This window comes from Monodelphis domestica, chromosome 8 (assembly GCF_027887165.1).
Source record: "Monodelphis domestica isolate mMonDom1 chromosome 8, mMonDom1.pri, whole genome shotgun sequence".
NCBI classification, from domain to species: Eukaryota; Metazoa; Chordata; class Mammalia; order Didelphimorphia; family Didelphidae; genus Monodelphis; species Monodelphis domestica.
The window spans coordinates 232,501,492-232,645,670 of record NC_077234.1 but is presented as its reverse complement, the minus strand read 5'-3'; the positions used below and the strand labels follow the sequence as shown (position 1 = coordinate 232,645,670).

Sequence of the window (144,179 nt, the reverse complement as noted above, 5' to 3'; positions counted from 1 at the left end):
GAAGAGTAGTAAGGGCTAGGCAATGGGGGTCAAGTGACTTGCCCAGGGTCACACAGCTAGGAAGTGTCTGAGGCTAGATTTGAACCTAGGACCTCCCATCTCTAGGCTTAGCTCTCAATCCACTGAGCTACCCAGCTGCCCCTGGAAACATTTCTTAACAATTATTATCTGACATTTTGCAATCCAGATTCTCCCTTTCTCTTTCTCCCTCTCCCTTTCCCATAGTCTCATTATAGGTTTTACCAGTGCTGTCATACAATACACATTTCCATATTCCTCATGGCATGATAAAAGATATATATCACACACAGAGAAAAAAAAAACCCTCATGAAGGATATAAAGTGAAAAATGGAATACTTTGCTTTGCCATCAGCCTCCAACAGTTCTTTCTTTGGCTGTGACTAACTTTTTTCATTATAAGCCCTTTGGGGTTATCTTGGAACTTTGCATTGCTGGTAATAGTTTGATCCTTTAAAAACTGATAATCATACAATATTTCTGTTACTGTATACAGTGTTCTCCTGGTTCTGCTAACTTCACTTTGCATCAATTCATTTCTATTTCCAGGTTTTTCTGAATTCACCTTTTTCATAATTTCTTATGGCACAATAGTATCCCATTACAGCCATATACAACAACTTGTTCTGCCATTTTTCAGTTGATTGACATCCCCTCAGTTTTCAATTCTTTGCTACTTCAAAAAGAGCTGTTATAAATAGTTTTGTACAAATAGGTCTTTCTCCCCTATCTTTGTTTCAATGTCTATTTTTATTATACTTCGAATGAATAGAGCAGCTAGGTGGCACATTGAATAGAGTGCCCTGACTAGAGTCAGAACGACTCATCTTTATGAGTTCAAACATGGTCTCAGATATCTCAGATACTTCCTAGTTGCATGATCCAAGGCAAGTCACTTAAACATGTTTCCTCAGTTTCCTCATCTGTAAAGCAAGAGGCAGAAGGAAATGGCAAACTACTGCAGTATCTTTGCTAAGAAAACTCCAAAGTGGGCTCACAAAGAATTAGACACATCCGAAACAACTCAACTACATCAGAGTATCACAGGACCTATCTAACCCCTGACTATTAAAACCTTAGAACAGGTGAACCCAAACTCTTTATTACCATTTAGAATTGTGACTGGTTGGATATGTGATTTCTTTGGTACACATATCAGCACATTCTCTGCATAACAGCAGGACTGACTCATGGGCACCTTATTCCCAGAGCATGAAGAATGGATTCTGTCTACTGTCAGCCCTCATGGTAGAGCCTGGGAAGCCTGTTTCTGGAAAGCTTTGGTAATCTGTAAAGGAAAAATCAGATTAGAATATGTGTAGGTACCATATTTCTAATCTGCTTACTTTATGATCAAGATGGGGCTTTTGGTTAACTAGTGAGAGGCCCGAGAGGCATATAATACATTCCCATAGTGTATCTTAAGTCTCTTTTCCCTGCTTAGTTGTTTTTCTTGAGGATGGAGGCCAACATGTAGCTCAGGAATACAGTCCTCTGTTCTTTGACTCAATTTTGTTTGTCACTTGTTTTTTTGCTTTTAGGGGATGGAGTATTGGATTGAGTTTTGACCTAACATGCTTTAAAAAGTTGGGAGAATAAGCCACTAGACTTATGAGAACTGAAGCCCATGTCAGATTTTTTAAGGACTGTTTAAGAGGTGAGAAGTCCTGTCTGCCTTTTGATCCAGCCATAGCACTGCTGGGTCTGTACCCCAGAGATAATGGACAAAAAGACTTGTACAAAAATATTCATAGCTGCGCTCTTTGTGGTGGCCCAAAACTGGAAAACGAGGGGATGCCCATCAATTGGGGAATGGCTGAACAAACTGTGGTACATGTTGGTGATGGAATACTATTGTGCTCAAAGGAATAATAAAATGGAGGAATTCCATTGAGACTGGAACAACCTCCAGGAAGTGATGCAGAGTGAGAGGAGCAGAACCAGGAAAACATGTACACAGAGACTGATACACTGTGGTATAATCGAACGTAATGGACTTCTCTACTAGTAGCAGCAATGCAATGATCCAAAACATTTCTGAGGGATTTATGAGAAAGAACACTATCCACATCCAGAGGAAGAACTGTGGGAGCAGAAATGCAGAAGAAAAACAACTACTTGATCACATGGGTCAAGGGGATATGATTGGGGATGTAGACTCTAAATGATCACACTAGGGCAAATATTAATAATATGGAAATAGGTCTTGATCAATGAATCAATGTGTATTGATTCTAAGTCAGAAGAGTGAGAAGGGCTATGTAATGGAGGTTAAGTGATCTGCATGCGTTCACACAGCTAGGAAGTCTCTGAGGTCATAGTTGAACCTAGGACCTCCTGTCTCCAGGCCTGAGTCTCTATCCACTGAATCACCTAGCTATCTGCCCTTTGTGCTAATCTGAAGCTTAAGTCTAAACAGTTTAGAAGCAGGTGTACTAATCATCCCTCTTTCCCTGACCTTTATCCTCTTCACTTTTTAGACTTTAAGGAAGTGTATATGAGGGGATTTTTCATTTTTTCTCCTGAATTTTCCTGATATAGTGATAACTTTTTGAGAGCTCTCAAACATAGTAATTGGTGTTTAAGGTTGTAGTCATGTAAAAAACTATGCATTAGATCCGTACCACTCTCCAAAGCAAACTGAAAAGTAGCTTATCCATATTATACCATTTCTTTTAATATTATCTTAATTATGAATTTCTTTCCTTTTTTTTCTTTTTGTCTGTTAGTCAGTCAGCTTAGCATCTGGGTTAGTAATAGTTTCCTTCATTCAACGTGCATATATAGTAGACTTTTTCCAGTAAGAATTTTTAAAAGCTATAAACAGAAGAGTCATAAATGATTGCAAATATTCAAATATGCATACTAGAATAAAAAAGTACATGAAACCACCAATTTCCATTATTTAGGGTTTATTTTTTGTTAAGTGCCTGTATTTACCAATGAAGCAGCAAATGTCCTGGTTGTTCTTAGGTACATTTCTGAGTTGTTTTCATTTTTCTCTGTGTATTTTTGTTTCTATTTTATTATTTTCATAATAGTAATTGCAGAGAATATATCTATAGATGGAGAAATAGACATCGATATGGATGGAAATATAATTGGTTCTACTTTATTCACTTTGTATTTCTTAATGTCTTCTTATTTTTATTTGAAAACTTATTGTTTTTTAGTTAATTAGTCAAGTCCAACTCTTTGTGACTCCCATTTGAAGATGTCTTGCAAAGATCCTACAGCAGTTTGCTATTTAAGCAGGGTTCACCTACTTAAAAGTAAGCATCTTGGCTATTTATGAGGTTGGGTACAAATACTGTGAGCTCTTCTTTTTTTCTTTTTGATCAAGTTCATAAAATTTGTCTTAAATAGTCTTCTGTTAGCGTGAGTGCTTGCATGGGAGATGATAGTCTTTTCCCTTCGGTTGAACACACTTAGACATTAGCTGAATGCTGATATTCTCAGGGGAAATTGTTTGAAATTCCTCCAAGATTGAATATAGTCCATTTAAAACAGAGCTACAGTTCTGGATACATTTTGTCATGTATCACACCAATATGGATTAGTGAGAAAAACTAGGACACCTACTTCATATGTTTCCCAAATCAGAAAATCATAGCAGGTTCCTAGAAATATGCAACAACAAAGATAACTTTGTTTAAGGACTCTAGTTATCAGTATCAAGTGAGGTATGCTTGTTTGCCCAAGTTGATTGCTCTTGACAGGGAGAAGATTCAGCAAAGCTCAAATTGAAAAAGGATAACAAGAAGGCAGCTAGGTGGCTTAGTGGATAGAGAATCAGATTTACAGATGTGAAGTCCTGGGTTTGAATCTTGCTTAAGGCACTTCTTAGCAGTGTGACCCAGGCCAAATCACTCAATCTCGATTGCCTAGACTTAACTACTCTTCTGCCTTGGAGCCAATACTTAGGATTGATTCTAAGACAGAAGGGAAGGATTTTTAAAAATTTTAAAAGAAAAGAAAGAAAAAGGATATCAAGGTCTTCAGAGGCTTCTGTCTGGGTTATGTTGTGCTGATTACATCAAGCCTGGGAAATTGAATCTCTTTCTAAATGAATCCATAATCAATCACTCAAAAGAGTTCTTCCTATGAACAAGTTGTGTGTGATTGTGATAAAATACTATTGTGGTGGCATTTTGGACAAGAAAGTTGAAGACTTTGTAATTAAATATAGGGCAATTGATTGGTGTATCATTTCAAAAAATAGTAGTTTGATTTGATTGTTGCTTTCATAGCTAGAGTTGGAAGAGGATGAGAAGATGAGAAGTAACATGGTATATGGTGAGAAGACGGCTTTGAAATAGCGTGGTGGGCAACAGAAGGTGAATGTTCACCAATCAGAAGTTCGTGGACCCAGACTGAAGCTTGAGTTCCAATCTGGACATGGAGGGTAGAGCACAGGAGCCTGGCAACTTGAAGATGGCACTGAAATGGCAATTAGTCTCTTATAGGCTTCATTTGAACTTATTTCCAAATATACCATCCGTTTCCCTATTCCCCATTCCAACAAATGTTCCCTCCTTTGTAACTAGGTAAACTGTTAAGTAAAACTAACAAGTGAATGAATCTAGAAGTATATGCAAAATTCTGCCCTGGTAGCACCTGCTTCCCCCACTTTTCTGCTGAATAGAAGAAGGTACTTTCTTTACACTCCTCCATCCTGCACATTGAAAACACACTTTGAACCTAACAACAGCTTTTGAGTAACAATAGAGTAGGTTCATAACATCTAGGTTTTGGTGATTGAAATAGTAGTTTAGGAAAATGCCATGTTGTAAAAATGCAATAACTCATTCTAAGAGACTGAGGATTGATTAAATAGCCTTCTTAATAGGAGGCATCCTCCCTACTTTTTTTTAAAACCCTTACCTTCTATCTTGGAGCCAAGTATTGGCTCCAAGGCAGAAGAGTGGTAAGGGCTAGGCAATGGGGGTCAAGTGACTTGCCCAGGGTCACACAGCTAGGAAGAGTCTGAGGCCAGATTTGAATCTAAGATGCCCCATCTCTAGACCTGACTCTCAATCCACTGAGCTACCCAGTTGTCCCCAGAAATTGTCTTTTTGATTGTATTTTTATCCCCAGCTTTCAGTACCTGGCAGGTAGGTACTTAAATAGTTATTGCCTTGCTTTGCTTTTTTTTTTCCTATAGAAGATAAGCCAACTAAGTTTCATATGTATCCAGAGCATTATAAAATATGAATGGGGGCAAGGTAGTACAGTGGGTAGAGAACCAAGACTAGAATTGGGAGGAACCTACCTTCAAATCTGGCCTCAGACACTTTCTAGTTGTGGGACCCTAGGAAAGTCACTTAACCCCAAATGCCTAGTCTTTATTGCTCTTCTGCCTTGGAATTGATACTTAGAATCAATTCTGAGACAAAAAGTAATGATTTTTAAAAAATGGATGAATGAGACAAATCACTGCCCTGGTATATTACGGTTTTGTAGGGAAGGTAGCCCACATAATGATAATATAAAGGAGAATATGATCATTTCCACAGCTTTGAGAATGTCAAAGCATGTGCCGTATACCCTGGGGAAGGAATATTGGATTGACCACCAGAGGTCCTTGCTTCAAATCCTGCCTCTGCTCCTTGTAAGACTTGGGCAACTACATAACATCCTCGACCTTCAGTTTCCTTCTCTTTAAAAGAGATTGGACTAGACAGCTTTAAAGCTCTGGACATTTTAGCCACATTATTTGCATGAAGGAGTTCTTTTTACATATCAATAAAAGGTCTCTGACTGTTATTACTTCCTAAGGGAGTGGATTTTATAATTAGGCTATTAGAATTCAAGTCACCAAACTTCCAGAAACATTTTCAGAACAAGGGTGCCACTGTTTCTGTGTAGTGCTGGCAATGGCGTCATTGGTTAGATTTGTGTGGAAATGCTGCACCCTAGTGGTAAAATGCATTTCCTACAGAGACACTGCAGTTGGTGACATTGATCTATTAGACAAAGGTAGGTTTATTAGACAAGAGAAGAAAATGAAGGTTAAAAAGACCATGTCAGGGTTCATGTCAAGCTATTTGAATCAACTCCCATTTCTTTCTCCAATATCATAGCATTTTGCTTTTCAGACTCCTTGCTTTTTTTTTTTTTAAACCCTTTCGTTCTGTCTTAGAATCAATACTAAGTGTTGGTTCCACGGCAGAAGATGGCTGAGCTAGGAAGTGTCTGAGACCATATTTGATCTCAGGAAGATGAGTCTTCATGACTCTAGAGCTGGCACTCTATCCATTGTGCCACTTAGCTACAGCTTTCTCTCCCTCTCTCCATTCATTCGTCTCTCTCTCTCTCTCTCTCTCTATCTCTCTCTCTCTCTCTCTCTCTCTCTCTCTCTCTCTCTCTCTGTCTCTGTCTCTCTCTCTGTCCCTCTCTCTGTCTCTCTCTCTTTGTCTCTGTCTCTATCTATCCTTTCTCTCTCTTTTCTTTCTTTGCACATATATGAAATACATATATGTAATGATATAAAATGTATATACATATACATACACATTTACATAACATAATGATAAAGTAGGGTGGTAGTGGTGATTAGGGTTGTTTGACTACTCTTATTCCCTCTCACCCTAATAGTTCTTTGCTTATTGCCCATCCATCTGGATTTCTTATAGGAGCATTCCTTTTTCAAGCTATGATTTATTTCATTGCTATAGGGACCTCCCCATGAGTAGACTCCTTCTACTAATGACAATCAGTACCTTCTCTGCAACTTATTGTATTATAATCTAATCTCACCCCTTTATAGAAGTCACTTCTTGACTTAGAGTCTCATCTCACTCCTGTGCAAAAGTCAGCTCCTATCCTGAGATGGGAGAGTACCATTTGGCCATTTAGGAACAGGCTGGTGCTCAAGGGTTAGGTAGATGATCCAATGGAACAAGGATCCCAATTGGGCAGATATGGCTGCCTTATCATTAATTAGGGGATTATACAGTCTTGTGAGCAGCATAATATGGCATCAATATGTCCCTTTTGGCAATAGACTTGTTCTCCAACCTCGACCATTCTTGTAACACTTCCCGATTGTTTAGCATGTGATGTCTCTGATGAGTGTTCATGTGCCCCACAAACAACTGAATGCTGGGGGAAGCTTTGGAAAAATGACTCTGTCGGTTCTGACTGCAAAGAAGAGAGCCTTTGTCCATCTAGTCCTGTGCTTTCCAGACAACAGAAGACTTACTCAGACCTATAGCCCAGGAATTGTTATGGTGAAGATGAAGCTCTTTCCTGTCCTCTCTGGAGCTTAAGCGACTTGTCAGGACACCTGTTCCTTAGAATATCCCGGTACTAGATTAGTGTCTGGCAAAGTCCAGCTAGGTAAGCTTCTCTCATACTGGATGGAGCCATTAGGCAAAATGTCATTTCTCAGGAGCCAGGTCTTTTATAGGTGGGAACCCATTAGGGCCAACAGAAGAGGCAGGCTTCAATCTCTGGCACAGTTGTCACCCATTTTTGAAGGGCCCTAGGGACCCCTCACAGGGGACAGGAGGGACCCAGGCAACTGTGATTTTTAATGTGATTTTAATTTCCATTTAGCAATAGAAGTCTCCTATGCTCTCTCAACCTTGCTAGAGGGACCTTCTTATATTATCCAATGCATGATAGATAATTCTATATAAATAGTCATGATGTGACCTTAAATCACCTATTTAGTAGAAATTAGTGACAGGCAAACAAACTGCTTTTCAAAAGTAGTATAGTGAGGGGCAGCTGTGTGACTCAGTGGATAGAGCACCAGGCCTAGAGTTCAGAGGACCTGGGCTCAAATCTGGCCTCAGATCCTTCCTAGCTGTGTAATCCTGAACAAGTCACTTTACTCCAATTTTGTCCAGCCCTTATTGCTCTTCTGTTTCAGAACCCGTGCTTGTATCAATTCTAAGATAGAGTTTAAAAATAAGTGAGTGGCTGCACTGATGAACTTGGAGCTTCATGAACTTAACAATTTCTTTTTCTAGCCCCCTTTGCCTTGTCTTTAACTATAGACTTCTCAGGGACACAGAGGCCCAAGGAAAGAGGCTACTCAACTCAGAAGAGTTCTTCCAAGGCTATATAGCCTATTCTGTCCCCACTTGAAAGGGGCAGATTTGCAGATGATTCAGTAAATGGGGGACCCTCAGTTTACCTGTATGGGGAGTGTGAGATCTTCAAACCTGAAGTCTCTAGTAAGTTTGGGGGCTTATTTCTTAGATTATGGAGGAGCAAATGTCAGGGCTCATTATGGACTTGGAATCCTCTGAGTTTTCCCCATCCGGGGTATTCTCCAAAACCTGGCATAGCAAGCTGGACCCTCGATTTTTTTAGTATTCATTTCCCATTCCTATCCCTCTGCTTGCTATATGATCTAGGAATTCAGGTAGCCCTGAGGAAAGATATATTGAACTTCTTCCCAGACATAAGCTGCTAGATGCCATCTGTCTTCTTCACAGGCAACATAGGGTTTCTGCAAGAGGATCTGGTATAACAAAGTACTAATCCAACTTCTTTCATCTCTGTTACTGGAGAAGAAGTATCTTTCCCTGTCTAGGGGACCCAGTATTGTTTGGTGTTCGTTATTGAGATAGTTTGAGGGAGTCTATGGGTTTCAATTTGGCTATACCCATAGTAACATGCATAAAAATTATTGAAAGAGCCCATAATATGATAATACATGTATAGTCCCAGGTCAAATTGCTTACCATCTCCAAGGACAGGAGGGAAGAATGGGAAGGAGACAACCTAGATGTTATGATTTTGAAGAGCATACATTGAAAATTATTATTGTTATTATATGTAATTGGGAAAATAAAATTGAATTTAAAAAAGAGCCTATATGATCTGTCCTCTGTATTATCCTCTGAATAAATCAAATGGGCTAAAAGCCTTAGACTCTAAGGCTTAGAGGATGCTTCAGACTTGGATGGGAGTCAATGGCCTCCCCTAGTTTCTTGCACATTTTTTAACCCTTGCCTTCTTTTTTGTTTGTTTGTTTTTGTTTTTGAAATTTTTATTTAATTAGTCAATTTAGAATATTTTTCCTTGGTTACAAGAATCATATTCTTTCCTTCCCCTCTCCCTACCCCCTCCACAGCCAACTTGCAATTCCACTGGGTTTTACATGTGTCCTTGATCAGAGCCTATTTCCATATAGGCTAATGTTTCCTAATGTTTGCATTAGGGTGATCATTTAGAGTCTACATCCCCAATCATATCCCCATTGACCCATGTGATCAAGCAGTTGTTTTTCTTCTGTGTTTCTACTCCCACAGTTCTTCCTCTGGATGTGGATAACATTCTTTCTAATAAGTTCCTCTGGATTGTCCTGGATCATTGCATTGCTGCTAGTAGAGAAGTCCATTGCATTCGATTGTGCCACAGTGTATCAATCTCTGTGTACAATGTTCTCCTTTCACTCTGCATCAATTCCTAGAGGTCATCCTACTCCACATGGAATTCCTCCAGTTCATTATTCCTTTGAGCACAATAGTATTCCATCACCAACAGATACCACAATTTGTTCAGCCATTCCCCAATTGAAGGGCATCCCCTCATTTTCCAATTTTTGGCCACCACAAAGAGTGCAGCTATGAATATTCTTGTACAAGTCTTTTTCCTTATTATCTCTTTGAGGTACAAACCCAGCAGTGCTATGGCTGGATCAAAGGGCAGACAGTATTTTGTCGCCCTTTGGGCATAGTTCCAAATTGCCCTCCAGAATGGTTGCATCACTTCACAACTCTACCAGCAATGCATTAATGTCCCGACTTAGCCACATCCCCTCCAGCATTCATTACTTTGTTGCTGTCATGCTAGCCAATCTGCTAGGTGTGAGGTGGTAACTCAGAGTTGTTTTGATTTGCATCTCTCTGATTATCAGAGATTTAGAGCACTTTTTCATGTGCGTATTAATAGTTTTGATTTCTTTATCTGAGAACTGCCTATCCATGTCCCTTTAACCTTTACCATCTGCCTTAGAATCAATACCATGTATTGGTTTCAAGACACAAGAAAGGTAAGGGCTAGGCAATAGGGGATGCGCTCAGGGACCCAGAGCTAGGAAGTATCTGAGGCCAGAGTTGAACCCAGGTCCTTCAAACTCCAGACTTAGCTTACAATCCACTGAGCCACTCAGCTGTCCCCTTGTACAGTTTTACTAGCACCCCCTATATTTTAGAAACCATACCCAACATTCCCTTTCAGAGAGGATGTCATCGCCTTCTGCTCACCTAGCAGGACAACCATCTCTATAATGATTTCTTTTAAACCTGTGTCTATTATTTATCCAAGCCACAACTGTACTAACCTCCCAGTCAAATTTCACCAGTTGATCTGCCTGTATTTATGTAGTTGTGTGGGAGAAGGAGACCCACAGCTAAAATTTGAAGCTTTCTGGTGAGTTTCTACTAGGAAAGCAGAATCTAATTGATCCTGAGTCAGGCTGGCCATAGAATGCTGCTGTCTGTGGGACTGGGACCACCTAAATCCAATCTTTCCAACTCATCTTCTTTAGGAACTTTGACTCCCTCCCTTGCAGATCCCTATCTTGGAGTAGTTTGCAATGAGAATTCATTTTTATAGGACTAGGTGAGAGTAACCAATTTGTTGCAGCCACCTAGAAAAGGGACAAAAAATGTGTTCTGTCTCAAGGTTCTAATAAATTTATCTTACTCTGTAAGTCTTCACACATCTCTTTATTCTTCCAGTCTTCACTCTGGAAATCTGATGAAGAAAGTCTCCATTAGACCATGTCCGCAAGAGCCATTGTTCTAGTGACTCATCAGGTTTCTGTTTGAACTTCTCATGCAAATATTCCAGCTCTTTGTCTAGAGAAAACCTAGAAATTTCCTCTTCTCTCCTAGCAGAGAATCACTCTCTTCTGAAATGCAGCAATAAAATAAATTTAGGGATATATGTGTATACACACACACACACACACACACACACACAAGCACACATGCACACACACACATACACATTTTTAAATTTAGTGAGAGTTTCCTATTTCTTCCTCCCTTTGGCTCTGATTTTCCTGTCTGATGGCTCTGTTCCCAGCAGGAACTGGGACCTCTGGGATGGTAACCATGGGGTAGGTTTCCTATCTGTAGTCCATCTATCCTCATTGCCATGAGAGATCCCTTTAGTCGTATGACTCTTGTGACCTGGTACCCTGAATTTGATCATCCCACTCTTAACCCAACTCAACCACAATGTGAGGCAAGAGGCTATATCTTATCTTTTTTTGGAGATATTTAAAAAATGCCCCATCTTCTGTCTTGGAATCAGTACTAAGTATTGACTCCAAAGCAGAAGAATGGTAAGGGCTAGTTGGGGTTATGTGACTTGTCCAGGGTCACAGAGCTAGGAAGTATCTGAACCCAGGACCTTTCACCTCTGAGTCTGGCTATCAATCAACTGAGCCACCTAGCTGCCCCTTGGCTATGTCATATCTGATCCCAATCATGGACTATGCCAAATGCTAGGGACATGTGTGATACCAACATCCTATTAGTTTGGGTTCAATTTTGAGAAGGAATGAGGCTTAAATTTTTTTTAATTTTAATTTTTTTCCATGGTTACATGATTCATGTTGTCTTCCTCCTCTCTTTCTTCTCCATTCCCAGAGGTGACAAGCAATCCCATTGGGTTTTACATGTATTATTACTCAATGCCTATTTCCATATCATTCATTTTTGTAATAATCTTTTAAAACCAAAACCCCAAATCATACACCCATATAAACAAGTGATAAGTCATAGGTTTTTCTTCTGCATTTATATTCCAAAAGTTCTTTCTCTAGCTATGGAAAGCATTCTTTCTCATAAGTCTCTCAGAATTATACTGGATCATTGCATTGCTTTTAGTAGCAAACTCTATTACATATGACTGTCCCATAATGTTTCAGTCTCTGTGTACAATGATCTCCTGGTTCTGCTCATTTCACTCTGCATAAGTTCGTGGAGGTCTTTCCAGTTCTTATCGAATATACCACAATTTATTCAGATATTCCCCAATTGAGGGACTACCCCAGAAAGAGACACTTTTAAGTCATTGCACAATTAACAGAAGGAAATTTACTTTGCCCTAACACATAGTAAATCTATGCATCAAAGATACAGTGGCATTTAACTTATATACATGCAGCTCCCTTTGACTCCATATGGAAATGCGTCTGTTCATCGGGGCAGAATGATGATTCATGTTGTCTTCAAGAGTCTGTCAAATTGGAAAAGTCCCAACTCATGTGGGTGGGACTTTTCATTCCCTTAATGTTACCTGGAAGCTGTGTCAAGAGAGGCAGGGGTCAAGCAGGTCCCAGTAGCCCTTTTGTTGCCTCTGAGGCAACAAAGCTAATTCCTCCGGCAGGAAAAGGGGAGGCCTGACCATATCATATTAATAGTTCACTGATGAACTATAAATGACAGTGGTGATTTGGCAGTCCATGTAGCAGAAAATGCACAAGATGTTCCTTTTTAAAACAAACTAAGAAGTTATATGATCATTTCTCCACCTACCCTTTGTAGTAGGTCCATTTTTAACGTCACTTAATGAATTTGACATACAAATTGTTGTATCGTGTATCATTGTCTGTTAAAACTACATTTTTGAGACTTTGCCAAAATAAGTCTTCAGCCCTTGGATTATCGGGCCACTTGAGAACAGAGCTTTTACAAATCCTCCTCCTCAGTCTCAGATACTGAGAATGCTGTAACACTGGCTCCAGGAGGATAAATATGATCACATCCATGTTCTCATCCATAAGCCTCTGCAATGCTAAGTAAAAAGCGGTTTTAAAATTCCAGTTTTTTGCATATTTTTTGGTTAAGACAAATATTGTCTTTTTGCTCTGATTAATGCTCTGTATGAGATTATCAATAATAGCTATTCCAGGATCCCAATCCCTCTCTTCTAGACAAAGGAAAACCTTCTTATCTTCATTTTCTTCCAGTTGAAATCGGAGCCCATTTATTACCCAGTCAGTAACACAAGTGTCTTTGGTATCGTAAGCAACAAAAGCATCATAGAATGTTTGGGATGTAGAAAGAGACTTGTAACCTTTTATTTTTGCTGAGCACAAGTGATAAATATACCATATGTCCCAATAGAAAAAATGATGAAAAGTGGCCATTACCATAGTGGTCACTGTAATAATGAATGAAAAGAAAAAAGAGATGATGGCAGTAAGATCTGAAACGCAGGTTGTTAGCTCCAATTCCATAATGCTTTTACCTGTTTGGTCTCCAGGGGTAGAACAAATGACATCTACCAGTCTAGGAATTGTGACATTAGGGTTTTCGTCTATCCATTTACGAAAATCTCCCATTTCACAGACACAGTCAAAAGGATTCCCTCTTAGGTTCAAAATCTTAAGATTATTTGAGGTTTTCATGTGAAATGTTGACTTGTTGACCATTTTTATGAGGTTATAACTTAAATCAAGGTGGTAAAGATTCTTAGCTTTAGAAAATAAGCCATCAGGAAGGTGTGAAATTATGTTTTTCCCCAGCAACAGAGTCTGCACTGAAGATTCATACAGATCAGGTTTTATGGTGAAGAGTGAATTACAGCGTAGGTCAAGCAGTGTGAGGTTGTGAAAATACTGCAGTGATGTCCAGTTGAAGACCCTCAGGTGGTTATTGTTTAGCCTCAGCTCCACAAGGCTTTGGGGTAGATTATGGAATGCCTCAGTTGGGATTGTGTGAAGCCTGTTGAAGGATAAGTCAAGACGAGTCAAGTTGGAGAGGTTGGTAAAAATCTTAATGTATCTATTATCTTCCTCCATCCACATGATGTCTAGGCGGTTGCCTTTGAAAACTAATTCTTCCAGGGAGTCGCTTTCCAGCTGATGCTCAGTTAAGGTAAAAATGTCATTTTGGCTTAAGTTTAAAACTTTGAGGTGGGCTAAATTTTGAATAAACCCTAATCGGTGTGTTACCCCTGCTATTTGAAAGTAATGCTCATTATGGCTGAGGTCTAATACCTCTAACTCCTGTAATTCTTGAAAAGCACGGTCACTATCAAAGTCCAACTGATTATGAGTCAAGTCCAAATATTTGATGTGAGGCATAGATAAAAATTCGCTGCCATTTAAAACTTGTGCATTACCATTAAAAGATAAATTCAGACACTTTACATCATTGAAACTTTGAAATTGTAAGGAGTTAATAAAAAACATACTATTTAAGCTGAGATCTAAGGCTTTACCATAAGATGAACACTCAGGCTTTACCAAAGGACGAGAATAATGGTAAAAGTTTTTATGTGGGTCTATTATTCCACGAGCTAATGGTTCATTATCAGTATCTACTGAGCGTGGATGAATCGCATGATGAGCGAATGACAGATATTTACCTGTTACCGGGGGTGATATTCTGTTTTCTGACAAATAAATCACAGTCAAATTTCTAAAGTCTTTAAATAATGTGAGATTAATACGACTGATGAAGTTAACACCCAAGTTGATAATCTGTAATTTTGGAAGCTTCATCAGGGACTGAAAATCCTTTTTCCTGAGTTCTTGGAACACATAACCTCTGATGTGTAATACTTTGAGAGAGTCCAGCTTGGAGAAATTGCTAGAAAGAGTAATATAGAATGGGTACTGATTTTTGAGATAGTTGTAAGATAGGTCAAGAATTTCTAAATTCCTCAATTTTGTTAAAAATCCCCCAGTGGCAATTTCTTGTACTAAGTAATTAAATTCAAGATGTAGTACCTTTAGTTTTGGCATATTGCTGAACCAAGAGACAGGTATGCTTCTGAGGGAAGTGCTGGAGAGATTCAAATAGGTTAGATTGGCCAGATTCTGAAAAGCATCAGGATGTATCTGGATTGAAGCACCATTTTCACAAGGCACACATGGGAATGGGGAATTGAAACACCTTGGACAGTTCCCACTGAGATCCAGAACCCTTAAATTTTCCAGACCTTTCAAATCATCTTGACTGATATTTTTGATCTTATTATTGCTGAGGTAAAGTTCTTTGAGAGATGGAGGAAGCTTGGTGGGCACATGCAAAAGGTTATTGAAAGATAATGATAACACAGTCAAATTGGTAAGATGTTCAAAGGCCCCATCCTCTATGGAAACATTCCTTTCACATCCATTGCCATAAAAACAGTTCCAACCCAAATAGAGACTGCTCAAGTGAGTAAGTCCTAACATATTGTCTTTGCTTATGGAGGAAATGTTATTTAGTACAAGGCTCAGTGTTGTTAAGGACGGTGGCAAACCAACAGGTATTTTCTGCAACAGGTTTTCTTCCAGTAACAAGTCCCTTAGATTTTTCAAGTTAAAGAAGGCCCCATCTGAAATGTTCATTCTTCGTTTGTTGGCCCTATTTTCTACCTGGGAATCCACATTGCTGTTTAAGTTTATCTTAGTAAGATTGAGCAATCCTGCAAATGACTTATTTGTTATTTCCATGATGGAATTGAAAGAAAGATCTACTTCTGTCACATTCTTGAATATCATTGGAACAGAGTGAAGTCGACAACCTTGGCAGTCAGCAAAAACAAAAGAGTTGTTCTTTCTGAAACTGCAGGGATAACCCCTGGAATTAACTATATGGTCCAGGACTTCAGGACTGCAGGCAACCAGAAGGCACAAACAGGTGAAACTTAAGTATTGAGGAATCATGATTACCTGAGGGGAAAAAAAAGAAGTCAAAGGGGTTTTAAAATAAGGGCTTTTCTTTTCTTTCTTTTTTTTAAAATGGGGATGTGTGTGTCAGGGAAAAGGAAGATCAGATAGATTTTTATTAATTAAAAATTTTAAATTAAGCTTAAAAATTAAATTCTATTTTTAAAAAAGTAGTAGATTCATGAAACAATTAGTTGTATTTGAATAGTGTTGGAGTAGATGATGCAGTGCATAGAGCACTGGGCTTGGAATCAGGAAGGCTCATTTTCATAACTTCAAGTGTGGCTTTAGATACTTAGTAGCTGTGTGTCCCTGGACAAGTCACTTAATCTTGTTTGTCTCAGTTTCCTCATCTGTAAAATGAGGAAGAAGAAAATGATAGACCACTCTATTATCTTTACCAAGAAACCCTCAAATGGGGTCATGACTGAAAATGACCTACACAAACAACATATAGCACATACTCTGCAGCAGGCACTTGGCTCACAGAGGAAATGTTATTTAGTACATTCCTCAGTGTTGTTAAGGAGGCTGGCAAACCAACATTTATTTTCTGTAACTAGTTGTCTTCTGGTCCTTTAGATTTTTCCAGTTAAAGGCAGTCCCATCTATAAGGTTCATTCTTATTTTGATGTCAACAACATCAACATTGTTGACATCAACATTCCTTTTCTCTACCTAGGAATTTGCACTGCCAAACACATTATATTTATTACCTCATTGGATCCTCTCAACAGCTCTGGGAGGTAGGTACCATTATTATTTCCATTTTACAAATGAGGAAACTGAGGCAAACAGACTTGCTCAGGGTCACGTAGCCATTATGTGTCAGGCTGAATTTGACCTCAGGTTTTTCTGGATCCAGGCTCAGCTGACTGCTTCAAACTAATAGTAACTAGCAATTTGTGCTAGGCATTGTGCAAAGCCCTCTAGTTTCCAAGTTGCCAATAGATTTGCCCCCATAAAGCGAGGTATTATTTCTTATTTTTATCTTTTCCAGAAAGGTCATCACCATCAGGAGGAAATATCTATGGATGGTGGAGGAGGAATAAGGAGAGAACAGAGGAGTTAATGGACCCTTGTGTTGGTATCCCTGCAGTAGTGTCAAGAGAGCTAGTGGGAATCCATCCCAGTGATGCACAGATTCCTCATGGTGGATTTACTGAGGACACAGACAAGAGTTGTGTGGAATAAGAAGGTATATACATGGATTGTGCACTGGGAGAGACAATGATGAGTTCACAGATTCATAGAAATAGGAAACTATCCAGAGCCATTCAAATTCTTTCCTGGAGAAAGAAGCTTAAAAAACAAAACAAGACAAGAGCTAACCAGTTGTTTGATTGCCTGTTGGAACTTTCTTTCCAATCAGTGTGGAATTATGTAGTTGTGAGAAGGTTCCCAATGGTGCCCAGAACCACTAAATTTAGGTTTGATGGTGGTGACATTTTGGAATCAGGGAAAACTGGGGCAACTTGAAATGTCATTGGAAGTCTTGCCAACAGAACAAAGCCTAACTGAACAATGCAACAATAGAATGAACACTGGATTTGGAAATAGAGGACCTGGTTTCAAAACATGCATCGATTCTTACCTATTGCCTCTGTGACCTTGGATTAGTGACTTGACTCATCTCTTTGCCTTTCTACTTACTCATTTGTAAAAAAGAAAGGGTTGAACCAAACAACCCCTGACATCCCTTATTGATCTTAATCTATAATCCTGTCATCCATCATCCTAGAAATTGTATTATTTTAAAGATTGCCCAAAGGTTCAGAGTTGCTTACCATATCTGAGGACAATTTTTGTTCTCGCCTTGGGTTCAAATCCCAGCTCTGTCACTTTAACAGCTGTTTGAGGGTGGGAAAACCGCTCCACACCTGTGCATTCAGCTTTCTTTATCTGTATAATGAGAAAGTTGGAAGAGATGACCTCTCAGACCACCCCAATGTGAAATCCTTTGATTCCTGGGTCTGTGGTGTTTTTCTTTAAAAAACAAAAACAAAAAATACCCTTCATGGGGTAGCTAGGAGGTTCAGTGGACTGAGAACCAGGCCTAGAGATAGGAGGTTTGGGGTTCAAATCTGGCCTCAAACACTCTCTAGCTGTGTGACCCTGGGCAAGTCACTTAACCCCCATTGCCTAGCCCTTTCCACTCTTCTGCCTTGGAACCAATACACAGTATTAATTCTAAGATGGAAGGTAAGGGTTTAACAAAAACAAAATAAAAACACCTGCAGACTTATGACAAAGAATGCTCCCCACCTCCAGAGAAATAACTGGCATTGGAATTGGAATATGGATCAAAGCATAATACTTTAGTTTATTTGAGCTTTTACTTGGGGATTTTGGTTTTATATGATTATTCTCTTACAAAAATGAACAATATGCAAATATGTTTTGCATAATAATTCATGTATAACCTAGATCACCAGGAAGGGGAGGAAAGGAAGGAAGAGCAACAATTTAGATCATATAACTTCAGAAAACTTATGCGGGAAATATTATGTGTAATTGGTAAAATAAAATGTCTTTAAAGAAACACCTTCAAACAAAGAAAGCAATAGTTTGTTTTAGCAGCCACTTGCTTCAGAGTAGGTTGTTTTTCTGAACAGAAGTAAGAATTTAATGATAATAATAATAACTAGTATTTATATAGTACCTACTCTGTGCCACTGGGCTAAGTGCCCTACAAATGTCATTTCATTTGATCCCCAAAACAACCCTGGGAAGAGGTGTTTCCCTCCATTTTGCTGCTGAAGGTAGAATAGGGAAGAAAAAGAATGTCTTTGGCTACCTATAATAGTGTCTGTGCTAATAAAAGGGCAGTTGTCTATTCATTTTCATACTTCATCTCCTGAAACAACAACAAATTAACTTTAGACAGATCTGCATATAACCAGATTTCTAAAATACTATTAAAGTACAGAGAATTTGACTAATCCAGGGGAAAATATAATTTCTACATGATACTGATTTATTCCAGAAAACTGTGAAAATTAAATTTTAAATTGTGTTTGTATTCTGTTAAAAGAAAGCTATATAGGAGTAGAAGGGCCTTTCCTAGAAATAATAAACCGTAGATATCTAAAACCATCAGCAAGCATCATCTACAATGGGGATAAACTAGAAGCCTTCCCAATAAGATCAGGAGTGAAACAAGGATGCCCCTTATCACCTCTATTATTTAACATTGTACTAGAAACACTAGCAATAGCAATTCGAGAAGAAAAAGAAATTGAAGGTATTAAAATAGGCAATGAGGAGACCAAGTTATCACTCTTTGCAGATGACATGATGGTCTACTTAAAGAATCCTAGAGAATCAACCCAAAAGCTTGTGGAAATAATCAACAACTTTAGCAAAGTTGCAGGATACAAAATAAACCCACATAAATCTATATTCTATATATTTCCAACACATCTCAGTAGCAAGAATTAGAAAGAGAAATTCCATTTAAAATCACCCTAGACAATATAAAATACTTAGGAATCTATCTGCCAAGACAAACACAGGAACTATATGAACACAACTGCAAAACACTCTCCACACAATTAAAACTAGATCTAAACAATTGGAAAAACATTGATTGCTCATGGGTAGGATGAACTAACATAATAAAAATGACAATCCTACCCAAATTAATTTACTTATTCAGTGCCATACATATCAAACTACCAAGAAACTTTTTTTTCTGAATTAGAAAAAATTGTAACAAAGTTCACTTGGAAGAACAAAAGATCAAGAATATCAAGGGAAATAATGAAAAAAAATGTGAAGGAAGGTGGCCTTGCAATGATCTCAAACTGTACTATAAAGCAGTGGTCATCAAAACAATATGGTACTGGTTAAGAAACAGAAAGGAAGATCAATGGAATAGACTTGGGGTAAATGAACACAGCAAGACAGTGTACGATAAACCCAAAGATTCCAGCTTTGACAAAAACTGCTGGGAAAATTGGAAAACAGTATGGGAGAGATTAGGTTTAGATCGACATCTCATACCCTACATCAAGATAAACTCAGAATGGGTGAATGACTTAAATATAAAAAAGGAAACTATAAGTAAATTAGGTGAACATAGACTAGTATACCTATCAGATCTACGGAAAAGGAAAGATTTTAAAACCAAACAAGAGAGAGAGAATATTACAAAATGTAAAATGAATAATTTTAATTACTATTAAATTAAAAAGGTTTTGTACAAACAAAACCAATGCAATCAAAATGAGAAAGGAAATAACAAATTGGAGAGAAAAGTCTTTATAACAAAAACCTCTGACAAAGGTCTAATTATTTAAATTTATGAGAAGATAAATTTAAAATCAAGCCATTTCCCAATTGATAAATGGGCAAGGGACATGAATAGGCAATTTTCAGATAAAGAAATCAAAACTATCAATAAACACATGAAAAAATATTCTAAATCTCTTCTAATCAGAGAAATGCAAATCAAAACAACTCTGAGGTACCACCTTACATCTAGCAGATTGGCTAACATGACAGCAAAGGAAAGTAATGAATGCTGGAGGGGATGTGGCAAAGTAGGGACACTAATTCTTTGCTGGTGGAGTTGTGAATGGATCCAACCATTCTGGAAGGCAATTTGGAACTATGCCCAAAGGGCTTTAAAAGATTGCCTGCCTGGCTGGGTAGCTCAATGGATTGAGAGCCAGCCCTAGAGATGGGAGGTCCTAGGTTCAAATCTGGCCTCAGCCACTTCCCAGCTGTGTGACCCTGGGCAAGTCACTTGACCCCCATTGCCTAGCCCTTACCACTCTTCTGCCTTGGAGCCAACACAGTATTGACTCCAAGACGGAAGGTAAGGGTTTAAAAAAAAAAAAGATTGCCTGCTCTTTGTTACAGGCATAGCACTGCTGGATTTATACCCCAAAGAGATAATAAGGAAAAAGACTTGTACAGGAATATTCATAGCTGTGCTCTTTTTGGTGGCAAAAAATTGGAAAATGAGGGGATGCCCTTCAATTGGGGAATGGCTGAACAAATTGTGGTATATGTTGGTGATGGAATACTATTTTGCTCAAAGGAATAACGAACTGGAGGAATTCCATGGGGACTGGAATGACCTCCAGGAATTGATGCAGAGTGAAAGGAGCAGAACCAGGAGAACATTGTACACAGAGACTGATACACTGTGGTATAATCGAATGTAATGGACTTCTCTAGTGGCAGCAACGCAATGATCCAGGATAATTCTGAGGGACTTTGGAGAAAGAACACTATTCACATCCAGAGAAAGAACTGTGGGAGTGGAAACACAGAAGAAAAACAACTGTTTGATCACATGGTTCCATGGGGATATGATTGGGGACGTAGAGTCTAAAGGATCACTCTAGTGCAAATATCAATAATATGGAAATAGGTCTTGATCAATGACACATGTAAAACCCAGTGGAATTTACCACAGGATTTTCTTGGTACATGGTAGGTGCATAATAAAAGCTTATTGACTAACTGATCTACACATGACATGGGGCAGTTGAGAAAGCTAATCACAAAATTTATTGTCCTACTCTTAGCTTCTCATGAAACAGGAACTATAGGTAGCTAATTCACAAATATTATCTGTTTAATTCTGATGGCCTTTTAGCTTTTGGTTGATAGAATGCATTAGGAACTCTTGACTCTTCTCTCTCATCTCTTGTTCAATCAGTTACCAAGCTTTTTTTTCTCCCTAAAAAAAACTTTATTGGAAAAAATTAGTTTATGATTTTGTTCCATTCTTACTTTTACACAAAGCTAAAAAAGAAAATACTGACTACTTTTATGACTATAAAGCAAGTTCTTTGAATATTACCAATAATACGACCCTTCCTGTGAAATCCAGTCACCAGAACTTTATTCTTTTCCTCTTCAATCAAGTTCAAACAACCACCATATTGTTTGATTCTTTCCTTTTTGTGATTATCTTCTATTTTGCAAGCCAGGCTGTGCTTTATTTTAAAATCATATGATTATGAGGAAGTAAGATATTGAGACAGTTCTGAGAAACTGTAGTAATAGTGTTGGACCACAAAATGTTCCATTCATCTTGGGTAATGGGGACTGACCACCAAATGTTTTGTATATCTCGTAGTATGTTTTTGTGATAACTACATAATGCTTTAGGATGTTCTGGAAAGAATGACAAAATTTATAAAACTCTGGCCAATCAGAAAGAGAGAATGTTTATGTTGTTCAAGACTATGTAAGTTGATTGGTTCCTCATTACTGATTATAAGAAAGCTTTCTTAACTGCCAAATGGTATCCTTGTGTCCACTGAGGGACCATGGATCTGATTTGTTGTGCAATTGCAAACCTTGCTAACAAACTGCTAAGCTCTGATGTATTGTCTCAATTCTAATTGCCTCAGACAGTAGGCAAGCTAGGCAGGAGGTCCAAGGAAGACCCCTGGCCCCTGGGATAGCCTCGTAGAAGAATTCCCTAGAGTGCACTGAAGAACTTCTCTCTGGAAGACTGCCTCAGAGGTCAGACCTCCATCTTGACTCTGATCTCAGTTTTCTAGGCTAAGGTAAGCCCTGGGTAAGGAGAATTCCTTCTATAGGTCAGAGAATCCATCAGTTCTGTAGGTAGAGAGGAATCCCTTCTATACATAGAGGAACCTTTCCTAGGAATTCCTGAAAGAAGTGTTGTTTGCCTTTTCCCCCCCAGAGGACTAATGACATCAGGGAGGTGAATTGGATTTAAGTAAGGCACAGTGGCACAAGGTCATCAAAATTCAGTGGCAGGACAAAAGTCAGGACAGTTGATGATAGTTGGGGATGCAGTGGATGTCCTTGATGTCTTCAAAGTCTGATCAAGTTCTAAGTGGACCACAGTCCCTGTTTTAGGTGCTTTCATGGCTGTTGGAACAAATTGTTCTCCATCACTTATTCCACCAGTGAAAGTCTTCACATGCGTGGGTAGACCTTCTCCTAACTCACCAATGAGCTTGATGCCTGTCAGGTCTCTCAACATTGTATAGTCTCTCTGCAAAGATGATTTTACTGAGATGTGGCCACTGTGCATACTACAGTTTCTTGGAGCCAAAGAAAGATGCTTAAGGGACTAAAGGGATCCACTAGTAGCATACTGAAAGGAACTCTCTTAGAGAAAAAAAATTTCCTAAAAATTCCCTAAAAATTTTTTTTTCATATCCTAGAATTCAACTCAGAACAACAAAAAGAGCCCACCTTTAAATTGTGTGAAATGTGGAGTAAAAATGCAAGGAGTTCAGGTGATAATTATTCTAGACTAAATTTGACACTTTTGATTATTACATATTAAAGAAATTGAGATTGGCTATTGAACAACAATCCCATCAAATGAACTATTGGTTTCTTGAGATGTGCTTCTTCCTCCTATTTGTCACATTAAAGGTTTTGAGATTGATTTTGAGGGAAATGTACATGAAAACTTTAGACAGGTGATAAGGAGGAAAAAAATTTTGCTGGCAAGAACATCTATGTGTCTATTTTATATCTTAGCAAATTTTTCTTGTGTCCTGATCAGCCAAAGGAAAAGGAATTTTTTTTTCCTGAGGAATTTTCAAGGCCTCTGAAAAGAATGTCTCTCTTTTTTCTCTCTGCCTTTCTGACTCTTACCAAGTTGAAAGGGTAGACAAGAGGCTCCAAGAAGGAGGAAATGAATGAATCTTTGTTCCCAGTCTGCAGTAATTTATGGCATTGTAATCTAATTAGAACTGAAATGTAAATTTTCTAGTGTAAATTTACAAATTTTACACCTGCTAAAATATTTTAACAAATTTGTTTGAAGAGCAAAATTTTGTGAAAGTGTTAGTACAAGGGAGCACGATGACTTCACTAATCAAAAACTGAAGTTCCAAAGTGAATGAATGTAGTTTGTTTCAGGAGAAATCAAAAGGGAAAGAAAAATGAATTTGTTAACTTTTCTTTTGACCATGAAAAGAGAGGTTTGTGTAAACCTGAGGGCAACCTGTAAAGTAAGTAAGGTTTAATGTATTTTCTTCTGTGAACATTATTTATGTAAAGTAGAAGCAAAGAAATCCTAAAGAAATAGGAATGAACTAGGCATTTATAAACTTTTAAGAACCCCAAAAGGTAACAAATATTATAATTAATTGGTGTTACATAATTTAAAAAAATTATAAAGAAAAATTCCATAAAAATAAGGTCTGAATAACAAGTTTTAGAGTGAGTTTTGGAAAAGGAGATTTGAGGAAGGTTTTTGGTCCTATGGAAATAAGAAGAATTTGAGAAACTTTTAGAGCAAAAGTTAGAAATAGTTTTCCACCAAGTTCTAACATTTGCCAAATGTAAACTCTTAGAAGTAAAAAGTTTGGGTGGGTGTACTAACACCGTGGTTTTGAAAGGGCAAATCTCAACTCTTAGGCCTCCCACCAAGGCAGGAGGATAGAAATGAGAGACTGAGGTTTTCCTGTGGTTAACATTACAGATAATAATAGATGTGGGGATTTAGGAGGGAAGGAGGAGAATAAGACTTTATCTACTCTCATTGAGAGGGACTATATTAAGAAAACAAGAAAATGATTTAGTTCATTGGTGATTTTGAGGTTAATAAAAGTGGGCTCTGAAATTTGAAATTTTAACAGTAAAAATGGCCTTTAGAAAAACAGATTTGAAATATCACCATTTGAGATTATAAACCCAAACTTGATTTGATTGCAATTTTGTCCTGAAATTAAATACCGTGAGGTTGTTTAAAGCAAGATGTGTTTTTCTATTGGTAAAACTGATAATGGCACCCACCTCCCAGAGTCCTCGAAAGTATCATATAGTTGTGAAATGCTTAATATAGTGCCTAGCTTGTGCAAATGGTAAACAATGTAATATTCAGACCTTTAGGAATTTAATTAGGCAATATATTTCATTGGTAATGGCTCTGCTGCTTAAAGAGTGCTTTTCTAAATTGACATCGACTTCATTATCAACTGACTTTTTAAGATCGATGTTTGTTTATTTCATTCTTTACTTCAATTTCAGCCTCATAGAGGGAAAATTTTCAGCCTTACTACTTACAACTGCCCTGTGATGTAAATTAGCCAATTATTGTGCTAATACATTTAAGAAATTCAAATGATAACAGAGAGATAAAAATATTAAGCATTTTAAAGTATTACAGGATGCAGGGCTCTGAAACACTTTAAATTATGGCTTAAAAACCAGAAAAGACCTCGCATGTTACAAACATTATATAAAAGAATGTCATAAAAACTTTAGAAAGCCTTAAAATATTTAATGAAGCAAATTTTGTGCTAAAATACATAATAAAAACAATGACTTACCATTTGGAGAAAAGAGCAGCAAAATCCTCTAAAGTTATTCTCATCTATGAGGTATTTCCTGCTTGGGCTAGTTCATAAGATCATCTGATTAGCTCTGCTGACCACATTATGAAACTTTGAAGTACTAATTTAGAGCCTCTCTCAGCCCAAGAGGGGAAATGTAAAAATCTGTTTGTAGTAAAAAAGAATGAGTTTCATCTAGGATTATTTGAGCCTCATTATGAAACCTTATCTGTTGATAAATAGATATAAATTAAATATGTAACTTATATGTGTATTAAATTTATTAATAAAATATCTTTATATTTACTCATTGGTAACTGTTGTGGCAATACCCTAGATTTAAGCCTTGATCAGTGAACCTTTACAATCTCATGGAATTGTAATTTGATATTATTTTAAGCTTTTATTTCAGGTGTGATCAAAATTGTCATGAAGCCAATAGTTCATCATTCAAGGGAATGCATGTGTTGCCCAAAGGGAATGGAGTTTGAGAACTATGGATATCTATGTCATGGAAAAATTGTAGGAATGACCTTGGTCTAGGTAAAGGTAGGATCCTATTGACTCAGCTTCCCCCCTGTGCTATTTTATTTTTGAATAGAAAACTTCCCCATCTGATTATCTGAACTTGATTTTATATCCCATGTATTTTGTGACTATTAACTATGACTCTTGCCTGGGATCAAACAAAGATAAGGGAATTTCCTGTATGTCATGGCTTATGTCAAGTCAATCTGTATCCTTAAAAGGACACCATAACCATGTAGCTCCTTTTTTTTCCTTTCATAGGAAATGTCTGTAAACGGTGTAGGTGATTATTGAAAGTTTTGTTGTTGCAGTATTAATTTATTAATTAATGTACTAATACTAAAACATTGGAGTGATATAATAGGATGCTAGGATGAAAGATGAAAGATCTTAGTATTCAATTTTTATTTGTAATCAATTCAACAAAAAGTGATTTGAACTTTAATTTCCATTCAATCTAATTCAAAAATTTAAATTTGAAAATTAAGCTTTAAAATCAATTGAACTTCAAAGTATTCTTGGGTTTACCATCCCCTTGCTAATATAATCTTTTACATGATAATGTGGGAATAAAATCCTCACTTAATCACCTTCCCATAAAATCTATACATCATTGTTAAAAGAAGCAACATCAGTTGTTTTTACATACAGGAACTACAAAATAAAGGAACTTCATGAAATCTGTCTTTGAGACTATACACTTTCACCCTATACACTATACATATCCATTCCAGGTGTTGCTGACTACCCCAACTGCAATAGGAATTGGCGAAAAAAGAATATGTTATACCATGCCATCTGTCAAAACAACGTATCTGAAAATGTTTTTGTTTTTCTACTTTTATCCAATGTTTCTCCTTTCCCAGATAATTTTTGGGAATGAAAAAGTGTCAGTTATGGGAAAATGAGTATTTTTTTACATTATCATTTGCTTTATGCCTATTCATCTTGGAGTCACTAGACCAGTTTGTGATAAGTGAGGTTGCTTATTTATCCCCTCCAAAAATCATTCTATAGGACTGATGGAGAAATATTCCACTGGAAATTTAGGAGTAGGCTGGCAATAGCATGGAAAGAGAGAAAGTAAGTATGTATGTATGAGAAAGTAACCCTGTAAAAGAGATGGGAGAAGGGGCAAAGTTCATCTGGTCCCTATTTCCATATTTTGGGCAAAGGCAACTAAAAGTTTCTTCCTTAGAGAAGGTGGCCCATGGCCACAAGTGAGTCTATCAGCTCCCTCCAAAATGAAGCAGATTCTTTAGTGCATAGCTATTATCATATGATCTTAGACCTTATTACAGCTTCACAAGAGGGACCTGTGCTATGATCAGTGAATTTTGTTGTTCCTATATTAACTAATCAAGAGAAACTGGAGCAAGGCTCCACAAAATTCATTAATTTATAGGGGCAGCTAGATGGTTCAGTGGAGAGAGAGCCAGACCTAGAGACAGAAAGTCCTGGATCCAAATCTGGCCCCAGAAACTTCCTAGCTCTGTGACCCTTTTTTAGGCCCACAGCTTTTCTTAAAATAGCACCATGCAGTCTTTGATCCTTGGGTTTCTTTGAAGAAACTTCTGAAGAGTCAGATAGAAAGCAAGGGTCAAGGAAGAAAGGGTATTATACTCATCCTAATGTACCTACTGTTTATATCTTCTATTGGCAATGGGAAGTAGTAGTAAAGAAGCGGTAAAGAGAGTAGTTTGGAATTACACCCAATCCTTAGACCCAGCAATTCATTGCTGCATCTGTTTCCCAAAGAGATCAGGGAAGGAAGAAAAGAACCTATATGTTCCAAAGTATTTATATCAACTGTCTTTGTGGTGGCAAAGAACTGGAGATTCAGGAGATGCTTATCAGTTAGGGAATGACTAATGTAATCGAAAAGGGTTAAGTTTTTCAGAATTGAGAGAAAAAAGAGTGAAGACCTCCCTTCTCAAAGTGGGGTTCAGGGGAGATAGCTGATGCTTAGGGTTGGCTCAGAGAGAGGAGAGGGGGTTTGAAGATTTTCCCCCTTCTGCCTTCCCTCCTTAGCTATGGCTGCTCTCCCAGATTTGCTCTTGTCCCTCTTGTCCCCCCTCCACTACTCTAGACCAAAGGGTCCTCCCTTGATCTGTTCACTCACACTTGATTCACAGCTTAGGGAAAAGATAACTTCTTTAATGTCAATTCAATCAGGGTCATACAAAGGAATAACTGGCAGGGAAAGAATGGGAAAGGAAAGTGGGGGAAAGGGGGTCCCTGTCTCTATCTAAAACCCTTTTCCTCCCTCCTGAAGTTTGGGGGGAACTCAGGCCTTGGCAGCCTGAGCCCCCTGAGAGAAAGTCAAGTTGGCTGACCCTAGGTCTGTCCCCTTGGCCACAGTTCAGACCCAGGGCAACAGGAGCTGAGGTAAAGTCTGACAGAGATTCAAATTGCCTTTTCTCAAGTTTCTCTTCAGTGAGTCTCTTCAATTGGGAAATGTTGGGGGGAAGGATTTTCAGTCACAAGCAGGAAAAAGTGGGTAACCCTTAGGAGAAAGTTTTATTCAACCTTCTCTCTTTGGCTTCTCCCAACTGAGAGACTAACTGCTCTTCCATCCAGAATCTTCTCCTCCTCAAGAGTCTAATCTCCTAGCCCCCACCCACCCACCCACTGAGGTGATCAGATCCACACACTCTTCAGCCTGGCACTTTTTCTTCATGTGCCAGCCTCTGTCACACTAAACAAGTTGTGGTATATGATTGTGATGGAATACTACTGTGAATGATGAGCAGGATAACTTAAAAAAAACACACACAAAAAAACTACATGGGATAGTCAACAGGGAAATGAATGTCACACACAGCTACAGATTTAATATTTGAAGAATAAATTGTGAATGTTACCTACAGAGAATGAACTGAAAGGTGGAAACATGAAAGACATAGTTTGTATGAGCATATCTGTCTCTCAAATGATGACTTCTGTGATGGAGGGGGCAGGGGGATGATGAGGATCTGGGATTCTTGTGGGGGGAAAAAACAAGAGGTGAGAAGCTAAATGAAGGTTGTAGCTGTGTAAAGAAAAACTGGAATGCTATTGTGCCATAAGAAATGATGATGAACAAACTAATTTTTAAATGAATAGTGAAATGAGTAGAACCAGGAGAACATTATATACAGCCACAGAACTAATGCTAGAAGAATAAACTGAGAAGTTACCTCCAGAAAGTGATCAGAAAGATAAAACAGGAAAGATTTAATTTATATGAATATGTTGGCCTTCATGGCATGACCCTATGTGAAGCAGGGAAGGTGGGTAGGGGTTGGGACACTATTGGATGGGATCTATTATGTAAATATGAAGAAAAGTAAGTTAAACTTATAGGAGATCTGTGATTTTGTTTGTGTAATATCTTCTTTTTCTTTATATATGGAAGTGTTCTGTTTGACTTTGTAAACATTTGGAATAATTTTTTAAAATTTAAAACCCTGAAAAATCTAATCCAAGAGTAAATGAATGAATGAAAAAATATTGATTATGTATTTACCATGTGTCAAGGACTATTCAGGGGAATGAGGATATAAATGCAAAAATGAAGATAGGCCATTCCTTCAAGAAGTCATGTTCTACAGAACCCTAGAATTAGAATTTTTGAGCTGGAAGGAAATTTAGACATTAAGACAAAGCTCTTAGTTATTGAACTCGAAGAAGATAGGTAACAAATCCAAAGTCATACAATTAGTCAGCAGTAAATGCAATAGGGGAAGACGATACATATACAGAGTAGTGCTGAGATGAGAAACAGAATTTTGGTTTGGAAAGTTGAAGTTCATTTGAACCATTGGGGAGTAGTAGACTGATACATATTTCTGGGAATAATGTAAGTATTATTTTGATTCTAGACCAGAACTGGAAAGAGGAGGTACAAAAAGATGTTTAAGGAAGGCTGGTGAGTCAAGTGAATATTTCCAGATACATAAGTAACAACAAAAAGAAACTCATGAGAAAATACAAAATTAATGTAGAGAACTTTCATAGGGCTTGTAAGAAGAAACTGAGGAATACTAAGGGTCAGAATGATCTAGGTAAATCCCATAGATCAGGGAACAATAAACATTTATTAAACACCTACTGTGTACCAGGCATTACACTAAGCCCTGGAGATACAAAAATGCAAAAGATAGTCCTTGGGGGAGATAACAGGCAAACAAATATATACAAGCAAATCATTCACAGGATATAGAAGAAATAATTAATAAGGAGGACACTTTGGAATTAAGAGGGTTGGGAAAGACTTAGGGCATCTGGATAGCATAGTAGATTCAGTGCCAGACCTAAAGTCAGGAAGACTCATCTTCCTGAGTTCAAATCTAGCTTCTAATCTAACTTACTAATGGTGTGACCCTGAGTAAGTCACCTCACCCTGTTTGCCTCAGTCTCCTTATCTATAAAATGAACTGAAGAAGGAAATGGCAAATTATTCTAGTCTCTTTGCCAAGAAAACCCCAAATGGAGTTATGAAGAGTCAGACATGACTGAAAAATGACTGATCAACAACAAGGAAAAGGAAGTCTTGTGATAAAATATGAGAGTCAAGTTATACTGGTATGCCTTGAAATTGATATTCCCTTTCTTGTCTCTATGCCTTTAGGTAGGCTTTCCTCCACATCTGCTTTTATTCCTTCTCATCTCTGCCTCTTAGACTCCCTAGTTAAGAATCTGGGATTCAGCTCAGTTGCTACCTTCTGCATGACTCCTTTCTTGAACCATTGGAGTCAGTGTCCTTTCCTTCCTCTATTCATTTATGGACATATTGTATATCATTAGTAAACCTTGAAGGCAAGGCAAGGATTACTTATTTTTTGTCTTTGTATCCCTAATGCCTAGCATATATAATTTTGTTATTGTTGCTCAGTCATTTATATGTCTAACCCTTCATTACCCCTTTGGGGGTTTTCTTGGCAAAGATACTGGAGTGGTTTGTTATTTCCTTTTCTAACTCATTTTATAGATGAGGAAAAGAGGCAAAGTTAAATGACTTGCCCAAGGTCACATGACTAGTATCTGATATCAGACTTGTACTCAAGAAGATGAGTCTTCCTGGTTCCTCCCAGTGCTCTATTTACTGTATCACCTACCTGTCCAGCATATGTAATAACTACATATTAAATATTGGTTGAATCGAATTGAATTGTCTGAGAGGGACAAGGAAGACCAGAGAGGAAAGACACAGAATACATAGAGACTTTGCCAAAAGTGTAATGGCTTGCCACAGGATATTGTGGGGTTTCCTATCCTGGATATCTTCAAGCAGAAGTGGGATTACCATTCAAGTAAGGTTTGGATTTGATAACTCTAAGGTATCCAGGTTTGGGGCCTGGAGTCAGGAAGGGCTAATACCAAATCTGACCTCAAGCACTTCCTAGCTATGTGACCCTAAGCAGGTCACTTAACCCTGTTTGCCTCAATTTCCTCATCTTTAAAATGGTAGGAAAATGTCATCGTTTTCCCAGAGCTGTTATGAAGATCAAATGTGGTATTTGTAAAATCTTAGCACAGTACCTGACACATAGTAGTCACTTAATAAAAGTAGGTTTCTTTTTTTCCTTTACTTCCTCCCTCTGGCCTCTCACTTTCCCTTCTTTCAATTCTTCCCTCACTGCATCTCTTCACTCCTGCTCTCTTCCTTCCTTCCTTCCTTCCTTTCTTCCTTCCTTCCTTCCTTCCTTCCTTCCTTCCTTCCTTCCTTCCTTCCTTCCTTCCTTCCTTCCTTCCTTCCTTCCTTCCTTCCTTCCTTCCTTCCTTCCTTCCTTCCTTCCTTCCTTCCTTCCTTCCTTCCTTCCTTCCTTCCTTCCTTCCTTCTTTCCTTCCTTCCTTCCTTCCTTCCTTCCTTCCTTCCTTCCTTCCTTCCTTCCTTCCTTCCTTCCTTCCTTCCTTCCTTCCTTCCTTCCTTCCTTCCTTCCTTCCTTCCTTCCTTCCTTCCTTCCTTCCTTCCTTCCTTCCTTCCTTCTCTAAGATTTTGTGATTCTGAATGGCTCATTGGGATTCTTTTAGCTATAAAATTTTTAATTTTATAAAGACTGTTCAGGGAAAGAGACACCACCCCCAAGAAATGCCTTTTGTACCGATATGCTCCAGAAGGAAGTCTTATAAATCACTAGTGTGCTTATATATTGACTAAAGAAGCATATGTTTTAATAACCAAACATTTCAAAGATTTGTTTCAACACATTAGGGACTATATTAGAATGTATAGGAAAGCATTTTTTTCAGGAAATAATAATGCATGCAAAGGAAGAAAATCCTATAACTTCCTTAAAAACACATTTTTTATAGTTGCTACAAGTTACAAACATAATTATTTCCCAATTTGGATTGTCCTTTTTTTTCTTTTTTCTTTCTGTCTTTTTTCTTTAACAGTTTCCATAGCAGTTCTTAGAGAGGCTTCTGGCTCTGGTTTATTGGCTGGAGAGCTAGCTTCAGTGTCAGGAAGACACATTTTCCAGTCCCCCTCTCTCCCAAATGCTCTTCAGCAATCCTAAGACTATATTTATGAAAGAGTAGTCAATCTGTATTGGGACCTATGATAAGCCTGATTAGTCAAAAAGTAGCATAAAACATCAGCCCTTTTAAGGTTTTAACTGCCAGAGAAACTTTATAAATATTTACTTGTTTGGTCCTCACAATAATCCTGGGATATAGGGTTTTTATAAATGAAGAAACAGTCTGAGGAAAATTAAGTGACCTGCCTAAGGTGACACAAATAGTATCTGAGGTGAGATTTGAACTCAGTTCTTCCTTATCCTATATCTAGCTTTTTTATCTCCTGTGGAATGTGTGAGAAAAAAAAGCACAAAATAAAACTAAAGAGCAGCGAGAAGAAGAAATCCAATTAGATAATGATGTAAGAGAGATTAGAGAAAAATTTTTGGAACAGTAGGACAAGATTAAAAAAAGGAGGAGGGACAGATCTGGCAATAGTCTGTAATACACAAACCTTAAGGTTATTAGGACATTATAACTTAAAGAGCAAAGAACATGAAAGATTAGATCCAAGCAACAGTGAATTTGCAACATGTCTCAGCACAAGACAAAAGTAATTTAGCAGAAAGTAAAGAATATACTTTAGAAACAGAAAGTACAGAACAAATACTAATAGCAAAAGCAAGAGCAGAACTATATGAGACAGAAATATTAGACTGTTCTAAAGATTATAAACAGTTTATAGATCTCAAGTCAACAGAAAGTATTAGGAGTAAGTTAAGCATAGCATAGACAGTTAATTATACTTAGAAATAGACTTAAGCTCCATTTGCAGATAGTAAAGTTTTAATTGTTTATTGTAAAGCTGATGCTGAAATTGCATTTAATGGAAACATATAGATAAAATGATTTGCAATTAATTATAGATAATTAAAATAGGAAAAATGTTTGTATTAGTTTAACTTCGCAAAAGTAGTATTAGTATTAAGACTCAAATTTCTTTGTAATGGTTTTGTTCAACATTTATTGTACTGAATTTATGGTAAAACCCCAAAACTACTCTTACCCAAAACTTTCCCGCAAAGAATTCCTTAGATTAGATAAGATTAGTATAGAATGGAGATAGAGTAACTGAGTGAAGTTTATTATTTTGGTGGGAATAGTTAGAAATTAGATTTAGTAGACTGGTAAGTATAATAAAAATAAGTGACCTTGGGAAGGTCACAACAAAAAAAGGGACGATTGTGGAAAGGAAAACCGAAGCAAGTTTTGGACTTTCTGCTACTCAGGTGGAACAAATAGCAGTTGGAATATTAGAGAGAAGATATTGACAAGAATGAGAGTTGGTGGGGGAAGGGGAACTTGGAGAGTGATAGTTGGTCTTGTGACTCTCTTTCCTGGCCCTCAGACTGGAAGGAACCTCTCTCCCTGTCTCTGGATAAAAGTACCTCTGCTCCTGAATATTTCCCAACTGTGTGTTCTACCTGGATTCCTGTGATCGTGTCATCGAACAAAGGGATTTAAGGGGAGTAGTTTGAACTATAAGGCTGGTCTTTAGGGGCATCAGCCCAAAGAGACAGGCCCAACCAGCTCTGAAGGTCAGAACCTTTTCTTACTCTTGCTTTCTACTGCTAAGACTTAGAACTTAAGAAAACTAGCATAGATTAGAATAGACAGGAATAAAAGAAACCCTCTACCAGCTTGTGAGGTGCCTCAGCTCAAAAGCTGAGAGAGACTCAAACCCAATCTAGGGAAATCCCAATTCTCTCTTCTCTGATACCTCCCCAATCCAAACTTGTTATTAAATTCATCTTTATTTAAATAACCCACAGTCAGATAAGAGGACTATCATTTCAGGGGACATAGAGGGAGCTGAACCTCAGGACAGCCATTCAACCATAGATGGTTCTTATTGGGCCCTCGCTAGTCCACCTTGGTCTGGGAGGAGGCTTGTCCCTTAGCAGGGTCCATGCTTACCTGCTCTGGGGTATCTTTAACATCAATCAATAGAGAAGACATCCCCCCCCCCATCATAGTTGGCCCATTTCTTGGGAACCCCATTTTTCAAAGTTAGCCTCTTAGCAGGGGGTATCTCTCTCATTTTACCTCACCAGCATCCATATTCCCTCTGTCCCTGCAACTCCTCCATTCCCTGTTACAAAACCTTCCATATCCCCTGTACCTCTTCAATTCTCTACAATCCCAGTATGATATCAAATGAAAGTCTGAGTCTCCTTTTCTCTCTTGCCACTCCCCCTTTCACTGTTGCCCAACTGAATGTTTAGGCATCTCCTAGGTACAGATGGTTACCATAACCTCTAACATGTGCAAATTTTTCTCATGGAACATTTGATATGTTTTATAGATTACTGAAGATTCTAGGGGGCATGTAAATCTGTTTGGGCACTTGGATGATGGAACTTATTAGTGGGAGTTCCAGAAGAGATAAATCAAAGGAGGGGCAGGTGTCAGTAGAGTATAAAAATCAGGCTTTATATGGTACTAAAAACAATGGAGATTTAGCTATTAGTTTATTTGATCAGCAAGAGATAAAATGGAGAAATGGAGAAATTTCTAGACTTGGAATCATGAAGAGAAGTTGCAGAAAAGTTGTCATAGTGGAAGGAGTATTTATTCCAGGGACTCCTTATCCTGATGAAATAATAATGTGAACCTCTCCCCATCTCCCAGATAATAAGTTTCAAAAAAGAATACACTATATGTGTTACCTGCATATATTGATCTAATCAACTAGATGATTTCTGGGTTTTCACTTCATTTTACAAACATAGTCATCTCATGAGCATAGCACATTGGTTTTAAAATTAGTATATTAAATAAAGACTTTAAGATCATCTGAAAACTAACACATATCTCAAAGTTTTACTAATTGCTGATACAGACTCATTGTGCTCATTCATTTAAATCTGAAATATATTTTAAAATGTTTTTCTTTTTCTCAAATTCATAGTTTAAATGGTTTTTTAAAAAATTAAATAGTTCTCACTTGATTTCAAGTTCCCCATTAAAATATGTAATTACAGCCTTTCCCTCCAACTTTCTGAAGTGGTCTTTAAATACTATTTATCTATAGTGAAATTTCACTTACTACATATTCTGAGATTGTAGAGAAAAAAAAGAAATCAGAATCAGAAAGAATTTTAGGTATCAACGTGATATTTGTGTCATAAAAGGAATTTGGTAGAATTCCTTCTTCAGGTATTTTCCAAAGAAATCTATTTTGTATTGGAATTAATTGTTCTTTAAATGTTTGGTAGAATTCACTTGTGAATCCATTTGGTCCTGGGTTTTTTTTTTTTTTCCTTAGGGAATTCATTGATCACTTGTTTAATTTCTTTTTTTTTTTTTTGAGATAAAGTTGTTTAAGTATTCTATTTCCTTTTCTATCAGAAAGAACTTTAGAATTCAGCTAGCAGCAGGCAGCTGGGTGGCTCAGTGGATTCAGAGCCAGAGTCAGAATTGGGAGGGCCTGGGTTCAAATCTGACCTCAGACACTTCCTAGCTGTGTCCCCCATTGCCTAGCCCTTACCACTCTTCTGCCTTAGAATCAATCATAATATTGATTCCAAGATGGAAGGTAAAGCTTATTAAAAAAAAAAATCAGCTAGCCTTTCCCAGAACTGTTCAAGAAAACCATCTATAATAGACCCAATAATTGGTCAGCCAGCCTTTTTTGAAGATGCCTGGTGATATAGATTATACTATTTCCACTTCTACATTTGACTAGATGCCACGTGAGAAAATTTTTCCTTACTTCAATCCTAAAGCTACCTTTTCCTACCTCCCCCTCTCCATTGTTTTTAGTTCTGCCTTGTAGGGCCAAGAGCAGGTCTAATCCCTCCTACATGAGATAGTTCTTCGAATATTCCCAGTTTACTCATACAGTGTTATTAAGAATTTTGCTGTCTTCCTTGATTAGACACAATTATCCACATTTTCAGTTTCAAAATTTAGTCTCAAGTTTCCATGAGCTGACATTATAAAATAAAGAAAACATTTTAATAGAACTTTTGATAAAAGTAGAATTTGAACTGAGAACCACCTAATTCTTCCGAACACCCTTACGATAGACAGCCTGTGTGTCTAAGCAATCACTATGCGTCTTCAAGGTAGTTTGTATTATGACAGAATCATATTTTCATTCAACACAATATCATATCGGCAAATGTTGGAAGAAAAAAGAAGACTTACTGTGTGTTTATTCTCCCCATCGATGTTCTTGCATATTTTCATACCCTGGAGATTGTGGATGAGGATCGTGAAGATGCAGGGACACAGAGAAAATAAACCAACGAACTTCCCGAAATTAGCCTCTTTGCAGAATCTGCTTTGTCATTTGCAGAAGTTTATAACGGAAGAAGCAAAGTGAAGGTTACTTAACTGTCATCAAAAAAAATCTAAAAAAGAAATCTGAAAATTGAAACTTCGAGAAGGACTAGATTTAAAAGCATTTTAATTACTCCTCTCCCCAGAATTTACCCTGGTCAGAACTGCAAAGATACTTTTTTAAAAGATAGTGAATATAATTTAAAAAATATATAAATGAGATTGAAAATACCTTTTACAAGAAATTTTAAAGAGGAAACAAGACATTGGATGTCCTGCTCCTGTGGTTCTGTGGTCTAATCACCAAGCCCTGAATCGGTCAATAGGTTTTAATGATCCAAACCACTGGCTTGTGGAGTGAGCATGGAGAGGTCATGTTGTTTCTCCAGGCCTGTTTCTCCCAGCTATAAAATAAAGAAAATAAATAACCCGACTTCCCAATAGTCTGTTAGAAATGAGTCATAAAAAAAAAAAAGCAATTTCCAAGTTCCCTGCAGTTGGAGCGTATGTTGATAACTGTCAGGACTGTAAGAAAAGTAGAGTCTAGGTAGCCCCAGCTCTAGTTTAAACAACACAGTGTTCATCTTGGTATAATGAATTATGGAATGCCAGGATTGGGAAGCAACTCACGTTATAAATGTCTGCTTTTAACTCTTTTTTTAACCATGGGAAAGGCAGAAGAGTTTAATATTTATTTCCCTCCATTACAACCAAATACAATAAAATTAGTCTTTAATAATTGGTTTATTTTCATTCACTGATGCAGAAGACATCCTATCTGGAAACTGTCCAATGTAGAGGCAGCATGTTACAATGGAAAGAATTTGTGAATTTGTGGGCTAGTGTTCAAATCTCCCTCTTATATGGATACAAGCAAGTCATATAACCTCCTTCAGCCTCTGTTTCCTTATCTGTAAAATTAGGGAGTTGGATTTAGATGACTTCTGAGGTCTCTTCCAGCTTCAGGGCTATGGTTTATGCACATCAGCAAGTCATCTTTCTGACTTAAAGTCTTAGACATTGAAAAAGGCATTGAAAACATCTAGGAGAGTGATGGCAAGCCTTTTAGAGAGGCAGGTCATGTGAGAACTGTCCTCAGATGCACGTGAAGAGGGAGGGGAGAAATCCAGTCTCTTGTCCCTCTGGCTTTCTAGTAACAAACTCTGGTGAACTCTGTGCTAGGACAATGACATGTGTTCCCACAGCAAGAATTCTGAGTGCCCCCTCTGGCATGTGTGCCCAGGCTCACCACTATGAGTCTAGGGCATCAAGAAGTTAGTGTTTTGCCCCTGGTCATACACAGTAAGTAGGTGAAAAAAAAAAACATATCCTTTGGAACCAATTGCATGAGAGACTTTACATCACTGCTAAATAACTATGTTAGAGCCAAAGCTGATTTCCAGATATCATAAACTGAAACACCAAATATATACTTTCCAGATCCATGCATTGTGGATACAAAGCAACACATAACAAATTTAATTGAGACAGCCTTTATTCATTTTTCTCCTTGCCAATTGACCTCAGCTTACTGAGACTATATTATGTAATGGATAAAGTTCTGGAGTCAGGAATATTTATATTCAGATTCTGCCCAGATACTAATTGTTTGACACAGGGTATCACTTAAGTTTTCTTCAGTTTGCTCATTTATAAGATGAAAGGATTGGATATGATGAGCACAAGACTTTAGGGTGGAGAATCAGATCATGAGCAAACTTCAGGGAGGAAGGAGGGTGACCTGGAGGCTTGTAGATTACCATAGCAAGAATCTAGATAGGATGGGTAAACTTTGGGGGAGGCAGAGATAGTCCCTGAGTATTGTTGGCAAATGGAAAGTCTGAAAGTGCCAATGAAGATCAAAGCTTATACCAAATCTTCCTTTTGGCCCTATGTCCTGGGGTGTGTGTGAAAGAAGGAACAACTAGCCTTGGAGAGGCTGCCAAGAGATATTGATACTTTAAAGTTTGATTTCAAGAAGTGCCAGAAGATAGAAGGAATCTGACAGAATAAGATCTAGGATGAATGGGAACTTAACAATGGAGGAAAGTTCCAGTGTACACAATGGAGGATAAGATGGAGGAGAAGTAGGGCTGAATTTATTATTGGTGTTTGGGGAGGTACAACATCAACCAACTGTCCTCACTGTCCATTCTTGCATTCAATTTACACTGATCTCCAGTGTTTTGTGTAGAACAGTGTAAGAGAGAGGAATTTGCAGAAGAGAGGAAGATGCAAAAGAAGGAAATCTGATCCAATGAAGCAAGAAACAGACCATGCGGCTATTTCTTTGAAGAGATCGAGGATTCCAAAAGGAACAGGAACTGAGAGGACTGAGAAACTGCCAGGTCCAAATCATTCCTTCAGCTGAGAGCCTGACAGGAAGGTCTAAAAGGCTGGAGGTTCCCCTTTGGACACCAACGACTTCCTAGAGATCCCTGGAATCAGTTACTCAACTCAATTCAACATAATAGATCGGACTTTGAAAAAAAGCCATCTACTGAGGAAATTCTCTTTAAGGACTTTCTCCACGTCTCTCTCCCCAATGTCCTGAACTTTGCCAATAACCAGATTAGCTCAAGAATAGGGATAACCAGCAGCTGACCAGAAAAAGGGTCAAAGCTTAGAGCCTGGACCCCAAGATTTTGGGGGGCCATTCTGTAATTTTAGGGATTCCTGCCACCCACTTTCCTTATCCAGCCCACCTATTTCCCCTTCCCTGAGTGATTCTCCATTAAAGAGTTATATAGATCAGGTCTGCCTACTTTCTGACATCAAAGAAGGGGACTGAAGATTTGGGGAGAACCATACCTCTCCCCAAAGAGGGGGATTAGTTTAAGACTAGGGTTGGGAATTGAACCCAGATCTCAAAGGGAAAATGGGAGTATGGGTGTTGGGATAATCCAGAGGAAGAAAATTCTGTCCCACTTCTCAACAACAGATAAGACCAAGAAGGGAGGCAGTGGGTCATTTCTCCCAAACCAGATCTCTGAGGAGACATACTCTTTCCCTCAGGAAAACCAACCCAGGTTGTCTTTATCAAGCAGGGAGAGAGGGGGAGATCAATCTCTTCTCCCCCTCATCCTCTCAACCCTTTTCCTCCCTCTCCTACCAGTTCCCCAGTGTAGGTGGGAGTGACCCTCCTTACTGGTCTATATTACAACAGATCACCAGACTGGTTGATATGGTGAGGGAAACTGTGACCTGGGGCAAAGGTATGCCCCAAGAGAAGGATATGACAGCTGTAACCATGGATCTTGGTTTCCCAGTGATCTGATGAGGGATTGGGTTGGTCAGGCAGCAGATACTACTTAGGGTGGAGGTAGGGAATAGAAGAAGAATGTTTGCCCTCTTCCCTTCCCCCAGTTCCTGGGAAAAAACACCAACTTCCCCAAACTAAGTTTTGACTGCCCTACCCTTAACACTGCCAGGTCCTTGTTCTTCCTTCTTTTTAATTTTTTTCTTTAGTCTTCTTCATTGTAATAATGCACTTAAATTTTTTTTATTTTCATGCAAAACCCACTTCCATATTGGTCATAGTACACTCATACATAACCAAAACCCCAAAATAAAACTGCAAATATGCTGATATGAAAGATGATTCCAACAGTTCTTTCTCTGGCGGTGGACAGCATTTCCCATCTCAGAATTGAATTCCCGTCTCAGAATTGCCCCAGATCTGCGCATTGTTAAGAGAAGCCAAGTTTTCACAGATGATCATAGTACAATATTATGCACTTTAAAAATGCCTATTCTGTGTGTGCCAGTTTTCAACAGGAATGTAGAATTTCCCATGCTCCCAGGCCAATGTGCCTGGGAATTTACTAGGAGGCAGGGAATGAAATGGTTTGGGAAATAATGCTCTGAGTAGATCACAAGTCCTTCAGAAACTGGGAAGATACTTGAAAGTGGTTTCCCCTTCCTTGGGGCTTGTGGATCTTTCTAGGTACAGGACTTCTCTGTTCCCATAAAGGACAGAAGGAAAAAGAGAAAGAAGAGCGATTTGTACATTCTTTCTCTATTCCCTGAGAAAGGTATGAGGAACTTTTTTTCTATAGATTTATGACTGCTTGATTATACTTAATGCCTACGAAGCTTTGGAAATAGCTGATAAGAGGAAAAAGCTGAGGGTATAGGTAATTAAAAAAAAGGAAACTGCTGAACATGATGTGAGAGCTTGTGAGAACCTCCATTGGGAAGCCCCTGTATTCTGCAGTTCCATGAGACCCAGGCTGGTTCTGCTCCCATTCCCACTTGCAGGTATGAAGAGGGAAGATGATGTGTACTAAATGCCCTTGAAAAGTTCTGGGGACCAGAGATGGTGACCACCTAGATAAGGGATCAGTGCTGGATGCAATCTGCCTGGGGAGCTTTGTCTCAGAGATGATGAGCAGAAATGCGATCAGCAAATTAGATACTGACCATATTTAGAGGTTTTGCTAGAAGGAAATACATGGTGAACAACTCTTTGGTCCCCATTGGGAGCAACAGTGGCTGAGAATTAAACCTTTTTTTTTTTTGACTCAAGGTAGAAGTGGGAGGCACAGAGTATTGACCTACCCACAAACAAGACTACTCTTGGCTGGCCTAAGGAGAAGGCATATTGAGAAGGAGAAGGAGAGGGATTCATAAAACAGATGCTTCTGGATTGTCATTATTTGCTCTCCTACTGGAACACACAAATCTCATCAATTATATATTTTTTTCTTTTGAGAAGATAAAATGCTTCTATTTGGGCTGCATACTTTGTAAACTCTTTTTTTTTTTAAACCCTTACCTTCCGTCTTGGAGTCAATACTGTGTATTGGCTCCAAGGCAGAAGAGTGGTAAGGGCTAGGCAATGGGGGTCAAGTGACTTGCCCAGGGTCACACAGCTGGGAAGTGTCTGAGGCCAGATTTGAACCTAGGACCTCCCGTCTCTAGGACTGGTTCTCAATCCACTGTGCTACCCAGCTGCCCCCACTTTGTAAACTCTTGAGAGCTATATAAATATGAATTGCCATCAGGATATCATTTATATTTCACATACTATAGAAAGGCAAAAAAACCCCAGAAATTCCAATTTAAAATTAAATGGCATTCCTTATTAGCTGTATTTCCAAGCCAGTCTAATAAAAACCAAAAATGATAGATTAAAAACATCCATATCTAAAGTTATGGTTGTCTTGGTAAATAAGAATATTAAAAAATGATACCAACACACAAAATATAAAGAGATGATTGATCTCACAATTCTGGAGTTCTTTCCAGTGATGCAGGTCAAACAAAACCATGCCACTCATCCTATGCAACTCTTGTCCATGTTCTCTGAAAGTTCGCCACTGAGGGTCTATTCAGCAGGCTGGCATCCTTCCTCCAATAGTTAAATGGTAACTGAATTGAGTTTTGGGTCTGCAGTCAGGAAAACCTGAATTCAAATCTGACCTCAGACACTTACTTGCTGTATGACCTTGGGTAAATGACCCTGTTTGCCTTAGTTTCCCCATCTGTAATAATAACAGCATCTAACTCATAAGGTTGTTGTGAGCATCAATTGAGATAATATTCGTAAAGGGCTTGGCACATAATAGGTTTTATATAAATATTTATTCTCTTTTTTTACTTTTTCATTTTTTATTGTCATGCAAAACACACCTCCACATTGGTCCTTATAAGAGCACACTCAAACATAACCAAAACCCCCAAATAAAACCAAAGATACCCTAATGTGAAAGATGATTCCAATAGTTCTTTCTCTGGAGGTGGCTAGCATTCCCCATCATAAATCTGTCAGGATCATCCCAGATAATTGCATTGCTGTATTTTCTCTTTTTCTTGAGAAAAATCCCAATGGTACCCCTAGCAGAGCACTCTGGCTGTCTACCTGTCATCCATCACTCTTGCACTTAGCAAGTGACCAGCAGCTCATTTTCTCTTCCTGTCATACAGTTTTCTGATGATCTCCTTTATTCCTGTTTTCTTTGAAGCTTCCCAAGGACTATGAGCCTGTTCACAGTCACCATGTTTTTCTCATTCCCCTCTGTGTTTGGTTAGGTCTTGGGAGGTAGTGGCCAGTGATGTTAATAAAATATTTATATTGGAAAGATGGATCTTTGCTTCCATAAGAATCTCTGCATCAGTAAAAGTGCTAATAAATTTCTGGAAGCAATCTAGCTCACTCTCCTCCTTTCCAAGTCTAGGCACAGCTTAATATCCACCTATACTCCGTCCCAGATAGACTTATTTTTGAATGAGAGTTACAAGGTGTTTATTCAAATGCATATTGAAATCTGGGCAATCAGCATTCTTTATCCATTTGCTTTTGCTTTCTGGATGGACAAATCAAACTTTTTCTTAAGCCCTGACCTTGCCCCTTAGAATCAATACTATGTATTGGTCCCAAGGGGGAAGAGTGATAAGAGATTTGCCCATAGTGGCACAGCTAGGAAATATCCCAGTTTGGATTTGAATCCAGGAGCCTCTCCTCTCCCGGCCTGGCTCTCAATCCATTGAGCTAATCCATCCAACTGCCCCTCAAACCAAACTTTTTTGAGTGATTGCACATCTCTTCCAGAATCTCCACAAAGTCTTGAGGCTTCTCCTCTGGAGAATCTCACCATTCACAGCGAATCATTCCTCAATCTGAATTCTGAACTGAATATACTTCCCCATAAAGAATACTTTGGGTAAGCATATACACCACTGTTTTAAGCTTCCCTTGATATTTATAATCAGAGGGTCATAGGTTAGGGCTACTTCTGTCATTACACATTCCAAGGAATCCTGAATTATCTTTTTTCCCCCTTTAAACCCTTACCTTCCATCTTAGAATCAACACTTAGTATTGGTTCCAAGACAGGAGAATATTAAGGACTAGGCAATGGGGGGCTAAATAATTTGCCCAGGGTCACACAGCTAGGAAGCATCTGAGGTCAGATTTGAACCCAGTCCTCCTGATTCCAGGCCTAGCACCCTCTCGACTGAGCCACGTAGCTTCCTCAGTCCTGATTTATCATGATGTATGGTTGGGAAGTATTTTGCTACAAAAGAATCGGCAAGGTAGAATTTTGTTCAAATGTTTTTTTTTTTTAATTCAATTTTATTCTACTTAAATTTTTTTCTAACTTAAACTTTTTCTAATTTTTACTGTAATATCAGATCTAAATGATTTTAATAACTGGATCTCAGCAGCTGCAGTCTCTAGTGGTTGGAACTGAAGCAAGGATGTGTCAAAGTCAAAAACCACATAATTTCTTGGATATTAACAGAAAAGTAGCCCTAGGGAGGCAGCTAGGTGACTCAGTGGAAAGGGTGCTGGACCTGGAGTTAGGAACATCTGAGTTCAAATCTGGCCTCAGATACCTACTAGCTGTCTGACCCTGAGTAAATCACTTAACCTCTGCTTGCCTTAATCCACTGGAGGCTCTCCAGTGTCTTTGCCAAGAAAACCCCATGGACAGTATTGGTGTGATATCAACCTCAGGGTCATGAAGAGTTGGCCATGGCTGAATAACTGAATAACTGAACAATAAGTTCCAAGGAGAGTGTTCATGGAATCCTGTTACAATAACAGCAACAATGGACATTTTTAAAGTGATTTGAAGGTTGACAAAGGATTTCACATTCACTATCTCCTTTGACGATGTAAAAAATAGACTCGAATACAGGACTACAATCCCCATGAGCCTTTGCTCCACTTCCCCAGAATGCCTTGTAATCTCACCTGGGCCGAGATCGAGAAGATATTTAAGCAAAGGCTTTTGAAGTCTTGGGGCCTTTTGGACTTCCGTTTTTGGAGCAGAGGCGTCTCTTCCATGATGTGAGGTTATTTTGTCTAGGCCTCTGGCCTAGGCACATGTTTCTTACTTGTATATTCTTAATCTTTAACCTTTAATAAACCTCTAAAAAATATAATACTCCTTGCAGAGAGAAACTAATTTCTTCCTGCCTCAGTCTCCCCCTCTCCCCTGTTCCATAAATTTTAATCTTTACAACCCTCACAATAATTTTGTGAGGTGATTAATTGGTGGAGAGATGCCAAGAAGTAGAATTGTCACCCATTACTTAAATAGAACTATAGAGTTTATAGAGAATATGCAAACCACTGAAGGTACACACAAAAAGGATTCATAGATTGAGCTGGAAGGGATTTTAGAAATGATCACTGGGGTAGCTAGTTGATTCAAATCTAGAGAGCCAGACATGGAGCTTAGAGAACTTGGGTTCAAGTTTGGCCTTAGACACTTCCTAGCTGTGTGACCTTGGGCAAGTCACTTAAATCCCAATGCTTAGCCCTTACCTCTTTTCTGCCTTAGAAGCAATTAGAAGCAAACATAATATTGCTTCTAAGACAAGCAATCAAGGTTTAAAAGAAAAAAGTACTCATGATAGAAAAGGATCTCTATCACCATGGAAGGAACAAAAGAAACAAATGAAGACTGAAACATACTATTCTTCACTTTATTTCTCCTATGAATTTTTCTCTGATGTAAGCAATATGTTTCTTATTTTACAACATGAAGAACAGGGAAATGTGTATTGTAAGATGATATACATACAGCCTATATCATGTTGCATAACTTCTTGGGGAAGTAAGAAAGGAAGAAAGGGGGGGGGGAAGATGAATGAGGCAAAGCTTTTTGGACATAACAAATGGGAAAATTTGTTTCTCATGGATAAGCATATTTAATATAATTTGTTACATATTTGTAAAATCATATGTGGTATATTATTGCTATGTTATACATTTTAAAAAATGTAACACAAAAGTAAATAACAAATCCTGTATACTACTTTCAAAACTTTTCTGTTATAGCTGTTCTTTTTTCTGACTTCCTTCTGTTATCTCATGTGTGCTTTATTTTATTTTTATTATTTACATGTATTTTTAAAAAGAGATATGAAAGCATCTTTTGTTTTAGTGTTAGGATTCCATCAGAAAAAAAAAGGAAAGAAAAAAGCCCTCTTAAGAAATAAAGTCACAGTGGCCACGTACACAAATATATGTTGTTTTCTGTACCTTGAGACGATTAGCCTTCTGTCAAAAAGTAGATAACATGCTTCATTATAGGTCCTATGGAGAAACAGCTATTCATTACATTGATCAAACTTAAGTTTTTCAAAGTTGTTTTTCTTTACAATGTTGTTGTCCCTGTATAAATAGATTTCTTGGTTTTGCTCTCTTTACTTTGATTTAGTTCATGCTACTCTTTTCTAAAATTTAAATTTATTTATTTGTTACATTAAAATATCCAGTTAACTCCCTCCCCCTCCCCCCCCATCAGAGAAGGCATCATTTGTCTAAAAGATATATGTATAAATAAAACTTTTATTTTATACTCATCAGTTCTTTCTATAGAAGTGGCCATACATACATATTTCTTCAAACAGAACTGCTTAAGACTCTTTGAAATCATCTTATGTTGTCTTTTTTTATAGTGTAATAATATTTTGTAACATTCATATACCATAATTTGCTGTACGCCCCCCTTAGATTCTAGTTCTTTTCTTTCTTTTCCTTTAAATTTCCCCCTTCACAATCACAATTTCCTTGTCACTTATTCCCTTCTTGGTGATATCTTTCCTCTTACCTACCTACCCTCTCATCCCCATTTGTTTATCTGTTGAATTTTGTATATTTCTTTGTTTTTTTATTTTATTTTTATCACACAAAACTCACTTCCATATTGGTCATTATTGTGAAACACACTCATACAAAGCCAAAACCCCCAAATCAAACCATAAACATACCGATGTGAAAGAGAGTATACTTTGATTCACATCCATTGACTCCAACAGTTCTTCTCTGGAGGTAGATAGCATTCTCCGTCATAAGTCTTTCAGCATTATACCAGATCATTGCATTGCTGAGTGTGGCCAATTTTCACTCTTGATCATCATACAGTATTGCTATTACTGCATGCAGAGTTCTCCTGGTTCTTCTTATTTTGCTCTGGATCAGTTCCTTCATTTTTTTCTAGCTTTTTCTGAAATCACCTTGCTTATTATTTACTATAGCACAGTAGTATTCCACGACCAACACATAACACAATTTGTTCAACTATTGTCCCCTCAATTTCCAATTCTTTGCCACCACAAAAAGACCAGCTATAAATATTTCTGTACAAATAGGTTCTTTCCCCTTTTTAATTCTTTCTTTGGGATACAGACCCAGTTTTATTGGCACAGTTTTATAGCCCTTTGGGTATAGTTTCTAATTGCCCTCCAGAAAGGTTGGATCAATTCACAACTCTGCCAACAAAGCATTATTATCCCAATTTTGCCATATCCCTTCTAACAATAACCATTTCCCTTTACTACTATGTTGGCCAATCTGATTGATGTGAGGTGGTACCTCAGTGAAAAACATTAACTCCTTGTGTTCTCTTAAAATTAAAGAATTGCACATCTTATCAAACTGAATATTTGTGGGTATATAGACTAGCCCAGTCAGATATTCACACCTCGAGGTAGAATGAAAATGAAGTTCACAGCAAAAAATACCTGAAATTCACTCTTTTAAAAAACCAACAACAAGCATTTGTTTTGTATCTTGGTAATAATACTAAGACAGAAGGGAAAGAGCTAGGCATTGGGGATTAAGTGACTTGCCCAGGGTCAGCTAAGAAGTGTCAGAGGAGGGGGCAGCTGGGTAGCTCAGTGGATTGAGAGTTAGGCCTAGAGATGGGAGGTCCTAGGTTCAAATCTGGCCTCAGACACTTCCCAGCTGTGTGACCCTGGGCAAGTCACTTGACCCCCATTGCCTAGCCCTTACCACTTTTCTGCCTTGGAGCCAATACACATGACTCCAAGACGGAAGGTAAGGGTTTAAAAAAAAAAGTGTCAGAGGCCAGATTTGAACCCACTCTAGGCTTAGAATTCTATTCACTGTGCCATCTAGCTGCCCCACTGAGGTTGACTCTAAGCAAACCAACTTCTCCATGAATACCAAAGCAGTGACAAAAATCCCTTCTGCTTTTCCTTCTCAGGCCAGAGGAGGCAGCAGAAATTAACAAGGTCTTCCTAGTAATTTCATCTCTCCAACTCTTGATAGATGTCACTGAAGTCAATTATTTCTCCACCAATCAGGAACCACTCAGATAGTCTTTTCACTGCCACAGCTGCTACAGAGTAGATACAGAGTAGCTCTCTGATGTCTCTCCTCTTCAAATTCTTCTCTTCAATCACTTCTAATGTCTATACACTTCAGTGTATAGTGAGAGATGTCTGACATAGTATCAGGAAGGTAGGTGCCCTAGTGCATAGGGCTCTGATCCTGGAGTCAGGAAGACCTGAGTTTGAAACCTGCCTCAGACACTTGTACTAGCTGGGTAACCAGCTTCTGTTTGTCTGATTCCTCATTTAATAAAACAGAGATAATAGCAGCACCTACTAGCTCTCAAGTTTATTGTGAGGATCAAATGAGATATTATATATATATATATTATCATGCATATATTCATATGCATATTTTATATGTTTTTATATTTATATGAAATATTTAATATATGTATTTTATATGATAGAATAGGCACAATATTAATCAATCCATAAACATTTATTAAGGGTCTATGATGTATGAGGCACTGTGCTAAGTGCTAGAGATGCAAAAAAGAGGAAAAACACAATCCCATCCCTCAAAGAGCTTTCAATCTAATGGCAGAGACAACAAACAAACAAATACACACAATGCACGTTTACATACAGGATAAATGTTGCTGCTATTTAGTCATTTTCAGTGGTGTCTAACTCTGTGATCCCTTTGGGGGTTTTCCTGGCAAAGATACTAAAGTGGCTTGCCATTTCCTTCTCCAGACTATTTTACAGATGAGGGAATTTACTTGCCAGGGTCACACAGCTAATATGTAACTGAGGCCAGATTTAAACTTAGGTCCTCTCAACTATGGGCTCAGCACTCTATCTACTGCACCACTTAACTGCCCACAGGATAAATAGGAAAAAATTAACAGAGAGAAGGTACTAGAATTAAAAGTCAATGGGAAAGGTTTCTTATAGGAGATAGGGTTTATTCAGGACTTAAAGAAAGTCAGGGAGTTGAAATAAAAGAGCCATAGAGGATAGCTGCCACAGCTGAGAGAAAAAGTATCTTATTTGTTGAACAACCAGGATTGAAGAGTACATGTTGGACAATAAAGTATAAGAAAATTGGAAAGGTAGGAGGGGGCTAGGTTATAAAGTGTAAATACTGATGATTTTCCATTTTTAATAAAATAAATGTTTTTCTCTATGTCTTTAAAATATCAAATTATTTCTGCCCAAGTGAGGTATCATTCTACATTGTTCACTAGGGGATTTAAGTCTTTATGTTTATACCACAAATAATTTTCTAACCCAAACTTTTCAAATACATTTGAAAGCAGTTTCTTCATACACAGTTCTTTTCCTACTCTTTTTAGATATAAAAATATTCTTGTTATATTCATTACATTTTGTTATATTTAACAATAAATATTAATCTTTTTCTTTACAAAAATTATGCCTTTTTCATCATTAAATTATTTAATTATTAAAAGACCCCTAAAGGGAAAGGGAAGTTTTCAACACTATTCTTCAGTTTATCAAAGATCTAGGAATGTTGGGACTTTCAAATGACACACACTACAACCTACCTACAACTTAAATATATTCTTTTTAAGTGTTACCACAGTTGAAATTCATCATCTGGAAGTCAACTTAGTAACAGACCTATCTAAATTCACCTAGGTTGGTGATCATATAATGGGCTATTTAGAGATTGGTTGGACTTTTAGCAGCATTGTACTCTGCTGGAATAGATTTTGAGGTTCCAAGATCATTTGTGCTAATAAGACATTATAGTCAGATTTTACAGCTTTAACATTCTTAAAATTCATATATATATTTGGTATCTCTTATTTACAGTATATAAATAGGACTGAGAGACTTTTTTATAATTATATATAAAAATGATTTTTGGTATTTGTTTTCTAATATTTTGAGTTCCAAATTCTCTTCCCTTCCCAACTCTTCCTTTTCACTCCCTATCCCTTCCCTGAGACAACACACAATTTGGTATTGGATATATCTGTGCTTTCATACAAACATTTCCATATTTGTCATGTTGTAGAAGAAGACACATAAAAAATGAAGAAGATAAAGTGGACAATGGTATGCTTAAATTTGCACTCAGACTCAATCAGTTCTTCCTTTGGAGGCAGATAGCATTTTTCATCATGAGTCCCTTGGGATTGCCTTTGATCATTGTATTGCTGAGAATAGCTAAGTCGCTCACAGTGAGTGGTTCATTATACAGTATTGCTGTTACAGTCATAATGTCCTCCTGGTTCTGATCACTTCAGTTTACTTCAGTTCATGTAAGTCTTTCCAGGTTTTTCTGAAATCCTCCTGATTATCATTCCTTATAGCAAAATAGTATTCCATTAAAATCATATACCACAACTTGTTCAGTCATTTCTTAACTGATGATCATTCCCTTAATTTCCAATTCTTTGCCACCACAAAAAGAGCTGTTATAAACATTTGGGTACAAACAGGTTCTTTTCCCACTCCTTTCCCATCCCAACCCCCATTTCTTTGGGATTCAGACCCATTAGTGACACTGCTGGGTCAATGGGTACACACAATTTTATGGCCCTTTGAGCATAGTTCCAAATTGCCCTCCAGAATGGTTGGATCTGTTCACACCTCTACTAATAGTGCATTAGTGTCCTAATTTTCCCACATCCCCTTAAAAATTTATTATTTTCCTTTTCTGTCATATTGGCCAATCCAATAGGTATAAGGTAGGACCTCAGAGTTATTTTAATTTGCATTTCTCTAATCAATAGTGATTTGGAGTACTTTTCATTTGACTATAGATAGCTTTGACAAGCAGTTTTGATTGTAATGCAGTCAAACTATGCCAATTCCCTCACAAGGAGGCAGGAGAAAGGCAGACAGAAATAATCAATTGATTAATTAATTAATTAATCAGCAAGTATTTGTAAAATGTCTACTGTGCACAGACATTTCACTAAGTGTTGACGATACCAAGGAAAAAGGAAAGTAATACCTACTCTCCAAAAGCTAACACTAACAAATTGAGATAATATGTGTATCTCTATTAGTACCTCTCTATCCCTTATCTCCATCTCTCATAATTGAAGGAATAAACCAATTCCATCTTGTGAGCAGCTTCTATTTTTAAGTTAAAATCCACCAATGCTTCCATTTATTCTCTCTCTATTTGTCAGGAAACAATGGGAGCAGATGCCATGTTCTTAGGTTGTTGTTGTTGTTTTTTTTAACTTCAAGGCAGCTGCTCCTTTTACCCTCCTCAGAAGATTTTTTTCTTTTTTTAAACTAATTAATTAATTTAGAATATTTTCCCATGGTTCTATGATTCATGATTATTCCCACTCCTCTTCCCTCCCCTCTTTTTTTTTTTTAGCCCTTACCTTTCTTCTTGGAGTCAATGCTGTGTATTAGCTCCAAGGCAGAAGAGTGGTAAGGGCTAGGCAATGGGGGTCAAGTGACTTGTCCAGGGTCACACAGCTGCGAAATGTCTGAGGTCAGATTTGAACCTAGGACCTCCCGTCTCTAGGCCTGGCTCTCAATCCACTGAGCTACCCCGCTGCCCCCTCTTCCCTTCCCTCTTCATGAGCTGACAAGCAATATCGTTGTTCAAAACTCAGATTTCTTAATTCTCCTTCACTTTCTGCCATCAAAGTAATATTATATGCATATTCGAGTGTTGTTATTTCCTCAGTAACCTTAATTCTGGCTTTCGATTCATCCAGCCTGTCATTTGGCATAATGTACTCTGCATATAAGTTAAATAAATAAGGTAACAATATATAGTCTTGTGATTCTTTTCTGATCTTAAACCAATCAGTTGTTCCATGTTCAGTTCCAACTGTTGATTCTTTGTCCTCCTACAAGTTTCTCAGGAAACAAGGAAGATGATCTGATACTCCCATCTCTTTGAGGACTTGCCACAATTTGTTGTGACCCACAAAGTCAAAGGCTTTAGTGTAGTCAATGAAGCAAAAGCAGATGTTTTTCTAGAATTTCCTTGCTTTCTTCATAGTCCAGCAAATATTTACAATTTGGTCTCTAATTTCTCTGCTTTTTCAAAAATCAGCCTAATCTTTGGGAAATTCCTGGTTCACATACTCCTGAAGCCTAGCTTGCAAAATCTTAAACATAAACTTGTTGGCATATGAAATGAGTACATTGTTAGTAATTTGCATATTCTTGGGCATTGCTCTTCTTTAGGATTGGGACATAAACTGACCTTTTCTAATCCAGTGGTCACTGTTGAGTTTTCTAAATTTGCTGTCAGATTGACTGAAATCCTTTAATAGCATCATCTTTTACGATTTTAAATAGCTCAGCTGCCATTCTATCATACTTATATCTTTATCTCTAATTTCTTCCTCTCTCTTTTTTTCTTTCTCTCTGTCCCCCCCCCCCCACGTGCATGAATGAGTTTATTAAGTAAATACAAAGTCATTGTTGGGGTTGAGCTGGAGAAGACATGAACAGTTGTAGTGATTAGGAAAGAAACTGAATCGAAGCTAGCTTCTGAGGTGAGTCTCAAACAAACTAGGACTTTCAAGAGATGGATATAAGGATATGTATTCCGAGTGTGGGAGAGCATCAGTGTAAGGGCACAGCAATGGGAGCTTGAGTAATGTGTTTGAAGAACAGTAAGAAGGCCTGTTTGATCAAACTAATATCCATGAAGGGGAGTAATGGTGGGGCTAGAAAGGTAAGATGGAATCAGGTTGTGAATCTGTTCATTTTAAGGATTTATTAAGTGCCTACTGTGTGCCAGGAACCATGCTGTCACTGGAGTTAAAAAATAAAAATGAAATAGTTCTTACCATGAAGGAGCTTACAAATGTTCAATAAAAGTGTTTCTAGTTGACCCTAGGCAATGAAGTGCTGGAGCTGACTCTGTGGAGTCCAATTGTTTTATTGACTGCCTAGATTTATGGAAGTGATGAAAAAAATGGTAATAATGTACATTATACTGCACACATTTTTTCTGAGAACCAGTTGTTAAGCACTTACCAGGATATCCCTGTCCTAGCATTAACAGAGAGTGCCCTGGAAAGACTTGTGTGCTAAGAAATTCTATTGAGTAGCTGTGTGAAGGATGGATTAGGCTGGGGAGAGATTTGAGGCAAGGGGACTGATTCGGAGGCTATGGCAATAATTTAGGAAAAGAATGATGAAGGCCTGAAGTAAGATGGTAGTGCCAGGAAAGACAAGGGGACATACACAAAGTAGGTTGTAAAGGTAGTAATGATGAGATTTGGCAGCTAATTGGATAAGATGCGTGGGGTGAAAATCAGAGGCTGAGGATGTATCCAGGTTTATAGTTGGAAGCATATTGGTAGCCTAGACAGTGATTAAGGAAGTTCAGAAGGAGGGTAGGTTTGATGGAAAAGATAATTTCTATTTTGGAGACCAAGACTAGAGAAGTGGTCTCCAAAGTTAAAATTAAGTCTTTGATCTGATCAAGAATGTACAAAAGAAATGTGCTAGAAGTAACACAACTTTATTTATTTGTTTGTTTTGAAAATTAAACCCCTACCTTCCACCTTAGAATCCATACTGTGTATTGATTCTAAGGCAGAAGAGTGATAAGGGCTAGGCAATAGGAGTCAAGTGACTTGCCCAGGGTCACACAATTGGGAAGTGTCTGAGGCCAGATTTGAACCTAGGACCTCCCGTCTGGTAAGACACTTGGGTATCAATTTTGGACACATTTCAAATTGGCCAAGTTTTAAAATGATCATAGGGGTAACTTATTTTTTAAAAGCCATCCCTTCTCTCTCCGACCTACCATTAGCCTCCTAATTTGTCTCCTTGCTTTGGTCTGCTAGCTTCCAGTCTCCCTCATAACTACTTGGCTACCATAATAATCTTCTTAAAGCTCTGGTTTAAACGTCAATGCCCTTTTTCGGTTTCAAAATCTTCAGCATCTTGCCTCTAAAATAAAACACAGTCTGCTTCTCTGTACGGCATTTATGACCTTGTACAATTTGACCTAATCCACCTTTTAAAGACATTTCACATTGGAGACAGTTCACATCATTTCACATATTTCCCTTCTCCAATACTACGTCTAAGACAAACTGGCCTAGTAGCCCTTCTCCAAACTGCCTTCAGGGATCCCGTTTCTCACTGAGGAAAAACATGCTCAGACAAGCAAAGTCAAAGTCATTTTAGGTGCAAGAAAGCCCAAACAGCTGGGGAATAAAGACAGATTTTTGAGATGGTAGGCTTTGGAGAAAGCTCGAGATTCCAAGAGATGGAAGTGAGAGGGAGAATGTTCCAGGCATGGGAGAGAGCCCATGTCAAGGCGAGAGTCCAGAGACAGCATGTCTAGTTTGGGGAACAGCTAGCGGTCTGTTTGAATTCCAGATCTTTAAGCAGACTTGAAGCAAGTTCCTTAACCTCCTGGTGGCTCACATTCCCTTTTGGGCAGAATCCAGGAGTTGGGCTAGAAAGGCTTTCCTATCTCTTCCATCTCTAGAGGTCCGATCCTTTGATCCTTCCGCTCTAAGTGACAGAAATGAGTCCAGCGCGTTCTGTGTTTAGCCATCTGTAGGGCTGACTTCATTCTTCACTAGATGGCAGTATTGTCATCCGTAGGACCGTCAGGATTTTTGCTCCTAGGTAAGAACTGTACATTTTTTAGGATTCCCTACAAAGTGCACCACTTGGAAGACACAGTACTTTAATTGCAATTTTAGCAGAAGAAAGCGGCTCCATTTTTCAGGATTTACAGGACTGAAATTCAATTAGTCTCTTTCCCGTCTTAGCTCTAAATCATCCACAGAGTTCTTGTTCAAATTCCCGTCACACTCTAGCCCCCTGCTGAACTCGGCGTCCTAAGGAGGGCGATGCGGCCACAACTAAATTAAGTCCTTCAAATAAATCACGGGGCTAAAACAGCTTGAATCCATTCAGAAATGTAGTACTAATACCTGTCAGGTGAGGGAACATACACAAAGGAGAGGAGAGCTGGAATTTTCTCATGAGATAAAACGATGGGGCTAGAGTTAGAGATATGTCAGAGACCCTCTATTCCTAAACCTCTCCTTTTACAGAGGTAATTTGGGGGTACCGTGACCCAGCTGGAGTCAGCAAAACCCCAATTCACACCTGCCTTCAGCTATTAATAGCTGTATAATCTTGGACAATTCATGTAGGCTGCGTGACTCAGTTTCCTCAATTGTAAAGTGAGGTTAATAATGTCAACGACTCCCACAATTGTAAAGATCAAATCAGACACTATTTTAAAAGAGCTTTATAAAACTTAAAGGAAATCTATGTAAATGTTAATTCTTATTGTTATTGTTACATATTAGGAAGTAAGACCCAGAGAAACTAGGATTTTTCCAAGATAGGAGATTTAAAACCAGGTCCTTATGGGTCGATGGGGATATGATTGGGGATGTAGACTCTAAATGATCACCCTAGTGCAAATATCAATAATATGGAAATAGGTTCTGATCAAGGACTCATGTAAAACCCAGTGGAATTGCATGTCAGCTACAGGTGGGGGGGCAGGGAGAGAGGAGGGAAAGAACATGAATCATGGAATCATGGAAAAATATTCTAAACTAATTAAAAATTTTCAATAAAAAAAAGCAGGTCTCTGACTCAAGTTCTTACTTTTTCCATTGTACTCTAGTGCAGAGGTATGTAACAAACTGCCTATGACATTCCCTAGGGTGGCCTAAATCAGATTAAAATAATAATTAAATTAAATTAAAATATTGGGAAATATTGAGCAAAATAAATAAAAATACAATAGAACATATGAAATGTTAATTTGTGCTTTCTAAGTCAAGATGTTGCCCAAAGGGATCCTTAGGTATAATTTAATGGTTCCCTTTCTATTTGAATTAAACATTACCAGTATACAATAAAAAATTCATGAGGAAAATAAACTGAAGGAAGGCATGCTTTGATCTGAAAACAGATCCCAACAGTTCCTTCTTTGACTGTGGACAGTGGTTTATCTATTGTGAGTCCTTTGCGGGGTTTTCTTGGAATCTTGTTTTGCTGATACTTTAGTCTTTCAAAGTTGATACAGTATTTCTGCTACTGTATACACTGTTGACCTGGTTCTGCTCGCATCACTTGGCATCCGTTCATATAACTCTTTCCAAATTTTTCTGAACTCATCCTGTTCAACATTTCTTATGTTGCAATAGTTTTCTATTACAATCATATACCACAACTTGTTCAGTCATTCCCCAATTGATGGACATCTCCAGATTCCAATTCTTTGTCACTACAAAAAGAACTGCTAAAAATATTTTTCCACAAGTAGGTTCTTTCCCCTTATCTCTGATCTCTTTGGGATATAGACCCAGTAGCAGTAATCCTGGGTCAAAGGGTCATAGTTTTTTGACACTTTGGTCAAGCTTTCCTCTTGCTCCCCAGAATGGTTGTATTGATTCACAGTTCCACCAACAGTGTATTAATGTACCAATTTTCCCACATACCATCATTTATCATTTTCCTTTTTGTTCACTCTGATAGATGCGAGGTGATACCTGAGTTATTTTATTTGCATTTCTCTAATCAGTAGTGATTTGGAACATTTATCCACATGACTATAAATAGTTTTAATTTATTCCTCTGAGAATTGCCTATTCATGTCCTTTGACCATTTTTCAGTTGAAGGAAGTTCTGTATTCTTATAAATTTGGCTCAGTTCTATATATTTTTGAGAAATGAGACTTTTATAAGATATACTTGCTCTAAATTCACCTCCCCAAAAATTTGTTGTTCCCCTTTGTGAAGGGTTAAAATTTTTGGTAGGAGTTTGAACAAAGGTCAGGAGAGCAGTTTGATAAAACACAAAACAATTAGTTTATTTTAAGGAAAGTTCAGATAGGAGATAGAAAGGAGGAAAGTGAGAGTAATCTTATAACTATACCTAAAATTCCAATCCTAACAAAAATTTCTTTAAAAACTTCTAAATCTACCTGCCTTTGAGGGCAGTTTCTTCTGCCAGGGCCAGGCCTGGTCTACTCTGCCTACACTGACTATCTAAGAATTTAATCACCTATCTAAGCTAATCAATAAGAATTAATCACCTACAACCTCCTTTCAGATTGTTAAGGCCTTAAATTCATTTTCTCTATCCTCAGCTGTCAGTTAGTTTTAACTACCAGTCTCAGAGACACAGAGACAGACTCCTGATCTCTAGGGAACCCAGAACAAAAGCCCTAAGTGTCAAATTGCTCTTTTACTTATCTCCTCCTCCCTCTCCTCTCTGCTCCTCTGCCTCTTAAAGGGACAGGGGAGAGATTAAGAAAACTTCTTTAACACCTTCTAACCTTGGATGTATTGGTTTTGTTTGTTTGGTTGGTTTTAATTTAACATAATTAAAATTATCCATTTCTTTTTTCATTATGTTTTCTATGTCTTATTTGGTCATAAATTCTTCCTTTGTCTGGGGTGCCAGTAAACTTTTCCAGGTTTTTCTAATTTGTTTATGGTGTCCCCTTTTATTTCTAGATAAAGTATCCATTTTGACTTTAACTTGGTGCATTTTGTGAGATGTTGGTCTATGCCTAGTTTTTGCTATATTATTTTCCTGATTTCCCAGCAGTCTTTGTCAAATACTGAGTTCTTCCCCTCAATAGCTCAGATCTTTGGACTTATCAAACATTGCGTTACTATGATCATTAAGTGGGGGAGATTCACCCTCCCACCCCCCCTGTCTGGGTGGGTCACAGACCTCCCCCATTCAATTGTGAGTGGGGCATATATGCTTTTGGTGATTAAATCTAAAAATGTGCAGGGGAGAATTAATTTAATCTTCACATTGATCTTTCGTTCCTCCAGATAAATTCTGTTATTATTTTTGCTAATTCTAGGAAATAATTTTTGGGTAGTTTGATTGGTATGGCACTGAATAGGTAAATTAATTTAGGTTGAATTGTCACTTTAATTACATTGACTTGGCCTATCCATGAACAATTAATATTTTTCCAATTGTTTAGATCTAATTTTATTTATGTGAAAAATCTTCTGTAATTGTGTCTCTATAGTTGCTAGGTTTGTTTTGTTTTATTTTTCCATGTTTACAAGATTCTTGCTCTTTCCTTCCCCTACCCCTACCTACCTCCCATAGCTAACATACAATTCCACTGGATTTTACAAGAACTATTTCAATATTATTGATATTTGCACTAGGGTGATCATTTAGAGTCTATATCCCCAATCATATCCCTGTTAGAAAGTTCTTAACCTTTCCTCTGTCATAGACCCTTTGGCAGTCTGATAAAGCCTATGGATTCCTTTTCAGAATTTTTTTTTAAATCTGACCTTTTGTCTTAGAACTGATACTAAGTACTGCTTCCAAGGCAGAAGAATGATAACATCTATGGGCAATTGGGGTTAAGTGACTTGCCCATAATCACACAGTCATGAAGTACCTAAAGTCACATTTTAATCCATGACCTCCTGACTCCAAGCATGGCTATCTACTGAGTCACCTCATTGTCCCCAGAATGTTTTTAAATGCACAAAATACATAGAATTTCAGAGGAAGACAAATATATTAATTGCTAAATATCTTATTTACATTTATGCAATTTACATTTACATATATATGTCAAAATAATTTTTAAAAACCAAGTCTTTCTAAGGTGTCTGAGGCAAGATTTGAACCCAAGTCTTTGGCTCTCCTAACTTCCATTTCAACATATATATATATATATATTCACTAAGTCATTTTGTCTCTAGGAAAATGAGAATTAAATGATCTTTAAGGCCCCTTTCTGCTCACATGTAAAGTCCTAATACCTTAGTGTTAGTGGAAAGGTGCTAGTGGGGTTCAATATCTTTTCTGTGTTATGGACCCGTTTTGTAGTCTGGTGAAGTCTATTGACCCCTTCTCAGAATAATGTTTTTAAATGCACAAAATACATAGAATTATAATTATATTGAATACAATTGTTAAAATAATTTTTAAAAAAATTTAAAAACCAGGTTCACAGATCCCAGGTTGAAGAGTTTCTGTACTAGAGCTATAGTAATTATTGTTGCATGAAGAGGGATCCTGTATGGGAAGGGAGTTGGACTTATGACTCTCAAAATGAGGAGAAGAAAGAAAAATCTGAGAGGGAGGAAATACAGCATACAAGTGAAGTCATCATTTGGTAAGGGTTACAAATGATTTACAGATCCAGATTAAGGCCACCTTAAATGTCAAGCAGCCAGTCAAATCCAGTTTCTTTCATAACAACCCTGCATATTTGGAATAAGGGAAAAAGAAGACAAATTCAAATGAGGGTAAAAGTCAGGCCAATGTCACCCATATACAAATTCAAAAAGGTCTTTGCCTGATTAACCCCCAAGTGGCATTTGTCAGAGTGGACAGAGTTTGCAACACGAAAGGGGGAAAATCACATGGTTAACTTCCCCTCATAAAATATCACTTGCAATAACAGGCATTTTCTGTTCTTTTCATCTTTGTAGGTCACAGAAATTTATCTTAGATACATAGTGAAGAGAAGAAGCTAAAATTCCTTGGTGGGGGAAGCAGGGAGGAAGAGAAAGAGAATGATGGAAGAAAGGAAAACTTTTCTTTAAAAACAATTGAAATAATCTGCTGTAGCATCATCCTTAAATGTTCACTCAGTCTGGGTTTCTCTACCTCTCCACTATATTTCAGGGTTTCCTGCTCTTCATCTCACTTCCCTTTGCTAATACTAACCTTATGTTAGTGTTCTTCTCAGTGTAACAGGCTATTGACTCTCTTTTTAAAAATATTTTAATTTATTTTAATTTGGTCAATTTCAAACATTATTCCTTCGTTACAAAAATCATATTTTATTCCTCCCTCCCCCGCCCCCACCCTTCCCGCTGACGACGCACAATTTCACTGGGTATTACATGTGTCCTTGATCAAAACCTATTTCCATGCTGTTGATGTTTGCACTAGGATGTTCATTTAGAGTCTACATTCCCAGCCATATCCCCTTGACCCATGTATTTAAGCAATTGTATTTCTTCAGTGTTTTTACTCCCACAGTTTTTCCTCTGAATGTGGATAGTGGTTTTTCTCGTAGATTTCTCCAAGTTGTTCAGGATCGCTGCATTGACACTAATGGAGAAGTCCATTACATTCGATTGTACCACAGTGTGTCAGTCTCTGTGTACAATGTTTTCCTGGTTCTGCTCCTCTCATTCTGCATCACTTCCTAGAGGATGTTCCAGTCCCCATGGAATCCCTCCACTTTATTATTCCTTTGAGCACAATAGTATTCCATCACCAACATATACCACAATTTGTTCAGCCATTCCCCAATTGAAGGGCATCCCTTCATTTTCCAATTTTTGGCCACCACAAAGAGTGCAGCTATGAATATTCTTGTATATGTCTTTTTCCTTATTATCTCCTTGGGGGTACAAACCCAGCAGTGCTATGGCTGGATCAAAGGGCAGACAGTCTTTTAGCGCCCTTTGGGCATAATTCCAAATTGCCCTCCAGAATGGTTGGATAAATTCACAACTCTACCAGCAATGAATTAATGTCCCAACTTTGCTACATCCCCTCCAACATTCATTACTTTCCTTTGCTGTCATGTTAGCCAATCTGCTAGGTGTGAGGTGATACCTCAGAGTTGTTTTGATTTGCATCTCTCTGATTATAAGAGTTTTAGAACACTTTTTCATGTGCTTATTAATAGTTTTGATTTCTTTGAAATTGCCTATTCATGACCCTTGCCCATTTATTAATTGGAGAATGGCATGATTTTTTGTACAATTGATTTAGCTCCTTGTAAATTTGAGTAATTAGACCTTTGTCAGAGGTTTTTGTTATGAAGATTGTTTCCCAATTTCTTACTTCCCTTCTAATTTTGGTTAAATTGGTTTTGTTTGTACAAAAACTTTTTAACTTGATGTAATCAAAATTATTTATTTTATGTTTTGTGATTTTTTCTAAGTCTTGCTTGGTTTTAAAATCATTCCCTTCCCAAAGGTCTGACATGTATATGACTCTGTGTTCACCTAATTTACTTATAGTTTCCTTCTTTATTTTCAAGTCATTCACCCACTCTGAGTTCATCTTGGTGTGAGATATTGATCCAAACCTAATCTCTCCCACACTGTCTTCCAATTTTCCCGGCAGTTTTTATCAAATAGTGGATTTCAGTCCCAAAAGCTGGGATCTTTGGACTTATCATAGACTGTCTTTCTGAGGTCACTTTCCCCAAGTCTATTCCACTGATCCTCCTTTCTGTCTCTTAGCCAGTACCAACTTGTTTTGATGACCACTGATTTATAGTGTAGTTTGATATCTGGTACTGCAAGATCACCTTCCTGGGGATTTCTTCTTAGGGAGTTCTTTGATGGCTTGTTCAATTTCTTTTTCTGATATGGGATTATTTCAGAATTCTATTTATTCTTCTGTTAATCTAGGCTATTTATATTTTTATAAATATTCATCCATATCACCTAGATTGACATATTTTTTGCCATATAATTGGGAAAAATAGTTTTTAATGATTGCCTTAATTTCCTCTTCATTAGAGGTAAGGTCTCCCTTTTCATCTATGATACTATTAATTTGGTTTTCTTCTTTCCTTTTCTTTTATTAGATTGACTAGGACTTTGTCTATTTTGTTTGTTTTTTCAAAATACCAGCTTCTAGTTTTATTTATTAGTTTAATAGTTCTTTTATTTTAAATTTTATTAATTTCTCCCTTAATTTTTAAGATCTCTAATTTAGTTTTCATCTGGAGATTTTTAATTTGTTTGCTTTCAAGTTTTTTGATTTGCATGTCTAATTCATTGACCCCTGCCCTCCCTAATTTGTTAATATATGAACTCAAGGATATAAATTTTCCCCTGAGTATGGCTTTGGCTACATCCCATAGATTTTGATAGGATGTCTCATCATTGTCATTTTCTTCAATGAAATTATTAATTGTTTCTATGATTTGTTTTCTAACTAACTGATTTTGGAGAATCATATTATTTAGTTTCTAATTAATTTTTGATTTGGCTTTCCATGTACCCTTACTGATTATTATTTTTATTGTGTTATGATCTAAAAAGGTTGTGTTTATTATTTCTGCTCTTCTGCATTTGTTTGCCATTTTTTATGACCTAGTACATGGTCAATCTTTGTGAATGTACCATGTTCTGCTGAAAAGAAGGTGTATTCTTTTTTGTCCCTATTTATTTTTCTCCATATATCTATTAACTCTAATTTTTCTAAGATTTCATTCACATCTTTTGCCTCTTTCTTATTTATTTATTTGATTTATCTAAATTTGATAGGGGTAGGTTCAGGTCTCCCACTAGTATAGTTTTACTATCTATTTCCTTCTTCAGTTCTACTAGTTTCTCCTTTAGAAATGTGGATGCTATACTATTTGGTGCATACATGTTGATTACTAATACTTCCTCATTGTCTATATTCCCTTTTATCAGGATATATTTACCTTCCCTATCCCTTTTAATCAGATCTATTTTTACTTTGGCTTTGTCAGATACCATGATTGCAACTCCTGCCTTCTTTCTATCAGTTGAAGCCCAATAGGTTTTGCACCAACCTTTCATTCTAATATTTTGAGTGTCTACTCACCTCAGGTGTGTTTCTTGTAGACAACATATGGTAGGATTTCTGATTCTAATCCACTCTCCTATTTAGTTTCATTTTATGGATGAATTCATCCCATTCACATTCAAAGTTATGATTGTCGCTTGTGTATTACCCAGTATTTTGATATCCTCTCCTAATTCTGTCCTTTCTTCTTTTGCTATATCCTTTTAAACCAGTGGTTTGCTTTTAATCAATCCCCCTAATCCCCTCCCTTAATATGCTTCCCTTTATGGCCCCTCCATTTTTGTTCCATTCTTATTTTTTTGGGTCTCTTAAGTTCCCTCCCCCTCTCTTTCCCTCCCTTTTTGTACTCCCTTCTCCCCTATTCCCCTTAGTTTTCCCTTCTCACATTCCCTGTAGGATAAGATAGAATTCAAGGCCCCAATGGATCTAGATGCTCTTTCCTCTCAGAATTGATTTCACTGAGAGTAAGGTTTAAGTATTATATATTAGCACTCTCTTCCTCTCCTTCTTATAAGAGTATTCTTTCCCTCCCCTTCCCATTCATATGTTTGTGTGATAAAGATTATTTACTTCATTTCTTCAAGTATCTCTTGGTGCCATCTTTGATCCCCCGTCCCTTTTTCTTTTCTTTTTTTTTTGCATAGCATTTTATAGCACTTATAGCCCTACCTCTTCCTGTGAATTATTCTTCTAATTACTATAATAGTGAATATAATTTTTGAGAATTACAAATTATATCTTCCCCACATATTAATATAAATAATTTTATCTTATTGTAGCTCTTAAAGAAGAAAGTTTGAATTAAAAAAATTCCCCCCTTTTTTTCTTTCTCATTTACCTTTTCATGTTTCTCTTGATCTTTGTGTTTGGATATCAAACTTTCCACTTAGTTCTGGTCTTTTTTTTTATAAATTCTTGGAAATCTTCTATTTTGTTGAATGCCCATACTTTCCCCTGGAAGTATATAGTCAGCTTTGATGGATAGGTGATCCTTGATTAAAGACCCAATTCTCTAGCTTTTCTGAATATCATACTCCAAGCCTTGCAGTCCTTTAGGGTGGAAGCTGCCAGATCTTGTGCAATACTGATTGGTGCTCCTTGATATCTGAATTGTCTCTTTTTTGGCTTCTTGTAAAATTTTCTCCTTAGCTTGGAAGCTCTTGAATTTGACAAATGTAATATTTATTGGGAAAAGAAATGGGGGATTGGAAAAATGGGAGATAATGGGAGGTTTGTAGCAGGGTATGGAGGAGTTAAGGGGAGAGAGGGAATATTGTTCGGTGAGGCAAAGGAGAGAGATGCCCCCTGCCGAGAGGAAGCAGCAGGGGTCTGACAAGGACTATTTGTCATTGAATGACTGAACTGATGTTCAGCTCCCTCTGTGCACAGAATAGATAGTCAACTTATCTGACTTCGAATTAAAATAAGATAAAGTTTAATAACCAGTTTGGATTGGAGAGGTATCAGGAAAGAGGCGAGGGATGCCCCTAAATAAGGCTGGAGTTTTTTCCCAGCTTCAGAGTTGAGGCCAGGCCCCACAGGCTGGTGGAGGGTTTCACCCCCTCCTGTCTACTCTATATCTGTGCTAGCTTTGTCTAATTCAGAATCTTAGCAGTAGACAGAAAGCAAACAAGAACAGTCTAACCTTCAGAAGTGATTGGGCCTGAATCTTTAGGCTGAACCAAGAAGAGGCACACCACTCCAGACTCAACTGTACAAACCCCACCCTCCTCCAACACCAGGAAGGAAGTCTGCTAGACAGGAAGGAAGTGCTAGTCACAAGACCCAACTTCCACTCCCAGTTGCCCTTTCCCCCACCAACTGTCAGTCTTGTTTCTTTCCACACAATTACATTCCTGAGAGTTGTCTTTTGAGGATTTAGTGTAGAAGGTGTTCTATGAACTCTTTCAATGTCTATTTCCCCTCCCTCACCTTGTTCAAGAGCATCAGGGCAGTTTTCTTGGATAATTTCTTGTAGTATGATGTCAAGATTTCTGTTTATTTCTGGGTTTTAAGGTAGATCAATGATTCTCAAATTGTCTTTCCTTCCTCTATTTTCCAGATCTGTCACCTTGTGAGTGAGATACTTTATGTTTTCTTCTATTTTGTCAATCTTTTGACTTTGCTTTTTTAGTTCTTGCTGTTTTGCAAGATCATTGGTTTCCAGTTTCCCAATTCTGGTCCTTAAGGCCTGGTTTTCTGTTATAATCTTTTGGTTTTCTGATTTAATCTTTTGAATTTCCTTTTCGGGTTGGTCTATCCTGCTTTTCATGGCTTCCAGCTGTTTCTCTAATTGGGAGTTCTTGTCCTTTAAACTGTTATTTTCTCTCTGAACTATTTCCCACTTTTCTTGCCAGAAGGCTTCCATCTTTTTTGATAAGCTTCAATTTAAATTCTTCAAGAGCTTGTGGACAATTTCCATTTTTTGGAAGGTTTTAGTGCATTTATTTGAATTTCCTCTTCTATTTCCTCTGTAGCCTGGGTTTTTCCTCTATAAAAATTTTCCAGGGTCAATCCCTTCTTCTTGTTTTTCTTGGAGGGAGGTTGTTGTTCCTGGGCACAATTTGCCATCACTATGGAGGTTTTTCCTTCCCTTTTTAGTCAGAAATCTGAGTGAGATGGGCGGGCCCTCTGTGTATGGAGTTAAGGAGCAAGGATTTTGCCTGAGGCAAGCTCTCAAATCTCCAGAGCTTCTGCTGTTTGCTACCCTTCTCTGTGCTATCTTCCTGGGAGTGCCCATGGTCTGCGCTCTTCAGCCTGCTGGGGTTTCAGGTGTAGCTACTCTCAGGGGTAGGTCTTTGGTGGTCTTAGTCAGCTGCCAAGGACCTAGATGTGCCCTTCACTCACTCTATAGGTGCCCCTTGCTCACTCACTGATTCTGGCTCTCACTGGCTCTGACTCTGGCTCCATAGGTGGGGTGGGGGAGGGTAGATCAGCTCAAGTTTTGGTGGGAGCTTTTTCATCCCCTTATAGTGTGGCAATGCCCAAATCCTATGTACTTTCAATGCTGTGTTCAAATGAATTTGGGGTTTTTTGTCTTTTAAGGTAGTGTATATTGGTAGGTGCTGAGGAGAGGAAGCGTCCTGTGTCTAGACTGTTGCCATGTTTACCCGGAAGTCTGACTCTCTTTTTAGTTTTTTAAAGTTCTGAACTTAATATACATCAACAAAAAAATCCCCATAAAGATGCAAAATAAGGAATAAAATTGTGCATAAAACTCCTAACCTATTAAACTGAGCGTTTTAGTAAAATGAAACCAAACAAATAACAAAGAAAAAGACAAATTTTGCTCACTATAGAAGTGCAATCCTAGCTCTTGCCCTTACTATTTGGCAGGTCATTCTCATCACAACTTTTCTTAGCCTCAGTTTTGTCTTATGTCAAATAGAGATAATAATATCTATGATGCCTACTTCTCATGATTGTTCTGAAGATCCAATGTGTAGCACTTAACAAACCTTAAAGCATGATGTAAATACATACATACAGTTTATATATACAAACACACACACATATATTGTTGTTCAGGCATTTCAGTTGTCTCTGACTCTTTGTGACTTCATTTGAGTTTTCCTTGGTTCAAAGATACTGAATAGTTGGTCATTTCCTTTTCCAGCTAATTTTATAGATAAGGAAATGAAGGCAAGCATGGTTAAGTGACTTGCCCAAGCGCACCCAGCTAGCAAGTTTCTGAAATTGGATTTGAACATATTGCTTGCTGACATTTATAAATATGTTATTGATTATTATAATGCATAATAATATTCAGTTGTAGTCAATGTACATATACTTATGTTACTGTAGATTTTTATTTCTGCAATTCTTCATATTTACTTTTTCCTCCATAATATATTCTATTACATTAATGCCATAATTCAGTCACTTAATTCCTTGTGCATATAGAGTATTACCAATCTTTCTGCTCTTATCAGTAAAAAAAGTAACCATGAATATTTTTGTGCACATAGATTTTTTGTCTTTTCATCTTAATTTTAGAGCAAAACTGAGCAACTGGACTCCTCATATTTAAGGGTACTATAAAAATTGTATATTGTTATATTACTTTCCAAAAAGTTTGCATCAATCTATAACACTGACACATGTACTTTACCATTTTTCATACAATTCTGTTTATTTTGTTAAATATTTCTCAATTACATGTAAATTTTTTAACATTTATTTAATTTTTTTTACTTCTAATCTCTTTCCCTTCCCCATCCCCTGAGAAGGCAAGAAACATGATATTAATTATATGTGTGTGCCAAAGAAATGAGGAGCAGATTAATTTTTTAAAAAACTTGGAAAGAATTACATGAGATAATGAGTAGAACCAAGACATTATATACAGCTACAGATTTTATATTTGAGGAATATTTGTGAATGCTTGCCTCCAGATAATGAACTGAGACATGAAAACATGAAAGATATAAACTATATATTTTGCTGGATGATGCCTTCTATGGTGTAGGGAGCAGAGGAAAGGACAGAATAAAAATTTTTAAATTAAAAAATTATACATGTGAATTTATGCAAAACATATTATCCATAACATAAAAGAACACACACACACAAACAAGAAAAATAAAGTTTATAAAAGGTATACTTCTATGTACACTCAGAATTCATCAATTCTGTCTCTAGAGGTTATAGATAGCATTTTTCATAATGGGTCTTTTGGAATCAACATGTACTTTTTTTTTCACATTATTCAAGTTATTTATTTCAGAATATCTTTCCATGGCTACATGATTCATGTTCTCTCCCTCCTTCTTCCCTCCCCTCTCCCGAAGCTAACAAGCAATTCCACTGGGTTATACATGTGATAGCTATTCTCATATTATTCATGTTTATAAGAGTAATCTTTAAAAACCACAACCCCAAATCATATCCCCAAATAACCAAGTGATAAATCATATGTTTTCTTCTGTGTTTCTACTCCCACAGTTCTTTCTCTAGATGTGGATAACATTCTTTTTCACAAGTTCCATGGGATTGTCCTAGATCATTGCATGGCTATTAGTAGCAGAGTCTATTACATTTGATCACCCCACAGTATTTCAGTTTCTGTATACAATGTTCTCCTGGTTCTGTTCATTTCACTCCACATCAGTTCATAAAGGTCTTTCTAGTTTTAAAGAAAACAAGCAGTTGATCACTCCTTATAGCATGATAGTTTTCGATCACCACCACATACCATCAACATATACTTTAAAATAAAGTCTGTTAATGCCTTTTGTTTTTATATGACAGAAATTTCAGAACACTAAATGAGCCTCCTTACTCCTGTAACAAAAAAAAAAATCACTAAAGCAAAAGCAGGCACAATGACTATACCCAGCAGTGTATTCAGTATTCCACATCTAAGGTTCCCATCTGTCTACTGCAAAGAGACAGACACTTTCCATGCATCTTCTCTAGGGGAAAGATGGGTCATTACAATTACTCTTCATTGGTCTTCCTTTTAGGTTTTTTTCCTAGGAGCACTGGGTCTTTCCATCTTCCCTGCAGCAGAGTGCTTCTGTTTTTATTATCTCCTGCCATTAGGATGTGAGCACCTTCAAAACAGGATCATCTTATTTTTCTTTTTCTTTTTTTTTAAGAATCTTACCTTCTATCCATATTGGTCCCAAGATTGAAGAACAGAAAGATCTAGGCAATTGGGGTTAAGTGACTTCCCCAGGGTCATGAAACTAGAAAGTATCTGAGTCCAGATTTGAACAGAATCCACTGAACCACCTAGCTGTGTTATGTCTTGATTATTTTATCTATCTCTCCAATTCTAGTACCTTCCCCTCTGTTTATTATTTCCAGTTTATCCTGAATTGAGTTTGTTTGCACATGATTACTTGCATGCTGTCTCCCTCATTAAACTGAATTTCCCCTAGAGCAGACTATTTTATACCTTTTTTATCTCTCCAGTGCATTCCTCACACATAGTAGGCACTTAATTAGTATTTATTGATAGACTGTTATCACAGTTCTAGGCACCTACTAAGTGCTTAAACACAGACTTTTTCATTCATTCATTCATTCATTCATTCATTCATTCATTCATTCATTCATTCATTCATTCAGCAATGTGCTTGTCTACCTGCTTCTCCCTCTACTGTTCAAATGTCAGCTGCAAGAGATCAGAAATCATGCTGCTTTTTCGCCTGTGCCTCTCCAACATCTAGTACACTGCCCTGCACACCAAGGCAATGTTTATTGAATTGAATTGAATGAAAATATACATTTGCTTAAGGCTTCTCCAAAGTGCTTCTATATTCTTCTATACATATAATTACATTGCAGAAATAATCAGTGCATGAAGGACTCTCAGACTTTCCTGGGTTGGAGGGTTCAACCTCTAAGTAGGCTAACCTGTCAGCAATAGCAGGTAATTAAGTGCTATGGAGGTCTGCTATTTCAGCCTCCAAATGAAGGGCAAGTTACCTATTGTACTGGCAATAAATCTACCCTCTGACCCATGATTCCCATTCAGTTTAACACCTGCAGTGATGCAGAGGGGAAAACAGCTTCTAAATAAGTACCTAGAGGCATAGAACAATATATGCAGTTGGTTGTCTATCGACCTTGGTAGATAATTTTCTTTTTCTTTTTAAAGCCCTTATCTTTCGTCTTAGAATCAAAACTAAGGGAACAACTAGGTAGCACAGTAGATAGAAAGTCAGGTCTGGAGTTAGGAGGTCCTGGGTTCGAATCTGACCTCAGACTCTTCCTATTGACGCTCAATGTCAATTCAAGAAAGAAGGTAAAGATTTTAAGAAATGAAGGGGTATAGGAGACCCTGAGACAAAAAAGCAAGGCTGAGAACAGAAGCTGAAATAAAAGTAAGCCAGATATTTTTTTCTTTTCTAGAAAACTGGAGTTTTCCTGTACTTATTGATTCCTTCTCCCAAGCCCTGTCTTTCCAAATCTACCTGGACTAATTAAAAAAGGTCCTAGGAGGTTTTTTTCTTCTTCAAACCCTTATCTTCTTTCTAAAAATTGATATTAAATATTGGTTCCAAGGCAGATGAGCAATAAGGGCTGGGTAATGGGAGTTAAGTGACTTACCCAAGGATCACATAGCTAGGAAGTGTCTGAGACCAGATTGGAAGCCAGGACCTCCTGCCTCCGAGTCTGGCACTTTATCCACTAAGTCACCTAACTGCTCCTGTTGCCAGTGGGGGAAGGTATGGGAGAGAGGAGTGCTGAGGAAGCTCTAAGTAAAGTACCTGCCTATAATATGGTAGATGGATCTTAAAGGGAGGCTCACAGTGAATGCAGTAATGTAGTTGGACAGATAAAGATGGGCAGATAATCAGTGGAAATGTAATTGTTCATATGTGTCAGGTTATTTTTGAAAAACATGGTATCTGTTAAAAGTTTAATTCTACTTCTTGTGCTATACATTAGCAAAATTAAATGAAATCTTGGATAGTTCAGAGCTTCAACTAACAACTTTTATTTCTGGGTTGAATCATGTTGAAGATGGGAGGAGTCACTTCAATATAACTGAGGGGAAGTGAAAGGAAGCCCAGTCTGGAATATTCCAAGGCCATTATTGAAGGACTGGAAATGCTGCCATTTTAAGTTCCAGTACCTTGTGGCAAAGGACCCTTAGCCCACCCACTCCAATTCACCGTCAACTCTTAATGAATGGCTCACAGAAATTAGAAAGACAATATCTATATCTATATTATATACATACACATGTATGTATGTATATATATATGTATATATATATATATGTAATATATATATATATATTTAGAACCAGATGCTGACATGTTTTTAGATTTTTGTCCCTTACCACAAACCACTGTATTAAACTTTCTGTTGAAACATGCCATGGTTTTATGCAATCTTTAGTTTCTCTTCCTCTTGAACTATTTTGACAAATGTTGAAGTTTGCCTTCAATCATTTCTTGATCATAAATTATATTTCCCTCTGAAATATTTTATCAACTTTCATAGAAAGAAGTGGGGGATTTCATTCTATTTTTAGTAAAGTTGTCTTTATCTTTGTTGAATTGAAGGCCTTTATAGGCGCCTCAGAATTGAACTACTTTTGAATGTTATAGAAATGATCAAATAGTTAACAAATGGCAAATCATTATTTTCCCAATTCAAATAGAGTCTAATTTGAAGGTTGGTTTGCACAGGCTATGATAAGGCATTTTGTTGAAATCATTCACTCAGTGTATTTGTTTACTTCTACATTAGCTGAAACTCTGGGGCATTTCCAGGACAGATCTATGCAAGGTGTTTCATTTTTAAAATGCTGAAAAAAATCCAGGAAAATGTTAACACATAGATATCTCTAAATGCCAAAGTCAACCTCCATGTTTAAATTCTATCTCTATAAAAAATGGTATGGGACATTTTTTTCACTAAACATGTAAAATAAGAATGGATAACTTGGGGGCAGCTGGGTAGCTCAGTGGATTGAGAGCTAGCCCTAGAGACGGGAGGTCCTAGGTTGAAATCTGGCCTCAGACACTTCCCAGCTGTGTGACCCTGGACAAGTCACTTGACCCCCATTGCCTAGCCCTTACCACTCTTCTGCCTTGGAGCCAATACACAGTATTGACTCCAAGACTTCGGTAAGGGTTAAAAAAAAAAGAATGGATAACTTGTGTGAAGATATTGGACTTTCAGGGAAATAGAAAGATGTTAGATAATGCAGAAAATGAAAAAAGAATTAATTTAAAGTAGTAAGGTGACCATTTACAGCTCGAATTACATATATATATGTGTGTGTGTGTGTGTGTGTGTGTTTGAACCCTTACCTTCCATCTTAGAAGCCATACAAAGTATCAGTTCCAAGGCCGAAGAGAGATAGATAATTGAGGTTAATTAATATAGAGGGAAGGATTTTAAGGGAAAGAGAGAAGAGGGTATAGGATTTCTCCCGCCTGGCCTTTGCCAGGGGTAGTTCAAGATCTCCATCACTAGGTCTCTGAAGGAGATTTTAGAGGCATCTAAGAAGATAAAGTTTGGAAAGTAAAGGAGGAAAAACTCAGCCAGAAACTCACTACCGAACCGGACAATAGTTATAGCCACAATAAGATGCCGAAAGGCCCAGCACCTCCAGCCACCTCTCCATCGCAAAATTGATGAAGAAGTGGCATGAAATATATAAAAGGTCTATACCTTTTACTCTTGTGTCCCATCCTCTAAATTTTCACATCTATCAATCACATCAGAGGCTTTTCTCCAGGACTGCCCATTCTTCAATTCTCATCTTCTTTGATTAGATTATATCTTTTGAGATACTAAACACTTCTTTGTTAAGTTCACCTTTTGTTAGTTTCTTAACCTTTTTGTGCTTAACTTACCCTTTGTAGTTACTTAATATCTTTTTGTATTAAGATCTTAAAATAGCTTAAAGTTGTAGCTTCACTATAAAGTAAGAACTAAGTACTTTCAGTCAGGAGATTACAACTTCATCTTCTCCATAAAGTAAGGTCTAAGAAGGGTGGAGTAATCTAAATTTCACAATATTAATTCCAAGACAGAAGATAAGGGATTAAAAAAAATAACAACAAGGAAAAAAACATTCAATCTGCCTCAGTTCATGAGTACTGATTAATCAATCATGGATCATAAACCTCTGGGGGACAGAGACTGTTTTTTAGTTTGTCTTTGTAGTCCAATGTTTAGTTTGGTGCCTTATACATAATAGGCATTTAAATGTTGATTGAATTGGATTAGATCAACATTGCAATTTAATTTTGTTAATGTATGTGATTTTTTCAGAATAAAACAAATATATTTTAAAATTATACATAATTAACCTGATATTAAAATTCTGGTCTTCACTATACCATTCTTTACTTTTCAGAGCCTGATTAAAGACTGACAATTTTTCCATTCTCACTTAGCTTCTGTTTGCAAAGCTTTGGAGCTCTCTAGGAGTGTACAATGAGTTGTTGTGTAAAGAACTAAACCCAGAGTTTGACTTTTTCATTATTTTCTAATGAACAAAGTTCCTCAATTTCTCTTGTTCTTAACTGAATTCCTAAAAATCCACATCCTTGAGCATCTTGATATTCTACCTATATCAGTGATGGCAAACCTTTTAAAGACCAAGTGCCCAAACTGCACCCTCACACTGCAAGTGAGCTGTCCCCTTACCTCAGACAGGAGAGGGAAGAAGTGCTCCCATTGAGCAGCTGGGCAGAGAGGTGGGTCATGTGAGAAATGTCCTCAGGTGCAATGGAGAGGAAGAGGGGAGCCGGCTCCTGTGGCATGCATGCCACAGGTTCACCAACATGGACCTATAACAATGCCCTTGGACTCTCACTCATGGTTGACCCACTAAAAGAGTCCATTCATTTGACAGAATCTTGCTATAATATGGTTTGCTTCTATGCAACAACAATAATAATAATTTTTAGGGCATGTTAGGGTTTGAAAAGTTATTTATATAATCATTGTCTCATTTGAGCCTCAAGAACCCCCTTTTCAATAAGTTATTCTGTGCAATAAATTTTATCTTCCTGAAAAATATCAAGTGTATACAATTAAAGCCAGCATTGCTACCCAAACAGAACTTTAATTAGAAATTAAAGGAAAAAATAGACAGTATTGAATATTTTGAAATAATTTATTTTAAATTATCCTTAAGAGCCATGGAAGACAAGAAAACATGTATTATTTTATGGTTCATAGTGGTTAACACCATGATATAGAGTAAAATATGAAACCAAACCAGCTTCACAGGTATAATCGTCAGATCACAGAACTTAAAACTATTGATTCATACCCATTCACTGCTGAAAGGATTAAGTGCTCATATAAGAGAGAATTTGTAACGAGGTAAAGGAAACAACAGATCTCTGTGAAGTTAAACTTAAGATGTGGATTCCATTATGCCTCACACTTGGTTTTAGTCTTAAAGGCAAAAGATACGGATGTTATTTTTATTGTTTGTCCATCTGCATACTTGCTGAGAAAAGTACTGATAAATACTATAACAGAATGATCTCATAAAAGAAGTGTGCTTGACTCTTAAAAAAAGGCATTCTTCGAAACGAATTTATAGAACATGTATTTGCTCTTCTACTTGAAAATGAAGACTATGTTGTATTCTCACAAGGGATTTGCAGAAAGAGAGCAAAGTGTTAGCAAAGCTAACGCCTTAGGAAAATATTAAAAAATATATATGATCTTCCAAATGTCACAATGTTCTCCATGCTTAAATTTTCTCTTGAAGTCCATGAAAGAAATGGACTGCAAATTTCTTCTAGAAACACTGGGGGGTGGGGTTTGGTCAAGCTGGTTATCATCAGGAGGATCTGAGTGCAAATCAGAATTTAGACACTCCCTAGCTGTGTGTGGCCCTGGGCAAGTCACTTAACTCAAACTGCAGAGAACTTGTTATTCTTTTTTCTTAAAACGGATGCTAAGACAGGAGTAAGGGTTTAAGAAAAATTAAGAGTTTATTAAACTCTTTTTTAAATTTTTTAAGTTTTAAGAGTTTTAAAAAGAGTTTTAAGTTTTAAGAGTTTTAAAAAAAACTCTTTATTAAAATCTGCTTTGTGCCATTTAAAGTCCAGGGTCACCCAGCTAGTAATTTTTGGTTGTTTATGTGTGTGTGTGCATGTGTGTGTCAGCACTCTATTGTATCCATTGTACCACCGAGGTACCCTGGTAATGAAAATCCAATAGATTTTTCTCATTAGCCCAACAGATGCATATTTTAAAAATCAGTTGTATTTGTATTTTGAAATAAAATTTTTATGTATTAACTTAATAGTATTAGTAGCAAAAGATAAAATATATATTAAGGGGTGATTTTTTTTCATTCCTTTCTACAATCAAGACAAGAGTAAGGTCATTCACTACATATTTAATTCCATTTCACACTCTTGTTATTTCATCTTTTTCTTCAATTATCTCATGCATCTGGTTTGGTAGCCTGTCAAATGAGTCCATCATTATGCACGTCTTGGACAAGGAAGGGCTGTGGCTAAATGTTGAGCTGAACACAGAATTGGGAAGGAGGAAGGATCAGTGTGTATCACATTTAAGGAGCTGCACTATGCTTTTGATGATGGCAAGCTCCCTGCTCCTGCAAAAACTCTTTCTTTGTTATCAGTATTGGTTGTGAATTGGGGAACGTGTGGCTCCCAGAAGAATTAAAATGGCAAATAATGCAAAAGACAAGAGAAAGGTGCATCACTGCTATACAACAGTGGAATGATGCAATTGCAAACAGCCTGCGAAGAGTGTTATCCTTGTTGTTGTTCTCCCTTTGTTTTTTTGAAGAGGAGCAAGTCCAGCCTTCTGGGAGGGATGTCTTGACTTGAATGTGAATTGGATTTAAGTGGAGTAGAGTTGCACAAAGCCATCAGCCTCTCTTGCTCTTCCAGAGGCAGCCAAGTCCAGTGGTGAGACACAAGTCAGGACAACTGGCAACGGCTCAGGGTTAAGTGGACGATCTTGGCATCTTCCACGTCTGACGAAGCTCTGAGCTCTCTGTAGCACCTGCTTTCATAGGAATTAACGAGTATATGCATGACCAAGAAGGAGGAAGGCCAGCCATACAGATTGTCCCAAGAGTCTTCATGCAACTCTGAGATACCTTATATAATGATAATAAGTGATAACAGATGGGCAACTTGTGTGATATTTAGTACTCTGGACACACAAGGAAGCCTCTGGGACTTGAGCAGATATTTTTGGAGAATACGGGAAATCAAATTATGGAGGATTTGAAGGTGTGAAGAATTTCTATACCAGTGCAGGTTGTACCCACACAGAGGAAGGCCCATAGGGGCCAAAGTATCACCCTCCTTGTGTTTTTAGAAATTCTGTGGGCACCTCGGTAGCACAGTGGATAGAGCCAGGCTTGGAGGCAGGAGAACCTAGGTTCAAATTTGTCCTCAGACACTTCTTCATTGTCTGAAGTCTGCCTGACAAAGTCACAACCCCAATTGCCTAGCCTTTATTGCTCTTCTGCCTTAGAATCATTTTTAAGGCAAAAGGTAAAGGTTTGGGGGATGGAGGGAGAGAAAAATAGAAGATATTCTAGTCTTCTATGGCTTTTTTTTTGTTATTCATAAAATTTAAGAGATCATCTTTTATCTGAGGTACAAAGTGTACTGATTCATGATGATAATTCACATTATCTCAAAATATCCCATTTTCTTATCAAACCAGCCTTTGATTGTGGATACATACTTTTGATTCCATCATTTACCCACAGGGCATTGCTACAAATAAGTGGAAAACCCTCAGTCTGCCTCCAAAACTGAAGATTCACTCCTATTGGCTCATTACATTTTGAATTAGTGCCGAGCTACAGCTATTCCAAAGGTGGTCTTTATAAATCTGCTTCCAAATTTAGGCATCACAATCGTTTATGATAAAATTTATTATAATAAAATAAAATAGAATAGAATTTATAATAAAATGAACTTTTTTTGTCCACAGCCCCTCTCATCGTCTCTGAGGGAGGGTTTTCGGATGTCTTTCTCCACTGATGTTTCCTACCTTCAAGACAACTCTTTAATGGCCAAAGAAGAACAAGATGGTGGACCAAATGTTTACCAATAGCTCTTTCTTACTTGGTTTTATATATATGTGTGTGCATATGTGTATAGATACATATGTGTGTCTAAATATATGTACATACACATATATGTATGTATTTAAGACCACATGTAGGTATGTGCACATCTGCATATACATTTGTATGTATGTATATATACACAGTGGCATTTTATCCATTGCCACTGTCTGTAGGCATTTATTGGTCTTAGACAGAACTCCTTTTGAGCATAGCCCCAGCGATGTTCAATTTCTCAACTGTCAAAAGAGCTTTTGTTGGCACAGCAAGAATTCTGATGAATCAAACAAAGGTCCACTTTGTAAGAATTCAAACAATATTCTTGTGGTTTGGGGTTTGTTCATTTTATTAGTTCATTCCATTTTCTATTAGTTCATCCAGATTATACAATTTACAACTATTTGACAAGTGAATTTGGTCTCTGCAAAACTGAAATCTTATTGATTTGTATTTGTTTGGAAGTATTTCTCTCCCCAGAATGTCAAAGCCAAGGCATATGAATGCCAATTTGCTTTCAAGGTTAATATATTTCTCCATCTATCCCATATACTTGGTGTTGCTCTGAGGAATGAATTTAGTGCTACTCAAGTATGCTTTGTAACTTTTGTTACCGTGTTAATTCCTCTAACGAGGTCAGGACCTTTTTTGTAAGGTTCTGATGCAAAATTGATGCTCTTGGGATTCTTTGAATTTGTCTGGATATGTTAACATATTCTTGTCAAATTTATTTTGTCATATCAGGTCAATGTACTACCTACATCCAGATTGAACTGTTAATGTCTAGAATTTAAATAGAGGTCTAAGGTTTAAAAAACACTTTATATATGTTATTTTATTACATGCATTTCTTTTTATTTCATCTTCAAATTACCCTACAGGAAAAGTACAGCTTGGGAAAAATTAAATAAGAATTACACAGCTCTTCATTGCCGACTCCATTTTACAGATAAAAAATGAAGGTTCAGAACAATCACATCACCTGTCTGTGGTTACAAAACATTCTGGTACAAAGGGCAAAATGTGAACCCAGAAATCTCCTGAATTCAAGTCCAACATTCATTCGACTCTACTACATTGCCTTCCCCTAGTTCTCAGATGATATTGTTCAGTTTTCTTCCTTAACAATCATCCAGAGAGAAGTTAGGTTGCTCATTGGATAGAGAGCTAATCCTGGAAATGGAATGGACCTGGGTTCAAATCTGATCTCAAATACTACCTAATTGTGTGACTCTGGGCAAGTCACTTAACCCCAATTGCCTGCCCCTTACCACTCTTCTTCCTTGGAGCTAATACTTGGTATCAATTCCAAGACAGAAGAAAAGGGTAGTAAAAAACCAACCAAACAAAAAACAACCATTGGAACTGATCAATCAGCCATAGATTATAAACCCCTGGAGGACAGAGACTTGTTTTTTATTTTGTCCTTGTACATAACAGGCACTTAAATAAATGTTGGTTGGGTTGGATTAGATGGCCATTGCAATCTAATTTTTGTTTATTCGTATAATGTCTTAGAAATAAAACAAATATATTTTTAAATTATACATAATGAGCTTGGGACTAGAATCCTGGTCTTCTTTCCTCATCAGAGGCTGATTAAGACTGAGAGTTTTTCCAGTCTTACTAAGCTTCGTTATGCAAATCATGGGACCTGTCCAGGAGTGTACAATGTGTAAAAAAATGAAAACCAGAGTTCAACATTCTCTTCACTATCTTATTAACAAGGATACTACATTTCTATTGTTTTAGGCTGGATTTTTAAAAATCAGTGTCCTTGGGCATCTTGGTATTCTAGCTACAACAATGTCCTCTTCCCACTCAGGCTGCCAGACTGTAAGAGTCCATTTCCATTTGCCAGAATCCTTGGTCCTCACAGATGTACCACATTAGTTATCTAAACAGTATTAGTAATATGCCTTTGGAGAGAACAATTTTTTCTGTGTGTACAGTATGTGGCAGTCTAGATAAAATAATTGACAGATGGATTAATCAAAGATGAAGTCCATTACTCTGAGAGACAGCTGAACAATGTCAGAAAATTTTCCATGTTAGCTCAGCTTGCTTCCATTAAGCATAAGACTTTTGCTCATTATATGCCCATCATACTCTGCATCTGGTCATGAGGGGGGAAAAGCAGGAAAATAACAGCCACCCAGGCACAGACTGGGGCACAAGTCTGCATGAAATAGACTGTGTGTCTACAAAATGCAGAATCAACTGGTCAAGAAACCTTTGGGTCAAGGGGGCTACTCAGAACTAAATGGCTTTTTGGTTGACTTCTTTTTAAAAAATGAATTTCTTAGGGACCTCTCGGTTGCTTGAGAGCCAAACCTAGAGACAGGAGGTCCTGGATTCAAATCTGATCTCAGATGCTTCCTTGTTGGGCAAGTCACTCAAACCCTGTTTCGTAGACTTTACTGTTCCTTTGTCTGGAAACTGACATGTAGTATAATCCTAAAACAGAAGGAAAGTGTTTAAAAAAATGGAAATGCCATAATTCTCCTAATTTGGTGTCACATACACACAACCAAGGTGGCATAACAGTTAGAATAATAGAACTAGTCAGAAAGACTTGAGGTCAAATCTGGCATCATTCACTTCCAGTATATAGCACGGTGCCTGGCTGGTAGTATATATTTAATAAATTTGATTGATTGACTTTATGACTGTGGGCAAGTCTCATCCTCTATTTGCCTCGGTTTCCTCATCTGTAAAATGAAGATAATAATACTACCTACCTCACAGGGTTGTTGTGAGGCTACAAGAAGATAGTATTTATAAAACACTTTGCAAATTTTAGTGCTCAATATTACATATATATACACACACATATATATATACTAGGTATAATTTCAACTCTATGAACTCAAGTACTTATTGGGTACAGAGCAAGCATCTTTTGGATTTTGCAAGTCAGCAATGTAACTTGATTGAAAGGAAAAGAACTTTGGATTTCCTGCTCTTCCCTCCTTTCCACGATATTTTTAATCTAATCATAGAACTAATGCTGGAAAGAAACTGAGAAACCATCTAGACCAAGCACTTTGATTTACAGATGTGGAAATTTAGAACCAGGCAAATGAAGAGACTTGTCTAAAAATCACACAGAACTAGATTTAAATGGGGTCTTGAACACAGCCTAGCTATATGACCCTGGGCAAGTCACTTAACCCCAATTTCCTAGCCCTTGCCCTTCTTCTGTCTTAGAATTGACACTAAAACAGAAGAGAATGTTTTTTTTTTTAAAAAAAAGACATAAAGAAAACAAAAGAGATTAGAGGTGGAGGATTTAAATGGGGGCACTGGTACCTCCCTTGTAGCTGAGATAATATATTTATCTGATCCAGTGTCTATATTCTTAGAAGGTCCCTCAATATTGTCCAGGAACAATTTTTTTTTTTTGCAATGGGACATTCACTTCCTATCCCATATGAAACACTGATAACTTTTTTTATCAAGTGGTTTTTGAAGAAAAGAACTAGAGAGTCTCTTTAAACACTTTACTGTAGACTGTGTCATTGTCTGTGGCTATGGCATTTTTTAGACATTGCCAGAAATAGGGATGAGCCTGTGGGTTGGTGGGCCACTCGAGGACAGAGCTCTTGCACAATCTTTTTCTGAGTTGGAGATACTTAGATCTCTGAAAAGCTTTTTCAAGAAATATCAGAATAATCACATCGACTTTTTCATCCATGAGTCTTTGATGTGACAAGTAAAATGCAGTCTTAAAATTCCCTGACTTGACATAGGCATTTGTCATCACAAATACTGTTTTTCTGCTTAATTGTATACTATGGGACAGGTTTTCCAAAACTGGTTTTCCAGGTATCCAGTCTCGTTCTTCAAGACACAAATTGAATTGTTTATCTCCTTGGCTTTCAATGTTTTCCACCAGTTCTTTGAAAACCCATTCCACCACCTTTGGATCACTGGTGTCATAGACAATAAAAGCATCATAGCAGAACTGTGGGGAAATGAGACGTTGATACCCCTTTAATTTGGCTTTACAGAAGTGATAGCTGTACCACATATCCCAGAAATAGAGATGGCTTGCAACTGGAATAACCATTAGGCAGAGAATGATGAACATGGAGGTCATGTACAGAATCGAATTAATTAAATCTAACTCACAGGTATATAAATTGAGCTTAATCAAGCTCTGGCCTTTGTGTACTCCTGGTCCTGCACAGGTTACTTCAGTGGCCAGATAAGGAATAGTTACCTCAGTTTGGTTAATCCACCACACCAACCACACAGCATCACAGTTACAAAAAAAACGATTGCCATGTAAGAGCAGCACGTCAAGTTGGTTAAGGACGTTTTCTGGAAAGCTGGACTTCTGAATGACCCGAAGTTTGTTTGAACTGAGGTCTAGATATCTCAGCTGAAAAGCATCTTGGAGAAAATTCTTTGTCAGCTGATGGATTTGGTTATAACTGAGTATCAGTTTCTTGAGACTTCTGGAACAATTGGATAATACTTCAGGAACTCTGCTCAGGAGGTTGTGACTGAGATCCAGCGTTTCTAGATTCTGAAGACAGCTGAGTTTATTCCAGTTGAAAGACTTAATTTGATTTTTGGACAACAAGAGAGTCTTTAGATTTGGAGGCAGACCCTCAAAAACTCCAGTGGGCAAAAAACTGAGGGAATTCTGAGAAATATCCAACACTTCCAGATGGATCAGATTCCTGAAGAACCCCAAATATCGGTTATCACCATCTCTCCACAAAACATCCAAGTGGTTTCCTCGGAACTCCAGAATCTTTAGAGACTCACTTTCCATTTCTGTGCTAGTGGAGGTCGAGATATCATTCCCATTCATCATCAATTTCTTCAAAACCTGGAGGTTCTTGGTGAAATTGAGCATGTGCGTGATCCCTTCTGACTGAAAGTAATGACTATTCCCACTAATATCTAGGACTTCTAGTTCCTGTAACTCCTGAAAAGCTGTTGAGTGAAGCAAATCAAGTTTGTTGTTAGAGAAATCTAGGTATTTCAGTTTTGCTAAAGGTTGGAATTCACTGCCATTGAGAGTTTGGCTAATGCTATTTCCTGACAGATTCAGACACTTCAGGAAGGAAAGATCCTCAAAATCACTGGGCTTGACAAAAAAGAGATTATTTCTGCTTAAATCCAAGGTTTCTCCATATGATTCACAGTCATTTCTGAGCAGTGGGAGAAAAGGCTCCTCTTTGCTTTTAAATTTGCATCTTCGGGCAAACTCATCATATCTAAAATAATGAATGTTTTCAAATGAAGTTTGAAACTCTGTAGAAGTCCTGGCCATGGAACAAAATCCATTTTGACTTGATTCTCTAGGAGATATTTTATTAACAGAAAGATCAATGTTCTTCAGGGCTGGGAAGTTTTTGAACACACTCAGGTCAGCAATTTTGATAAAGTTAGTACCAAGATCTAATACTTCAAGCTGTGAGAGATTCTTTAAGTAAAAGAGATGGGTGCTTTGCAGTTCCTTAAAGACATACCCTTTGAGCCGCAAGATTTTCAGATTTTTCAGTGAAGCAAATGTGTTTGACAAGTTTAAATAAGCCCGGTAGACCTGTGGTTCATAATTGAAAGACAAATCCAGGCCTTTAAGATTGACAAGAGAATTCAAAAACTTGGCTTCTCCAATTTCTTTGGCCAGAAAGTTTTGGGAAAGGTCAAGTTCTTCAAGTTTTTTAGTGTTTTTAAACCAACTCTTGGGTATATGTTGGAGTGAATTGCTATGGAGACGCAAAATTTTTAATTCACTTAAGGAATCAAAAGCACCTCCATGGATCACTAATGGACTATTGTTTGGACAAGGGATACAAGGAAATGGAACATTGAAACAACGAGGGCAATTTCCACTTAAGTCGAGAATTTGTAATTGGTAGAGGTTGTGGAAATCATCCTTTTTAAATCTTTGGATATTATTGTTATGAAGGTAGAGCTCTGTTAAACTGGAAGGCAAAACAGTAGGAACAGCAGTTAAATTGTTAGCCTTTAGAGATAATAATGTTAAATTCCTCAAGCTCTGGAAGGCATCTTTTTCTATAGAAAAAGAATCATTGCAAGGATTACGGAAATAACAATTTTGGCCCAGATAGAGTATTTCTAGGTTGACTAAGTCAGTAAGATTCTCTCTGGTGATGGAAAAGATGTGGTTTGCTTCAAGACTCAGCAACTGCAAACTTGAAGGAAGGTCCAAAGGTATTTCAGAGAGTTGATTTGCGTCCAGGTACAGTGACTTCAATTTAGTGAGATTTCTAAAGCTGCCAGAGTCGATATTTGGCCTCTTGGTGCAGATGCGGTCTTTTGGTCCTAGTCGGACAGGAACACAATTGCATCGGAAATCAATTTCTACCAGATTTTTCAGACCAGCAAAGGAGTTTGGGGAAATTTTGGGGATGTGATTGATGGTGAGGGTCAGGTTGGTTGTATTGGAAGGAATTCCATTTGGGATTTCTGTGAGATGTTTTTCTGTGCAATTTACCATCACACTGGCTTCCATAATGTTCTGAGTCACATTACAAGGCAAGGTTTTGGGAAACCATCTAGCTCTGGGAAGTTTGTACAATATGAACAGGTGAAAGAGGATAAGGAATGATCTGTACAATCCCCGCACGTGGAATATCTGAAACAATAACAGAAGGAAAGAAGCTAGCAAAGGACAGATTCTATGCACAAATAGATAGATGTGAAATTAATTTCTACCTATTACATCCATTTTATCAATGCAAATTTTATCAATGTAAATTTTAACCAAAAACTTTCCCTCCTCAAACCTCCTCAGCCTTTATAGGTGACAGCATATTCAAAATTTAAAAATCTTTAATCTTTCAAGTAATCCAACCATAGATTTATTCTTGCTAAGAATCATAGCATTATAGGCTCATAGAATCATATTCAAAATTGTTGGCTAATATTTCAAATAATTCAGTTACAGGTTTATTCTTAGAGTCATCGTCAGCCTCCTCAGGTGAGGAGACCTCAGGCCAGCTCCATAATGCCTTGTGACTGCCAAATCCTACTGGGTGTATTTTGTCCCCTAAGGAAAGGTCCTCCCTACTCAAGATCTTCCACCAGCCCCAAACCACCACTTCCATCTGTACTGATGCAAGGAGAGTTCCACTCACTGCTGCTAGGTAGCCTCTTGCTGCGCCTATCCTTTGAGGGTTGAGCAGTGGCACCCTACATTCAAAGATGAACATCCTTAGTCTTGGTTATATCCTTTATATCTCAGTGATTCTGAGCTCCACAGCCCACACCTCCTACTACCTGATTTCTCACCCTCATTTCCCTCAGCTATCCCATCCCAAAATTATCAGCCTAATTCTGCCCAACCCTTTCATTGTACTCTCTGGAATACTTGTCCCATAGATAACAAACTTCCTTTCATTTTAAATCTTTTCTTCTCCCACTCCTTCCATCTACTAGCTCTTTCTGAAACCCAGCTTCCCCCAATGACCTAGCCTCCCTGGCCACCCTTTTCAGTACTGGTGGTATCTTCACTCATTCAAGTCACTGGACAAAGTGGGGGATTGGAATGCTCTTTGCTCCCCCTAGACTCCTTCTAGGTTCTCACTCTTCCTCAATAGTAACATAGCAACCTCTCCTCCTCTGAGGTTCACGCTATCTGCTACCTGACCAAAAGTCTGATGATTGTTGTCCACAGACCCTAAACCTCTCCCTTTCTTTCCTCAATGAGTTCTATACATAGGCACAATTTTTCTCTCCTCCCCAATTCCTGTCCTCATACTAGGGAACTTTAATATACCTATTGATTTCTCCCTTTAATACTCTAACTGCACAGTTCCTCAACCTATTCAACTCCTCCACTCTACCTCAGCTTTATACAAAGATGATCTTGATCTTGCTATTATTCACTACTCTTTGTCAATACCATAATCTCTAGTCATTTGGCCCTTCAGTTCTCTCTCAAGCCATCTCCTCTGCACTAGCCACTCTCCTCTTCTTCCCATCTTGACCCATTGGTGAACAATTCATCTCTACACTGTCCTTTGCTCTGTTTCCCTAACTCCCTTGTCATACCTCAGCCTTGGATCACTCCCACTACTCACTGCCTTCTTTCCTACACATGTTCTGGTGAATGAAGGCGAATGTGTGAGAAAATCAAACAACCATTCTGATTGGGTCCAATTGCAGATTTGTTTTATATGACCTCACCTGGCCCCTCACTGCTGCGCTGCAATCCTATTCTATCTTCCTTTTCAACTCATCATCCTAAAATGACTTCTCCAAACCTTTTTAGCTCTTCTCAAACCTCTCATGACTTTTCTTTGCCCCAGTCTCTCACCTGAGATCCTTGCCTCATATTTTATAGAAAAAAAATTGAAGTCATTCACCATGAACTCCCTCTTTTCCATCTTCCTTATCTCTTATTGTACAGGAGCCTTCTGCCACCTTTCTCTCCTTCCCCCTTGTCTCATATGATGAAGTGGTGCTACTCCTTACTAAGGGGAACCCCTCTACTTGTTCAAATGATCTCATTGTATCCTGTATCCTTCTCTGCTTTCCCTGTTCTTTCAATTATTTTCAATCTTCTGTCTATTGGTTCATTTCTAAAGCCTAAAAACATGCCCATGCCTTTCCATCCTCAAAGATCTACTTGATCTTTCTATTTCTACTGTCATCCTATATTTCTTTTGCATTTCATAGCTAATCAAAATCTATCATAGGTGCCACCCCTTTCTCACTCTCTCTACAGTCTGGCTTTGGACCTCATCATTCCACTGAAATGCTCTCTTCTAAGTTACTAATTATCTCTTAGCTACCAAATTCAATGACCTTTTCTCAATTCTAATTCTCCTTGATATCTCTGTAGTCTTTAACACTATTGATTAGCCTCTCTTCCTTGATACTTTCTTCTCTCTAGGTTTTGAGGATACCATTCTCTTCTTGTTCTCCACCCTACCTATCTGACAGCTCCTTCTCTGTTTTCTTTGCTGAATGCTCTCAGATGATACCTTCTAACCATAGCTGTCCTTCAGAGTTCTGTCCTGGATCTTCTATTCTTCCTCTATACTAATTCACTTAGTAATCTCATGAGCTTCCATAAATTTAAGTACTATCTCTATGCTGATGATCCTCAAATTTACCTATCCTGCCTCAAATTCTCTGCTGACCTCCATTCTCACAACTCCAACTGCTCTTCAGGACTCTCAAAATGTATCTCTGGTGTACATTTTGAATTCAAAATGTCTGAAGTACATTATCCTTCCTCCTAAAGCATCCTCACCTCCTACCTTCCATATTGATGTAAAGGGTGACACCATCTGCCTAGTCCCTCAGGCTCATAACCAAAGAGTCATCCTGGATTCCTCTCTATATCTCATCCTCCCATATCCAATCTTTTGCCGAGGTGTTTTTATTTCACCTTGGCAGCATCTCTTGTCTCTATCACATTCTCTCCTCTGACTCCACCATCACTCTAATGAGTTCTCATAGACTCTCACTTGGACTATTGCAATACCTGGTATGTCTGCTTGTCTCAATTCTCTCACCACCCCAATCCATTCTCCATTTAGCCATTAAAGTGATTTTCCTAAAAACACAGCTCTGACCCAGGTGACTACCTGGCTATTCAATAAACTCCAGAGACTCCCTTTCACTTTTAGGTTCAAATACAAAATCCTGTTTGGCTTCCAAAGTCCTTTATAACCTAGTTCCTCCTACTTTTGCAGTCTTCACACACTTTTCTTCCTGCTATGTAACACTGGCTTTTTGCTATTCTGTGAATGACATACTCCATCTCAGTTCCAGGCATTTTCTGTGACTGCCCTCCATTCTTGAAATGCTCTCCCTCTGTTTTCCTTCCCCGTCTCTGCCTCCTAGCTTCCCTGGCTTCCTTAAAGTCTGAACTAAAATCCTACCTTCTAGAAGAAGCCTTTCTCAACTCTTAATTCCAGTGCCTTCCATCAATTATTTCCTATCTATCCTGTATATATTTACTCTGTGTGTGTTTGCATCTTGACTTCCCATTAGATTGTGAGCTCCTTGAGGAAAGGCAGAGAATTTCTTTTGCCTGTTTTTCTATCCTTAGCTCTTGGCACAGTGCCTGGCATCTAGTAGAAAATCAGTGTTTATTAGTGTCAGATAATTCCATGGTGTGACTTTATTTTATTTTTTAATTATTTAATCCATTTAATTCAAGCCTCTTCATGATGTGATTTTAGGTACATCACTAGTCTATTGTTTATAGAGCTAGGTCCTTATTGTCCTTAATGTGGTGAAGTGATATTAATATTTGAATTTTCATTATATATCTCCAAAGGGCAGGACCCAGTTACCATGTTTTACATACAGATACACATCTTTTAAAAAGTACAAATTCAAACATCAACTCATCATGGTATTCATTATTTGCTTGGAACCTGGTTATTTCTGAAATTCTACCATTAGCATTTCATTTTTTTGTTATTTATTTCTTTTTTTTTTTCATGGAGGGAGAGAAAAGGGACACCTTGGTGAAGGAATTGCCTGGTGTGGAAACGTCCTTCCCCAAATCTATGATTTTAAGTTATGTAGAGATTTCTCAGTGTGGAAGCACTCTCCATCAATGTAAGTGGGCAATTCTCCCATAATCTAAAGCTGTAGTTGTCTGGAGCCTTGAGAGGTTAAATGATTTGTTATTTGTTGATATATTTTGAGAATTCGAGATAATTATTTGTCATATATTGAGAATGTGTTAGAGGTTAAGTTTCACTTCTGGTCTTCTTTATCCCAAAGTTGCTCTTATCTACTATCTCTACCATTTCTTACTGTAGGTTCAGAAAACTAGAGAAAAATGGAAAAGTCCTTGCCTTCTAGCTTAAGTCTATAATCACAGTGGGCATAAAGGGAATAAAATGAGCAGCTAGGTGGTAGAGGGGATAGAACACCAGGCCTAGAGTCAGGCTAAATCTGAGTTCAAATCTAGCCTTAGACATTTATTGGCTGTGTGACTCTTGGCAAGTCACTTAGCCTCTATAAGACTCAATCTTCTCCTCTGTAAATGAGGATAATAATAGCACTTTCCTCCCAGGGTTGTTGTGAAGATTAAATGAGATAATAATTATAAAGTGCTTTAGCACAATACCTGGTATAGTAAACTTTATATATATATATATATATATATGTTAGTTATTATTATTATGAGGAACAATATGATCATGGATCCAGGGCTGAAGAGGACCTCAGAGGTCATCCCATCAAAACCCTTCATTTTACAGATTAGGAAATCAAAATCCAGGGAGGACACCCAAGTAGGAAATTTCAGTGGAATGACTTGAATCAACAGCCCATCCCTTCTGCCTCTAATGAGCAAAGACGAGATTGAAACCTGGACATCTGACATACAAATCCAGTGGTCTTTCCATTATTCTAAGTACCAAGACTCATGCCTTAATATCTTTGAGTCATGAAAGGTTAATATGTTACCTTTGGAAGAGGGAACACATTAAGTAGTTTTCAGGGTTAACATTTGCTTTGGATTAGCTTATCAGATCTTTTCCAAGAAGTAAGTGTACTAAGCTATATAGCAGAAAATGAGATAGGCAACAGTAGGTCATTACTCATAAGCAGTGAAGTGAGAGGTAGAAACAGGGAAGTGCTTAAGGAGGAAGGAGGCTGAGGGTACCAGAATGGATGAGAGGGCACCTAAGCAGGCAGAGATAATCCAAGAGCTCTGTGTATCTTTAAAGAAGGAAAGAAAGAAGAAACTAAGAAAAGATACTCGAAGAAAATAAACCTGCTTTGGAGGCAGCCAAGTGGTTCAGAGAATAGAGAGCCAAACCTGAAGATGTGAGGTCCTAGGTTCAAATTTGGCCTCACATACTTCCTAGCTGTATGACCCTGGGCAAGTGACTTAACCCCCATTGCCAAGCCTTTACTGCTCTTCTGCCTTCTATGATGGAAGGTAAGGGTTTAAAAAATAAATAAATAAAATTGCTTCCTTCATGACTTTCCCCAAGCTCTCCCTGCCTTAAAATAGGTTATCACTTCTATCTTTGTCTTAAAATCTCATCATTTCAGTATCACCTCACATCTAGCAGATTGGCTAACATGACCCCAAAGGAAAGTAATGAATGCTGGAGGGGATGTGGCAAAGTCGGGACATTAATGCATTGCTGGTGGAGTTGTGAATTTATCCAACCATTCTGGAGGGCAATCTGGAACTACGCCCAAAGGGAGCTAAAAGACTGCCTGCCCTTTGCTCCAGCCATAGCACTGCTGGGTTTGTAACCCAAAAAGATAATAAGGAAAAACACTTGTACAAGAATATTCATAGCTGCGCTCTTTGTGGTGGCCAAAAATTGGAAAATGAGGGGCTGCCCTTCGATTGGGGAATAGCTGAACAAATTGTGGTATCTGTTGGTGATGGAATACTATTGTGCTAAAAGGAATAATAAAGTGGAGGAATTCCATGGAGACTAGAACGACCTCCAGGAAGTGATGCAGAGTGAGAGGAGCAGAACCAGGAAAACATTATACACAGAGACTGACACACTGTGGTACAAGAGAACGTAATGGACTTCTCCATTAGTGGCAATGCAGTGATCCTGAACAACTTGGAGGGATCTTTGAGAAAGAACACTATCCACATTCAGAGGAAAAACTGTGGGAGTAGAAACACAGAAGAAAAACAACTGCTTGATTATATGGGTTGAGGGGACATGGCTAGGGATGGAGACTCTAAATGAACATCCTAGTGCAAACACCAACAACATGGAAATAAGTTCTAATCAAGGACACAAGTAATACCCGGTGAAATTGAGCCTCGGCTGTGGGAAGGGTGGGGGGAGGGGAGGGAAGAAAATAATATGATTCTTATAACCAAGGAAGAATGTTCTAAATTGACTAAATAAATTAATTCAAATTTTTAAAAGTCACATAACTTCATAATTTTCATGTATCCAAACAGTATCCAAAAGGGGAAAGTTGTAGCTACCAAAGATCTTTGGTTTGGTTGATTTCTATTAGGGAAATGTTAAACAAGTTGTAGTGTATGGTTGTGCTATTGTGATGTGCTATTGTGCTAGAAAAAAATAATGGGGTGTAAATTGATTTCAGAAAAACTTGACAAAACCTATATGAACTGATATAAAGTAAAGTGAGAAAAACCAAGAAATCATGATGCACTGTAAGAGCAAGGTTGTAATGATGATCAACTGTGAAAGACTTGGCAACTCAATACAATGATACCAAGACAATTCCAAGGACCCATGATGGAAAAATGCTGTAGATTTCCAGAGAAAATGCTGATGAACTCTGAGTGAGGATTGAAATATAATTTTCTCATTTTCTTTATTTTTCTTTTGCTTTTTTTGGAAACATGGATAATATGGAAATATGTTTTGTATGATTTTACATATATAATTATCATATTTCTTGCCTTTTCAGTGGATAGGGGAAGCAGTGGAAGAGAGGGAAAGAATGTAGAAATAAAAATTTAAAAAGGAAAGAATGTTAAAAGTAAATAAATAATTAAAAAAATTAAAAAACCCAAAACAGTAATGAGTATCATCCAATCCAATTTTCTTAATTTTGAGATAAGAAAATGAGTCTGGGAATAAAGTGGAGGAATTCCATGGAGACTGGAACGACCTCCAGGAAGTGATGCAGAGCGAGAGGAGCAGAACCAGGAGAACATTGTACACAGAGACTAATACACTGTGGTATAGTTGAACATAATGGACTTCTCCATTAGTGGCGGTGTAATGTCCCTGAACAATCTTCAGGGATCTAGGAGAAAAAACACTATCCATAAGCAGAGGACAAACTGTGGGAGTAGAAACACTGAGGAAAAGCAACTGCCTGACTACAGTGGTTGAGGGGACATGACAGAGGAGAGACTCTAAAAGAACACTCTAATGCAAATATTAACAACATGGCAATGGGTTCGAATCAAGAACACATGTGATACCCAGTGGAATGACACGCCGGCTATGGGGGGTGGGGGGGAGGAAAAGAAAATGATCTTTGTCTTTAATGAATAATGCATGGAAATGATCAAATAAAATACTATAAAATTAAAAAAAAAGAAATGGAGTCCACAAAAAAGTTGACAAACTTTCAAAAATACAATAATTTATAATAAAAAAAAAAGAAAATGAGTCTGGGGGCAGCTGGGTAGCTCAGTGGATTGAGAGTCAGGGCTAGAGATGGGAGATCCTAGGTTCAAATCTGGCCTCAGACACTTCCCAGCTGTGTGACCCTGGGCAAGTCACTTGACCCCCATTGCCTAGCCCTTACCACTCTTCTGCTTTGGAACCAATACACAAGATTGATTCCAAGATGGAAGGTAAGGGTTTAAAAAATAATAATAATAATAAAATTTAAAAAAATTAAAAAAAAAAAAGAAAACGAGTCTGAAGAAGTAAAGTCAGGCAGGCAACAAAAATGTATTCAATGTCCATTACTGTGTGTGAGGCATTGTTCTAAGGGCTAAGGATACCAAAAGACACAAAAGATAGTGCCTGCCCTCAAGGCACTTACAATCTAATGGGGGAGACAACATGAAAACAAATATATAAAACAGGTATATAAGGTATAAACAAAATAAATATTAAAGAACTAAGAGAAAGAAAGAGAAAGCACTGGAATTAAGAAGGGAAAGTTGGGGAAAACTTCTTGTAAGAGCTTAGATTTACTCTAGGACTTGAGGAAGACCAGGGAAGTCAAGAGGCAAAGATGATGAGGGAAAAAAAGTCTTCAAAACTTGAAGATGAGTGTCATGTGCAAAAAACAGTGAGAACAGTGTCACTGGATTGTGGACTTCATAGGTGAGACATAAGATGTAAGAAGACTGGAAAGGTGGCAGACAGTTTTTGAATGGTTTAGAATGCCAAACATGGGGTTTTTTTCCCTAGAGGTGACAGGAAGCCCTTAGAGTTTTCGAAGAGGGGGAGGAGAGACTTTTGCTCTAGGAAGATCACTTTAATAGCTGACTATAGAATGAGTGGGTAGAGGGGCAGCTAGGTGGCTCATTGAATATGAGTGCCAGACCTAGAGATGGGAGATCCTGGGTTCAAATCTGGCCTCAGACATTTCCTAGCTGTGTGACTTGGGGCAAGTCACTTAATCCCATTTGCCTAACCATTACCCTTCTGTCTTAGAGTTGTTACTTAGACAGAAAGTAAGAAAACGATGAGTGGGAAGAGGAATCAGGAGACAACCAGCAAGCTATAGTAATAGTCTAGTCATGGGATGATGAAGGGCTTTCATCATCATCATAGAGTAGTGGTGGTATCAGAGGAGAGGAGGGAGCATTTGGAGAGATGTGACAAAGTTAAAATCAACAGGTCATGGCAACAGATTGAATATGAGGGTGAGAGAGTTAGGAGTTGAGGGTGATATTGAGGTTTTGATTTTCAGGGACTGGGAAGATAGTGATGCACTTGAAGAAGGCAAGATGTTTGGGAAAGATAATGAGCTCAGTTAAGGACATGTTGAGTTTAAGATGTCTATCAGATATCCAGTTTGAACTGACAATTGGTTATGTGAGACTGGAGGTCAGCAGAGACGTTAGGACTAGATAAGGAGATATGAGAACCATCAGCACTTGATTTCATGATACCTGATGATGTCATCAGCTGAAATAGCATAGAGGGAGAAGGGAAGAGAGCCTAGGATAGGGCCCTGTGGGACACCCTTGGTAGGTGGTCATGATCAGGATGAAGACCCAATAAAGGAGGCTGAAGAGTAGTCAGATAGATAGGAGGAAAACCAGAAGAGTCGTGTCCCAAAAACCTAGAGAGAAGACAGTGTCAAAGGCTACAGAAAAGTCAAGGAGGATAAGAGTTGAAAGGAAAGGAACTGGATGCACGACCTTTAACTACAAACAGGAGGAAAGGCATTGGGCAACAGCAAGTAGGATGGACAGATCAAGTGAGGGGTTTTTGAGGATACAGGAGGCATGGGCATATTTGTAGGCAGTTGAGAAGCAGTCAATAGACAAGGAAAGATTCAAGATAAATGAGAAAGTCAAGGTGATAGAGAGGGAAATCTGCTGGAGAAGACAGGATAGAATGAGATCAGGATGAATGTTTTCTTGACAAAATTTCCCTGACTGACAGTCATAGCTTCCTCCCCATCATACAACAGAACTGATGCCAGATTCCCTATTAACTTTCCTGGTCTAGGAATATAAAAGGTCCTAGTCTTGTGTAGTCAGGGCTTCTCAGACTTGGAGGAGGGGGGTGCCTGTAACCATCCGAAGTCTCCAGATCCTGATCAGTGTCCGGATGGATTATGAAAGGGGCCATGTCCAGGGAAATTAAGTGCCACTATATCCTTTTTGTATATCCTTGCTTTGTTAGGGTAAAGTAAACCTTCTCCATTGTTCTATGTTCAGTGACGTGCAAGTGCCTTATGTCATCCAAACATTGAGCCTGAAAAAGTATTGTGTTAAATTCTCATCATGTGAGACAGGTCAAGGCAGAGATACTGGAAGGAGGCTTTTGTCAATGTTTAATTGAGGAGAAAGAAAGAAGCTTTTGATGAATAGTCTCAACTTCTTTTTTTTCAGTGAAATATGAAGCAAGGTTCTCACCTGAGAGGGCTGGGGAAAGGAAAGATCTGGGGAGTTTGAGAAGGAATTAGAAAGTTTAGAAAAGCCAGTGTGGTGAGTGAGCTACTAGGACAATTGTTGTTGTTCAGTCATTTTAGTGATGTCTGACTCTTAATGACCCCATTAGGGTTTTTCTTGGCAAATATACTGGAGTGGTTTGCAATGTCCTTCTCCAGCTTATTTTACAGATGAGGAAACTAAGGCAAACAGGGTGAAGTGACTTGCCAAAGATCACATAGCTAGTAAATGCCTGAATTTAAATTCAAGTCTTCTTGAATTCTCTATTCACTGCATTACCTAACTGCCCAATGAGGCAACTTATGGAATTATGAGGGGATTGCTTTGTTGCAGTAGGGGCTCACTTGATATTATGCAGCATAAATGTTTAATGGATCCAGTCACCATGGATTTGTAATTTCCTTCAGCTTTGTGCATCAGCATGTAAGGCATGATGGTGAGAGTGATCTGGATTGAAGCTTGGCAGGGTCAGATCAGAGATAGGACAAGGGGGAAAGGATTTGGTCAAGAAGACATTGTAGAGTATAACCGGTTCTAAGATATAGATACATATGAGTTAGAGCCAGTGCAAAGATGATGGTCTCAGAAAGAACTGAGGGGTCCAGGAACTGGAGTGAGGATGAAGAATAGGACTTGTGTTTCTAAGACAGACAGAGGGAAAAGATAAAATGACCAGAGACTGAGGTCAGATAAGGGAACATAGAAGTAGTTTGTTGGGGATGGCAAGGTCGAAGGTATGACCCTCTCTGGGTGTGTCTGAGGTATAATGGAGAAGTAAGCCATGGGAAACGAGCAAACCGAACTGTGAGGTTAGGGTTTGAGGAAGTGTCACGGGATGCTAGAGTTCCCTATTACGAGAACAAGAATTGGAAAGAGAGATTGTGAGCCAGGCAATCAACTCACTGAGGAGAGGAGGAGAGTGTCCTGGAAGCTGGTAGACATCAGCTCCTAGAATTCTGATTGGGTGGCAGATATGGATTGCGTGGATTTCAAGGATGGAGAAATTACTTAGTGATAGAGGTACAGGATGTACCTGGAAGTGGCCGTGGAAAGCAAAGAGTATTCCAACTCTCCCACCTCAACCATTGAGTGGGAATGAGAGAAGATGCAAGCAGCATTGGAAAAGGAGACTAGGGAGGCTGTGTCATCAGGGAAGGAGCCAGGTCTTAGTGAGAGCCAAAGGATGAAAGGAATAGGAAAGGAAATGATATAAGATGAAAGCAGGTTTGTTACCTCCTGAACAAGTAAGTATTGCAGAGAGTGTAGTAGATGGGGTATAAATTCCTGTTTCTCAAGAAACAAAAATCTTGTAGAGATCCTAAACTCTGTTCTAAAAGCAATTTGAGAGAACAGCTTTGTCATATCCATTTTTGTATCTCCGGTGTCTTGCACAGTACCTTACACAATAAATTCTTATTAGTTTTAATGGAATTCCCTTGTGGAGATATAATACATTTTTGTTGATCTTAATTGAATTTGCTGGTCCTTGCCTGAGCCCTAATGCATTAGCCCAAACCAAAAGGACCCTGAGTATGTGATAAGCCAAAAAGTTGCTGGATGCATGGCATTGTATCAAAAGCCATGTTGGAAATTGGGGTTCTAAGACTAATATAAAAAGGAAATCTTTCTGAAAAGGATGAAGAAACTACAGAAGGAACTCAATTAAACTGAGAACCAACAAAAATAAGTAACAAAAGTTAAGAAAAAAGAATTTTTAAATCTAGAGATCCTTTCTTGAATTTTGTTTTATTCATTCGGTGGATAGAGTGCCAGGTCTGGAAGCAGGAAGATTTGAGTTCAAATCTGGCCTCATAAACTTCCTGGGCAAGTCATTTAACCTCTGAAGGCCTAATAAAAGGATCCACTGGAGAGGAAATGGCAAACCACTTCAGTATCTTTGACAAGAAAATCCGTGGATAGATATGGTCCATGGGGCCATGAAGAATCTGAAACAACTGAACAACGGAAATGTTGTTACTTTTAAAATAATATATCTGAGAATTTCACATTTGTTTCCAAGATGATTTTAGAATAGGTTTAAAAATATGTGTTTCCCTCTGTTCTACTGGGAATTTCTGTCTCTGGATATATTTCTGTCCTTTCCTTTTTCCATTTCAGGCCATCTGGTTGTTCCACTACTTCCGAAGTGACCGAAGCTTTTCGTTTCAATTTTTCCTTTTTCCTTTTTTTCTTCTTTTCCCTTTAGTTCAAATGATGCATGTTTTCCCAATAATTGCCAAATGACATTCATCTTATGGTAATTTGATTTGTAAGAAAAGAACACACCATTACATAGGAAAGGCTTTGGTAATGAATCATAGCTAATTCCATATGCAAATACACTGACTAAATTTGGATGCTCAATTAGGGAGTTAATTATGTTGAAAATGGGATTGCTCCCTTTGAATGCACAGGTGTTTCTGTCCTCACACTTAAACTAGGATCATTTCAGTCTGGGAAAGAAGAAAATGGAATATGCTTATTGCAAAGTCATTTAGTCTAGTCATCTCTGTTATCTTACATATCAATCTACAAGATGAAAAGCCTGCCTCTTGTTAACTTATATTTGCTTCCAGGTAAAGTTTCCTAAAACTCTTCAGTTTTTATGCTAAGGGTTTTCCCCCTAGTTTTTCTTTTGGTTTAGCTGTTGTTCTTAATAAAGAATAATTAAAGTATTAAATTATTAATATTTTATATGTTAACCATAATTTTATACATTAAATTATTAGAAAAGGTAGAAGTTTATATTTTGTATATGGGCAATTTGAGAGATTGGGGTATTTTCTGCATCTTATTTTTTTATTTCATCCTTAAACAATTAAAATGTAACATTTTCACTTATGAAACAGACCAGAAAAAAAGAGGATTATGTATGAAACTGGGAATGTTTATAAGTACAACCTAATTTTTTTTAAGTATATAATGATTGAACATGTAAAATCTATGTCAGGTTTCTTACTGTCTTCAAGGAAGGGGTAGAGATAAGAGGGAGTGAGGAAGAGAGGAGAGGGAGGAGGGAGAGAATTTGGAATTCAAAAATTTTTAAAGAATATTAAAATTGTTTTTACATGTAATTGAAAAAAACAAAATATTTTTAGAGTTAAACAAAGAAAAAAGTACTTAATAAACCCAACATCATCTTTCCAACACTGTACTGTTTGAGACTAAGATATTTTAGAGGAGTTTCTAAAGGTCCCTTCTAGTTCATTTGGTGGTTGTCTTCCCTTTAAAAAGACTTTTAAAAGTCTGATTTTCATTCCTATCTCATTAGCCAGATTCCTGTACATCTCCTGATACAGTCAGTGCCTACACCATGGACAGAATGAGTCTGAGAAAGTGATAAGAGAAAAGGACCTGTCCCAGGATACAACACTAGCAAGAACCATAAAGGGTTCAAAGGGGTAGAACTTGGGGCAAAAAAATAATAAGATGAAATTGAATAGAGAAACATTTAAATTTATTTTGATTTTTAATTCATACCTCCATTTAGATTTTGTATATCTACATATATCTATATTTAGATTTTTAAAAATCACCAAAGACAGGACAGAGAAAGTCCATCTATCAAACAATTTGGGGGGAAAAGATGTGGATTGGTAAATTCATTGTTAGTCAACAATGACTTGGCAGGCAGCTCATTCTTTGTATCCCTCCTACCTAAAACAATGCCTGGCACATAGAAGACCTCAGTAAATATTTGTTGTCTTAGGCTGCATCAATATAGGCATAGTGTCTAAAGAAGGAGGTAATGAGGTGATCAGATCTTATCGGGGGTAAAATGCACTCAATTCTACTTGACCCATTTTGAGGATTTGCTAAGTGCTCCATGAATGCATTTTGACAGCATATGCCCCCCCTTTTTTTCATGTCACACAAATTCACTGGCATCCTTCCTCACATGCACACACATCAAACTTCACACACTCACACACACACACACACACACACAATTATGCACACTTGACAGATAAACAAGTGTTTGACAGAATATGTAGTATTCAATACCCGTAGTCACCTACCTCTCTTCTAAGAGGAAGGAAGGAAATGGGTTTCATTCATTCAACCACTAAGGTGGTTCTTTGTAAATAAGCAGAATTCAGCTGCCATTCAGTGTTGTTTTCATTATAATTACAGTCAATTTATATAGTTCTGCTTAGGTTGAGCTCTCTGCTCTTAAGTCCCTTTCTTGTCATATTTCCTAAATCCCTTATACCAATAATTTCTTTTGGAACTATACTATTCTCTTACCTTTTTATACAATGATTTGTTTAGCCATTTTCTATTTGATGGGTGAATATTTTTTCCTCTGTGTGTGTGTGTGTGTTTAATATGAAAAGTACTTCTAGAGTTATTTTGTAACATAGGAGAACTTTCTACCATTGACCTCCATAAGCCCAGAAGAAGGATCAATGGGTCAATGGGTATGAATGATTTAGTGACATGATTTATATGATGCCAAGTTGCTTTCCAGGATGATTGTACCACTTTGCAACTTCTCTTATATTACTTTGTCTTCCCATGACCCCTTGATTGACTATTTCCCATTTTTTATCCTCTTTGCCAATTGGATGTCTTAGAGGTAAAAGTTTCAAGTTTTTTTTAAAATTATACTTTCCCATATTACATGTAGATACAACTTTTTACTTTTTTTGAAAATTTTATTTAGTCAATTAGATATAACTTTTTAAAGTTAACTAATTTTTATTTTTTCAATTATGAGATAGAAATAATTTTTGACAATTGTCTTCTGTCATTTTGGAATTCAGATTTTCTCTCTCCCTCAACCACCCTTGCAAAGGGGTTAATTGTCTGATATGCATTTTGCCCATACTTTCACGTAGATACAACTTTTAATAATCATTTTCTGACATTTTGCAATACAGATTCTTTCCCTCCCCCCCACCCCTCCCCTCTTCTGGAGATGGCATGTAACCTGATAAAAGTTATACATGTGCTATCATGCTATACAAAGTTCTGCATTTGTCATGTGAAACTTCAAAGTCATTTTAATTTATATATTTCTTATTGGTGTATTGGACTCATTTTTCATACTGTTGTTGGTCATGCCATTTGAAGAAAGATATTGATCATCTGGGAAATATACAGAAGAAGGCAACAAGGCTCGTGAGGGGGCCAAGAATGTGCCCTAGGATAGATAAGTAGAAAGAAGTGAGGAGTATTTAGCCTGGGGAAGATAAGACTTTGTGTGAAAGGTTGAGAGTGGGAAGGATCAAGAAATGTCTTCAAGCATTCAAAAGGCTGTTTTGTAGATTAGGAATTAGGTTTATTCTGCCTGGCCCTAGAGTGGTGGACTAGGAGCATTCAAAGGAATATTTAGAAGTAGATTTCCACTTACTGCAAAAACAAAAAGAAATAACTGAAAAAAAGGAGGGTCTAAGGTCCTGGGCTCGAATATGGCCTTGGACATTTCTTAGCTGTGTGACCCTGGGAAAGTCACTCAATCCCCATTAGCTAGCCCTTACTGCTCTTCTGCCTTGGAACCAATACGCAGCATTGATTCTAAGACAGAAAATAAGGGTTTTAAAAAATTTAAAAATATAGAAAATTAAAAGGAAAATTAAGAAGGATAGGCTACTTGGGGAGGCAGAGGGTTCCCTTCTATTAGTAGTCTTCAAGCAAAGGCTTCTTCATAGAATCATAGATTTGTATTAGAAAGTAGGCTCATGGGCTCATATTTTCCAATTCCCTCATTTTACAGATCAGAAAATTAAGTATCTAAAAAGCGAAATGACCTGATAGCACTTGGAAAATCTGGGCTTCAAATTCAACTCTTAAGATTCCACTCCAGCTCCTTGCTTGCTGTCACACTCTCTTTCCCTGACTCTGACTACTGGGATTCTTGTTTAGGTAACATTTGGACTCGAAGATCACTGCTGTCTCTTCTGTCTCTGGCAGTCTGTGCTCCTGGGCATACAGAATTCCTACTTGCATCATGTCTTCCCATAAATTCTGACAATGATATGAAAGTACGTATTTATTCTTCTTCTTCAGTCACATTTGACTATTCCTGATCCCATTTAAAGTTTTCTTGACAAAAATAATGGAGTAGTTCTCTATTTCCTTCTCCAGTTCATTTTACAGGTGAGGAAACTGAGGTAAACAGTTAAATGACACGCTCAGGGTCATACCACTATTAAGTGTGGGAAGCCAGATTTGAACCCAGGGAGACAAATCTTCTTGACTCCAGGACCAGTACTTTATCCATTGTGCCACCTAGCTACCTCAGATACTAAATAAATGTAGCTATTATTTATTTATTTATAAAACCTTTACCTTCTGTTTTAGAATGATCATTTCGAAGGCAGAAGAGAGGTAAGGGCTAGGCAATTGGGATCAAATGACATGCCTAGGGTCACATAGCTAGGAAGCATCTGAGGTCAAATCTGAACCCAGGATCTCCCATCTCCAAGCCTGACTTTCTATCCATCGAGCCAGCTGTCCCTATTATTATTGGGAATAATATTAAACTCTACTTTACTTCAAAGCTCTGTCCAAGAGCCACATCCTACAGGAATCTGGTGTCCCTAGGGGTTGATGCCTTCTCTCTGGAAATTACTTTGTCTGCATTTTACAGTTAATTTTCTATTGTTATAGGGAAATCAGCAATGCTGAAAGGCAGAAGCAGGAAGGTTCCAGAACTCTGGAGAAGTGGAAGGACTGTTGGTGCTTCTCAGAGACACTTAAGCAGGCAGGAGGAGGAGTTTCTGTCTAGTCTCCTGGGGTGGACCTAGAGAGCTAGAGTCTCTCCCTGTGGCTTTCCTTGGGATCCAGCCTGTTCCTGTGGATCCTGGTGATGCTGAGAGTGATTTACAACAGAGCTGCTCAAGACTTCCAAGTGCCAACTGTCAGTGAGAAGTCTTTCCTCTTGTCCTGGTCCTGCTACCTTCAATTCCTTAACAAAGGGGGGCTTAATTTAGCTAGTTGTAGGAATTCCATTTGTAGGTAGAGAAGTGTTAAATAATGTAGGTTATCAACTTGATTGGGGAGGAAGTTATTTATAGTCTTTAAATAGATCATCCCAGTTCCCTTCCCTTATCTTAAATAAACTATTATTTTAGTTACACATATATGTATATATAATTTCACCATGTACATGTTTTTCTTCCAATCGAATAAAAGCCCCTTGGCAATTTGGTTTTTGTCTTTGTCTCCCCAGTACCTACTAGAGAGCCTGACTTAATATGTGTTGAATTTAATTGATCTCATGATATTTAATTTATTAATTGTTTTATTTTCTGAGAGCTACTATCTAAAATATAGATTGAAGTATTCTAATTAAGAAGAGAAGTATTAAGGTATTTTTCTAGACAGGATTATCTAAGCAAATCTTTCTTTCTGGCACTAATCATCTGTTCTGCTTAATTAAGTTCTTTTTTCCAATTATTATCATCATCTTTTATTTTTGAGGCCAGCTGTCTTATTAGCCAACAGGAAAGGATTTTGAAACCAAATCAGGAGAACCAATGGCGTCTTCACGAAAGGAAGCGAACAAAGCACGATAAGTAGGAGAAGTTCCTTGTGGGAGGCTTTCTTATTTTGTTTCCAAACAAGAACAACAAAAACATTAGGGATAGGGAACCTTAGATCATCAATATCCACATTCAAAACTAAAATACCCAAATGCAACCCAACATAGAATGAAATTCGTTGGGGATAGGCGCCATGTTTTTATGGCGCTGTGACAAGTGCTCCATTTGGGATAGCAGACCTACAGTTCTAATCTGTGCCTCTTAATTATTTATATAACCTGAGTTTCTGGAACTCAGGTTCTTTATTAGTAAAACCTCCCACCTCTTACTTTCTGATGTCAGGCAGTGCAGGGGAAGGAAAAGTCACAGAATCTGGGTTCGAATCACATGTTCTGGGCACTTGAACTTCAGGGGCTAGAGTCTCCTTAAGTGTATTAAGTTGTTGGGTTAAATAACAGTTCTAAATTGGTGTTTCTATGAATTCTGCTTCTGTTGGACTATTTTGGCATGGATGCATACAGATTTACAAATAATTCTGATTTTTGCATTAGGTATTCCTATATTTGGAGATTGCCAGTGCTTGTTGTTGTTTTAAATATGTCTTATCTTCTGCATTAGAATTGATATTGAGTATGTGTTCCAAGGCAGAAGAGCAGTTATGGCTAGGCAAATGGAAAGGACATGTAGCCAGGAAGTATCTGAATTCAGATTTGAATCCAGGACCTCCCAACTCCAGGGCTGGTGCTCTATCCACGAGTCTACCTCACTGCCTTTTCCAATGATTTTTCCCAGTGCATAGAGTTCCACACCTGGAATCAGGAAGAGCAGAGTTCAAATCTAGCCTCAGGCACTTACTAGCTGCATGACTGGGCAAGGCATTTCATTCTATTTGCCTAAGCCTTTCCATTTTTTCTTAGCATTGTTACTAAGACAAAAAATAAGGATTATTTTTTTAAAAGTGAGATTAGGAGAGAAATGATCAATTTTATCAGGATTTGGGGTCAAATACTCATGGATTTTTCTCTTCCTGGAGATTTTAAGGTAGCTAAGGAGCGGGTGGAGGTTGGAGGAAGGTGTTCCTGAAAAGAAAGCTTGACATGAAATCAGGGAAGCCTGAGTTTGAATTCTGCCTCAGACACTAGCTGAGTGACCCTGGGCAAGTCACTTAACCTCAGTCTGCTTCAGTTTCCTCATCTGGAAAATGTGCAAAATAAATAGCACCTTCCTCCCAGGGTCTTAGCAAGGCTCAAATGAGTTAAAATATGTAAATTATTTTGAAGATCTTAAAATGCTCTGTAAATTCCACATATTATTATTTAAAGAATTTATTCCTGGGGCAATTCTAGGTAGTACAATGGATAGAACAGCAAGTCTAGAGTCTGGAGGACTTGGGTTCAAATGTGATCTCAGACACTTCCTAACTATGACATTGGGTAAGTCACTAAACCCCAATTGCTTAGTCCTTGCCACTCTTCCTCTTAAAATTGATACTAAAGGGGGCAGCTGGGTAGCTCAGTGGATTGAGAGCCAGTCCTAGAGATGGGAGGTCCTAGGTTCAAATCTGGCCTCAGACACTTCCTAGCTGTGTGACCCTGGGCAAGTCACTTGACCCCCATTGCCTAGCCCTTACCACTCTTCTGCCTTCAATACACAGCATTGATTCCAAGACAGAAGGTGAGGGTTTAAAAAATAAATAAATGAAATAAAAAAATAAAATAAAAAAGAAGTAAGCATTTACCAATAAAAGCATATGGTCAGATTCTAAATATTTTTTGCATATTCAATATTGTTTATCCAACTAAAGCTGCAAAAAAAATCCTTAGAGATAAGACAAGTGAAAGTCTGAGCAGGTGGGGCCATGAATACCCAATCAGAAGACTTGAATGTGAACCACCTTTTCCATTATATAAACAAACTTTTGACAGGACGTTGCACAGTGAATAAATATATTTCCTAGGGCAGTACTTCTCCCCATGGTCTCAGGAGCCAGAAGGGACCTCACCTATTATCTACACCAATTGATCATATTACAGATTGGGAAACTGAGATCCAGAGAGGGGAAAGTGTCTTGCCCCATATCACAGATTTTATTCCTGACTTTAAATCTAGTCCTTTTCACTAGGTTGCTCTGCTCTTTGGAAATTAATGCTCTCACTGGACATAGTGGCACCTGCCTGTAATCCCTGCTGCTGGGGAGGCTGAGGCTGATGGATAACGACTTCAGGAGTTCTGAACAGCAGTAGGGCTAAAAGCCCAGTAGATGTCTATGCTAAGTCCAGCACTAATATGTTGAGCTCTCTGGGAGCACAGAGTCATGAAGCTGCCTAAGGAGAAGTGAACAAGCCCAGGTCCCAAAAAATGGAATAAGTTAAAGCTATTGTGCTGATTAGTACTGGAACTGAAACCATATGAGTAGCCACAGTGCTTCTAGCCTGGGGGAATAGGGAGACGGAAGGAAGGAAGGAAGGAAGGAAGGAAGGAAGGAAGGAAGGAAGGAAGGAAGGAAGGAAGGAAGGAAGGAAGGAAGGAAGGAAGGAAGGAAGGAAGGAGGGAGGGAGGGAGGGAGGGAGGGAGGGAGGGAGGGAGGGAGGGAGGGAGGGGGGAGGGAGGGAGGGAGGGAGGGAGGGAGGGAGGGAGAGAGAGAGAGAGAGAGAGAGAGAGAGAGAGAGAGAGAGAGAGAGAGAGAGAGAGAGAGAGAGAAAGAAAGAAAGAAAGAAAGAAAGAAAGAAAGAAAGAAAGAAAGAAAGAAAGAAAGAAAGAAAGAAAGAAAGAAAGAAAGAAAGAAAGAGAAGAAAGAAAGAAAGAAAGAAAGAAAAGAAAGAAAGAAAGAAAGAAAGAAGGAAGGAAGGAAGGAAGGAAGGAAGGAAGGAAGGAAGGAAGGAAGGAAGGAAGGAAGGAAGGAAGGAAGAAAGAAAGAAAGAAAGAAAGAAAGAAAGAAAGAAAGAAAGAAAGAAAGAAAGAAAGAAAGAAAGAAAGAGAAAGAAAGAAAGAAAGAAAGAAAAAGAAAGAAAGAAAGAAAGAAAGAAAGGAAGGAAGGAAGAAAGGAAGAAAGAAAGAAAGAAAGAAAGAAAGAGGGAGGGAGGGAGGGAGGGAGGGAGGAAGGAAAAAAGGACAAGAGAGAGGGAGAAAGAAAATTAATGCTCTCAGCTATAAGCACACTAATTTATTTTGTTTGGCAGTTCAAAGAGATATCAAGTTCCTGAACTCTTTCTTTAAAACTGTTATATTGTTCATCAGCAAAGTTGCATAAATGTGGGTCCCCTCAGGTTTATAGATGCATGGGAAGTAACTTTTTTAACAATGAATTTATTGTAATGTTTTATATTTTATTTTTCTCCCAATTATATGTAAAAGCAATTTTTAACATTTATTTTTTTAATTGAGTTCCAGATTCTCTCCCTCCTTCCCACTCTTCCTCACAACTTCCTACGACTATAAGCAATTTGATATAGATTTTACATGTGCAATTATGTAAAAAAATAATTTGAAGAACTTTCTGAGCTAATCAACAGATGGCAAAAGTGAGGAAGTGAGGTTAAGTGGTTGGGATAATGAGTAAAGTTAAAGGTGAAACAAGAATTAGGCTCATTTGCCAACTTATTTATTCCTCATGTTATAAATTCATAGTTCTAGATCTAGAAGGGTCATTTAAGTTCAGCCTTCTCATTTTATAGATGAGGAAACAGACCCAGCATAGTTAAATGACTCTCCAAAAAGCATCAGAGGTAGGATTTGATCCCAATTCCCAGGATTCCTTAGTCAGCAGGGTTAATATATTTCTTAGACTTCTCAAAATGAATTTTATTTAGCAGTTCTCTCTAAATTATAAATATAGTTTATTATTTTTAAAATGTGATATCTACATATTAGGATTAATTAAGCCAAAAGGGCTAATAAGGACCATTTGGGGCAATTGGGATCTTAGCAGCTAAGGACAGGGTAAAGAATAATGGGTATATATATATATATATATATATATATAGTATATATATATATATATATAAAGTTTGTTCACCAATAAATTTGGAAGACCTACTTTCAAATCATATGTAATATGATATATAAAACTATGTAATAAAATAAAATTATGTGATAAAATTTCATCAATTACCAATTAAAGGCAGTTTATGTCTGGTAAATATTCATCTCTGGCCCGGATCAAGACCTCGAAAGCTTATTATTAAATATGATACTTTGCTGTAAGCTGAAATCCTTGACCTTGATTGCATTCACCCCAGGGCCACCTGGGATCTGGCTCAATGTCTGCACACCGACCATACTTCTCTTGTGGTTTGCAACCTCAACTAGAAGGATGTGGTTTCCAAAGCATGATCTGAGAACATCCTTGATTCAGTAGGAGGTTGCTAAGGGTTCATTTTAATATACAAAATGAATTTGGTTTATAGATATCTTCTCGATAATGTAATGCTCTTTAAAACCAAAATGCTCTCTCCCTCATTAAATTCTTTTCTTTTCTTTTATATGCATTTTGAATTTTTTATCAGCTATACATTAGACCCACTCTTCACTTTTCATAAATGTTAAAATATATAATTAACATGCTAAGTTTTATTACAAGAAACCCCAGGAGTCAAAGCCCTATTTTGGTAAATTGAAAAAATTCTCTAAATCACTACTGATAGAGAAATGCAAATCAAAACAATTCTGAGATATACCTATCTAGTTGGTATAAATGAGAGAAGGGCAAAATGACAAATGTTTAGGGAGTATGTGGGAAAACGGGGACAACAATACATTGTTGGTGGAACTGGGAATTGATCTAACCATCTTGGAGAACAATTTGGAATTATGCCCAGAAAGTTGTAAAACTATGATAATACTATTCGTAATAGTTGTAATACTATTGCTGGATCTTTTCCCCAAGGAGGTCAGAGAAAAAGGAAAAGAACCTCTATGTTCCAAAATACTTATAGCAGCTCTCTGTGTGGTGGCGAAGAACTGGAAATGGAGGGAATGTCCATCAATTGGGGCTGGACAAATTGTGGTACACAAATGCAATGGAATATTATTGTGCCAAAAGAAATGATGAGCAGGCTAATTGAAAAAATTGGAAATACCTACATGAAATTATGAAGAATGAAATGAGTAGAATCAAGAGAATATTATATACAGTTAGAATTAGTATTTGAAGAATAACTTGTTAATGCTGACCTCCAGAGAATGGACTAAAAAATGGAAACATGAAAGACACATTCTATATACACAGAAAGCAAATATATATATATTTATATATATATATATGGAGCCAGCTAGGTAGCACAGTGGATAGAGAGCCAGAGCTAGAGTCAGGAGGATGAGGGTTTAAATCTGATCCCAGCAGATATTTCCTAGCTGTGTGATCCTGAGCAAGTCACTTAACCCCCATTGCATACTCTCTTCTCTCTTAGATTCTGGAACTAAGACAGAAAATAAGACTGAGAAAAAGAGAGAGAGAGACAGACAGACAGAGAGAGAGAGAGAGAGAGAGAGACAGAGACAGAGACAGAGACAGAGACAGAGACAGAGAGACAGAGAGACAGAGAGAGAGACAGAGACAGAGAGAGAAATATAATATTGAAAGTCTTAAGACCTTAAGGAATATTCGTTTATGGAATCACTGAATTTCAGAACTGATAGGAACCTGAGAGGTCATCTATCCCAGTCTTTTGCCATATAAAGGAATGAACATTATTAACAAAGTTATCCAGTGTCTGCTTGAATATTTCTGTGATGGTAGGCTTACTATGTCACAAATAAATTTAATTAGTTTTTATACAATGACAGTTGGTTTAAAAAATTGGTTTAAACAATTGGTTAAAAATGGTAAAAGTCGGGGGCAGCTGGGTAGCTCAGTGGATTAAGAGTCAGCCCTAGAGACGGGAGGTCCTAGGTTCAAATATGGCCTCAGACACTTCCTAGCTGTGTGATCCTGGACAAGTCACTTGACCCCCATTGCCTAGCCCTTACCACTCTTCTGCCTTGGAGCCAATGCACAGTAATTGACTCTAAGACAGAAGGTAAGGGTTTAAAAAAAATGGTAAAAGTCTTACTTTTACTCATTTTTGGTTGGAATTTGCCTTTCTTTAACTTCCAGCTGCGTGATTTTTAGCTCTTCCTATACTTTGGAGCCTTATAACACAAATTTAGGGCAGCTAAGTGGCAGAGTGGAGAGAGTGCCAGACCTGAAGTTAGGAGGACTCATCTCCTTGAGTTCAAATTCAGTCTCAGATACTTAGTGGCGATGTAACTAAACTCTGGGTAAGTCACTTCACCCTATTTGCCTTAGTTCCTCAACTATAAAGGGAGTTGCAGAAGGAAATGGCAAACCACATCAGTATCTGTCAGGAAAATTCCAAATGGGGTCATGAAGTGTTGGCCACAACTGAACAAAAACATAAATTTAACTCTCCCACTTCCATGTGTTAGCTCTAAAAATATTTGATGATTGCTATAATATCTTTTTAAAGATATGTTTTTCTAAACTAAATATTCTCTCTTCTTTCAAAAAGGCCATCAGGTGGGGCCATGCATGGAAATGGAATCAAGAAGATGAGGTTCAAATCCTGCTTCAGATGCCTGGGCAAGTCACAGAACTTCTCTTAGACTCAATTTCCTCATTTGTAAAATGGAGATGATGGTAGCATCTACTTCATAGGGTTGTTGTGGGGACCAAATGGTATTAAATGCTTTGAAAACCTTAATGAGCTATATTCCTGCTCATTATTAGTTTTATCTTTATCAAACATTCCTCATAAGACCTGGCTTTAAAATCACCTCACCATCATGGTGGATCTCATTGGCACTTCAACCTTTAAATGTCTCTCTCTAATGTTTAAATGTCTCAGATTGGAAACACGCCGGTTCAGAATTGGTCAATACAGTAGCACTATTATTTCCCTTGATCTGTACAACATCTTCTTAATCAGATTGCATCTACTTTTTGGTGGATCCTGTAACACTCGATTCATTTGAGCTTGAAGTCAATTAAAATCTGTTAGTAATTTTTTCTGTGAATGGATATTTAGCTTTCTTCCTCAGTACTTACAGTGGTTATTTTAAATTGCTTAGTTTTTCTAAAATAGAATTTATTCCCAAGGATCTCAACTCTTCCCTCACTTCCCTGCATCACAGAAGCATCACCTGAAAAAAAGATACGTATATATAAAATAATAAAAAAATATCAGTTTCTTCTCTGGAGGTGGACATTCACAAGCCATTCTTCAAATATTAATTCTGTAGCTGTATATAATGTTCTCTCAGTTCTTCTTGTTTCACTCTTCATTATTTCATATAGAAATTTCTATGTTTTTTTTAAAAAAAAGAACCTGATCACTTTTTAAGGCATAGTAGTTTTCTATCACAATCATTTACTACAACTTGTTCAGCCATTCTCCAACTGATGCACATCCCCCTCAATTTCCAGTTCTTTGGCACCACAAAGAGAGCTACAATAAATATATTGGAATGTATATGTTCTTTTCCTTTTTTCTTGATCTCTTTGGGAAACAGAGCTGGCTGGGTCTAAGGGTATACATAGTTTTATAACACTCGGAAGTTTCACCTTTTTAGTTTTGTTCTCTTGTTTGAGTTTGTTGAAATCTTGATTATGACATCCAGTTCATTAGCTATCTAAACCCAACTTTTCTTCATGCCAATGTGATAAGCATGTTTTCTACATCATCATTAAAGTTGTTGCTAAAATGTTGAGTAGAACAAGGCCAACACAGGGACCCAATAGTGTGTGAATAGAGATCTTTCTCTCTGTTGATGCAAATATATTCTTCAATGCTCTTTGGCCAGATACAAATCCACCCAACTGTCCCATCATTCAAGTAGCATCTATCCACAAGGACATCATGATGTTATCAATGCCTTGCTGAACTGCAAATTATATAACTTGTAGCCTGGTTCTGAAATTATGGGTTTACAAAAACAAGGTTCAGTCTTGGAGGCTTTTCATACAAATCTCTTTTTGACTCGTACACTTTAGCTAGGGCTCCTCTTGGAAACAATAGAATTTGGCTCGTGTCAAGAGCTCCAAAACAAATAGAAAAAAGATCCTAGGTCCTATGCAAACCCTCAGATTAAGAGGGCATAGGATATACAGTAGGCATTATTTTGCTTGTCAAAACAAAATATGGCAAGAGATTTGTACACTGTCCCACAAATCATACCTATCTAGTGAAGCCTCTCTTCCTTGTGGACTTCTGTAGTTTTCAAGATTTATAGCACTTCCTTGGCATTAAGTTCCCATGTTCATTCTCCCCCAAAAGGGGGATTCCACAGGAATCTCTTTTACCCAGGCTTGCACAATCCACATGACTCACAGTACTAATGAAAGTCAACATCTTGGCTTGATCCTCCTTCCTTTCCTTAGTTTTATCACATTTAGTTTAGGAACTTGGTATCCTGAAAATTCCTCCATTAAGTCTGAGCTGTTAGGTCCAGGAAGGTCCTGAGAACTTAGTTCTAAAATTCTTCTCCTTGGTTCTTGAAATTTGGTAAGGTCCAGGAGTTTCTTAGCTACTTGTGGTTACCTGAAGTACATGATTTCTCTGGAAGGACTGCATGGATGTACCCATGAATGTCCAGCCAGCTTCTCCCTGTCCAGCTTCTCAGTTATCATTCTCTTTCTATGGAGTCATTTTTAAATGTCAAATCTGAGTATCTAACCCACATATTTGAATTAACCATTAATTATTTAATTCTCAGTGTGTCTTCAATGGGGAAAGCTATTGCCTGAGAAAATAAAAAGGATACTTCATAATTGAAAAATGCTATTTCCCCTCAGAGAAAGAATTAATAGAGTTTGAATAAAGATCAAAGCATACTTAAAAAAAAAAAACCTTTTCTTCCTTCCTTCCTACTTTCCTTCCTTCCTTCTTTCAGTGAGAAAGGAAGGAAGGAAGAAAGAAAGAAGAAAGAAAGGAAGAAAGAAAGAAAGAAAGAAAGAGAGAAAGAAAGAAAGAAAAAGAGATAAAGAGGGAAGGAGGGAAGGAAGGAAGGAAAGAAGGAAGGAAGGAAGGAAGGAAGGAAGGAAGGAAGGAAGGAAGGAAGGAAGGAAGGAAGGAAGGAAGGAAGGAAGGAAGGAAGAAAGAAAGAAAGGAAGGAAGGAAGGAAGGAAGGAAGGAAGGAAGGAAGGAAGGAAGGAAGGAAGGAAGGAAGGAAGGAAGGAAGGAAGGAAGGAAGGAAGGAAGGAAGGAAGGAAGGAAGGAAGGAAAAAAGAAAACGATTACATTAACTTTTTTTATTGCTTTCTCATGTGATTGATTCATATTGAGCTTCTGTAGTTTCTGAAACTCTCAGATCTTTTCTGCAGGAACACTTGTCTAGCTTGTTGGACTCAATGACTCACTTTCCCCGAGTTCAAATCTGGCTTCAGACAATTGCCAGCTGTGTGACCCCAGGCAAGTCACTTAACCCTATTTACCTCACTTTCCTCATATGTAAAATGAGCTTGAGAAGGAAATGTCAAAACACTTTCTCCTGAGAAAACCCCAACAATTGTAAAGGAAGCACAGGTGATTCTAGCTCTAACAATTTATGAAAAGGGAGACCTCATTAGTTATCTCTATAACCTTAAGTATGTCACTTGTCCTCAATGGAACTCAACGTCCTAAGCTATAAATCCTTCCAGCTGTACACAGAGGCAGCCCCTGAAACAGTCACAATTCAAGGAGAAAGGCTAGGAAAAAGGAGTAAACACAAGAAAAAACTGATAATGAAGAAATATTATGGAACAAGTGACCCCAAGACACAAATCCAGAATAAGAGGCTAACCAAATCAGCTACAAGAAAAGCCTCAAAGGAAATCACAGATTTGTCATAAGCTCTAGCTGGAGAAATGAAGCAATTGGTTTTAAATGGTATTATAAATGAAAAGATAGCTCCAGAGGAAAGAAATTGAAGAGGAATACACAATTTAGTACAGAAGAGTCCAAACCTCACACAAGTTATAGAATCCTGAAAATTAAATTGGATCAAAATTCAATGGAACACATAGAGACTAAATGCAGATTGAAAGATCATTTGGGTACAGGTGGGTGGTTTAGCATATTGAGAGCCAGTCCTGGATTCATATCTGGCCTCAGATACTTCCTAGTAGTGTGACCCTGGGCTAGTCACTTAACCTCCATTGCCTAGCCCTTACTGATCTTTTGCCTTGGTTCTAAGACAGAAGGTAGAGGTAAAATATATATACCATTTTAACTTTGTTTCCTATGTGAATTTTTCTCTAGTGAGCAATATGTGACTTGTTTCACATGAAGAGAAAGGAAATATGTATTTTATGATAATATACATACAACCTACATAATACTACTTGCTTTGGGGGGGATGGGATAAAGGGAGGAAAGAAGGAGACATAGATTTATAACTGAGAACTTGTTTCTCTTGGATATGAATATTATAATTATATGTTTATAACAAATCATATGTATTTATTACTGTTAAATTATAATTATGTTATATATGTGAAAAGAAAAATAAACAATTCAAAAAATTCTAGGGGAGAAAAATACCAATAGTTCCATGAGATATGAATAAATTCTAGAACGAAGCCAAGAATTTTTTAAATTCTAAAAAATGCAAACTATCTCTAACCTGAAACTAGCCTGAAAAAAGTCAGGAGATAGGTAATGAATCATTATTAGACTACCTGAAAACTTCATCTGGAAGAGAAGCCTTGGTACTATATTTCAAGAAATCAAGAAATTCCAAAATGAAAACTTTCAGGAATGTCATTTAAAAAAACAAACCTCCAGAACTTCCGGGTAAAATTAAAAAAAAAAAATCCTTCAAGGAGCCAATAGAAAGGGTTTAAATTAGAAAGGGACAGAGTCAAGATTACACAGCAACTGGTAATCAGGAGAGATTGGACTACATTATTCCAGAAGGCAAATAATTATAACCCAGAAAAAGAAAAACCAAACCCTGAGTATAATCATTTGAGGGGAAATTGACTTCTTTAAAAAAAGAAAAATGTCTTCATGAAGAGACTAGCTACTCTGAAATGCAATTATAGGAATCAAGAGGAATATAGAAAGAGAAGTATATTTGAACAATAAGAAGGAACTATATATTATATTAAAGTTTACATTTTAATAGTGAGTAAATAGACAAATGTTTCTGCAGAAATTTAATTTCTTCAAGGATCATAAGGGTAAAACAGACAGAGGAATTAGGGATGAGGAAGGGCACGTGTTATAAACAAAAACTTATTTAAAATCTTGAAACAAGGAAAGTGGGTGGTAGAAAATAGAAGTAGAAGGGAAGAGTTCACATCAACTGAAGTTTCATAGGGGGAGGAATTTCATTTATACTCTGAAACACGTTCCCCACCCCCCTTTTTTCATAAATGCATCTTACTAACCTTCCTTTAGCTAGTTTTGAGTCTCCAGGACTCCAAAAGCTTCTTAGGCAGCACCTAGCTTTCTGATGATGATCTCCCAACTTAGGCTCAGGGGTATGCTAAAGCCAATTCCTACTAGCCAGTTGTTAAATTTCCAGTAAGAGTATATTCACCTTGGAAACTGCCAAATGTTATAAATGAAATCTTAAGTTATTCTTTTGTTTAGAATAAAGTGAGAAAGGATAGTAATGCAGATTCACTTTTTAAAAGTGTATCACGAATTCATTTTTTCTTCTGGAGAGCTGGGTGTTAAAGATTTAATGGCATAATCTGACTAGTTTGGCCTTCAGGAAGAGATACACAGAAGAGTTTTTGAAGAAGGCAACTTAATAAATCAAGTCCCGAGCTTAAGATTCTGATTTAATATCATAAGAACACATATTAGTAATGATACTTAAGCCTAGGGGAGAAATTGAATTAGACCAAAATTGAATAGCCCTTATAATAATTTTTCTGAGCTTTATGAATTTTTAAAAATTACTTTATTTAAAATGAGCTTTGATTATTTAATTTTACTCTTCGTGTCTGTGTGTATGTGTATTTTGAAAGATCATCATTAGCTATAAATTTCTATAATAATTGTCTAGGTATAGGATACTATGCTAGTCACCAAGGATACAAAGTATGATTCCAACCAGTTGTGTCAATATATCTATCCACCCACATATATGTATATATATTTTTAGACACAAATATAATAGCATGTCTAAATTTTGGAGAGAGAAGGGTACCAGAAGAAGGTAAAGGGAACCCCTGATAAGGAAATTCTCTCTACAAATATGGATTAATATGTGCTCTACAACTTTCGGTCTTTGACACTTGCCTGGACCACTGAAAAGTGAAGAGAGTTGCCCATGGTCACATAGTATGGATCAGAGACTTGAACCTAAGTCCTCTTGACTGCAAAAGCAGTTGATAGAGATACTCATCACACCATGATTCAGTTAGAGAGAGGGTGAGAGAGAGAAAGAGGAGAGAGAGATAGAGAGAGGAAAGAGAGAGAGGCAGAGAGAGACACAGTCAGACAGAGAGAGTTGATTGTTTTCATATAATTTTGAGGGTAGTTTCTAACTAAGCAAGACATCTGCTTTTACAAGGAAATTCTAATAGTTTCAGTTTTTTGAGTTATATATTTGATATCCTTTCAAAAACCCTTGGGACCCTTCTGTTAGAGGAAAATGGACTATTGCAGAATGTCTATGCTTTGGTCTATATGTCTAATTATAGGCAATAAAGATATGATCAAATATTTGATTTGCTTATGATTAAAAAAATAGTGAAACAAAGATCACTATCCTTTTTTTCCCATTCTTGATTTTTAATGTGGATGTATATCTATATCTATATCTATATATGTATATGCTAGGCACCCCAAGCACTTCAATCTAGTTTAAAACTATTTAATGATATTAAAATTATTTTTATATATACATATTTGTGTGAATATGTGTGTGTGTTTGGTTTGTCACAGATAAAGTATCCTAAAATATTAATATAGTTTTGAGCTAGTAAATCTCTATGTGTATATTAAAACTAAACACATATATGCTTGTGTATATATGTATATACACTTTTTTCACTAAAGCTTACAATTGCTTTATGACTTACAACAACTGAGATTTTTAGGACACCCTGTGTTAATGTATATATTCTCTCTATATATATTCTGCATATGTATATCTATGTAGAAATGCTTTTGGTATATAAAAAATATATAAGGAAAGCATTTAGAGCTATCACACATTTTAACCAGGTATCAGACTAACTTCTCAGAAACACCAAGCAATATCATGACTTTAAGAGCTGGAAGGTTAGAAAGGTATGGTCATTCGTAAGTTATTTCTCCTACTCAAAACTCTGTTCCTCAGCTGAATTAATATTCATACTAGCAGAATTTTAGAGTAAGCAGTTATCCCCTGCCTCTTGATTGATCTTGGATTTAAAAAAAGCAAAGCACAGACCAGTAGTTTGCCATAACACTCAAGCAAATGACAAACTATTGAACAAAGCATTTACCAAAACATTTCCTTATTTTCTTGGGGAATGAGAATTCGATCCTACCATTTTTGGTCTTTTGATCCAAAGTGGGATGGAAGGTTCTCACTGGAGGAAAGCTGGGCATCAAAAACCCACGAGATCAGCTTGACATTGGTCCAGCAGCTTTAGTCAGAGTAAAGAAAAGAAAGAGCATCAGGTTTTATATAGCAGTTACTGTCCCTGGGGGAAAGGCGGGAGCTTTGCTGTCTTTTCTAAAAGAAAAAAACTAAGTACCACTGAGAGTAGTTATTAATAGCATGAACTTCCTCACAGTCATTATTAGACTAGAACTTTTTTTTTTCAGAACATCATTTAAAGAGATTGTTAAAATTCTTACTTTCTCTCTGCTCTTCTTTCCAGGCTTTCTTATTGGAGCTATTTTTCCTTCATTAAGTTTTCATTCTATTTAAATATAATTTTAGTATATGTAAATATCTATACATATATTCCAGTTTACAGATTGACTCAGTTCAAATGAGAAATCATATTTATCCACAGCATTGTTGAAAATACCTTTCGAAGTCTCCTTCTGCCTCTGCAGGTTCCAAAGACAGTGGGTCTCCATGGAATAAAGGGAAATAGTGGTACCTCAGAAGGAAGTGAAAGAGAAATTAAATAGAATAGAATGAAGAGTATGCTCACGTACAAAGAACAGATAAGCAGACACAACTGTTTTACAGAAGTAGCAAGTTCCCTTGTTTCCTGCTGATGATAATTGCTGCTCAGAAAACAAAAAGTCACTTAAACTGAAGTATAGCCGTTCAAAAGAAAGCCCCCTGCACTAGGGTGCCCAATGCTTCTTTCCTGAGATTACTCTTCTGCATTTCTGTTCTGGCTCCTCTTGGCCTGCTTTCTGATTGCTAGTGTAGATCCTACTGGGATGGACAAACAGGATATATCAAAATATACCCACCAGACTCCAAAAGCAAAGGAACCACTCCGTTCAGTCTATTCAGTGAAGTGGTAGCACTTTTCAAACTAGGAAGGATTGTTTGGGCAACATCTTCCATGTGTCACTCAGCACATGCTATCTGTAGTGTTATCTATGGTTTTACAACTCCATTCTGTCTGACTTCCTCTCAAGGTTCTAAGTCCTTCCAGGTCCTGGGAGATATTTTTTACTTCTCTTCCCCTGGGCTATAGCCCAGCATCCCAATCATTTATCCATTTGAAAAAAATTAATTGCCTACTATGTGAACATATTTTGTGAGGCCCCAAAGAAAAGGTGCTCAGAAAATACTGGTGGTGAAGATAATCACTGCTAGTAATAAATAGTATGCTGGAAAAACCCTGTCGGGAGAACAAGATTCTAGCCCCAGCCACACCAGGGTTGCTCTATGACTTTGAGTAAGTCAGTTTTCTTTTCTGGGGTTCTCAGTTGCTTCATCTGTCAAATAAAGGATTAGTGTGTTAGTGCAAGGGTTCCTAAGTTGGGGTCTTGGGATTTCTCTTTGTCATGATTTGATAACTATATTTCAATATAATTCATTTCCTGTGTAATCTTATACATTTTAATTTATGCTTAAAACCAACCCAGACCCTTATTTTGCAGAGTCCTGGGGCTTCACCAGATTGCCAAAGCTGTTCAAGACAGAAAAGTTAAGAATCCTTGGACTGGGGCAGTTGGATAGCACAAGAGAGCCACAGATATTTCCTTGTTGTGTGACTCTGGACAAGTCACTTACCCCCAGTGACAGAGCCCTTGCTGCTTTTCTGCCTTGGAATGATTCTAAGACAGAAGTGTTTAAAACAAAATCTCTGGATCAGTGGGTCTCCAAGTCCATTAAGTTCTGATACTCTGTGGTAATAATTTATTCAGATCCCTGATTAATTTGGGGACTAAAGGCAAGAGAGAATATTTTTTAAAGTGGATCAAGGATTTCTATGAGGACTGGAAGACCTCCATGAACTGATGTGCAGTGAAATAAGCAGAACCAGGAGAACATTATATACAAAGACTGCAATATTGTGGGGTGAACAAACGTGATTGACTTTGCTCCCAAAAGCAATGCAATGAACCAGGACAATTCTGAGGGACTTATGAGAAAGAATGCTATCCACATCTAGAAAAAGAACTGTGGGAGTAGAAATTCAGAAGAAAACATGTGATTTATCACCTGTTTATATGGGTATGTGATTTAGGGTATTGGTTTTAAAGGGCTGTTCTTTTACAAAAATGAATAATATGGAAATGGGTTCAAGTGATAATAGATTTATGTATATAACCCAGTGGAATTGCTTGTCAACTCCAGGAGGGAGGACAGACAAAGGGAGGGAGAAAACATGAGTCATCTGTAAACATGGAAAAAAATTAAAAGATATTTTTTTAAAAAGTGGATTAAATGAAGTGACTTACTGTTTAGTCCCAGCTAATTTAAATGGACTAGTTAATTGAAAAGGAAAACCTCAATTCAAAGTCTAGGAAATTCAACCTAAATTGTTTCTTATTCATAAAGTTTTCTTAGATGAATTCAGCAAATTCATTAGCATTGTGGAGTAACAAAATACTCTTCCCTGTGTGGAATGTTATATTATTCCACTTTTAATTACAGGTGAATGAATAAACATTGAACATAATGTTTTTTAACTTGCTATGTGCAAAGCACTCTGCTAAGCTACAGTGATGAAATAGAAAAAGAAAGGCAATCTCAATTCTCAAGGAGCTCACATTATAATGGGAGAGTCAATACTTAAAGAAGATTTTGTCGACAAGTGAGATGGAAAAATTCTAGGATCCTTTAGGGAGCAGCAGCAGAGCAGGTCGCAATTCCTCTTCTTTAGTGTCATTTCCACTGATAAAATCATATCTGTTTCTATTTCTGAATCATTTGCTAATGCCAAGGACCTTGGGGTCGAGAACTTTTTTTTTAAGCCTTCAAAAGATGTAGCTATGCGGGGCAGCTGGGTGACTTGGTGGATAAAGACAGAAGATCCTGGATTTGTATCTGGCCTCAGATGTGTGGTCCTGGGCAAATCACTTAACCCCCATTTCTTAGCCCTTACTGCTCTTCTGCCTTGGAACCAATACATCGTATTGATTCTAAGATGAAAGTTAAGTGTTAAAAAGAAAAAGATGTAGCTGTATCTCCTGCCGAAACAGTTGCCAGGCTGTGGTGATAAAAGATGCTGAGACTTCCTAGGATGCTGACTTTGGGGGCTGGGCTAGAAGCATGTCTATTCCAAGGTTCTTGGGTTCAGGGTCTTGGGTTATCTCCATCAGAGTCTGAGGGGAGATGGTGGTCAAGGTTGTAGGAGTAGTTTCACTTTCCTGGCTCTTTTTTTCATCCCTGCCCCCATGCCACCGCCCCCCTTTCCACTATGCCCACACTTTCAGTTAGACTGGCTTTCCTACTTTGTGAATGGCAGTCATGAGATGATGAAGATGTTTGGTCCCTTCTTCAGAGGAACTGCTTTGCTGGATGATGGCTATATCAGGTCAGGTAGATAAGGTATGCTGCTAAAGCCAAAGCTCCTGTTATTATGGGTTTGTTGGTGGTAGCTGGTGTTACAGTTAAAAGAGTGGTTGCCTTAAACTGTTACCACGAAAATATGATTTCAAGACAGTGTCTTGAGTTAATATTAAAAATATAGTGGTTGCCATGGGAAAAATTCCCAAATATGAAATACCCAAGACAGCTGGGTTTTTATGGAGATTTTAATTAATACAAATACAAAGGGAGAGAGAGAGTAAGAGGAAATAATGAGAAAAGGGCTAGGCTAGAAAGGCCAGCCTAGGCTTAAGCCTTAAGAAAGAGATCAGTCAGTCTTTTATCCACTCACCACAAGATTTGTCCCAAGCAAGATTCTAGTGTTCAGAGAGACCCACCAGTTCAGCTCCTGAGCTCCACTTCAGCTTCCAAGGCTGCATTCATCCCCGGAGGCCTTCTGATTCTCCTTTTAAAGAGAATTTTCTCCTATGTCACCTCCCCTAAGTTCTCACTTCTACAATCACAGTAGATGTTTTCACAGGACTGACCATTCTTAATTCACACCTTCTTTAGTTCTCAACTTCTCTGGGTAGACTAAAACTTCTGAGTAAGTTCACACCTCTTTGCCCCTTGCAAGTTTGCAAGTTGCTTAACCCTTTAGTGATTAATTTGACCTTCATAGGTACTTAGCACCCCTTTGTATTAGATCTAAAAATAGACTTAGCTTAAGGCTTTTGCCTCACTATAAGTATGAGTTAAGTACCTTTCATTGTTCACTAAGGAGTTTACAACTTTATCTTCCCCAAAAGTATGCTTAAGTAGGGGTGGAGAAATGTTAGAGTTCTCACATTCCTGATCAAGTACCTTCATTGTTTAAAATGGGGAATGATCTTAACCAAATGTTCTAAGGTAGAGTCTGAGAATTTTTAACATTGACAAGTCTGAGAAATTTTAAGATTCACACTGGTCAGCAACTGTTGCTGGTGATATGATGAAGAAAGATTCTCTCAACAAGATTTCTTTCCTCAAAGATGGCTGTGGGGGTTGGGCTATAATTAGGTGAAAAAAGTGTACAATTAAAATAAATCTTATTGTGACATTAAAATGCCTGTTTTTAACCAAAAAAAAAGTCATGTTATTTAGAAAGTACAAAGCAAAAAGGGAGTATGATTAGATTTGTTGTATTTTGAAACTTTGTATTTAGACTTTTCAAGGTCCCCACAAATAACAACATAGAACCTATATTAATATTATATTTAATGCTATTGTTCTATTCATATGTTGCCATTGTTTCCTGTTTCATGACTGTCTAAATGGACTTCCTATATAGTCTGGTGACTTTTTAAGAAATAAAGGAAGTTTTGGTTCCTCAAAGCATCCTGGAAATAAGTGAGTGATTTTCCTCTTTATCTTGAGGGACTAGGGCTTTGGCTGGCAAAATGTCTCCCCATATTCCCTCCTCTGAACCCAAAGCTCCCAAATGACAAGAAGGAGCAGAAGAAAGGAGAAGTTCTTGATTAGTATGTCCAGGGAGAGGGTCCACTACTCTAATTAAAAAGAAAATAACTGACCACTTAAGGCAAAACAAGCAAAAACCAAAAGCCTTCTGAAACAAGATGCTGGAGTAGTTTACCATTTCCTTCTTCGACTTTCTATGAGAAAATTGAGACACACAGAATTAAATGACTTGCCAGGCTCACATAGTTAGAAAATGTCTGAGGCTGGATTTGAACTCATGAAGATGAGTCTTCCTGACTCTAGACCCAGAATTCTGGGGCTTAGTTTACTCATCTGTAAAATATTGTGTTTGAACAAGATGGGCCATTAGTTTCCTATTTGCACTAAGTCAATAATTTTCTTTGAATATGTATTCATCTATCCTTATCACTCCTTTTTGCTGCATCAACTCAAGCCTAAGAGAAGACTTACATAGTTTACAACAATAATAAATCTCACATACTCTCTTCTTGCATAATTAGCTTTCAATAAGGGATATGTAATCTCCTGAAAATCATATTAACTTCTTTCTCATCTCTTTGTGGAATAATAGGGTCGTAAAACTGGAAGAGACCTTACAAGGTCATCTGGTTAGAAAATAATTTGTCATAAAAAAACCAAACAATTTAAACTAACATAAGATTTCTGATCAATGCAATGATCAACTATGATTTCAAAGTACCCATGATGGAGCATGGCGCCCATCTTCTAACAGAGAGGTGAAGGACTGAGGATACAGAATAAGACATACATTTTTGAATATAATCATCGTGGAAATTTGTTTGGCCTGAGTATACATATTTGGCACAGGACATTTCTTTTCCTTTCAGTGGACTAGAGTGAAGGAGATGCGAGGGAGATATTAGGGACTGGATTTTTTAAAATGAGAAGACATTGAAGAAAGGCCAGAAGGAGTCATAGACAACAGGGATGTTTTAAAAGTGTTGAATTTATATTATATTATTTATTTATATTGTTACATAGTTATATTACATATTACATAAAATGTTGAATTTATACTTCCAAATAAAAGCAAGATTTATAGCACAGAAATTCAATTTCATGTATAATCCTCTTCTGTTTTATAATCTAAATGGAACTGATTTGGTGTTTGTAAAGTGTAGAATTAAAAAAAAAAAACAAAAACGCCCAAACCATAATCTTCTAAAAACAAAACAAAATCAATTAACAACTTAAAAAACAGGGTAAAGTCATTATCTGGTCCAGGCCTTTGACTGTCTTTAGGTTGATGCTTAAACAACCCAGAGCAAAGTTGTGTTTGAAGATAATCTACTACATTCTTTTGTCACCTTTATGGTCAAAATGCTCCTCCTCATGCACTATTCTCCTAGATGAGAAGGTTCCTACAAGGAATAATAATAACAGCAATTACAAACTAACATTTACTTGAAAAAAAAGATTTTATTGTTGGTTTTTTTATATTACCTAGATTTTCCTCCCCGTGTCTTCTTTCAGTGTCTTCTCCCCTGCCCCAAATGCTGGAGTCAGCAAAGGGATGTGTAAAGGAGGACATGCCCTCTTATAAATACTTTACCTTGGTGTCAAACTTGATTTTACTACTTTTGCAATATTTGTTTTTTTTTGTTTTGTTTTGTAGTTATTTCCATCTGTGTTGATATAATCAATGTGAATACTATTTTTGGCACTGCTTTCTTCACTTTGCATCATTTCATGTAAGTCTTCCCATGCCTCTCTGTATTCAATCATGACTAATGTTTCCAAAAGTTACCTCACTACAGTCTTGCGAGACAGATATTTCAAAGATCATTATCCTCATTTAATAGATATGGAAACCAAGGGTCAGAGAATTTAAGGGATCTATCTCTTCGGTCAGTCACACAACTAGTTGGACATGGAACTTGAACTCAGCTCTTTTCTTTTAAAACAATAATTTAATTTAATTTTCTAATGAACAAAAAAGCTATTTTATCTCATCTCTGCCCTGGAATCCTTGTAACAAATGTGTGTAATCAAAACAAATTCTCACAGTAATTGTGCTTATATATGTGTGTGTACATATATAAAATGTATGTTTCATACACACACACACACACACACACACACACACACACACACATATCTAAATGAGGACCCTGAGTTCTTCAGCTCTCTATCCGAAGTTGGACAGTCTAATTTCATCACAGATCCTCTGTAATCATGGTTGGCATTGTGTTCATTCTATTTTTTTAGTCTTTCATAATTGTTTCTCTTTACAATCTTCTTGTTACAAAGAAATTGTTTTCCTAGTTCTGTATACTTTATTCTGCACAAGTTCATACAAGTTTTCCTAGGTTTCTCTGAAACCATTCTTTTCATCTTTCCTTATGGCACAGCAATATTTCAATATATTCATATGCTATATTTTACCTAGACATTTCTCAGTAGCAAAACAACTGTATTTTTGGCTAATATAGAAAGAGATGCTACAAACATTTTTTTTTCTACATATAAGTAATTTTCCTCTTTCTTCCACTGTTCTTTCCACAATGTCTATCTATGAGCAGAGACTCCCAAGGTACTTTCCAAATTGCTGGGAAGTGTAGACCAAGAAAATCCCCCCACCTCTCACATACTGTACTTGGGCAGAGTGGAATTTCACAAGTGACTTGTCCAGTTGTAAATCTTATTATAAGGCATAGGTGAGAGGAGTTAGTGTATAGCCTTAGCTTCTTTCAGATAACATAGTCTTAATTTCTCAGATTCCTTATATGATCTTATGAATTCATAGCCAATGGTTCAGGTATGGTTGGTTGACTATCTGGTGCATCTGGACATAAATGTAAGCATTACTTTGGGGATCTGGCTGCCATATACATGCATAGTACTGTCAAAGTCAGATTTTGAGGAAGGAATTTAAAATAAACTCAAGTTTTTTTGTCAATGGAGTGAGTTTTCCCTATGCCAGACAGTTCATTGATCATTCAATGAGATACATAAGAAGAGCAACAGAACCTGCATGGGACAATGAGTGGATCGGTAGATTAATTTCTTTTTTCTTAAAAGGAAACCATGGGGCACATGTAGGTTGGCTTTGTCTTTTGGTGAGATATATAATTTGTCTTTATCCAAAATGGCCTTCTACTAAACAAATTGTGGTATATGGTGGGCTTGGAAAACTATTGTGCCATAAGGAATGATGAACTGCTTGATTTCTATATGAACTGGAAAGACCTCCATGAACTGATGGGGAGTGAAATGAGCAGAACCAGGAGAACATTATGCACAGTAACTGAAACACTGTGGGACAATCAAATGCAATAGACTTTCCTACTAGCAGCGAAGCAATGATCCAGAAGAATCTCAAGTGATTTATGAGAAAGAATGCTATCGACCTCCTAAGAAAGAACTGTGGGAGCAGAAACACAGAAGAAAACATGTGATTTATCACTTTTTTATATGGGCATATGATTTGGGGTTTTGGTTTTAAAACATTACTTTATTTCAAAAATAAACAATACGGAAATAGGTTGTGAGTGATAATATATATGTATGTATATATATATATATATATACATACATATATATATATATGCCAGTGAAATTGCTTGTCAACTCTGGGAGAGGGTAGGGAAGAGGGGAAGGAGACAAGAAGAATCATGTAACCATGGAAAAATTTTAAAAATAAAAAAATTTTAAATTGAATAAAATGACCTTCTACATAAAATATCTTCCATATTGGTATTTCACATCTGATTACAATGTTGGCTCCTATTCAGTTTCTGATTAACTATGTAGAATTAGTAGCCTATTTTCCAAATCAGAGGAACTTAGAACTAGAAGGAAGATGCGTGTGTGTGTGTGTGTGTGTGTGTGTGTGTGTGTGTGTGTGTGTGTGTAGCAGTAGCACATGTGCTTTAGGGACTTTTTGTCCCTAAAGTACTTCATCCTTGTTTGGGACTATTAATCTAATTTCTAAAAAAACAAACAAACTGAAATTCAATTCTAATCTTATAAATATAAGTAACCCCATCCATCAAAGCTATAATCAATTGGATAAAAGGAGAAAAAGGCAATGATTCATATATGTCCAATATATATACTTTGGGTCCAAAATTCTATTTCAACTGGAATTTGAAGAGTCCTCTGTAATTATTCAGGACTCAAGACAAAGTCTGATGACTTAGGACCTTTTTGGCAACTTTGCCCCGACTGACTCTTCTCAGTGCCTGAGGACATTTTCTGTATGTCCCACCCTTCTGTCCAACAACTCAAAGTAAGCAATTTCTCCCTCTACTCTCTCTGATAATCTGGGGGCTCACAGTTTGAATTTGCCCTTGGGATACTCAAACTGGGAAAAGGCTCACCAACCCTGACCTAGGGGTTAACACAGTAGAATTAAAATAGATTTTTCAACCTCTAATACTATAAAAATGCATTTAAGATATAAACTGTCCTGTGCTCTTAATCTCTTTTCTCAATTTCCCTACTCTTTCCAGGCTTTAAGAAGAAAAAGCTGTTTGTAAGTGATCAGGTCTTAATTCTGTAGAGTTTCTGGGCTTATTTGAGGCAGTAGGTGGCACAGTGGATAGAATGTTGGTCCTGGAATCAGGAAGACTTGGATTCAAATCTAATCTTAGAGATATGTGTGGGTTTTAAAAGTAATAATAGCTAAGTATTATATTTTAAAAGTTTTGTTAATAATAACTAAAGCATAAGAACTCCCTGAACTCAGCCAGGTCACAGGTCAAGTAGAGAAGAAGAGGGAGGAGTTACTTAAATATAATCACACAAAACAGAGGATGCAGGAAAAGGGAATTTTGGGAAATACTAGGGAATTATGGGGGGATGAAGTCCAAAAGTATAAAAGCTCCATTTATACATACCCCCTGTGATCCTGATGGGAGACCAGTCTCCTCAAAAGGATCATGGAAATATAGCTAACTTATAAATTGCAATAATTTGTGGAGAAAAGGAAAAGAGAACAAAACCAATGATTACTAGGTTGACAGAAAGCCAATTTGGGGGCAGTCCCCTTTGGCATAAGAGTATACATTCAAAACAAATACATTTCAACCCCCCATAGTTCAATTTACATGTCAAGGTTCACTCTGGATCTTCTGGTACAGCATGTGATTTCTGCAGGCATTGTCACGGCACCTTCTGGATTCTGGGAGGCAGCAAGTTTCTTATCCTAAAATTGCTCAAATTCAAATCAAAGTTCACAACAATAATTTGGTGCCCCTTGAGGTGAATAATAACAAACACAAGTATCACTCAGGGATGCATGGCTGAGTTATGAGGTATATGAATCAATTTGCAAAAGAAAATCAAAAACATTAGAAAAATCCAAATAAAAGAGAAAAATAACTTGTGGATGAAATACAAAATGTAAATGTCTTATGTCTAGAAAATCTAAGTAAAGAAAAAAATAAATCTATAACAGGTCCTTGAATCAGGGTCCAATTAAAATAATCTAGGCAATTATGCACACAGCCAATCAGTAGCCAGGACTACAGAAAGTTTACCACACTATGAAAGACAGAAAAGGGACTAGATTTCATCGACAAATGGGAGCCAGGATGGCAGCGAAAATGAGGTGCTTGATAGAATGTGATTCAGAGGATGGCCAGCCTCTGATATATGTCAAAACAGCCATAACCTCGAACCCCAAACAAGTTCAAGTCCTCTTATCTCAGCTCAAAATTACAGCAATCCCACTGAGATCTGGTCTCTTTGACCTCATGTTCCATAGGCACTATTCAAGTGCTTTTGCTTCTTTTGCACTGTACAATGGCTCTTTTATTATTCCCTTCTTCTGGAATCAGACAGAATCATTAAGCAAAACAATCAATGGCTTTTATAATCTAAAGTTTTTTGGGTACACATTAATATTAGAACAAATGTGTTTTAAACTTATATCATTGCAAAATCAAAAAAGTTAAAGAAAAATCTTCTCAATACTGTTGACATGTGTTTCAAAAACAAAAAGGAGAGAAAAATAAAACAGGTATTATATTGCACATGCAAAGAAAAACAATAATACAAAGGAGTTTAAAAATCAAAAAAATATATAACTTACAGTGACACACTGTGTTAGCCAAGGAGAGGTAGAATACAAAAGTTTCTCACCAAAAAAATGAGATCCATTTCCTTTTTAACTGGCCATGAACTACTGTGTGAATGCAAATGATTTTCCGAATAAAACAGTAATACAGTAGATAATGCACATTCAAAGAAGTATCAAAGTCCCCATAATTCACAATAGCCCAATTAATGATAATAGCAAACAAACTTACTATCATATGTCACATGAGTTGTGTGATATTTTAAAAGACCTATGAATTGATGGATATTTATCATAATTTTTATAGATGTAGCAAATCTTTTAACCTTGGCAAATATATTTTGAAACAAAGTAAAACTTATTTGGGTCTAGAACATTATCAAGAAATCTAGATTGTTCTGGTGGAAGCAAATTAAACTGAAGAGTGAAATTATTATGCATACACAGAAACTCTTTTTGAATATACAACATTCTTTATAATATATATTATATATATTTAAATCATCCATTCAGAAACCACTAGTTATCTAAAATTATTTCTGAAGACCCCTTAGAATTACCATTTAAATTCTTAGTTCATTAAATTTTCTAAAGGTTGCATACAATTTAACCAGTATTGTTGAAGTCCATCCATCATCATCTATGTGGTCAAGATGTTCATGGGCTTCTACAATGATATTTTGTTCTTCAGCAAAGGTAAAGGTACAAATTAAAGATCACTATAAGCAAAACATAGTAGCTTAAAATGATTCAGTATTACAAAAAGGTATCTATTAGATTAAAACAGATAAACTTAAAAAATGTGTAAACCTTAAATCAATCAGTAAATACAATAATACAAACAAATGAGAAGGTACAGGCAGGTAGTGCAGTCAAAATCCTTTTCATCAATCCAATAGACTTATTCTATATTATAGGAGGAGAATAAACTCAAAATAGTTAGCAATAAACTTCCAGATCTCTTTTAAAGTTTCCTTCTCCTCCTCCAGTATTTATCATCCATTCACATTTCTTTTGTTAGAATTCTGAATTTTCTCATAGAAGCACAGGGAAGAATCACCACTCTGCATATTGAGAGCAGTTGAGACCTTTAGAACTTTGTCAAAATATTTCAGGTTGGTTTATAGTGTAAGCAGAAGGAAATAAAGTGGGAAATCCCCTACTAACTCAAACTGTTGTGTCAGAATTTCAAGCATGCTTTGCAATATCATTTTTCCTGAGAGACACTGAATGGAAAAATGGCTAGCACAGGTTCAAAACCCACGTGGAGTGTGGGGAAAAGGATTGGGGTGGAAAGATTTATATATATATATATATGTGACCCTTCCAGGAGAAAAAAAACCAACACGTGGCTCAGACTGGTAGACGGTCTGGTCACAGGCTGTAGGAGGGCTGGAGACTGAGTGAAGAGTGGCTCAGGCTGAATCAGGAGCAATAGCAGTGACAGCAGGTGGAGCACAGTGGCCGCAATGGTGTAAAAGCAGGTGGGCGGGCAGGAACACAGGTTTGAAAAAATATATCTATTCTATCTTTAAAATATATATCTATCTATCTCTTTGTGGTCAATCAAAATGTGGACTTTAAAAATTAATCATCAATAACTAGGTATTATATTTTTAAAGTTTCATTAATAATAACTAAAATAAAAAAGCTAACTATACTCAGCCTGGTTGTCAATGCACCTATTATTGATTTTGTTCCTTTTCTCTTTTATTTTCCTCTTATCCCCAAATTATTATAATTTCTATTTAAAAACTGTAATATTTGCATATACCTCTAGTTCAAATTATTAGTTAGTTATGTTTTCATGATCCATTGGGGAGATTGGTCTCCCAAAGGATCACAGGAGGAAATGTATTAATTAGAATCTTGAACCCTAGAGACTACATTTCCCACAATTCCCTTATCCCTTTCATGTGTGTGCATCATTACATTGATTGAAGTTTTTAGTTTCACTTTTGGCCATGACTCTCTCTCTGAATCCATGTGGAGGAGGGAGGATCGCTCTTGGTTTTTGCTAGTCTTACTTCCTTTTGCTTCAAGTTAAATATTTAATAAAAATTTAATAAATAAATTGGATATTAATTTTAATCTTTACATATGCTATGTGAATTGGATAAATTACTTAATCTCTTTTTACCTCAGTTTCTTCAACTTAAAATGGGAATAATAAGAGCACCTATCTTATAAGATTGATGTGCAGATCAAATGAAATAAATGCTTGTTCTCTTCCCCAATTCCTACCCATCCACTTCTAGTATATAACCAAAATTCTAGTCACATTTAAATAAGCAAGACTTCAGCATCTTGTCTCTGCTCTCTACCAATCACCATGGCCATTCAATGCCAGGCTTCTTCACTAACCAAAGTTCTTGAGTTCAGAAACTTCCATAGAGTAACTTGCAGGATAGGCATCTTGCTATTATTCCCTTTTGTTTAGGCAGGAATTCATGGCCTTACAAGATTTCCCTTTAGTAGAAAAATGTAAATCCCCAAACAATCCTCTTCTTTGACAAAAATGGAGCAATACAAACTCGGAAAAATAGAAGTTGAAATACTGACACATATCTCAATACTGTGAGGCAGGAGGCACTAAGGTCAACAAATTTTCAGAAGCGGAATACCAGATGCTCATTTACAAATGGGACTGGGACCTGTAATTTCATTAGTCTATGGAACCTCCATATATGGAAATGCTCTCTTCCAAAGCAGATCAACACCTCCTTTCAGAGGTTTTAAGAGGTCTTAGAAGAAAAAAAAAGAGGTTTTAGAGGTTTAGACAAAGAATTGTCTAACACTCAGATCAGGTAAATGGCTTCTCATTTGTCAAGTCATGGTCATACCCTGATTTTATATACTTGTATCTTTCAATAAACATGGTGATACTTGGAGAAAAAAAAAAACTCAGCCAAGCAGTTAGTATAGATCAGAGGAGGAACTTGAGCCTAGGTCTTCTTGGTTCTCTACAATGTCACTGCCTCTCCGACTATTCATTACTTTCTCTAATTAAGATTTTCAAATAGCAGTAATACATTTTAGCATTCAAAAGATCATAAGAAGATGGCTCTAAGAAGTGATTGGAGTTCCCAAGCTTGTTGTAGACCTTCATCCTTGAGTCTCTTCCAACCAACTCCAATGAAAATGAATGTTTACACTCCTGGATTGGCTCTACCAATTGGCCATCATCATAGCATGTAAGCAACTGAGCCTTGACTTAATCTTAGGGCTCCTGACTTTTGTGCTTTTTCTTTAGAAAAAGAAAAATATTTATGTACTCTTAAAACAACAACACCCTGTCCCTTCCCAATGACGCCCATAAAAACCTTCTTTGTAAGAAGAATCTAGCAAAATAGGGACCAGCAAAACACATTGTCTAGGCTGACTCTTTTGACAGCTCATGTCCACAAGCTCATGGCTGAGGGAAGCAAGACCTGTTTCACCCCCACATCCTCCAAAGGCAGGATTAGTGTCATCACTGATAAAAGTTCTGAAACCCTTCAGGGTTGTTCTCCTTTACATCATCATGGTCATCCTATACATTTTTCCTCTGGTTTTACTTGTTTGATTGTACAGCAGGAGATACAGAGTTTCCTCAAGTTTCTTTGTATTTCTGGTGCCCTTTCCATAAATAATAATAATAATATCTGACACTGATATTACCATTTATAGTTTATAACCAGGTAGCTGGGCTTAGAGTTAGGAAGACCTGAGTTCAAATGTGTCCTTAGACAATTACTAGCTGGGGAAAAGTAATTTCACCCTATTTGTCTCAGTATCCTCATCTGTAAAATGAGCTGGAGAAGGAAATGGTAAACGACTCTAGTATCCTTGCCAAGAAAACCCCAAATGAGGTCATGAAGAGTTGGACATGATTAAATAGCAACTTACATACACTATTTTGTATAACAGATTCAGAAAGAACCTTAGAGTTCATTTTTACAAGCAAATAAACTGAAGTTAAGATATGAAAAATCAGAATATTAAAGTTTCAAACTTATGGGTAAAATAGAACTAAAATCCCATTCTACCAATAAATATTTTAAATTAAATTCAAGTTAAAATGATAGAGCAGCTGAAGGAACTAGACCACCATCTTAAGCCATTATTTAATCTATCCCAGTGAACTAAAAACAAAATATTCAAAGACCTAATAATTTTGCAATTCTTAAGATCACTATAATGTATAGTACTTTTATTTCATCCTGGTGTCATCCTGGAGCAAGGTGGTAAGTACATACCATCAGGAAGACTCATCTTTCTAAAGTTCAAATCTGGCCAGACATTTATTGGCTGTGATCTTGAGCAAGTCATTTCACCCTGTTGGCCTCAGTTTCCTAATCTGTAAAATGAGCTAGGGAAGGAAATGGCCAACCTCTCCAGGATCTTTGCTAAGAAATGGGGTCATTTAGAATCAGCCACAACTGAACAACAACAAAGGAAAGAAAAACAAATTATTATTTTCATTGGAACATATATTGTAGATCAGAAGTGTCAAACACCAGACCTGAACCAGATTAAAAAGGTAATTGGGAGATATTAACAATATGAATTAAAATGTACTAAAATATAGATAATAATATAGATATGGATATAATAATAAATATAGATATAATATAGTCAATATGAACCCTGTAGGGACACGTATATGGTTTAGTGGCTCCTGTTTCTATTGGAGTTAGACAGCAGTAGAGTAGATGTTCCTTCTAGCTCTAAATCTTTTTTTTAAATAATATTTTATTTTAGGGGGGTCAGTGGATTGGTGGATCAGTGAATTGAGATCCAGACCTAGAGATCCTATGTTCAAATCTGGCCTCAGACATTTGCTAGCTGTGTGGCCTTGAGAAAGTCACTTATTCACCATTGCCTAGTGCTTGACCTTCTGCCTTGAAATCAATGCATAGTGTTAATTCTAATTTGGAAAGTAAGAGTTTAAAAATCTATATTTTGTTTTATCCCCTGTCATATGTAAAAACAAGTTTTAAAATTTCATTTTAAAATGTTTTGAATTTTGAATTTGAATCTAAAAAAAATAAAAAAGAAATTTTCTCTTCTTCTGCCCTCCTGCCCTCATTCCCTCTCTTGAGGGCAAGCAATATGATATAGATTCTATATGTGTAATCACGTGAAATATTTTTCCATATTTGTCATTTTGTGGAAGAATTCTCAAAAGGAAAAAAAGAGATTAAGGAAAATGAAATTTCTGTTTTGAACTGCGTTTAGACTCTTTCTTGAGGGGCAGGTGGCATTTTTCATTATGTCAGCTTTAAATCTTTAATTCTAAAAATTTTTTTTTAAAAAACCATCTTCCTCTGACCCCCACCAAATTTAGAATTATCTGTGTGAATTACACAAATATTTTCTTTCTTAAAAATGGATAAATGGCCAGGGCCTATCCTTCACAATGCAAATTGTGAAGACAGCAATTTGATGTAATTTAAAGAACATCCTTCTATATAATTTTCATATCTTGAGACATCGGTATTAGTAATTTATCACCTCCCCTCTCCCCCCCTACATCCCCCCCCCTCGTTCTCAGTGCTTTCTTAGACTCAAGGGAGAAGTCACACTCTTTTTAGTACTTTAAGTTTCGCTTCTCTGTAAAACGAAAGCTCGGAAAGTATCCTTGGCAGGAAATGCAAGCTTAATTAAAAAAAAAAAAAAAAGCTTTTCTTTGACAAGAACTGGTCCAAAGAACAGGGGAGAATTAGCTATAAGATGCCACAGGGATCATCAGCTTTGAAGAAGGCCACTGATGCGAAGCATCAAGTATGTGGCCTGCTTAAGAAGAGAACTGATCTAGTCAACAGGCTAGAAGTTGTCCAACGCCTCTATTAAGCTAAAGTAACGGTTATTATGAAAGACTTCCTAGGTTATATGTGGGTATGTTGACTGTGGGTCATATACATCTTCAGAATTCCTAGGGGGGCGTGGAGTAGTGGTTGGCCCCCTATTTGAGGGTTAATATTTAAATCCTATCTCTCATAACTACTGCTGGCACATAATCCACTCCAAGTCCCAAATTCAGTCATTTTTCATGACTATTTGACTCTTTTTGACCCCAGGTAGGGTTTTCTTGGCAAAGATATTGGAAGAGATTGCCATCTCCTTCTGTAGCTAATTTTATAGGTGAGGAAACTGAGGCAAACAGGTTTAAGTGACTTCCCATGGACCATATTTGAACTCAGAAAGGTGAATCTTCCTGACTCCAGACCCAGCCCTCTGTCCACAGGGCCACCTATGGACCCTAAGTCCCAGCTACCTTAGCTGCAAAAATGAAGGAATTGGACCAGATGGTCTCTGAAATTCCTTTCATGATGCTTGAGAAAAGGAATGACTCCTCTGACCAAGATGGCTACCATCTTCCTAACAAACACTGCAGAACACTGCAGATAAGATGAAGAAACATCTGTGAGATACTCAGGAAGCTGGGTCATCTGTAACATGTGCTTCATGATATCCATGGTACTGTGGAAGAGGCTTGACGAGAGAGAGGATTTGCAGAACAAGCCAGGCATGCAGACCAAGGTGAAGGATCTATCTGTTAATCAAGACGAAGATTCCAAATGGAATGTTCCCAGAGGAGCCAGTTGAAGCTGACCAGGGGAAGGAATGGATTCTCGCTCTCTGGGGTTGACTGACCAAGAAAGGCGAGAGAAACCTCTTCTCTGGGTTTTTCTGACCTGGCTGGAAGGGGGAAGAAGCTGAACTGATCCTATTAGCTTCTGTCCCAGGCTGAAGGACCCTTGAGGGGGGGCTTCTGGAATTAGACTGAGAGATGTTGGTGGTTTTGTGAATTGAAAGAAGAAAAAAAGACTTAACAGTTATCCTCCATCTCTCTGACTGTCCCCCTGTCACAGCTGGGACTTTCCAAATCCTCATAATCCTCATTTTAGATTAGGGAAACCCTCATCCCTCTCACCTCAGTTTATTTGTCCTGTTATCCCAATAAACCCCTTACCTGAGAAAAGAAAGGAAGAAGTTTTTCCTCATAAATATCATAGTCCACTCAGGGGGGAAGGGTGAAGCCATAACCTTCAGAAGAAACTGGGAGGGAGAGGGTGGAAGAAGGGAGGGAGTGAAGGGAGGAGGAGGTTAGGAAAAATATTGATCCATTAGCCATCAAATAGTGATCAGTAAGCAAACCCCAGAGCATTCCCCTGTAGCAGCATCTCTCTATCTCTCAGTGTCTCTCAAAGTACATCTATCCCCATTTTAACTAGGCAGCCCTCAGGTGTCCCTCTACAAGAAGCCCTCTAGTAAGCCAGAGTATTCAGTTACCATAACCAGACATAGTTTCCACTCAGATTACATCTTTAATACAGTACCTACTTCATAGGATTGGAGGAAGGTTCTACTGAATTCTTGGCAAACCTTAAGGTGCTAAATTAATTATAATTATAATAACTAAATTATATATATATATAATTATATAATATATATAAAAATATAATAATAAAGATAAATTATTATAACTAGGTCCTCATTAGCACAAATAATGTATGTGGTGTGATTGCATTATTCAAATTCTACTACACATTTCCATTGGCCTATATTTTAGGTAATTATATCTTTGAATAGTGTGGATTAGAATATATGCAATCATTACATGGGATACATTATTTGCCCTAACAAATCAAGACACGGTGGCACTTGGTATCCAATGTTAGCACATGGTGCCAGGCATATAGTAGGTACTTAATAAATGTTGATTGATTGATTGATTGCTTCAGTAGGATAATTTCAAGAAATTCAATAGCAATGAAATTCAGTGCTTCTATAAGGACTTAGGTTTTGTCTCTTTGGGTCTTGGAAATGAAGAGAAGTTCTTTAGGGGCAGCTGGGTGGCTCAGTGGATTGAAAACCAATGCCTAGAGATGGGAGGTCCTGGGTTGAAATCTGGCCTCAGACACTTCCTAGAAGGGTGACCCATTACCTAGCTCTTACCACTCTTTTGCCTTGGAACCAATATATAGTATTGATTCTAAAACAGAAGATAAACATTTAATTTTTTTTAAGTAAAAAAATGTCAGAGGTTGATAACTTTGAGTCTATCTTAGATAAAGATCTGAGAGTCCTCAGAGGTTGAATTCTCACAGTCGATCTCAGAATGGGTCCAAGTGCCTTCGCCTCTGCCTTCTTTATTTTCCCATAACAAGATTGCTGACTGTTCCATGAACTACTCTGGATGATTCCTGGAACCATTATCTTGCCCCAACCATTATCCTACCAGTTGCAATATATACATTTTTGTTACACTTTCCCATGGACCTTTCTCACAGGCGATTGTTTGTAATTCCTGTGGTTTTTACCTTTAAAAGATCTACCAGTTTGCAATAAACTCAAACCCATTGCCATCAGCATTGAGTCCCTTCTGACCCCATACTATGACTGTGACTGTGATTCTTATCTTTTCCCTCATCATTATCTTCAGGTGAGGTACTTCTTACCTCTACCTTTGTATTTCCTCTTATTATTTTCCCCATTCCTTACCTGTGGAACTCTGGTCCCAGTCTTGCCTCACCTCTGGGGGCTTTTACAAAAAAAAAAGCTCCTTGAATGTGAGCTTCAGACAATCAAACTGAGACTTTTTTATGGTGTGTTCATTCCATGGGAACAGATGACATTTGAAGCACATTTTAAGGTTTGCAAAGCTCTTTATATAGATTAACAACCGACCTTTGGAGGTGTAAGTGCTACTATTCTGTCAGATAAGGATATTGAGGCTCAGAAATTGAGTGATCAAAGTCACAGACATAAGAAGTTGTCTAAGTAGGATTCAAATCCCTTTCCTTACTCCAAAATCATTAGTCATTTTATCCACAATGTGATTGTGTCAGGCATTCTGCAGTGTGGGATAGTGGAAAAAGGACTGATCTGAGAGTAAAAGACCTTCATTCTTATTGTAGCACTAAGAAGAATTCCGTAACCTTGGGCAAATCACACTCCTCTGGATTTCCATTTTCCTCTGAAAAATGAGGAGTTTAACTTAATGGTCTCTAAGACCTTTTGGAAAAACTGTATGAATTTAAGTATTTCTTGGGCAGTGAGGTAGGGTAGCAGATAAGGTGTTAGGTCTGAAGTCAGGAAGACTCATTTTCCCAAGTGAAAATCTGGCCCCAGACACTTACTAGCTATGTGACCCTGGGTAAATCATTTAACCTGTTTGCCCCAGTTTCCTCATCTATAAAATGAGCTGGAGAAGGAAATGGCAAATTACTCCATTATCTTTGCCAAGAAAACCCAAATGGGGTCATGCAGATCTGGACATCACTGAAAAATAACAAAACAACAAGTATTTCTTGGATATGTGGCAGGCACTGAGAAATATAAAAGAATCAGATATATCTCTTGCCCTCAAATACCTTAGTATTTATGTCAAGTTTTATTACTTTCTATGAAAAAACGTTGGCTTTTAAATCCAGTTCCTTGTTATGGTGGTTTAATTATTTCTGACTCTTTGTGACCCCATTTAGGGTTTTCTTGGCAAAGATTCTGGAGTGATTTATCATTTCCTTCTCCAACTCATTTTACAGATGAGGAAACTGAGGCAAATCAGGGTAAGTGAGGTCACACAGCTAGTAAGTGTCTGAGGCTGGGCTTGAACAAAGGTCTTCCTGACACCAGGTCCACTACTCTCTCTGCTATCCTACATAGCTCCTCTAAATAATTAACACCTGTGTATATATAGGACCTTAAAAAACCAAAGCACATTTCTTCAATGGCCTGTGAGTTGGGCATTGTAAACATGATTATCTTTATTTGCAGATGAAGAACAGAGAGTCCCACAAACCTGAATGATTTGCCCATGATCACAAATATATTAAAGCATCACTATCAGAGACTGAAGTTCTAGAACTGGGCAGGATTCTCTCCATCATCAAATTGAATGCCTTCATTTCACCGCTGGGCAAAATGACGATTCAAGATCTTCTCTAAGGTCACATAAGTAGTGAACACAGAGGTAGGATTTGAAAGGAGGTGCAATGGATAGAGCCTCAATCGTGGAGTCAGGAAGACCTAAGGTCAGCTCTGGCCTCAGATATTCACTGGGCAAGTCACTTCATCCTGTTGGCCTCAAGTTCTTTGTCTATAAAATGAGCTGGAGAAAAAATGGAAAATCACTCTAGTGTCTTTGCCAAGAAAACCCGAAAAAGAGTCATGAAGGGTCAGATCAGCCTGTAAATGATTTAACAATAGCGAAGGATGTGAAAGAAGATGAATTACCTCCATAGCCCATGTTCCATCCACAAACAGGCTCTCTGTAGGCTGGAGAGACAACTGCAGCTTCTTGTCACTGCACCTGCCTTTCCAAAAGGAATTAAGAAGGAAGATTCCCAGTCAAAAGGTAGAATGAAGCCAATAATCCATACTAGAGTCTTGTTAAAGCCTTTAATTAAGGACATTTGATCAATCTATTGCAGCCATATTCAAAGGGAAAGCTAGTGAGAGCAGTGATAAAAGACTTGGATGGATGCTCCTCTAAACCTCTAAACAAGAAGCTGGTTCCTCCCCAATCAATTTCTGTAGGCGGCTTTTGCCACTTCATTAAGGTGAGTCATCTTTTAATGGCTAAATGGCAGATCCCTTCCCTGAAATTCACAGGATACCCAGAAACCTCTGACTTCCTGGAGCTCTTAATAAAAATCCAAATCTATCACTGTTCCTGTTCCTAAGGCTCAAAGAGCCATTCCCCTCAGGCATTATCTGGCTCTACAGTTTCTCCAGAAATGCAAGGAGCCATGCTAAATCACACGGATTCATCTTATTCTAGTGATAGGTCTTAGCAAGGTGAAGGAAAATAGAGAAGGAAGAATAGTCAGTCACTAAACAGCAACAACAAAGAATTCGATCTCAAAACCAACCAACCTCCCATGGGATACACCACCAAATCTGCACTCAAAGGCTGGGTTCTCAATGGCTATCCCAGGAGTAAGGCACAGAGGCTAAGAAATTTCTGTATATTCATGCAGCTAATAAGTGTTGGGAGTCAGGGTTCAAATTCTGGCCTTTCTGAATTTCAAATCTCCATCTCACATCAATCACACTATTTTTTATTTATAGTCTCTTGATTGACCATAGTTTCCTTTTGTTTCTCATTAAGTAGCAGCTGTTGTGTACAGTATTATAAAACAATTGTAGGACATCCCTAACAAGGAATTAATTAGGAGGCTGCTGTATGGTTGCATGGATAGAGTGCTGGGGCAGGAGGCAGGAAGAACTGAGTTCAAATCCAGCCTTAGGTACTTACTATCTGGGTAACACTGGGCAAGGTTACTTGAACTAAGAACAATGATGCTGCAAAAGCATCAGCTTCTGATACTCAACACAAACACAATACCCCTTATACCAAAGAAATCAAAGATCCGATGCAGTAACAATAGAATTCCCGGAAATGCTTATGTAGGAAATAATAATAATACCTAGCATTTATATAGCACTTTAAGGCTTGCAAAGCTATATTTTCGAATTGCCTTTTCACAACAACCCTGTGCAGCAAATGCTATTATTATCCCCATTTTACAGAGAACACTAGGACGAGTTGCCTCAGGTAAGAGAATTTAGTTACTTGCCCAAAGTCACATAGCTAGTTAGTCTCTAAGGCAGGATTTGAATTCACTTCTTTCAATGCCAAGGAAAAAGTGTTTATGCCCTTGTTAAGCCATTGCCAAATAAGGTAGTTCACTTATTTGCTTCCTTTGATTGGAGATTCATAAAATAGGAGAAGATGCTTTTGCCCTACTTCTGACCTGAATAAGCAGCACACTGAGGTTATTTGATTAGAGAAGGAAATATTTGGGTCTCAAAGGCAAATTGAGGTTACTCCCTCTTTCAACTCCAAATTGTTCAAGCAATCTTTTAAGAAAAAAGTTTAAGTAGTTTAACCTTCTCTCTCCTCGCATACCCGTCCTTATGGATTTTCTTTTTCTTTTAAATATGTATATATGTCTATGTCTATGTCTCTTTCTCTTTATACATATATATATATATATGCATATATATATATATATATATATTCATGCATTTTTAGTGTGGGTTGGTTATAAAAATAACAGGAAAACTAGCTACTCCCTTTTAAGTGACCCGTACTCTTGAAATGCTATTGTTGCTACCCTCAGTTCCACTTCTCAAGGAACACTAAAGAAAGGCATTCAACTGATTCAGCCCCTCCAGATAGTTATATTTGTTTTTTTAAAGTCTTCCATTTCAGCTTAGGAGAAAAAAACAAGATTGTCAAGAGGAGGAGAAAGAGGAAAAGGAGGAGGAGGAGGAGAAAAAGAAGGAGGAGGAGGAAGAGGAGGAGGAGGAGGAGGAAGAGGAGGAGGAGGAGGAAGAAGAGGAGGAGAAGGAGAAGGAGAAAGAGAAGGAGGAGAAGGAGAAGATGAAGAAGGAGGAGAAAGATGAGAAAGGACGAGGACAAGGAAGAAGACATGATAGAGGACCTGCTTTATTTCAATCATCTGGTTAGAAAAACATTTTCTATTCCCCACTTATTGGTGGCTAAGGAAGTATAAGAGAGAGAATTTAATAAATTGTTATACTTGATAAACCTCTGAAAGACATGTAGATGTAGTGTTTTGTAGTCTTTTTATTCCTTAAAGTAAAACTAAGGACTTAAAGGAGGAAAAGAAAGAGGAAGAAAAGAGGGACAGAGGGAAGGAGAAAAAGAGAGAGAGAGAGAGAGAGAGAGAGAGAGAGAGAAAGTTATAAGGATAAGTTTATGGTTATGACCTAATCTAAATTAATTTGATCACCAGAGAAAATCCCAAATAAAATATCCAAGTCAGTTTGGAAATTTATGGTGATTTGAATTAATATAGAGGGAAAGAATTAAGGAGAAGAGAAATAAAATGGGTATAGGATTTCTCCCGCCTGGCCTGTGCCAGGGGGAGTTCAAAGACCTCCACCATGAAGTCTTTGAAGAAGATTAGAGGCTTTTCTAAGAGGATAGTGTTTGGAAGGTAAAGGAGAAAAGAATCAGCCTAAACTCCAAGAGAGCTCAGTGAAGGTGCCTCACCTGAACTAGGCTACTAAGTTTCTCCCAGTATAGTATCAAGGAAAACTCAGAGCCAAACCCCCAACAATAGCTTCCACCACGCCAAGCCGCTGAAATGCTCAGCACACTGATGCCAGAGCCATCTCTCTGTGGCTTTTTTCCACAGACCGGAGAGAGGAAGTGACACGAAATATATAGACAGTTGTTACATCACTTTCCTGCATCTCACATGTACCAATGGTAGCTTAAGCTTGACTTAGGACAGCCCAGGGGTCTGTCAGTTGTTTCTGATTTGTCATTTGCTAGCACATGTTTGTCATAGGCCATCCTCCTAAATACTTAATCCTTAAGTATGGGTGTAGATATTCCTGTTTTTGTTAGACTAAGTACGGTGGAGTAATCTAAAGTTCACAGGGTGTGGAGAGAGACAGAGACTGTTTCTTTATTAAGCTGTGCCAGGCACTTTGGTAAACACTAGAGATGTAAATATAATCAAACAAGATAGTCTTACTATCAAGAACTCATTTTTTATAAACCCTTACTGTCTGTCTTAGAATCAATACTGTGTATTGGTTCCAAAGCAGAAGAGGAGGAGGAAGAAGAGAAGAAGAGAGAGAAGGAGGAAGAGAGAGAGGCAAAGGATGGGGAAGAGACATTTATTAAGCTATGCCAAGTATTATGCTAAACAGTACAGATGCAAATGCAAACGAGAGAGTCTTAGTATCTAGAAACTCACCTTTGTGGTATTCGGTGGTAATGGAATACCATTATGCCTTAAGAAATGATGAACAAGATAATTTCAGAGGAACATGGAAAGATCTATAAAAAATGATGTAAAGTGAAGTAAGGAGAACTCTGTATGCATAACAGAAATACTGAAAGACGATCATCTGTAAATAACTAAACTATTATCAGCAAAGCAAAGTTTCAAGAAAACCCCAAAGGACACATGATGAAAAATGCTATTCACAGCCAAAGAAGGACCCATTGGAGTCTAATTGCAGATCAAAGCATGCCATTTTCCACTTTATTTCCTTCATGAGTTTGTATTGTATGTGTAATATGTGTCTTCTTTCATGGATGAGAAATATGGAAATGTTTTACATGACAGTACTATCATTTATGAGACTATTTATTACTTCAGAGAGGGGGGACAGGAGGGAGGGAGTGGAAAGTCTGAATTTCAAAATGGCAGATAACAATGGTCAAAAAAAGTTTCTATGTCACAAAAGAAAAACAACTGCTTGATCACATGGTTCAATGGGGATATGATTAGGGATGTAGACTCCAAACAATCACCCTAGTGCAATTATCAATAATATGGAAATAGGTCTTGGTCAATAACACATGTAAAACCCAGTAGAATTGCGTGTTGGCTATGGAAGGGGGTGGGAAGAGGGGAGGGAAAGAACATGAATCATATAACCATAAAATTTTTTCTTAATTAATCAATGAAATAAAATTAAAAAAAAATAATTTCTACACATAATAGTAAAAAATTAAAAAGGAATTTAAAAAAAGTCAACAGGTCCTGTCCTCAGACACTTACTGGGCACATCATTTAATCTTGTTTGCCTAGCTCTTGCCCTCCTGTCTTAGAGTTGTTACTAAGACAGAAGGTAAGGGTTTAAAGAAAAAGAGAAGAGTCAACTAGTAAGCAGAAGGGAAAAAAAGTTTGAAATGTTTATTTCAGTTGCCTTGAAGTCAACAGCTAAATTTGAAGTTGTTGCTCATTATGCACCTTCCAATAAACAAAAGATCATCTTTTCTTCCCAATAAAAGCTTCACACCAAATATATCTGTTTTAGAGAGCAAAAGAGAGCCCCTGCTTTTCTTTTGAGCCATGAATATTCAAAATAACAGAATCCAGCTTGGTTTCTAGTAAAGGAAGTACTATATTCTCCTTTTGTCAGCTGAACTATGTTACTATTTTAACAACTTCACTTTCTTTCTGCCTGGATTAGAACCGTTGCAGAAATAATCACAGATGGACATCTGTTGGCTGCCCCACTTTATTGCTTGAATCTTTTTTTAAATTTATATATATGTATTATATTTTTCCATGTTTACATGATATATTTTCTTTCCTCCCCTCTCCCCTGTCCCTTCCTGGAGCTGACAAGCAATTCTACTGGGTTATACAAAAGTTATCACTTTATACTTATTTCCATATTATTCGTGAATCTTTATCTGCACCCTAGGAAGGACGAAAAAGGGTGATTGTAACTCACTTTTAGAAGAGGGAATTAGTACAAAGAAGAGAAGTCAGGGCTTAATTTAATATCTGACAAACAAGCATTCTGGGCCCTCCTGTTCTCTGCCCACTTCTCACATTCCAAGAGCTTACTGAGTCCCTCCATTGTGGTGGGAGGGCGGGAGCAATCCTAGCATAACCCTTTGTCAGGATCCATAAGTTGGTTAAATAAATATGTCCCTGGAAAGCTTCAGGCAGTTCAGTAGAGGAGGTTTAGATGACCATTTGGATTACAAATACTGTTCATTCTGCAAAAAAACAAAAACGACAACAACAAATGAAGAGCCCAGCCACTACTACTCTGCACAGACCATTAAAAATGTATTACTGAAGGACCAGTTAAGAAAAAGAGCACCCAAAGTCTAGCTCCTTTGCTTGGAGCTTGGACATGGAATTATACTTCTTGACCTGAATATTCAGGTACCATGCCAACAAGGGATCGTTAAAAGCACGATATTTGGGGAATCAACAAAACGTGTATTACTTGAAGTTGGGATTGCTGTAAAGAGACTTGCCTCAGGACACCAAACACTTTGTGGGGCTCTCCTAACCCAGAACTGCTGATTATGAAGATGAGGAGGATGAAAAGGAAAGAATTCTAGGAGCCAGAAGTAACCTCGCAGGCCATCTAATTCAGCCTCCTTGTCTTCCAGAGGAGAAACGGAAACCCACAACAAACTCCTTGCTCAAAATGACAAGCCCAACAGAGGTAGGGTTTGGCCCCGAGTCTTCTGACTCTAGAGCTTGTGTGCTTTCTTCTCTGCATCTTGGTTTTGCCCGCAGCTAACTGTGTGTGTTTGGATGAGTGACTCAGCCTTTTTAAGACTCAGTTTCCTCATCTGTGAAGTGAAGGGGTTGGGGTGCTGCTGTTTGTCCTTTGCTTGAAGAGGACCCATGGCACCATGGAAAGATGTCTTGACTTGCACTTGGATGGGATTTAAACAAGGCACAAAGTCATAAATCTCAGTCACTCTTCCAAAGTCATCAAAGAGGGTGGGGACCATAAGGTGGCTCAGTGGGTAGAGAATTGGGTCTGGAGTCAGGAGGTCCTGAGTTCAAATATGGATTCAGACCCTTCCTAGCTGTATGACTGGAATTGCTTAGCCCTTCCCACTTTTCTGCCTTGGAACCAATATTTAGTAGTGAGTCTAACATAGAAGGTAAGGGTTTAAAGGGGGAAAAAAAGAATCATCAAGGTGACATGGGCACTGTACCCCAGAAACCCAGGCGAACTATTATCAGGGAAACTCCATCCTCTTGACTCTTAACCTAGAAACACCCAATGACCCCTCCTCCCAGGGTCCTGAGATGTTTACCCTCTTTTGTCCTCTAGATTTAAGATGGACAAAGAGATGAATCTTTATGCCTCCAGGCAGACCCCAGTCAGATGACCACCCCACTCCCCCAAATGCCTGAGGGACTAACACTCTCCAAGTCATGCCTACACCAGGACATAGCATCTAAAGAGTATATAAACCCCAGAACTGATGTCGTCTGGGGGACAGCCTCTCCACCCATGCTGTCCCCATGGAGGAACAGCCTTTCCATCCATGCTGTCCTCCCAGGAACTGCTCCCCATCTTGCTGTTCCACCTGGCTATCCTCCTGGCCATTCTCAACATTACTTTCTAAATTAATAAATTTCTCTTTTTGTTTTTAAGTTAAGTTTTGGAGTCTTGCATTCTTGCAAAAGGTATCCTTCCCAAACCCCAGGGGTACACATCCCATCCATAACATTTTGACACCGAATTTTTTGGCTCTCCTGAAAGCTACTCCTGTACCCCAGATCGCCCACAAGGACACAGCTTCTCAGGTAGGAAGGAGCCTTTTCTTTGACTCCTGAAACCCCCATCTTTTGGGTGATATCTTTGTGGGAACTCTTTTGTGCTCTCTCTCCCATCGGCCCCAGATCAGTCTTGGCCACTGGAGTTTGGGGTCTATCTGTCGGCTTCCCCTTCTGATATTAGAAGACGTTCTGGTGTGTGGGGAGTCTGGTCTCAGTCTTACACTGAGTGCTCGCCTCAGTCTTGAACTGAGTGCTCTTGGTTGGGCAACCTCTGTGGACACACAATTGTTGACCCTCTGGTGTGGAATTGGCCATCCCGCATCTAAATGGGACAGAGACAGAGAGAACCCCAAGATTCCCCTTTGGGGTGTATACTTAAAAATTGGAAAAACTTGGCACTAAAGAAAAAGCAACCAATTTCTTTTTGTAATGTTGACTGGTCACGATACATCTTTGATAAGCAAGAGGCATGGCCTATCCATGGTACCCTAAAATTGTAGTACCATCATCTGCTTACAATTGAAATTTTTTTTTCAGCCTGAGATCAAGCCAGATAGGGACTAGCCAACCCAATTAAGACAAAGGGAGAAGCATGCTTGCAGGCCTCTCCTGTTGGGAAGAGATCAAGTCTGCCTGAGAGAAAATTCAGTTGGATTTTTTGTTTGTTTGTTTTCTCTTATGTTAAATAGCTGAGCAACATCAAAAGAAAATGATGAGGAAATTTGCTTTTTGTTACCCTAAATTCTAACACCAGGTGGCAATTGGACATATTTTATGGACAGAAGCTCCTTACCTTTTAGATTTATTCCCTCACCAGGCTCCCAGTTCTCCAAAACTCTACTCTTTACTTGGATTTTAAGGCAAGGGCCCGCCAAGAAATCCAGGCTGAGATGGGGGAGAAGGAAACCAGGAATCTACCTTCTCCTCTACTGCAGAGAGGAAGGGGGTTGATTCTGAACAGAGAGACAACTGGTGATAAAGCCCTATTTGCGGGATTTTAAAATGTCTTACACTTTTTAAACAGGTTTTTTTCAACTTGTAGAACAACCTATTAATTATCTTCCATTTTGAGGTAAACAGGGAGAGATAAGAAGACCTGATTAATCTCCTTTCCCTGTCTGCTAGCCAGAAGGAAGTAATGCTTAAATCTATTAGAGGTATTTATTGGTATTTTATTTCAAAATTGTGATTGTGTATTTATATGGGTTTAAAAAATAACATCCTAATTTTAATTTTGTCAGACAGTGAAACTTCAGTTTGTATAGAAAAGCCACAGATCAGTTTTGTAAAATAGGTTTCAGCAGTGTTTAAACTTACCAAAAATGGATTTTTGTCTAAAATTATCAAATGGTTTTCATCTTAATGGTTTTCATTCCAGTGTATAAAGTTGGACTAACTTTATTATTACATTTAACTTCTTGGTCTTGAAAATAGATAATCGGCCTGCTTGTCAAAAGGCTTGCTTTAAGGTTTATGGTCCTTAAAAGGTTTCAAATCTCTAAATTTAAAATAGGTCCTGTAATACTAAATGCTTTATGAAAATTTTTTGAAATGTTATGTTGCTGCTAAATATGTATTTCAAGTATTGTTTGGGTGTAAACAAAAGCTCATTGTAAACCTGACTCTACCATAGATTTTGTTCAATTCTCAGTGGTTACCTCATTTTACCAATTTGTTCTATGAACTGAAATTTATAACTGATGAGTACTATGCTAAAGATACAGTATTTCAATGATCCTTTAAATCAGAATTCTTTTGGTTACCAATTAGCAATTGAAGTGATATGAAGGGAATGGTTGTTTGACTTATGATGGTAAAAGCAAGTCAGAGAAGGTGGAGAAGGTATGTTGGGTTTGAATTCAGAAAAAAGAGGGACTTTGATCTAAAGTCCACAAAGCTTGAGTATGCAGGTTTGTGAAGGAAGAATGGCAGTTGTGTTCTGCCTTTTAAGCAGAGGGTTTCATAGGAAAGAGAGAGAGAGAGAGAGAGAGAGAGAGAGAGAGAGAGAGAGAGAGAGAGAGAGAGAGAGAGAGAGAGAGAGAGAAGGTGAAAGAGGACAGATAGATGTTCTGCTCTCATAATTGAATATTTAACTTAGGGATAATTTCTAGAATTGATGTATGTAGTTTTGTAAAATCACAAATAATTCTGGATTTTCTCTAAAAATTCCTTAGAGAGATTCCTGACTGGTCTTGTCTTAGTTCCTTCAGATGGCCTAAGGTCAGGATATGATCTAGCCTTGATTTGTATATTACTATAGAGCTAATGAATTCAACATTCCTGTTCAGGTTTTATGACTAAATTGTGACAAATTAATTATTGCCAAAATATGTAAGAATAATTGCTATAATGTAGACTCATAGGCTTTAAGGAATCCTTAGAGAGGGCAAATGGTCAGAAAAGCTTGTTTGAGGGTATGGAAATTTGTTTCTGGACTGCTGATAAGCAGAATTTCTCTGAGCTGCAATGGGTGAGACTTGTCCTTTAAGGAAAAATGAAGGCTTCTGGGATCTAGTGGCAAGTGCTCTAAGGAGAGAGAAAGTCCTAGGATGGTTATAGAGAAGGCAGCCCAAGGCTCACTTTGGACTGAATTTTCCTGACCATCTAGGCTGCTGATCCTTGAGTGAAACAATAATGGCAGTGACAGCCTTGCTTGGTACACGAAGCCACTTACTGTGTCCTTTGTGACATGAGGAGATATTTTCCCTTCTGGGCCTTCTTCCTTTGTGACAATTCCCATAATTAGCACATAATGCAAATTGGAAAATTAAAGTTTCCATTTCTCAAAACAATCTATTAGGTTAATAATTGAACATTTTCAAATTGTTAGGGAACATACTTTGAGAAGTAGGTGAAGTTTATTAATTGATGGCTTGTATTTGCAAGCCTTCATTGAAGTTTGGATCTTGAGCTTGGAATAGCTTTCAAAGATCTCCTGAATTTTCCCCAGAATCTGGGGTGAAGAAATTCATCTGTAAAATATTGTTACTCCAGTGTTTATAGAGGTTATAGTTAATGTATACTTTGCAAAAGGATATTCTTTAACAGAGACATCACTGACCAGCTCTGCAAACAACTCAGGAATCCAATTTCCTAAAGGGATCTATTCCTGTCAGAAGATGATTTCTGAAGATGAAGTCTGTTGGCTAAGATACTCAAATGCAAATGTGTAATGCCAATTGCTATTGTACTGTATTATATTATTCTCTGTTTCTATCTGCTGTTCTAGTTTTTACCCTAGTCCTGGGTTCTAAAATTCTATCTTAGGGGCTGCC

The 144,179-nt window shown here is 37.6% G+C and overlaps 2 protein-coding genes across 2 annotated transcripts; both read right to left on the bottom strand.

Moving 5' to 3' along the window:
• Positions 1 to 12,067: 12,067 nt before the first annotated feature.
• Positions 12,068 to 40,200, bottom strand: TLR8 (toll like receptor 8). The gene is made up of 3 exons (XM_001381056.5): positions 36,134 to 40,200; positions 17,447 to 17,561; positions 12,068 to 15,662 (listed from the first exon to the last, which is right to left on the bottom strand). The coding sequence occupies exons 2-3, from the start codon at positions 17,447 to 17,449 to the stop codon at positions 12,558 to 12,560; spliced, it is 3,108 nt and encodes a 1,035-aa protein (XP_001381093.2). The 5' UTR covers positions 17,450 to 17,561; positions 36,134 to 40,200; the 3' UTR covers positions 12,068 to 12,557.
• A 36,041-nt stretch (positions 40,201 to 76,241) lies between these two features.
• Positions 76,242 to 113,266, bottom strand: TLR7 (toll like receptor 7). Its single transcript, XM_007500926.3, has 2 exons — positions 112,946 to 113,266; positions 76,242 to 82,030 (listed from the first exon to the last, which is right to left on the bottom strand). The coding sequence occupies exons 1-2, from the start codon at positions 112,946 to 112,948 to the stop codon at positions 78,890 to 78,892; spliced, it is 3,144 nt and encodes a 1,047-aa protein (XP_007500988.2). The 5' UTR covers positions 112,949 to 113,266; the 3' UTR covers positions 76,242 to 78,889.
• Between the last annotated feature and the right edge of the window lie 30,913 nt (positions 113,267 to 144,179).